The following is a 117,888-nucleotide window of genomic DNA, read 5'->3' as shown; positions in this document are numbered from 1 at the left end:
GAATGGTTTTGCAAAGTGTAACCCTGGGTGTTATGAGGGAAGAGCGGTCTGTAGAATGATATTTCATACAACTGACTATTTAATCTTTTTTTCCTGTTATTGTTTAAAATCCACGTGTATATATTTTTTCTTCAACATACTCTTGTTGTTTTTATTGGTTTCAGACGACATGTTCGATAATCCTCCATTTTCAGTGCGATGTCCATTGCAATATTAGTTATTTGGATATATTAATGTGCTGACATTCATTTCATCATTCTGCTTCTCTCGCGATTTTATTCTGGCTTCGAGTTGGTCAACATCCTTCTGTCCCCTGAAGTACATTTGTAATCTTAACTTTCGCGTTTTTTTTTGCTTACAAGTAGCTTCGCATTCTCTTTGGAAATGTTTAAGTGGAACTTGCATCGCCCCTGCCTGCAACCACTTCTTTTGTAGAATTGTCTGAGCACAGAGACATCTCTGGCAGTCTGGGGTTGAAGCAAAATGTTCGTTATCAGTATAAACGAGGGACAAATACTTTCCAACATCGTAACGCCAGACTTTAACACACATACTCTTTGGTTCTTTCGGTAAAGTCACGTAGGTAGAAAAATAATAGATCACGACGTTTCGATCGCAACACAAGCAATCGTCATCAGGTGGGACAACCACAGCAAGAAAAAAACTGCGGAAGTAGGCCTAATTCAGCAGTTTCTTGGTGTGGTTGTCCCGCCTGATGACGATTGCTTGTGTTGCGATCGAAACGTTGTGATCTATTATTTTTTTTATACCTTAGTGACTTTACCGAAAGAATCAAAGAGTATGGATTCCTGCAGTCACGAAAGCTTCAAATCAAGATAAAATATAAGGTGACGTTTCAGGCAATGGTCCTTGTCCATAGCTGTAATCGTTTCGGGAAATCGCATGTCTTCGTAGCATTAATCGCGCTATTTAGACGGGTCGTTGCCCGAAGACATCACCTATTATGCATTTCTCTTTTAAAGCCACAGTGCTTTTGAGAAATTTGGTTTTATAGTTATTATCATATAGCATTACTCTATGCACGGTGCTCTTCAGCATCACCGAGTTTGTTACGAGTCTATCCTCCTGGGTAAATGTTTACAATTAGATAAACGCGTGGACGCCCAATGACTTTGCTCTGCTTCAGAGAGTGCACTGCAGGCCAGGGAATTTGAGAGGCACCGCAAACATGAGACAAAGTGAACAATGGCGCAGTCATTGGAATAACAGCATACGAAGGGATTGGAAAGTCATATATTACAAACACAGATAGATAACACATACAATAGCAGAATTATCCTAAGAACCAAGGGACCAAACTCTGGTGCAGTGAGTGAAAGACCAGAGTAAAGAACAATCCAGATTATGGTTAGGGACAGGATGGGGGAGGGAGAAGGAACGGATCTCCTCAGGGGGTTTTAATTCCGTTATAGGAAAGGCTTGGAATTATCTGGAGTTTTGGATGGAATGAGATGCTGAAATGAAGTGATAAGCGCGAGGCTGGAGAATAGAGTCGGACTGCCCGTGCCCTTTATTGTGGAAGTGGTACGACACGCGACGCCTTTGATCGCCACAGCAAGACCGCCCACTGTCTTCTCGACCATTTCAAAAACACTGCGATTTTGTGATGACTGGTGGATGCATGGGGGCCCGGTTATTCCTGGAACGAAATAAAAAGTGCGCTGCCAATGGGCTCTCACTTGGTGGAAAATATTCATGTTTTTTTATTGAACTATTTCACCTCAAAAGTCCCTTGATAAGCAAATATATATATATATAATTTGCAAGGGTGCCCTGGGTCAGTTTACACATACCTTGCACACAAATAATGACACGTGTACACACATTTAAAATGTATGACTTACACAGACGTATGCATTTAAACAATGAATATCAGACCCAGTGAAAGACCTAAATAAATAATCCCATCAACAAAAATATAAATGATTGTGCAAACCGATGGTTTGTATAGATGTACTCTAGCTGAAACAGTTGCAAATGTTGTGCAGGTGTGTTTGCATAAAAGATGGATGCAGATTATTGACCAACCAGGATTACTCATCGTGGGCAGGATATTCAGGCCACATCTGCTCAGTAAATTTTGAAATAAAGAAAAAAAATAACTGCAGACTCCACCCTTACTCCGGTTATTCATATTGTGACTGACGAACGTGTTGACAATTTTGTTCCTCAGGCTGAGTCACTCGGAGCCCCGACGTGTCTTATCTCTGAGCTAGATATACAATGGAAAAAAAAGTACTAATGTCATTGAAGTCATAGAGCTGACCGAGTTTATTGGTCTTGTGTAGCTATTAAGAGACTCGCGGGCGAGGGTGAGACTTTATAACATTATACCCTTTGGTTCTTTCGGTAAAGTCACGTAGGTATAAAATGTAATTAAATTAAAATGTATGACATTAACCGTTTTCAGAGACATCTGACTATAGTCTGGAATGCTGACAAATGTGTACCATAGCAAAAAAAGTAATCGGAGGGCATCCATTAAATGATCTCATTATGGTTGAGTAAATAACAATGATCGACTGTCTGAAGCAAAATAATTAACCATTGGTATACAATAGAGTAGATTGAGGTGGAGTGGTGGTGCAGTGGCAAACACTCAGCACTCTAAACATGGTGACCTGAGTTCGATTACGGGCCACGGTTAACAGCAGTGGCGAATGATATCTGAAGTGGCCCTGGCTATCCGTGCCATGAGATAAAGAATCTGTTCTGAACGCTCTCAGGATACCAATCGTCGTATTCTGAGATTCCTTTAAGTGACTTCTGGTCCACACAGTAGAAGTCAACACTTTCTCAGCCACTCTACCACTGACAGTAATGTTTGTCACTTGATTGTAAAACTAATGTTTTAATCCCCAGATAATCTAGGATAATTGCACACCGAACCAAATAACATTTTATGATGGGTGGGGGGGGATGTTTTTGCAGTTATTAATGAGCAGGTTTAAACCAACTCACTACCCTTGAGAACTCGATTTAATAACAGGCGGTTAACACCTGGAATCGAACTCGAGATCTCAACAGTGTCAGCTCCACACTCTGACCTCTGAGTGACCCGGTCACAAAGTTATTAATCTAATTTCACAATTAATGAACTGCAAAATGATCGTGCAAGGTTAAATTGCCTCTTTTTACTGCTTCTCTGTATTCTATGAGCCCTGTAACATCGCCAGAATGCAAACACATCATATGCATCTCCTTTTCGAATGCACCCAGTTGATTATTTATTCAACATTTTTATACACAGTCCACAATTTCGTTTCGTCAGCGGTGTGTTGAATGGGCCAGGGCACGCTGGTGTGGTGCTACGAGATGGACGTTCGCTCTTATTGAACGGTGTGTTAGGTTGGCGCTTTTGAAATGACAAAAACATACATTTAACATAGGATCATAAACGAGAAGTCCAAATACTGGACAAAACACTCACTCCCAGTGTGTAGCTGTTATGAAACGTAGCAAAGAATGTTGTTTGTGCTAAAATGGATTTAGTTTCGACAACATGAAATACAAACGATAATATACATAAACACAAAAAACAGGGTTCACTGTCCACATAAGTGCTGTCTTAAAAAAAAACAATAATCGAACAACAGCAAAAACAAAAACAGCTGCATTGGTAGCGCTTGTCCGTCAACCTTGAAGCGATTTTGACACGTCCACCTAATGACGCTCAGCACGGCAGCTCCTCACACCGTCAGATCCCGGCCGCGACGCGCCCTCGGCTCACGCCGTAGGACGTTCAATAGCAAAGCGCTCCGCAACGCTCCAGACCAGTGTGGTTCTCAATCCTTTGGTTTTTTTTTTCTGGGCTACTTGTACGCCTTGTTGAATTTTGTTTCAACCGAGTACCCCCGCCTTGCCTGACCCAACATGGTCCTGAGAAACAAGTGCATGAATAATGAACGTGAATAATTTTTTTTTAATATATATACCAATTGTCCTTTTTGTGAGGTACCCTAACGAGCTCGTAACTGCAAGCAAATAAAAAAACAAATTCAAAGGAATCTCTGCATGCGTGACGTCATTTGTTCGTTGACGATACATGAGTTCAAAAAGGTATTTAACATCGCTCTATGCTACCATGTGGATTTTAATTGCTTCGTAGTTATTTTGCTTTGGCAAATCCATGCGTGATTATGCATCAATGACTCTCACGTACGATATAATTTCACACATTTATAAATCACCTCACGTACCCCCATTGGACATTGCCACGTACCTCCGAGGGCTCCACATAACCCCCGGTTGAGAACCACTGCTCGAGAGTGTTCTGTTCATTGAACTCACCCCTGGCAGTCTGCTTTTCACAATCAGTATCCTTGTCTACCATATGCCAGTGCGTTGAAACGATCTACAATTGTAGAGACAGACACCCTTAGGCTTTACTGTTGGAACAACTTAATTGATTTGGCCCAGGAGTCCCCCTAGTATCACCTGAATAGCAAAATGAGCGGTTAAAAGCCATGGCCAATCGCCAGCAGCTCCTCAACTAGCCCCGTTACCTGTACACTCCTTCGCAGCACAGCCCCATGCTGATTCAGGGTGTTGTTGTTGATTGGAGTCGCACGTGCATGGCTGAGACGCCAGTGCCAGCAGGTGCCCCGAAAGCAAAGGCAAAGATCCCCCCTATAGATTGAACAGAATGTTGGGGCAAGTGCTGCTAGCGAGCACCTGTGAAGGCCGGTACGGCACACAAGGTGGGGGGGGGGGGGGCAGCACCACGCCCGGCCGCCTTTGTCTCCTGAGTGTCGATGTTTTTTACACACAGCACCAGGTACTCATTTGAGGCTGAGTCGACCTAGGGGAGGCACCAGGAACAGTTCAGATAATCGTCGCTGGTGTTGGATATGAGCGGGAATCGAACTCAGATCTCCCCGGGTTCGAAGCGCGGCGCACTAACCGCTACACCAGTGCCCCAACGACAGCACACGTGCCTAGAGTCAGGGCTTCATCACAGCCGGTCTGTCCGGGTCGGCTTTCCCAGGGAATATTTCCACATAGTAGAGGCCGACCGAAATTCGGTTGGCACATGGCCTCTTTCGGCCGAAGCCAAAAATTGACTTTGGGTTTCGACCGAAAGTTAATTTTAAGTTAATTTTTAACTTTCGGTCTGGTTTCATTTTCGGCCGAAACCAGAAATTCAGTTTCGGTCGGCCTCTACCACATAGGGCACACCACATCAAGGGTATCGTTCGACGTGGCTGCAGTTCGTAGTTTGCGCGCCTACTCCGTTCTGCCGGCGAGACCTGGATAACATTCAGTGAGAAATTCAAAACCTCTCTCCTTGTTTCGTATTTGCTTTGGCGATCTTAATCACGTTGCTCTGTGAAACCCACATTGTTCGGTTTATCATTGGATTGGCACAATTAGTGCAATATTTTGTTGCACAAAATGTATTGTGGATACTGTAGTGTGCTGTTCATACTTTACTCCGCAATGCTACATAAGCATATGTATGTCATCATTAGACCTGCTTTGCCAGTACCAAAATGTAATAATAGGGGTTTTTTCCCTTTTTTCTGGCAACAAAACTGAAACCTTTTTACAAGGATTCATGTCTGCATTAACCACAATACCTGCAGTCAAAATGCAAACATAAAACATACTATGATAATATATGCATTGTCTTTGAAACTGATTGGTCCACACCAAGGGACGGTTTTCTTTTGAGTCTCGACCCAATTGGTGCTCGACCAGATGACACCAATCAGTTTCAAGGACAATGCATATATTATCATAGTATGTTTTTTTGCATTTTGACTGCAGGTATTGTGGTTAATGCAGACATGAATCCTTGTAAAAAGGTTTCACTTTTGTTGTCAGAAAAAAGGGGAAAAAACCCTATTATTACATTTTGGTACTGGCAAAGGAGATCTAATGATGTAGATGCTCACCCCGAGCCCTCATTACTTTGATAGTGCATTGTCTTTGAGCTGTACGCCTTTTGGCGTCATCTGGTCGAGCACCAATTAGGTCGAGGCTCAAAAGAAAGCCGTCCCTTGGTGTGGACCAATCAGTTTCAAGGACAATGCATATATTATCATAGTATGTTTTTTCTTTGCATTTTGACTGCAGGTATTGTGGTTAATGCAGACATGAATCCTTGTAAAAAGGTTTCAGTTTTGTTGCCAGAAAAAAGTGGAAAAAACCCCGATTATTACATATGTATGTCTTCAATGCTTGTGTATTTGGACGCCAGTATTAGACTATCTTGTTTAAATTAAAAATTGAATATTGTTTTTTTACTGAAGGTGGCAGAGAATAGATAAAACTAAGCTCATCAATAAAACGAGTACCAAGGGTAGTGAATTGTAACTTTCATCTTTACACGTGTATCTATACTTACATTTTAATGTGCAATTTTATTGAGGCACTTGGTGTTGTCTTGGTGTGGTCTGGGACGGTTTTTGTCGTTGTTTTGCTGCCAATTCAGATATCACTCACCACTGCTGTCAGCAGTTGACAGGAGTCGAACTCAGGACGCCGGGGTTTGTAACACAAAGTGCTACCCACCGCCCCCAACCGCTCCGACCACCCTTAACGACGAAGAATTTGGGAACGTGGGAAAAATATCATCAAAGGGAGAAGTGTGAATGGGTCCCGGGTGAATCGAGCTCCCTGGCACTGGCCCACGCACAGAGCACACCAGACGAGGCTCAGACAACAAAGGAGGTTCAACAACAACAGTGTCTCAGTCGAGGTCAAAAGGTCGCCCTGCAGCTGAAATCGGACGTGCATGGCGGCGTGCATTCTGCGCGTTAGAGGCAGGGTTGGTGGACCGCGCAGAGATGTCTGCGCGAGATACCAAGCTCCAAGGCTATACTACGGAGTGGCCCGAAGAAGACAGTACAGCAAGTACTGTAGATATATGGAAAACAAAAACTTTTTTTTTAGCTTATTGGTGATCCAGTTAAATATTACAAAGCAGCATTGGTTATGAAAGCACACTCTGGACTGGTTTTGACATGGTGGGTCTCATCAGCCAGTATTGCTTAAACATATATATGCTGATTAAATAAATAAAAATCTATGTTTACACAGAGACACATACAGTGCATGTTTTTGCCCATAATGTTCCACAAAAACGCTCAGTGAGTTTGTGTATAATGCATAGATGGCTGCCTTGCCTGTGTGGATTGTTGAATGCTATCTCATTTTGCACATGGATTAGTTTGTTCCACTCTCGTTTCCATTCAGATGTCAGAAAATACTAAAAAAAATGAAATTGGTCACACATCACAAGCAGACACTTCCTGAACAAGTATTGAGACTCGGCTGAGGCTTTTCTGGGAAGACCATTGCGTTCTTAAAATATTAATATCGCTTGGCCGACTGTTACTTGTTGCTACTTGTCGCAAATGCAAGCCGTCACATGTCGTCCATCACGCATGTTTATGGTAGCAGAGCACTGTGTGCCTTATACCATATGGATGATGCTGAGCCTATCACTATACACATATTGTCTCTAGTATGTGGGTTGTTTGTCCTGTTTTCTTCTCGGAGATTTTGCCGTGGTGAAATGGTTACGACTATGGACTTGCAATCCAGAGGTTGCTGGTCGTGGCAGTTGACACAATGGTGCATGTTTCTTAAAGCATCCTGTTCTGTCCTCCCCGGAGTGTGAATGGGCGGGTGCACCGCAGTCATTCGATCGGTGGGTGTGAAGTGCGAGTACATCTGCCTTTCGTTTTTGATCATGACAATTGTTGACACGCATAATCCCGTGAGACGGAACATCTCGTTCGGAAAGATATCCAAGACGTCTGGCCATCATGGAGGAGTGGGCCAGACACCCTATAGAGGGGTTCTCTAGCACTCCTTCTACCGGTGGTCCCTTCTGCCAGCATCGGTTTGAACAAGTAATTGCAGGGCTGCACCTTTACAGCTCACATTGATGCTGCTTCAGTAAGAGTTCCGTCTCAAAATATGTGGTTGAATTAACATCCTTGCGCAAATAAAAAAAAATGGAAACGTAAGCTTTTATTATTATTATTTTTTTGGGGGGGGGAGCGAACAAAAAAATAACAACAACTTTAGCCAACACACTTTGAGGAAGGTCATTACGGGCAAACCGACAGTCTGAGAAACAGGGACGCGTTCCGTCTACATATGGTCTCGTCAGTGAGCCGAAGCTGGCTCCGGGGCTGCTGCCGTCAACGGCGAGGCGATGAGTAATTGCCCCAACAGTCCCAGTCCGCGCCTTACACACCCCTGCACAACAGGGGCGCAACTATATGGGGTTGTGGTTGGCGGGGGGGGTGTATGATGCAGCGGCGTTACGTGACGCATTGGGGCCCAGGCGGCCACAAGGGGGCCCCGAATCGACGGATGAACAAGTACAACTTTTTAAGGGAAAAGTATTCAAAACAAATGGTGTTGATTCAAAAATTACCTGCGGTCTACCATGGACCCAAGCCCGATGAAGGCATCTGGCTGTCATATCAATAGAGCAGCATGGAGTTGCACGATCCACCTCCTTTGAGGAAATCCCAGACTGATGGGCAAGACTCGTGATAAGTTTATTGTGGGTATTGTACCTTTAAATATGTTTTATTATTATTACCGCCACTGTGAGACTGTCTTCTCCAAACCCAATAAATTACACAGTGCAACTAAAACAATATATGCAGTAATTATAGCCTACACATCGTTGTATATGGGTTAAAAACACCCGTAGCTATTTCAGCAAAAGTGATTGGGGAGAGAGCAAGGGGGGGGCCCACAGTCGCATCTCGCAAACCCCCGCGTTGAAATCGGTCGTCGCAACCCTGCCTACACACCGACGACGAATGGCAGTCTCTTTTTTTTTTCAAAAGTACACCGCCAAAATGAAAAGTTGCACTTTAGTGGAAGGGAAAAAAAAACACGTCTTACTATCTCCTGAATCAAACAAGTATTGGGGTTGTGTTCTCACGTCTCGGCACGGCTCTGAGACAGTGGCACACAATCCACATTCCTACAGTGTGGCCCTTCCTCTCTTCAACAGTTGGTTCCCATCCATTCTCGACCCATGGGCCACTGTCAGCCGTCAACGAATATCCGCGGACCACCACGTAGGAGAAGACATGGGGTTTCACGGACGGTTTAACATTTTTTTAGGGGCAGTCCATAAATGACGTCACGCACCTGGGGGGGGGGGGGGCAGACATTTGTGACGATGTGTAACGATGGACGATGGGGGGTTGAAAAATGTGACGTCACATCAACATGCGCAATTTTTAATAGATATAGACAACACTTTTGATTTAAAGCTTTCGTGACTGCAGGGATTCATATTCTTGGTTCTTTCGGTAAAGTCACGTAGAAGGGAAACAATAAAATAATAAAAATATAAAACAATAAAATTCTCACGACGTTTTGACGACATGTCTCGGACCGCATTCGTGAACACAAAGCAGACCTAAAACACGGTAGGACCAACACCTCGGCCGTGGCAGATCACTGTTATAGTTCAGTAGGCTCACATGACATTGACTTCTCCAAGACAGAGGTTCTTTGCAAGCCATCTGGCTACCATGAGAGATTCGTTCATGAGGCTATCCACATATACAAACACAGAGACAATTTCAACCGAGAAGATGGATTCTGGCTTAGCAATCATTGGAAGGATTTGATAAACAATTTCGGGTCTTACTTGATTGTTCACGCTTACGGTGGCTTTCAGACCGCATCCATTATTTTCGTCTCCCCCCCTCCTCTTTTCCGAACATAGATGGACTCGCCCATCTGAATAACTGCCAAATCGCTCTCCGTGGTGCTAACGTAAAAAAAAACCGCCACTATTTTCAAATTTTCTTGCTGTGGTTTTCACACCTGATGATGATTGCTTGTGTTGCAGTCGAAACGTCGTGATAATTTTATTGTTATATATATTATTATTTTATTGTTTCCCTTCTACGTGACTTTACCGAAAGAACCAAGAATATAGACAGCATGTTCTACTTAATTAAATAGACTTTTAAATAAATGTTTTCTCCTACAACATCAGAGTGCAGCGCCACATTAAATACGCACTACAATGACAACAGTTTAAAGCGATTTGAAGCATGTTTTATATATATTTTTTTGGGGGGGGGGGCAAAGCTTTGTGACGTCATATTTGAGGGGGGGGGGTCTGACTTTTTGTGACGCCTTGTGACGAAGTGGGGGGGGGGAGCGTCAAAAATCGTGACGTCATTTATGGACGGCCCCATATCGTATCTGCAACAGTTCCACGGGCAACTTCCCACGGGCTGCGGGACAACCAGAGGTCTGTGTCGGGCAAACACTGCTCCAGACGAAGACCACCCGAGCTGATGGAAAAAAAACGTCTTGCGTTTAAGATCAGCCCCTTTACAAACGCAACTCGTGGGGCGTTTAAACACGTTAACTCGTTACGTTTGAATCGTATGCCGGTACTGTCGAGTCCATTCTTACACCATTCGATGTGCTGCAGTATCATGCGGATTATATGCGTTTAAAGAAAACGCTAACCCTAAAAAAAATTTCACGTTCTTAACGGCACTTACATGTTTAAATTCAAGACTACAAGTTAAAAGGAATGTGTGCATTTTGGCGGTGGGCATCTGTCTGTGACAGCAGATGAGGGGCGGAGTAACTCTCGTAGAGACGATCCAATTTGAACAAAAGTCAACAGTAACGTTTTGTTACGATTAGCGACTTTGCCGATCCAGTATAAAACTGGACCAACACGATCAAAGGCTTTCCCCTGCAACCCAGGTCGCAGGATTATTTTCACAAAGCGCTAATCACTGCGCCACCGCTCCACCCCATACCATAGACATGAACTTTTTAAAAAATATTATTGCACTTATTAATAATGCATTATTTCTAGTTTAGGTAATTAATTATATGTTAAACTATACTTTATGGTACGACACCGCTATATTCCCCTTTGTCTGCCTAGACAGTGAGGCTTCGCCCCTAACGTTAAGTCCAATTTCGTGTTCACAGGGGACCCACTTCGCTATTTTCCAACACCGACGAGACGTGGAATCCACCTCGCCGACATGGATTTCGATATTTGCTTCGATTGGCGTTCACACGCAGGTAGGAATCCACTTTCACTCTGACAAGTCATTGCTAACATGCAAAGTCTTGTTGACTTCCTATGAAGTGGCACAGTACCTATTTTATTCGCCCGATAGGGATGATCAGCCGAGTTGATCCCTGACCTCGAAATGAACTTGCGACCTCTTATCAGTTGGGACCTCTAATACCCGCCACCATTCGCCACTTCGGTGACGACGGCGTCACCACGGGGCTTGTGCCAGGCCAGGTGCTCTTTTGAGGCCACGCCAAGTGTCGAAGGCTCGCCCACACGAGGTCTCTGGACAGACCCAGGTGTCCATGGCTTCGCTGACTGAGATGATTAGTAGATGCACCACCAGCGGCTGTAACCCCTTACTGTGCCAACCACGGTGGAAGCACCACAATAAGTTCGTGGGACCTCTAATCACAGTGCCACTTGACAATTTACACAAAGAGGGATAAAATAAATGTCAAGCTTAGAAAGTAGATGAATATGGTACTGAAATAAGTGTACAGTGTATGCAGCAAATCTTAATGCCATATTTTAACAAAAAAATGTGTTTTATCATTAATCGGAAAGGCAGTGGCATGTATAATTGGTTCACTAATTATATTCACCCAGATAACTGATTTAAAATAGTGATCTCATGCTCTTAGTTTCTCACTTTATTCTGAGTTGATTTAATTTATATTAAACAGTAATTGCATGTAAAACTTCAAACTTCCTCAATAACCTCCAATGTATTTGTAGAATGCACCATGGATATAGAACACACCACACACGGCAACTCACTTTTAAGTTCCACGAGCAATGTGCTTTCATGACTAAACCATGCGGGGGGCGGTCAAGGCAATGTAACCTACCCCTTAAATCTCTTTTCACATTTCAAATTGGCATAGCAATAGTTTAATAAGTTATTTTGTTTAACATCAACAGTCATTCCAATGCATGATTGTGGAGTGACTGATGGCATTTCCAGATATACCAAGACAAATATACGTAATTTTGAAAGGAATGAAATTACTTACGTTGAAATATACACAGTTTAAAATGTGTTGCAAAATGTTGTGCTGTATGTATGTTCAACGTATTTCACATCGTACATAGCCAACCGTGCTAATCGAAGAAGCGGGCGAAGGACAACAAACTAAACACAAAAGGGAGTTCAAAAGAAATTAGTTTTCAATATGAGTTTTCAAATGCGTTTTCATGTTTTAAACCTCATCACTGTCGTAAGGGTGAGGGATTAAAGTTCAAATCTCCAATGGTGGTGAATTGTGGGACGTTAGCAGAGGTCTTCCTATAGATCAATTGATCTAAATATATATTTTATTTGACCAGGTAAGGCCCACTTGAGCAATGTAGCTCTGTTTCAGAAGCCACATGGTCATAAATGATAGCTCAACGAAGTGGCTTATGTGGGAATTTATAGCATCCAAATACTCTAAACGCATGTTTCTAAATGCGGAGGGAAAAACCAAAGGACACAGAGCAAAAATCAAATCGACCATGGGGAGAACATGGAAACTCCAAATATACAATAGGCGTCAGGGTCGGGATCGAACCCACGACCTCCTGTATACCAGGCGAGGTCGTTAATATCTTTCCACCGCAGTGCCCTGGGACGTCCTCAGAAAACCAGGGACGGGTGATAAACGGTAGTCCTCGTTGTGTTTGAACTGGGTTCTCAAGTGTAGTGATGGTTTCGGTATGGACACCGATGCCTGAAACAAAAATCGTCATAAAATGTTTTTTTTTGCTTTTAAAATGTTCTACATTCCTGCAGTGGGAGTAAAAAATATTGGTTTGACTACTATGCAACAATCTGATTGCAGAGCTTATGGTAACGTGCGGTGCAGAACTTATGGGAACGTGATTATGGGAACGTACTTATGGCAAACGTGCAGAGCTTATAGGAACGTGCTTATGGGAACGCGCAGAGCTTATGGGAACTTTTAGAGCTTATGAGAACGCGCTTATGAGAACGTGCAGAGCTTATAGGAAAGTGCTCCCCCTACTGTGCAAAGACAAAAAATCCACCGTCAGGAAGTTTCAACGTTCTGAGGCCATTCTGTTTTACACGTGGCGCACTGTTTTGAACGGTATCAGAGTATAATAGAACGGATTATTCTTCTTATGACATGATGCCGACAGGACACCATTTTGGAACAAAACCCCTGCACAATTCAAACAAGCGTGGAAGAAAATCACTACCATTACCAAGACCTAGATCATCATGAGAACTCATTCAGTATTGCCATTGCCACCACAGATACCACCCACACAACTATTACCAATCAATAATTACAAACACCACTTACACCACCATTACCACCACAATTCACACACACTCACTATCATCATCATCATCATCCCCGCTACCCTGACCGAGGGTACGGCAAATCAGGGCGACTGCTTCGGGCCCCGCGCTTTGGGGGAGGGGGGGGGGGCGCTTTGACGTCACGGTTTCAGATGTTAATACTCCCAGTTTAGTTTGAAGGTGTTGGGGGGGGGGGCACACGGTAGATTTGCCCTGGGCCCCGCACCCCCCTGTGGACCATGAACAAGACAAAGATCCCCCGTATAGCCTTAACAGACTGTAGGGGCAAGTGCTGTTAGCGAGCACCTACGAAGGTCGGAACGGTACACGAGGGGGTGGATGGCCAGTACCATGCCCGACCGCCTTTGTCTCCCCGTTTGCGACGTTTACACACCGCACCAGGTACTCATTTGAGGCTGAGTCGACCTAAGGGAGGCCCAGAACCGGTTCAGATAATCGTCACCGATGTTGGCCGTGAGCGGGAATCGGACTCGACTGGACAGGTCCCTAGCGCGGTGCGCTAACCGCTGGACAACCGCTCATCACATCACCACCAGTACCAACAACCACATTCACGATCCAAGCCATGTGATCGGGCCCAATGCGACGCAGCTGTGCACGCTGAGTCTCTCCCCCCCCCCCCACCCATAGGGTCAGTACCACTGCAATGCAACAATAAAAAAGGTATTACAATAATTAACACATCTATGTATAGCCTAATCTGTAATCATTACAAGAAGTCAGGAATTGTTTTTTTCCTGCTCAAATAAATAAATTACAGCATAAGTCAGGGGTCGGCAACCTGCGGATCCGGAGCCACATGCGCCTCTTTAAGGACTGCTTCTTGCGTTATTTATTAAGGAAGCACCGTCTCCTATGCACGTGCATTGCGGCTCTTTAAATATCGAGTTGTTTACCGAATTCGGAAGAAAAAAAAGTCTCTTCTTGTTATTTTGGTTGCCGATTCCTGATATAAGCGATATCCAAGGCTGGCTTCAGCCCTGAGATGAATTGTGCTTCCACAGGGGGCGTCTTGCTCTTTACGCCACGGTACTCCTGGAAACTTGGGACTATTTGTAACTCATTCACTGATCTGTAGTATTCACTTTTTTTAGTGTATTATGGATTACATTCTTAACAGTAAACATATGTTTTAATTGATGGCAAAATTTATTAAAATGCTTCCAATCAGATCAGATGATCGGACGGTGGTGTCATCAGCCCATCATGATGTGACACGATTCAAGAGCAATCAGATTATATGCATCTAATTATTTAAAAAAAATCACATGCGATACGATTCTAATCCGATCCATTTGTGTTCCCGTATACAACAAAAAAATCAATGTGTCAGCCTGTAGCTTGAATGCAATACGAACAAATACAATTATGTTATTTAAACTAATTGGCATTCAAATAGTTTTAAGTCCCAGTTATAATTAAATAAATAAGCAAATACATGATGTGCGGCGTCTGTGTTCATAGGTCTTTAGAGTTATAATTTTTGCTGCTGTTTACAATATAATTTAATAAGTACCGTACTGTACAATAACATTTTTTTTTATAATTCAAGAATTGACATTTTTCTGATGAGATTCAATTTAAACATCAATGTATTCTTTCTCAATAGTTAGAAACAATCATTTTTATATCGGGTTTTTTTATGACACTCATACATGCTTTGACAAAGATCCCCCATATAGCCTGTATCAAACTTGGAGCAAGTGCTTTTAGTGAGCACCTATGAAGGCCAGAACAGCACACGAGGGGGTGGATGGCCAGCACCACGCCAAGCCACCTTTGTCTCCCTAGTGGCAATGTTTACACATAACACTAGGTACTCATTTGAGCCTGAGTGGACCTAGGAGAGGCTCAGGACTGGTTCAGCTAATTGTCACTAGTGTTAGCCGTGAGCGGGAATCGAACTCGATACGCTAGGTTCGTAGCGCAGCGCGCTAACCGCTACACTACCGCTCCCCACGCATGCTTTCACGCACACATATTCACACACACTTGCAATAAAGATGTCCTATTTTTCCATCATCCACTGGTGAGACACGCGCTGTCAGCAAGCACTTATTAAAGCTGTCGAAAAACATACGCTGTCACAAGTGAACCCTGCCATGTTATCGATGGTTACAATTTGTAGTGCAATGTAATCGGGGGACTGTATTGTCTTGGTGTTGTTTTTTTCTGTCTTGCCAGAGCTTGCATTTGGTCTTGATGGGTCTGCCGGAGTTTGTGTACTAGTGCAATTTGTACTTCCATGCTGTATTTACATATATATTTATAGTAACTTGCCTACCTTACTTGCTGACCTGCCCCTACTGTAAACAATAGCTTAATCAGATTCCTCCTCCAGGATAAATAAAGATTCTGATTCTGAAGTTGATATGTAAGCCTGCTGATGTTCACACGCCTCTCCAAGCGCTCATTTATTTTATGGTTAAGTCGACATAGGAGTTGCTTAGGACAGGGTCAAATGCCATGCGTCATTACTTTGACTCCATGACTAGAGAATAAACTCAGGTTACTGGAATCTTAGCATCGAGAACGGACCACTGCACTTCTGCTCGTCACACACCCACACGCAAAGTATATATATACAGTAAAGGCAATATGACCAAAGGCTTTCACTCGAGTAAGTAATTTTAAACAAGCACCACTTGCCAGCAGTTGGAATAATGCAGTTGGCCAGGCGGGCCAAGTTAAAGCCCTCTTTAGAGAGCGGCACGGGTCGTCCTTAAGGGCCACGGTGAGGGCAGCGTGACGCTGGAATGGGAGGTGGGAGGAGGGGAGGCCTCCTGCCTCGTTCTCAAATGCCTCTCACCTCAATCCCACACTACCCCCCCCATTGCTGTAGTCGGGCGCTGAGCAACGGAACGAGACCGGTGCGAGGCAGGCGAGCGTGCGGCGGCCACCAGAGAGGCGCGCCGCGTTTCGTACCGCGAGCTGACCCCGTCGTAAAATCGCAACGAAAAGTTAACGGAGGTTTACGTCGGGAGCCCCATCCGCTAAATGTTTCCCGAAATAAAGTGCCGCATTGCAAGTCCTCCAGGCTGCGACGACATGCCGGGCGTTGAGTCGCGAGCGGCGAGGGGGAGCCGTTGTTGAGGTCGGTCCCGTAGTTAGACGGCACGTTGTTGGCTGTGCGCGTGGGCTGCTTGGCCACGACCCTTCTGCTGCTGCTCCTGCCGCTGGCGACGACGATGTCTCTTCGAAGTGCGACCGTGGCTCGCTGATCCGGAGCCCGGAGCCCACAACCTCCCGAAGGCCCTCGTCGCCCTGCGCGCCGGCGTTCCCGCGCCCTCGCCGAGATGTCCGACGCTCTGTCCGCCAGTTCCGCGTCGACGGTCCAGTCGAGTGGGAACAGGGTCCTGCAGTTGGCGAGCCGCGGGGAATGGTCAGCCGTGGAGCAAGCCCTGAGGGGCATGGACCGCGGGGACACCGAGCTGGGCCACGTGGACGAGGTACGCGCTTGTGCGGTGGGTGGCACTGTGGCTGTCGTCAGGTGTCTGGTCGCCCTCAACACAATTAGACATGGCTAAGAGAAACGCACAACCTTTTAGACAAAACAAAAATAACGGTGTATATTTATGTTTGCGTGTGTTTTGAGTCCTGCTCTTGAACAAGGTGACAGAGCCTTCAAGTAAGAAAGGAGAGCACAAACAGTAGGCTCAATTCTGAGTCAATAACAACAATAAACTCGGTTTTCTGAAGCACAATTTGCACAAGGCCTCGAAGCAGCCAGTGGTTGTTGTGGAGTCGACATAGTCGTAATGCAGCGGATCTCCTTTCATCGGCGCCGAGGTGTGGGTGAACTCCACATATCCCCCTTTGTAATTTCACCAGCAACCACCAGGAACCATTCGCCAGTGGGACCCCTGCAACTTCTACAGTCCCTGATGGGTGGCGCCAGCCAGCGCCACGGCCACTGTGATGCGGGGTGGACACAGGGTACTATAAAGTATAAAAAAACAATATAACAATTAACTTTTTTTCATGTCATCAGGGAAAGGTTCACTGAGCTTTATAGTTCCTTTTTCAGAAGCGAACTGGCCACGAATGATAGCTCAATGAAGTGGCTTGTCACGTGGAAATATAGCAGCGAAATACTCTCAAACGCATGTTTCTAAATGTGGAGGGTAAAACTGGAGGGCCCGGTGAAAAATCCACACGACCATAGGGAGAGACACACGCAAACTCCAAATATACAGGCGTCGGGTCGGAATTGAACCCACGACCTCCTGCATACCAGGTGAGGTCGTTGACATCTCACCGTTGTGGCGCGCACACACTTCAACGACGTCTCTCAGGCGCGCCCGCCCGTCCCGTCGCACCGCGGACATCGTAGCGGACGCGAATAACAGGCCCGACTCAAGACGGTCATTCCTTTCTCGAGTGGTGGTTGCTAACTCTGGAGGTTTGGTAACCTGAATAAAGCTTTGTGGGAGGGCGATACTGAATTGGTCGTCCAATGGGTAGAGTGGCCCCCACCATGGGAACGTGGAATTTATGCCACTAGCACAGCCACCAATTGACATGATCACCGCCGTACACTGATTTAAGCAGACACATTTGGATTTGACAATCTGGCCCAGTTTGGTGCAGGTAGACACATTGCAGGTATGCCAAGTGAATGTCATGAACAATAGCAAGTTGGGATGGCATAAATGCGTTAAGTATCCTGAATCAGTGTTGGAAATTCCACATTGTCATGGTAGGGACCAGTTTACCAAAGCCAGAGCTGGCTTCTTCGTTCCTAACAAGTGATGATGATAGGCTGGGCTTACTTTGGCGAGGAATTTGGACTCATGTTTGAGATGCTAAACGTGAGCGATAATTTACACGTAAAGATACATATCATTATTATGACCTCTGGCTTATAGCGACACCGTACATATATCCACGGAAGTAAAGTGATGATTTGAACTATGGCACTTGTTCACAGCAGTGAGAGAGCCTTGTAGCCTTACAAATTCAGTTTATTTCAGTCCTGAAGTGAGGTTTTCTTACCGCGGGCATTTGTGTGCAAATACCAACCGAAACTCCTACCTGAATATATTTAATACATAATAGTTGATCACTTTGATATATTATATATACACACACTGCAGTAATACAAGTGCCGTATAAGATATTTGTACGTAGTGCATACAAACTCAGGGTGACTACATAATCACTTGCGAGCTCAAAGCCTGCTGATTGTTTAACAGGCGTTGCCCTGTACAGAGACTCGTTCCCGCCACAGGAATGTGGAATTTCCACCACTGGCTCAGGACCACCACGGTGGACGAGCTGAATCGTGGCGAACTTTTTTGCCTCTTCTATTTCTGTTTTGTCGAACACGGGGCCTGGCAACAAACGGCACGATTAAAGTTGTCAAGGACGGGACTCGATGCGCGTCGCTTTGATGTAACGATGCCATCAGAGCTTGGAGAAGAATAAAAGAGACGAATGGAGGGAATTGTTAAGTGGCTGCTGCGCGAGTGAATGAGCAAGCCAGTGACGCGGGGTGGCCTGCAGGGTTAGTGGTGGTGGTGGTGTCCAGTCCTGCGTGGACGAGAAGGAATTGGGAGTCTGGAAGAGCAAGCAGAGAGATCAATGGGTGACGTTCACTGGAACAGTAACCGTGGTAGTAGCGATAGTAGGGTGATAAGGAAGTGATATAAGTGGTCAGTCGCCTCCTTGTGAGTACACGTACAACCCGTGCGGTGTGCGAGTGCGTGTGAACTCGCTGCACGGAGAATGTATTCGGAATTCAATCACCTTGCGTCGCTCGTTTTAAACACTCACAACAAAGCGTTCTCTCAGCGGCAGCGGCAGCAGTCCCCGTGCGTCCCACACTTATTGACGTGCAGGCAAAGTGTCCTCTTGCCTGGCACCAGCTCTGCCACCCAGCACGCAGGCACACACAAGACAAAGATCCCCCGTATAGCCTTTAACGGGCTATTGGGAGTGGCAAGTGCTGTTTTTGAGCATGGCTGGCCACGGGGTGTGTGGCCCAGCAACACGTGCGGGGGACGCCTTTGTCTCAAGCCTCGTGCATGGGATTTTTGAACACATCCACCGGCAGCTCACGGTTTGCTCATCTTGTGGCGGAGTCGACCGAGGCGAGGCACAGGACCGGTTCGGGCAAAGCACGCGGGCGCACATTGGCTCGCTCACACGCACACACAACACACACAACACGCACACACAACACACCACACAGCACACACACAACACGCACACGCAACACACATACACACCACACAACACACAGAACACGCACACACACAACACACATACACACCACACACACAACACGCACACACACAACGCACACACAACACCCACCACACACCCCACGCACACACAACACCCACCACACACACCACGCACACAACACGCACACATAACACACACCACACATACACGCACCACACACACACCACGCACATACACACCACACACACAACACGCACACACATAACACGCACACACACAACACACGCACACAACACAACACATACAACACGCACGCACACAACACACACACAACACACGCACACAACACAACACATACAACACGCACACAACACGCACACACACAACACACGCACACAACACGCACACACACAACACGCACACAACACACACACAACACGCACGCACACAACACACACAACACGCATACACATACACCACGCACACACAACAACGCGCACACACACAGAACACGCACGCACACAAAACACACACACACACAACTCACACACAAAACTCCCTCGCTCTCCCAAGCGCCGCGCGTTTACCCCCCTGTAGCGCTAAGAAATCAAAACTGTCGCTCCGCGTGTTGAGAAGAAGCTTCGCCCGCAGTAACTCCCCCCTCCCCACCACCACCACCACGGCGTTGAGCAGCCATGCATTACACACAGCTTGTTGGAAAGTGCCACCATCTCCATACAGAGCCAGCGGTGGCTCTGTGCGACAAACGCACACACACACACGCGCACACACACGCGCACACACAGACGCATGCACGCACACACACAACAACAACAACCGCCATTCGCCACTAAGTGGCGGTGACGTCACCACGACGCTTGTGCCGGGCCATGTGCACCCTGAGGCCACGTGAAGTGTCGAACGCCCGCTGGCAGGAGGTCACGGGGCAGACCCAGGTGCCACTGGTCGACTGACTGAGATGACTGGCTGATGCACCACCTGTGCCCCCTACTGTGCCAACCTGCTGTGCTTTAGCCACCCGGCGCTCCGCTCGTTGTTGTGAGCGTCGCTCCTCCGCCCTCCGTTGTTGTTGGAGGGCGACTACCTCCAACTGCCCAGTAGCGTCCTTCACGAGCCTCCTCCACAGAGGCCGATCTTGACACCGCTGGTACCAGTCATCGGCAAGTCCACTCAGCTCCACGTCCTCCTGTACCACATCACTCCATCGCTTCTCTAGCCCGTGCCGCGCCCACTTAGCCCCCTCAATCCGGCCGAACAAAAGCTGTTTAGGCATGCGTTGGCTGGGCATGTGGGCTACATGACCCAGCCATCGCAGCCTTGCCCGCCGGAGGAGCTCACCGATGGGACTTTGCCCAGATCTTTCAAGGATTTGTGAGCTCATCACACAATCCAGTCTGGTTAAACCCAGGATGGATCGTAGGCAGGCCAGCCTAAATGTTTCTAACCGGCGAAGATGTTCCATTAGGGGGGTCCACGTTTCGCAAGCGTAGAGAAGGGAGGGAATGACCGTGGCCGAGAAGACCTGAAGCTTAGTGCGGAGCGACAGACCAGGTAGCTTCCACACAGCGTTACGCAACCGATGAAAAGATATTGCCGCTCGACTGATTCGGAGTGAGACCTCTGCTGTTAAACTGGAGCCGGTCATAAGCACACTACCCAGGTATGGGAAACTCTCCACTCTCTCCACAACTGCCCCATCACCGATTGGGAGTTGTGGGGGTGGAGTGTCCGATGGTACAAAATACCCAGGCAGGTGCTTAGTTTTGGTGGGGCTGATGGTAAGGCCCCACCTCTTAGTGGCATGCTCCAGTCTCAGCAGCAGCGTCTCCAACTCCTCCTCTGACTGAGCAGCTATTACCAAATCATCAGCATACATAACGTGGTTGACCAATAGGGAGCCATCCCTTGACCGCACCCGGGCATCGATCAGCCTCCCAATATATCTGTACCATATGGAGATTCCCCCGGTACAGCTATTGAAGGCTTCACGAACTACGTGGTCAAAATAGATGTTAAATAATGTGGGAGCCAGAGGACATCCCTGTCGCACCCCAAGGTGTACAGGGAATGGCTCTGACTCCCGGCCACGTAGTTTTACCCGGGCCCGCTCACCATCATGAAGGTCCTTAATGATCGTGAGCAGAGGGTCAGGTACTCCAAAAGCACGAAGAACAACCCAGAGCCCAGGCCTACTTATGGTATCATAGGCCTTGACCAGGTCAATAAAGCAGAGATGTAGGTCTTGTTGGAATTCCCTACACCTCTGCTGTAGCAGACGGACAGAAAATATGGCATCTGTGCAGGACCGCCCTTTCCTGAAACCGCATTGGGGCTCCGCAAGCCTCTCCTCAGCGTGCCTGGCAAGGCGATGTTGAATAATCCTTGCCAGGACCTTTCCCGGCACGCTGAGGAGTGAGATGCCCCTGTAGTTGTTACAGTCTGTGCGGTCCCCCTTCTTAAAAAGGGGGACCACCAGGGCATCCTTCCAATCCTGCGGAACCCGTCCAGTGGTCCAGACTGTTGTTATGATGTCATATAGTGCAGTCTGTGCACAAACGCCGCCCTCCCTCAGCATTTCGCTTGGGAGATCATCTCTGCCCGTTGCCTTTCCTGGTCTCAGACTCCGGATCGCCTTCAGTACTTCCTCAACAGATGGCACCTCAGCCAGCCACTCACAGGGGGTGACTTCTTCCAATATTTGAGGCACCGCAGCCTCAGCAGGGTCATCCTCACTTTGTGCCACGATGTTTTCCTGGCTGAGGGATTTTCCCTCCCCCAGGACCTCACAGAAATGCTCAGCAAATCTGAAAACCTGTTCCTGGGGGTCGGAGATTGGGTCACCGTTTTTTCCCCTAATGATGGTAATAGGTGTGGCGCTGCAGATTACTTTTTTGATGGAGTTAAATAGAGATTTGTGATCACAGGCCACTGAGGCAGACTCCATCTCCTCAGCAACCCGCGACCACCACCCATCCTTGCAGCGCCTCACGGCTCTCCGAACCTCCGAGCGAAGGCTGTGGTAAGCCTCCTCATTCTCTGACGTGGGATTCTGTAGCCGATGACAGTGGGCCTGTCGCTTTTTCTCAACCATCCTGAACACCTCCTCTGTCAGCCAGGGTCTCTGGGGAGGTCTGGACCGCGTACCTAAAGCAGCCATTGCAGCTGCATGAGTCACAGTCCTAAACCTCGCCCATTTACCCTCGACATCAGGAGGAGTCGGGGACGATGCCAATCCCAGCCGCAAGCGATGATCAAATTCTCGCTTGCAACTTTCATCATATAACTGAGACCAGGCCACTTTAGGTTGGAATGGGGTTCTGGGTGTACACCCACCACCGGAGTGGAAGAATGGCAGGCGCATCTTACAGATGACTAGTCGATGGTCAGAGGGCAGATCAGCTCCACGGTAGGTCCTGGTGTCAAGGACATGGGCTCGCATCCGCTGGTCCGTCACTATGTAGTCCAGCAGATGTTCTTGCTTGGGCCCGGCATGCATCCACGATGTTGTGTGGATGCGCCGATGCCAGAACAGCGTGTTGGTAATTACAAGCCGATGGGCTGCACAAAAATCTAGCAGCCTCCTACCGTTGTTATTGAGCTGATCTGGCCCATGCCCTCCAATCACTCCAGACCAGGTGCCAGTATCATGACCAACTCGGGCATTGAAGTCACCAAACATGATAACTCTATCCCGAGGGGCCACTTTAGCCAGCACCTGTGACAGGAGGTCATAGAAGGCATCTGACTCATCAGCTTTGCCTGCATCCCTCCACGGATGTTCATCTTCGGTGGGGGCATAAGTAACCACGACCACCATTCCTCGCCTCCGGTTGATGGGAAGGCGAGCCCAAAGTAGCCTGGGACTTACAGCTTCCCACACCTCACCGCCACACTCCCACGCCCCCTTCATTCTTTTGTTCAAAAGAAGAGCCACACCCTGTTGTTTGGCAGTCTGCTGCCCCGAGTAGAGGACTGTCCACCCATCATGGTGGTAGGAGCCAGAGCCGGTCCACCGGACCTCCTGAATGCCACACAGATCCAGGCGGTACCGGTCCAGCTCCGAACAGAGGAGTGGCAGCCTCTCCTCCGCAGTGAGCGTTCGAACATTCCACGTGGCCACCCGTAGTGGCTTTTCGTTGTTTCTGGAGGAGCCCCGAGGGTAGATATTCAATCTCCTGGCTCCGCCAATTGTGGTTTGGCCAGGAGACGTCATAGACGCCTGGCCCCCCGGGGCCTCCGGCACAAGCTTATTAGTTACATATTTCAGTTTAACTCGTGGTTTAGTGGTAATTAATTGAAGGTGGAGGGGTTACCAGCCCCTCGCACCCGTCCAGAGCCCCCGTTTAGCCCCTGTGGTGGACACATATGCCATGAGGGGAGGAGCCAATCAAAATTGGACCTCCCCCCACAGCACTGTCCACGACAGAGTTGCCCGTCCGGCACCACATACACACACACACACACGCACACACACACACGTGCACACGATTCTCGTCGAGGCGGCGAATTGTTCAACGGCCAGGGGGCGGGGGGGGGGGCTCGGCAAGCGGAAGAACGGGCAGAGAACATTTTCTTCGAATTCGCTCGAAGCGCAACAACAACAATAAAAGCAACAACAACAACACGCCAACGGCGACATTTTTCGAGAGTCGCAATGCGTGCGAACGCAAGACGGTCCTGGATGAATAACATCAAACCGTACTTTTCGGCGCACGCACAATGAACGCTGTGCAATGCCGCGTTACAAATCATCGTTGGGACGGTTCGACGTTCACCGCTAATTATCGAAACGAATTAGGAGGTTTATTTTTTGTTCAACTTTGCAACAATTATTACGAGTGTCGGGGAGCCACGAAGCGGTCCTGAAAGAGCCCTCTTCATTCAGCTCCAGAGCTGCAGGTTGCCGCCGACCCCCATTCATGGCAATCGCAGTGCGCTCACCAAAACGGGCAGTGAGAAATATACAAGCGACGAATGTGTGATTATTTTTTTTATATATATATAAAATCATACACGGTACTGCTGCATACGTAATCAAAGAAGGTGGTGATACTCCGAGTGCATCTCTGATGAAATGAGCATGCGGTTTGACTCATCTCCGTCGGAAGAACAAAGCCAGTGCTGAAAATTCCACGTTCCTGTAACGAGGACCAGTATGTCAATTAGATAATCACTTTCCAGACAGTGGTACTACCCATGCAATTAACCCTGCAGGCATGATCACCCAACGCGATTCCCAAAACAGAATATATCGATTTAAACTACACCAGTGCACTGATAATGCTATTTGATTGTACATATTGTTCTGAAACACTCTTGTATAACTGTGAAAAAGCTTCAAACACCTTACACTTAACACCAAATCTAACCGTCCGGCAATGCAAAGTTAATAGGAGTTCGCAGGAATTCTATGCAGCTTTTGCGGTTTATGGGAGTCGCGGATAAGAGGAAGCTGTTGCGGTTTATGGGAGTCACGGCGAATAAGATTGAGGATAAGAGGAATTCTGTATTTTGTCTGAGATCCACCACTTCTGCTACTCGTGAATACTCAACACACCGGTATATAGTGGTTATTGTTTTTAATATGGCCTGGTATATAACCTGGAAGTAATTACGTGAATGCAGCGATTCTCACTACAATTGCAGGCAGTGCTTTTGTGAACATTAGGAAGATAATCGTTTGCGTACGTGAATGCAGTCGTACAATGTTCATTGTGTCATGTGTTTAAACACACATGACACAATGTGTGCATATGAAAGATATGGTCTTTTAAGATTCTTACATTCTTACCAAACATGCAATTAAAAATAGTTTGCCTTTTTATATTTTATGTTTTATAACTGTCATATTTCTATGCAAATACCACACACTATCAGAGACTAATGGTATTCACAAATGCAGTACTGTGGTTGACGCACGTATACGATATCATATGTATTGAGCTTGAGATTAGTCTGTATTGATAAATAAAAATGATAAATTTCGATTTAAAGCTTTCGTGACTGCAAGGATTCATCGTCTTTGGTTCTTTCGGTAAAGTCACGTAGAATGAGAATAAAATAATAAATAGATAAAATAAAATAACACTATAATATTCTCACGACGTTTCGGCCACAACACAAGCCGCCTTCATCAGGTGAAGGGGACGAGACTGTCTGGAGGACAGCGCTGGAGTGAGAAAGCCACGCTGAGATCACGACCTTTAAGCTGTGTGAGAAGAAACAAAGCGCCTTGACAAAGGAATTAGCATAGAATTTAGCATTGAAATGGATGAGTGATTAGCTTGTGACTGGTCACAGAAAAGGCTATGTTAAAGTTAAAGCATACACATCCGCAAAGGCACCCCTTGACAAAGGAATTAGCATAGAATTTAGCATTGAAATAGCTAAGTTAAAGTATACACATCCACAGAGGCACTCCTTGACAAAGGAATTAGCATAGAATTTAGCATTGAAATAGCTGAGTGATTAGCTTGTAACTGGTCACAGAAATAGCTATGTTAAAGTCAGAGCATATACATTCACCGAGGCACCTAGTACAAATCAAACAGGAGAATTTAGCATTGAAATAACTAGGCGAATTTAGCATTGAAATAACTGAGTGATTAGCTTGTGACTGGTCACAGAAATGGCTATGTTGAAGTTAAGGCCTACACATCTGAGCTATTCACAGTAACTGGGTATACAATACAATATATAATGAATACTACATAGTGAACCAATAAAAAATACTAAAATATAAATTACCTTAATTTTATCAATAAACTCTATATTCTCCAATCAGCTAAGCTACCAACAATAAGTCGTTATATATCACAATGCTATATGGCGAAAAATGGGTGGATTCTTACCCTCAACTTTAGCAACACGGATAGCTACGGGTCCCGTTCAGATGGACGAGTTCATCCATGGTCGGAACAGAGGAGGGGGAGAGAGACAGCTGCGAGGCGCTGTTATACTCCATGTTGTAAACCAGGGGTCGGGAACCTATGGCTCGCGAGCCAGATGTGGCTCTTTTGATGATTGCATATGGCTCGCAGATAAAACAAAATATTCTCACTTGTTTTAATCCATCCATCGATTTTTCACTGCGCATGTCCTGTTCAGGGCTGCAGGAGCAATTGTCCATTATTTTAATTGGATGATACTGGCCTACGTTTGCCGTTGCTGGGTAAAACAGGTAAACGCCCCCTTTTGAATCAGTCTGAGACTGCGTCTGCTCGGTCATTAGCTCAAAGCTAACCCTTCGACGAAGAAGATGGCGAAAAGAAAAAAAGACGACGAGTATCGTACATTTCAGGACGAATGGACCGAAGAATTCGCCTTTGTGGAGAGAGCGGGTTCTGCGGTGTGTCTAATTTGCAATGACAAAATTACATCGTTGAAACGGTCGAATGTAAAGCGCCACTTCGACACGCGCCACGCTACCTTTGCATCAAAATACCCTGCGGGAGACAGCAGAAAGAAAGCGTGCCAAGAGCTTCTGAGCAGGGTGCAAGCTAGCCAGCAGCAACTCCGCGTATGGACCCGGCAAGGTGACTATTATTCGGCTAGCTTTGCTGGTTCTTTAGCAATAGTGAGGAACGGAAAACCATTCACAGATGGCGAGTATGCTAAAACGTTCATGCTGGATGTAGCCAATGAACTTTTTGATGATCTTCCGAACAAAGACAAGATAATCAAACGGATACAAGACATGCCTCTGTCGGCAAGAACTGTTCATGATCGTACCATCGTGATGGCAAACAAAGTGGAGGAAACGCAAGTGAAGGACATAAATGCAGCGCCGTTCTTTTCTCTGGCTTTGGATGAGTCAACAGACGTGAGCCATTTGTCGCAGTTCAGCGTGATTGCAAGATATGCTGTTGGTGACACACTGCGCGAAGAAAGTCTTGCTGTTCTGCCATTAAAAGGGTCCACAAGAGGTGAGGATTTATTCAAGTCTTTCATGGAGTTTGCTCAAGAAAAAAGTCTACCTATGGATAAACTTCTCTCAGTGTGTACTGATGGTGCTCCGTGTATGGTGGGGAAAAACAAAGGATTTGTGGCGCTTCTCCGTGAACATGAAAATAGACCCATCCTAAGTTTCCATTGCATTATACACCAGGAGGCACTTTGTGCTCAGATGTGTGACAGGCAGTTTGGCGAAGTGATGTCGCTGGTCATTCGTGTGATCAACTTTATTGTTGCCCGAGCCTTAAATGATCGCCAGTTTAAAACACTGCTGGATGAAGTTGTAAATAACTATCCTGGTCTGCTTTTGCACAGCAATGTGCGTTGGTTGTCAAGAGGGAAGGTGCTTAGCCGTTTTGCGGCTTGCCTGAACGAAATCCGGACTTTCCTTGAAATGAAAGGCGTCGGGCATCCTGAGCTAGCCGACACCGAGTGGCTCCTCAAGTTTTACTATCTCGTAGATCTGACTGAACATCTGAACCAGCTCAACGTGAAAATGCAAGGCATTGGAAATACAGTGTTATCCCTTCAACAAGCTGTATTTGCTTTTGAAAACAAGCTGGAGCTTTTCATCACGGATCTTGAAACAGGTCGTTTACTACATTTTGAAAAACTGAGCCAATTTAAAGATGCATGCACAGCAAGTGAGCCCATTCAAAACCTTGATCTCCACCAGCTAGCTGGCTGCACATCCAGTCTCCTACAGTCCTTCAAAGCACGCTTTGGAGAATTTCGTGAGCACACTCGTCTGTTTAAGTTCATCACCCATCCAAACGAGTGTTCACTGAACACAGCCGACCTGAATTACATCCCTGGTGTCTCCGTCAGAGATTTTGAAGCAGAAGTGGCTGACCTGAAGGCCTCAGACATGTGGGTGAATAAGTTCAAGTCACTGAATGAAGATTTGGAAAGAATCACACGACAGAAAGCGGAGTTGGCGAGCAAGCACATGTGGACAGAAATGAAAAAACTCCAACCCGAAGACCAGCTGATTCTCAAAACTTGGAACGCGCTTCCTGTCACATACCACACACTGCAGCGTGTGAGTATTGCTGTATTGACCATGTTTGGATCTACGTATGCATGTGAGCAGTCATTCTCACATCTTAAAAACATCAAGTCCAACCTACGATCACGTTTAACGGATGAAAGCCTCAACGCTTGCATGAAGCTTAACCTCACCAAGTACCAACCCGACTACAAAGACATCAGCAAATCCATGCAGCACCAGAAGTCGCATTAATGGTGAGTGTTATAACAACATTATTTAAAAGAATAAATTCAGAGGCTTATTATACTGACATTTAGTTGAATTCACTTTTAAAATATATTATATGGCTCTCACTGAAATAAATTTCCAAATTTTTTGCTTTCATGGCTCTCTTAGTCAAAAAGGTTCCCGACCCCTGTTGTAAACCATACCATTAACCGTGGTGTGAGAGGTATTAAGAGGCAATGCCAGCGAAAGAGCTGTGGTCTGAAGGTCATCGTAAAATACAATTAATTAAGAACGGAAATGGTTTAAAACATCTTTCCAATGGTTACTAAGCCAGAATCCATCTTCTCGGTTGAAATTGTCTCTGTGCTTGTATATGTGAATGGCCTCATGAACGAATCTCTCATGGTAGCCAGTTGGTTTGCAAAGAACCTCCGTCTTGGAGAAGTCAATGTCATGTGAGCCCACTGAATTATAACAGTGATCTGCCACGGCAGAGGAGTTCGTTCTACCGTGTTTCAAGTCTGCTTTATGTTCACGGATGCGGTCCGAGATATGTCTTTTGGTTTCTCCAATGTAGCTACTACCACAGAGGCACTTTAGTTTGTAAACGCCCGGGTACTGTATGTCTGGAACAGCATCTTTTACAGATGGAACTAAATCACGGATTTTATGTACTGTGTTGAATCGGACCTGGATCTTGTGTTTATTCAGGATTTTGGAGATCTTTTTAGTGACCCCTGCAATGTAGGGTAAGGTGATGGTTTTGAGTGGCTCCACAAGAGGATCCTTCTTCATGACTGGAGTGATGGCTTTGCGGATTGTGTAGTCGGAGTAGCCATTAGCCCTGAGAGCCTGGTGTACGTGCTTGAGTTCACTGGTAATGTGTTCCTGGTCGGAAATGCATTGGGCTCTATGGTATAGAGTCTTGATGAGGGCGTTCTTCTGGGATGGATGGTGGTGGGAATCCGGTTTCAAGTAAGCATCTGTATGGGTAGCTTTCCTGTAGACAGAGTGGCTCATTGAACCATCATGTCTCCTTTTAATTAAGACATCCAAAAAGGGTAGTTTGCCATCTTTTTCTACCTCCATGGTAAATCTGATGGCTGGGTGTATGGAATTGATGTGGTCGCGGAATTGGTCTAGAGCAGACTGGCCATGTGGCCAGATGACAAAGGTGTCATCCACGTACCTCTTCCATGAGGTCGGGCGTAGAGTGGCAGTCTGGATGGCGTCAGTTTCAAATTTTTCCATGAATACGTTGGCTACAACCGGAGATAGGGGCGCACCCCAATGGGCTCCCCCCTATCTCCGGTTGTAGCCAACGTATTCATGGAAAAGTTTGAAACTGACGCCATCCACCTGATGAAGGCCGCTTGTGTTGTGGCCGAAACGTCGTGAGAATATTATTGTGTTATTTTATTTTATCAATTTATTATTTTATTCTCATTCTACGTGACTTTACCGAAAGAACCAAAGAAGAAAAATGACAAACTGGACATGTTTTTGGTTTCCCAGATAACTATATACAGTTTATAATGGATACAAATATCAATATAATGTGAAGATTAAATGCTGTTTATAAAAGCCCCTTCATGCATCCATCAAACGGCAGGCCACATGTACTTTGATGTGTATCGGTAAGCCACTGACAATCAGAGATCACTCTGGAACTCCTTCCTCCAGCCGCCCGTGCTGTAGACTCCCTGCCACTGTTCCAGTTCAAGCTCAAGGCTCTCCTCTTCTGCCTACGATTATGTCTCTTCGCATACCATATTTCACCACGCTGGTCGGTGTGGATTCATTTAGACAGGGATCATAGACGTGGGAGCATAGTACAGTACAACAATGGATTTGGATACACTGCCCACAAGATAGCCCATAACACCTGTTGTTGCGTGTTGGTCACCCAACTTTCCAGGTTCAACCCTGTCAAGTTCCCGAGATCTGACGAGATCAGGCAAATTCCGGGTGATTTTGTCATCGGCCCAGTGCTGTAGTCATTACATAACTCATATTCCTATGTTGAGGGGGGGGGGTGTCAATCTTTCTGGAGAACAACCACTTTTCACTTCTCATGAAGTGGTACTTTCTTTATTAACTCTGGAGGGATTATGGACTCAGTTGGCTCCTGATTGTGGTTTGCTTGACACACATGTTGTACACAGTCATAGACAATCTTGATTTGAAGCTTTCGTGATTGCAGGAATCCATACTCTTTGGTTCTTTCGGTAAAGTCACGTAGGTAGAAAAATAATAGATCACGACGTTTCGATCGCAACACAAGATGGGACAACCACAGCAAGAAAAAAAAACTGCTTCTTGCTGTGATTGTCCCACCTGAGATTGACTTAAAAATCCTCCTACAGTAATTAATTCAGTATAATCCCACCTTGAGTCTTCTAAGCATTGTGGCGTTACAATCTACAATGCTTACAATGCATATTCTGGGAGCTACACAAGAGAGAAATGTAGAAAAAAATGTCTGCGAGTAGTCGAGGTTAACTTGAATTTGTGATGCAGGAAAAAAAACGAACGTTTAATGAGTCATATAGCTTTTTATTTAGAGCTTTCGTTAGTGTGTTTATTATTTCACAACTATTCCATCAGATAATGATGTTTTTTTAAAATCGCAATTATTGAGAGATATTTTGCAGAAACAAATGATATAATTAAAGTGGACCTTATATCGAAGGTCCACTAATTTAGTATGGCCATATCATGGCAACCATGCACTCGCAAGACGCTGTGAAACCGGCAGCAGTACAACGTTAGTTTTATTGGTTTCAGTATTTAATTTTAGAAGGGCACATGTTGTGCTGATCTAAAAATTGTTTTGCTGCACGCAAATATTGACACCGAAGCGAGAATTAATGGTAGAATTTATTTAATTCATGACCACCCTATCACTCACACGATTTCGTCGCTATGGTGGGAGATTTGTAAAATGTTTCAGGCTGCACTGTTAATTCACAAGAGGTTTTATTTTTTTGGTATTTTTCGTCTTTCGGTAAAGTCACGTGACTTTACCGAAAGAACCAATAATATGAATCCCTGCAGTCACGGAAGCTTTAAATCAAAACAAAAAGGAGTTCTAAAGAAATTGGTTTTCATTCTAGGTTTAAAATTGCATAACTCAGTGCATCTGTAACGTACTTGATGGTTAACTAAAAACAGCTGCGATGACAAGAGTTTGCGTGATGGTGCAGCTTATGCTCCTTGACGAGATCAGCAAAGGTATTGCGGTTAATTTTTGCCAAGCACGTTGTTTTGTGTAATGAGTGCGAACACAACATACGAGATAATTTTTTTCCCAAGTCATTGAAAGTGTTGTAGATTCTTTATTCTGGCAAAGCGCCTGATGAAGCTGGTTGTAATCACTAGCGAAACGTCGTACTCAAATTGTAAATGTTGAGGGTTTACTTCCCAGCACACCAGTATGTTGAAGTAGCAATTAATTGGCACGTTTTGTTCGCGTGACAAAGCTTACAGTACCAATTGGCGGTGTTTGGTGGTGGTGGTGGGTTAACGACACATTTATATTTATGCGATAAAACTCAAAAACCTTTATTATTAATTATTATGAAAGATTAAATATTATTCACTCAACCATGGATAAAGAGTTACCAATTTACACGTGTCTTCTTAGATTTGTTTTTGTTTTGTCTGTTTCGACATTTAGATTGTATTTATTTGATCAGGGCCCACTGAGCTTCCAGGCTCTATTTCATGGGTGACCTGCAACGGTACAGATTGTACAATTAGATAAATGGTCAGAAATGTATATCCACTCTTTGTAAATGTGAGAACACACTGACTCAGGTTCGTGAATGGAAATGAATGTCACTCCTTTGCCACCTTCTTCATTCGAGGAGGGGAGACACTGTGACCTGGAACAGCTATGGTGCAGGTGCAGCCCTGCATTTGCTGGCCCATGTTTGGCCGACTCTTCCACGCTGGACAGATTTCTGAAAAGAGATGGGAGTACCCACACTTTACCCCACCACACACGACTTGCCAAGGGTGGTATACCCTAACCCTTTATACGATTAAACGTTTCCATTGTTTCAACTTCTGCGTCAGCAGATAGAACCGTCGACCTCTTGATTGAAAATCCAACGTGCTGACCTTTACACCATGGCAAAATCCTTATCATGAACAACGTGTTTAGGTTAACTTCAGGTGTCTATTATATATTTGTAATAATTACGTGGAATTAACAATAATAGCACGCACTTATATTTATGCAGCCAAGTTAAACGATGGTTAGAGTGTAGGAATAGGTTTTACCCTTTTAACTGGCACAAAAACTGACACCTTTATTCAAGGCATCATGTTTGCGATAACTGCCAGTTAAAAGGGTAAAACCTATTCCTATATCTTGTTTCTGGCAAAGGAGGTCTCATAATGTAAATGCTCACCCCGAGCCCTCAATACTCTGATAGTGCGCTGTTTTTGAGTTGTACGCCTTTTGGCGTCTTCTGTTCCAACACCAATGGAGACTAGGCTCTAAGAAAAGCCGTCTCGGGTGTGGACCAATCAAATTCAAGGACAATGCATATTATTATCAGAGTTGTCTCTTTTGTTTGCATTTTGACTGCTTGTGTTGTGGTTATTGCAAACATGATGCCTTGAATAAAGGTGTCAGTTTTTGTGCCAGTTAAAAGGGTAAAACCTATTCCTATATCTTGTTTCTGGCAAAGGAGGTCTCATAATGATGGTTAGAGTGCTCAACATGCAATTGGAAAGTGGACTCGTATCTCACAGGAGTCAATACGAGGAATAACACTTTGTGATGAGCCAAAAGTCATTGTTCGAGGGCGATAATTGCCTCCTGCCATAGGAATGTGTAATTTCCACCGTGGACTCAATGGCATTGACCAACAATCCATGCATGGAACAGGTATACACTTTTTTGACTACGTGAAATAGAGACATTACCACAACTGGCACGAATGTTATTCCCAGCACCGCATTGCTAACCGTCATAATGATAACAATGCGTATTACATGAACGTGTCTTCTGCAGGACTCAGGATTAACCCCCTTCATGATCGCGGTGAAGGATAACAAGATCACTGTGGTTGATCGCCTCCTTGATCTGGGAGTGAACCTCGGTGACCGCTCAAAGGTAAGGGCAGTTAAACAGCAGAATGTCCCCAGCACGTATTAACACCCATGACGTCACTGAAATATCTTAATATACATGGAGTACCACAGAGCTTGGGCAATTGATGGTGCCGGTTCACTGCCTAGCTGACCTCCCACGTGCCTGTTACTCCTTGTGCCTCCAAGTCATTCTCAATTTTAAAGAGTGGGAAAATATTGTGCATGTTAGAAGTTTGAATTATTGTTGTTGTTGAAAGTTTATGGTGATTAAAAAAGAAACTGAAAACTCAGCTCTTGTTTTTTAACGTTATCCAATATGGTTCATAGACATGGCCATTAAAACAATGGGCACAAACTAAGAATTGCGCAAAGAATCATGGAGAGACGCATGCTGGGAATTACATTCAAGGAAAGGAAGAGGGACACATAGATGATCGAACATACACAGGTTAAAGGCATAATTAAAACTGTAAATAAAATTATGTGGGCTTGGGCAGGACACGTCGATAAAGGGGATGGTGACCAATGGACAAGAGTAGTGACAGAGTAGCAGCTAAGGAATGGAATTCATCTGAGAGATCGTCCACCTAAGAGATGGAGTAGTGAAATCAGTTCATGTGCAGGTGCTGGTTGGATTGGTATATCGCGGGGTCGTGGAAGATGGTGACGGCTTGGGGAGGCCTTCATTCAGCAGTGGATTGACCATGGCTGATGATGATAATTAAAAAAACCTCACTGTTCATAACAAGCATTTTTATATTTTGTTGCGTTAAAACGTTAACATGTGGAACAACGTTTCTTGAGTCTCTTAAGATTTGAACATTTGGTAATCATCAATGAGTCATTTCAAAACAAACGTTTGTTTGGGGTTGTTTGATGATACGTTACCTTTGTGCAGGGACTGACTCAGAGACACTAAGAGTAGGAGGCACTCTGTTTATTAACACGGCCTGACAGTAACACTTAGTAACTAAAGTTCCCAGTCAGGACAGCTGGTAGACTGCCTGACTAGCGACGCCGAGATGGTGAAGACGGAGACGATGGTGAAGACTCCGGCAGCACGACGGGACCCCCCCCACTCCCCTCGACAGCCACGAGGTCCCCTCTCTGGGCCCCTCTTATACTGTCACCGTGGCCTGGCTCCGCCCCCGGCCACGCCCCCTTCTGGAACCTACTAATGGGTTCTCGATGTTCCCCTTCCGTAACCTTTCCCCAAGATCCCTCTCTGGTCTATCACGTGACCTGCTGTCAGTCAGGGCTGCTGTAAGCTGCAGATCCCCTTCCCTGCCAGCAGCCAGCGCTATGTTGCTCCGTGACCGATTCTATGTCACTACATTTGTACAGGCTGGTGTGGATACCTCAATTATGATATTAGTGCAGTTCTGCTGGAAGTAGTGGTGGTGGTGAATGTGGTAATGTGCCTGCTAGTGTGGTGGTGGTGATTGTGGTGGTATGATTGCTGGTGATTGAGGTGTTTTTTGTTGGTAGTTAGCACGGTTGGCTACGTACGGTGCGAAAGAAGTTCAACATACATATATACATGGTTGTGGTTGTTGGTGATGGAATGTTTGTAGTAGTAGCGGTGTCGTTGTAGTTAAGGGTGGTAGTGTTGGTGGGGTTTAAAGAAATACACTTCAAAGAGGGTCACAGTCAATTGGTTGGTTTGGTGTGCTGGGTGTGGGTTCACCCATATCTGCGCGAGCATGGAAAAGTAGGCCAAATACTCTCTCTATATTCTAGAGAGGCTCTCCCTCCAGTGGAGGCCTTTCCATCAGCAGTGGCGTGAAATGCATCTCTTTAGAACTGCCTTTTGTGTTTAGTTTCTTGTCCTTCCCCCGCACCTCCGATTAGCATGGTTGGCTATGTACGGTGCGAAAGAAGTTCACCATACATACATGCATACACACGAGCAATAGCAGGGCTGCACCCTTACCGTTTACCTTCATGTGTCGAGTGCAAAGATGGCAAATGTCAAAAGGAGTTTTTTTTTTGTTGTAAAGGCAATCGAGATGAAGAGAGGCACTCTCTCGTCTTGGGCGCGGCCTTTACGCGTCAAATGGAGGGGACCTGAGGGCCCACTTGTGCGCAATAAATAAGCCGTGCGTGTCTCAGCCTCCCGAGCCTCGAGTGGGGCCCACCTCAGCGCCAAGAGAGTGGCCCACTTCACGGCTTGCTCCGGTGACGTGCGCAAAAATTGTTTTCATTTTTTTCACCCCCCTCCTCTCCTCTCTCTCTCTTTCTCTCTCGAACATCTTTTAGAAGAAGGAGACACAGTAGCAGCGTACGATTTAATCCCCAAACCCGCAATAATGTTGGATTAGAAGGACACAGCACTTGCGTGGTGTTATTGTTCGCGCAGTGTACTTAGCGATCCGGACGTCACCGGTTCGATGCCATCTCCCAGTGTGCGACATTTGAAACAATGGGCCACGCTTTTCTTTTAAAACTCACCCCCCCCCCCACCCAGCTGGTGTCCACCCAGCAGTATACATTGAAAGGATTCACCACGGTTAGTCGATTGGCAAAAGTCACGTGTGGTCGGGTAAGTTGTGGGTTAATAACCCCCCCTCTACCAAGAGTGTCTGAGCAGCATTGAAGAGTAGACCGAATACGCTCCTGAGCTCATTCTAATGGAGGCTCTTCCTCCGGCGGCAGCGTGAGAAATACATTCCAGGGCCTCTTCCTACGAGATAAATATTCGTGGTTGTGCTGCAGAACTCTCCAATGAAAATGCATTCCTGACAACACAAGTAATTGACAAATGTTTTGAGTTTTTTTTTTTTTTAACACACGCGGAGAGATAAAAAATAAAATACCAACATTGCCATATGGTTAGTGTGCCTGACCTACAATTGGAAGGATACAAGTTTAGATCCTCGGCACAAATACCTTTGAGGTGAGCAAAATGGGCATCAGTTTGTGGGAACTCATCGGCGTTTTTTTTCCAATGGAGATCTATATTCCCTTCCATGGAAATGTGTAGTTGCCACCCACACGTTCAGGACCACTTGCAAAAACTACCACTAGTCCATTCCTCATTCCACACAGAAATACTCTGGCACAACTTAATGTTTGTGTTTGGTCTGCAGATTCACTGGATAAATAATATTACACCTTATATGAACAAAACTCAGTATATAACATCGCAGGATGCCACTGAAATATAAACTAACAGCTAATTTGGCCCTTCCTGCTGAAATAAATATAATCTTAATCTTTATACCATGGGAGATGGTCTGGGGCTACTAACGTCTTTGCCAGCAGGAGCTCTTAGCCAGTACAGCAGGGATCCTGGGTTTGAATCAGGGCGGCCACTCGTAACCACATTAGCTTCTCAAATGTAGTGAGATTGATGGTCTCAGCCCAGTCACTAATGAGCGCACAAACAAAACCATGATGTGCAGCGTTTCTCGTCAACTTTGCTCAACGCTGAGCTCTGACGTTTATAAACGCAGTGTATCTCACGTTAATTGTTGTTGGGCATGAAGGAGTGGTATCCAATGCTGGGCAGGCGAGTTTTTGGACGTGAGTTCAGCAATAGTTGTGTCGCATCATCTCCCTGCAGGGCCACTCCCCGACACGACGCGCTGTTTTCCTTCGAGAGATATTTTTCGACAAATGTTTTTTTTGTTGTTGTTGCCTTAAGGCACGCATCTGTGAGCTGCACACTGGTGAACAGATACAAATATGCGGCGTGTGCGCGTGTGTCCTAACGAATGAGTAATTTCACAATGATCAAGCAATGTAATGTGACACTCGTGTTTGTGTTTGTTTAGGACGGACGCACGGCTCTTCATATTGCCGCTTTTCACTCCAAGGAAGAATTGGTTAAACTTCTTCTCACAAGAAAAGCTGACCCAAACATTCCTGGAGGGGTGAGAATGTCTATTTAAATTATGATCACGTTTTCCCTCACGACCTCAATGTTTTCTTTTCGCAGTCGCACACAAACTCATTATGCAGCTGTCGAGGGGCATTGTTGGTGAGAACGCAGATAACCAGAGCTCTGTTTTGTCTCCACGTATCAACAAAAACATACTTTGATTTTCAGGCCAATAGTATTTGTTTTAGCATATAAAAAAATAATCTCTCCATTCGTTTGGACCTTCTGAGCCTTGTTGGCATTTAGGTTTGAATTAACAAAACCAATTAAATGGGCCCAGAGTTCGCTTACTTAAACACATGTTGTTGGATAATATTGATCTGGAAAAGCAAGAGGCTGACGGGTCATCGTTTATTTGTTTATTTATGTAAGTGTGGAAACAAAACGAAGGTCACTGATGCTGTCAAACCCCGATTGGCTCACGAGTGATGACACCACATTTACCCCCCCCCCCCCTCTCTATTCAAGACCGAAACAGGAGGAGGATTTCTCCACAATTCTGGCTGTGGCCTGATGATGCTGGTTGTAATTACCGGCGAAAACATCATACTAGAATTGTAAATGTTGTGGGTTTACTGTCCAACACACTGGTGCGCTGATCTAGTAACTAATTGGCATGTTTTATTTACGCGACCAACCTTACTAATTGGCTGTGTCGGGTGGTGGCAGATTTAACAACACATTTATATTGACGCGATCTAACCCAACAAAAAAACCCCCCGCTATTTTGGACAATATTGGTCGCGAAAGCCCAAGTGTTTAAAAAAAAACCAGTAGGCTCACCGTATATTATTAATTCCTGGCAATTTCCTCATCATATCAGCTCTTAATTGATAAATAAATTATTCATCGGAGAAGACAGAGAGGTACATTACATTGAACAATTTAATTGAACACTAGACACTTTTCCCACACAGCCAATTGGTGCACCTGCTAATCTGTAATGAGGGAGTCACAATAAATGAGATTGTGGAAGCATAAAGTACACACTGTATGTATATGTCCAGTACTGCTTGTGAAGAGCAACTAGAACAGATTTTCTGTAACATGATATATGTATAGTATGTAGGCATTTATAATGCTTTCATTATAGAAGTCAAGTAATGCCGTTTGATGCTGATATACAGACAGTGATGCTGCTAATACTGTGCATTTACTGCATTTCCAATGCATTTACAATCTTTGCTCAAAAGCTCAGCTGGCAGCTGAAGGTGATCTGAAGGCAGCCTCACCACTAATGAGATCACAACAGAGAGGGAGAGACAGCGAAGAGACAGTGAGACAAAGGGAGACATGCACTCAGAGAGACAACGACTCGGAGAGACAGATATACAGAGAAATACAGAGACAAAGAGAAAGAAAGAGCAACAGAGAGAGAGAGGAAGACAGAGACACACAGACCCAGTAAACATGGAAAGTTAGGCAAACGTTGGCGCAACGTTGCATACTTACTTGGGAGAGACAGGAAGACAGAATCAAAGAGACAGGGGGGAAAAGAGAAAGAGACAAAGTCAGAAAGAGAGAGAACGACAGGGAATTGGGTAGACAGGGGAAGACAAGGAGAGGGAGACAGACGGAGATAGAGCAATAAATGTGCCAGTTTATTGAAATAAATATTTAATTGCTACTCAGCTTCCAATTCAGATTTGCAGAAGGCCTGGATAAGGTGTTTTGGCCAAATATTACAAAGTGCGTCGTCGTGCACGACCAAGCTTTGGTGCGTAATCATATTACCATCACCTCACTTTTTCGAGTTTAAGCAATTGTTATTTCTCCTTTGCTATCCATTTCCAGCCCAATTTAAGGCCACGTAGGCTGTTTACACGCCCATGATGTGTAGCAGTGGAGCTAACGTGTATGGGCCATGCAAAGAATGTGGAAGTCCTTCGTCAGGAAGCGGCGCGGTGGTTATACGGGGCAGCGCAGCAAGTAGGTGGCTGGCTTAACGGTGACAACTTGCTTCAAGTGATATTCACTCGCATGTTCGGGGTTTTCTCTGGGTTATGCAAGCCTCGACTTACCCCCATTCGAACTGCTCGGTAACAAACTTGACCATACATCCCGATAATTAAATTTGCTTCTAGTCATAATTTCGTCTTGACTTAAAAGCTTTCGTGACTGCAGGAATTCACACCCTTTGGGTATTTCGGTAAAGTCACGTGGGTAGAAAAATAATAAAATTATTTTTAAAAACCCACGACGTTTCGATCGCTACACAAGCAATCATCTTCAGGTGAAAAGGTACAGCAGGCAGACTGCTGAGGCAGGAAAAAGTGAGTTGTCCCCATCTCAGTTGTATTCATCTGAAACCTTTATAACCTTTGGCTGAAGTAGATCTCTCGCTACATTTCTTCCTGCCTCAGCGGTCCGCCTGCTGTATTACTTTCACCTGAAGACGATTGCTTGTGTTGCGATTGAAACGTCGTGATTTTATTTTATTGTTTGTCTAACTTACGTGACTTTACCGAAAGACCCAAAGAGCATAATTTAGTCGTTCCCTGGTCAATCTTTACACGGACATTTGTTTTGTGAATGCATATATTTTATCAATGGACATTTTATTTGTGCAAGATCGTATACGTCGACAAGGGATCAAGTGATTTTTTTTCCCCATCACTTAAACTTCACGACGTTTTACCATTCACTGTTTTCACTCAATGGCATCGTCATGTTTTTAAGCGTTTTCTTACTTACCATGATCAAATCGAATGCGACTTTAAAACTTTTTTTTTTAGATATGGGTGTACTTTACAAAACATCGCCTCGTTACTCCCCCCACCCCTCCAGTGAGAATCTTATTATAATACTAATAACCGTGTCTGCGTGAAATGTAGCACCGTGCTGCAGATTTCCAGTGCCATTCATTACATTAGTGGTGAATAATACAACTACAGTATTTCATCTGCTGCTGAGGAAGCATCCAAAGCATTTCAAAAATCCAGCCCGTGTTCAATGAGCTCCTATCGATTTACGCCGCTATCTCACGACACTGTAAGTCAAGTGGCTTGCAATACACCACCGCTTTCTGCAATGTGCATGTCGAGCGGTGGACGTACATGCGGCCGGAGAAACGTCTTTGGAGAGACCTTGACAGAGTAGAAACCGCGAGTGTGCGCGCTCCGTCACAGCGAAGTGGAACCCTCTCTCTCTCCCTCTCTCTCTCCCTCTCTCTCTCTCCCTCTCTCTCTCCCTCTCTCTCTCCCTCTCTCTCTCCCTCTCTCTCTCCGGCTTGTCCTGCCCTGACACCGGCACGGCGAGCATCTGGCCGCGCTGCGTTCCGACGCGTTTATTATGATGATGGTGATGATGATACGTTTATTTTGGTGATGATGGTGATGATACGTTTATTTTGGTGATGATGATACGTTTATTTTGGTGATGATGATGGTGATGATACGTTTATTTTGGTGATGATGATGGTGGTGATGATACGTTTATTTTGGTGATGATGATGATACGTTTATTTTGGTGATGATGGTGATGATACGTTTATTTTGGTGATGATGATGGTGGTGATGATACGTTTATTTTGGTGATGATGATACGTTTATTTTGGTGATGATGGCGATGATACGTTTATTTTGGTGATGATGATGGTGATGATGATACGTGTATTATGGTGATGATGATGGTGATGGTACGTTTATTATGGTGATGATACGTTTATTTTGGTGATGACGATGGTGATGATGATACGTGTATTATGGTGATGATGATGGTGATGCTACGTTTATTATGGTGATGATGATGATGGTGGTGATGATATGTTTATTTTGGTGATGTTGATGGTGATGATACGTTTATTTTGGTGATGATGATGGTGATGATACGTTTATTATGGTGATGATGATACGTTTATTATGGTGATGATGATGATGGTGATGATACGTTTATTTTGGTGATGATGATGGTGATGATACGCACCTCGTCAATTCGCAGCTGTAATTATATTTAAATCAATAGCGCCAGCAGTTAGGACACATCATATCAAATAGGCGACGTTTCGAGCAAAGGCCGTTGTTCATAGTTGAAGGAACACTTTTTCATAACAGAGAGAGCATCTACGTGTTATGAAGCGAGAACATCTCTCTGCTATTGAGAAGTGCCAATGGGCCAAAACGTCACCTATTAAATGTTATGACGAACATCATTGTTTTAAATTTGGGGCAGTGTGGTTGACGAGTGTGTCGAGTCTGTCCCATGTGCTTGCGGCACTATTGATCATGCGGAATCACAACAACGGTTTACTCCAACGATGGCAATAAATCAATATGAGAATTAGAATATCCTTGTTTAAATGCCTGTGGGGTAGTGGCCAATCTCCATTGACGGCGCTTAGCCATCGTTAATAACAACAACAATAATACTAGAGTGTAATATTCCTGCTTGGAATTACGCTGACAGAGAGGGAAAGGGACACGTGGATTACATGGCTTGTGCCAGTTAAAGGCACCACACGGAATGTTGAGAAAAGCGAGTGGGCTTGGGCAGAACACGTCGCTCGAAGGGACGACTATGGATGGTCGATTGCTAAGGGGCGCCACTGTGTACCATACAGGAAGTCGTGGGTTTAATGCAGGTAGGAGCAACAGGTTCCACACTGCCCACCGGGGATTATTTGTCTGTCTCTCTGTCGTGCATATCCGGAATTCCATCCGCACAATTGGAGTTTCGGCGCTAGTTTCCAACACGGAATCGCACGAATGCGCTGTCCAAACAAGTGCCTACCTGCCCACTCCGAAGACACGTGTTCCCGACCTTGACGCCTGCTGTACATTTGGAGTTTGCTTGTTCTCCCCGTGGTCGCGTGGATTTCGCCCAAAGTCCAGCGATTTGTCCCTCGACATTTAGAAACGCGCATTTAGAGTATTTGGCTGCTGTGAACGTCCACGTGATAAGCCACTTCATTGAGCGATCATTTGTGGCCAGGTCGCTTCTGAACCTAGAGCTGTATAGCTCAGTGGGTCTTACCTGCTAAATTAAAACGTTTCTTAACTAGTTTAGTTTAATTATGGCGTTGTAGCCAAAGCGTACGTCCACTCTGTAGATGGAGCGATACAATGACAGTATGTCCAAAAGCCGGATGGATTGTTGCATCTCAGAACTGTGACAGATGGTGACGGCGTTGGGGGACGCCTTAATCCAACAGTGGACAGATCGTGGCCGATGACATGTCAGGTGTTTGGCGAAAAATATTTGATCGAATATTCAAATAATTTCACATCTTCCAGAGCTGCACGACCTGTGAATGGAACTGTCTCCATCCTGTCGCATTATTTTAATAGGTGATATATTTGAGATTTATACGCTCTTAGTGAGAGAGAGAGAGAGTGGCATATCATTAGGGGAGAAAAAAAAACTTGGAATAAAAATAAATAAACGTGCAAGGTCCAATAGTGAGAAGAGCACTCTAACGCCAGAGATGCAAGATTGAATTAACCAATTTTCACGTGCCATTATCGTATCAACAGTTAATCTATTATTTTGGATGCAGCCCCTTTTTGAGTTAATTTAATGACACTTCATTTAACCAAATTAAGAGAAAACAGTTTAAACTTATTATGTCGTTTTGTAAGAACAAATGGGAAACTCTATACGCTACTTGCGTATAGAGTTCCTATCATGTGCATAAGTGCACATGATAAGAATAATGGGTGTGCAGATAACTGGATATCGTACGGACTGATTCTGGGACACAGATGAAGGAGGAGCGGTTAATCGGGCCATCCAGTTATACCATAATGCAATTAACAATAACCTTTTTGTTAACTGGTACATTTTTGTTTTGTTCCATTACACTCTTTTAATCTCCAACGAGTGTGCGGTCTCCACGGCAACCTTAGGGATAAACAAAGATTGCGGTCACGTGCCGCTCGGACTGAGCTTCATGCATCCTCCATCCAGCATCTCTCCGCGTCGTTCGCTGGCGCAAACGAATATCCCGTTGTGATCGCGTGTGCGTGGATGTCTTTAGTGTGTGCATGCGTAAGGTTCCCAATGCGATGCTGCGTAGCACACGCGTGCACACCTGCTACCGACGTCCATGATAAAACAAACTTAAAACAAAAAAAGAGTAGTTGGAAAGGAATTAAGATTTCAATCTAGAGGACTTAAAAGTGCACAGCTCCAGTCGCTTCCTAATATCGGAAGGAAGAGCGCGTGCTTAACTCTTACTACACTGCATGATGCGTGCACGACACAAACCAGTGCAACGTGTACGTGGATAGGGACTACACAACGCAGACCGCCCAACATTACTCTGAACGCCGATTGGAAATACAAACCATGGGTGAGACAAGTTTGACTTTGCGGACAGAACTCGGCCTGTGAAGTGCGAGACGTAACGCCAATGATGTATGCCGGTTACGTTTGCACGCGTACCACTCAACCGATGTTGTCAGGTTATTGCGTATTATTGAGCACCTCGAATAAGGCGCTGAACAAAATAATTAACTGTTTTGTACAGCAGAAGAGTGTGACGAGATGAGAAGGATGGCAGCGCATGGCTATAGATGACGACGCGTGAAATAAACGATGATGAAAGTGACAGTGAGTGGTTAAAGTGACAGTGAGTGGTTAAAGTGACAGTGAGTGGTGAAAGTGACAGTGAGTGGTTAAAGTGACAATGAGTGGTGAAAGTGACAGTGAGTGGTTAAGGTGACAGTGGTTAAAGTGACAGTGAGTGGTTAAAGTGACAGTGGTTAAAGTGACAGTGAGTGGTGAAAGGGACAGTGAGTGGTTAAAGTGACAGTGAGTGGTTAAAGTGACAGTGAGTGGTTAAAGTGACAGTGAGTGGTTAAAGTGACAGTGAGTGGTTAAAGTGACAGTGAGTGGTTAAAGTGACAGTGAGTGGTTAAAGTGACAGTGAGTGGTTAAAGTGACAGTGAGTGGTGAAAGTGACAGTGAGTGGTTAAAGTGACAATGAGTGGTGAAAGTGACAGTGAGTGGTTAAGGTGACAGTGGTTAAAGTGACAGTGAGTGGTTAAAGTGACAGTGGTTAAAGTGACAGTGAGTGGTGAAAGGGACAGTGAGTGGTTAAAGTGACAGTGAGTGGTTAAAGTGACAGTGAGTGGTTAAAGTGACAGTGAGTGGTTAAAGTGACAGTGAGTGGTTAAAGTGACAGTGAGTGGTTAAAGTGACAGTGAGTGGTTAAAGTGACAGTGAGTGGTGAAAGTGACAGTGAGTGGTTAAAGTGACAGTGAGTGGTGAAAGTGACAGTGATTGGTTAAAGTGACAGTGAGTGGTTAAAGTGACAGTGATTAAAGTGACAGTGAGTGGTGAAAGTGAAAGTGAGTGGTTAAAGTGACAGTGGTGAAAGTAACAGTGAGTGGTTAAAGTGACAGTGAGTTGTGAAAGTGACAGTGAGTGGTTAAAGTGACAGTGAGTGGTTAAAGTGACAGTGATTAAAGTGACAGTGAGTGGTGAAAGTGAAAGTGAGTGGTTAAAGTGACAGTGGTGAAAGTAACAGTGAGTGGTTAAAGTGACAGTGAGTGGTGAAAGTGACAGTGAGTGGTTAGACAGTGAGTGGTTAAAGTGACAGTGATTAAAGTGACAGTGAGTGGTGAAAGTGAAAGTGAGTGGTTAAAGTGACAGTGGTTAAAGTGACAGTGAGTGGTGAAAGTGACAGTGAGTGGTTAAAGTGACAGTGAGTGGTTAAAGTGACAGTGAGTGGTTAAATTGACAGTGAGTGGTTAAAGTGACAGTGAGTGGTTAAAGTGACATTGAGTGGTGAAAGTGACAGTGAGTGGTTAAAGTGACAGTGAGTGGTTAAAGTGACAGTGAGTGGTTAAAGTGACAGTGGTTAAAGTGACAGTGAGTGGTTAAAGTGACAGTGAGTTGTTAAAGTGACAGTGAGTGGTTAAAGTGACAGTGAGTGGTTAAAGTGACAGTGAGTGGTTAAAGTTACAGTGAGTGGTGAAAGTGACAGTGAGTGGTTAAAATGACAGTGGTTAAAGTGGCAGTGAGTGGCTAAAGTGACAGTGAGTGGTTAAAGTGACAGTGAGTGGTGAAAGTGACAGTGAGTGGTTAAAGTGATAGTGAGTGGTTAAAGTGACAGTGAGTGGTTAAAGTGACAGTGAGTGGATAAAGTGACAGTGGTTAAAGTGACAGTGAGTGGTTAAAGTGACAGTGAGTTATTAAAGTGACAGTGAGTGGTTAAAGTGACAGTGAGTGGTTAAAGTGACAGTGAGTGGTTAAAGTGACAGTGAGTGGTTAAAGTGACAGTGAGTGGTTAAAGTGACAGTGAGTGGTTAAAGTGACAGTGAGTGGTTAAAGTGACAGTGAGTGGTTAAAGTGACAGTGAGTGGTGAAAGTGACAGTGAGTGGTTAAAGTGACAGTGAGTGGTGAAAGTGACAGTGAGTGGTTAAAGTGACAGTGAGTGGTTAAAGTGACAGTGATTAAAGTGACAGTGAGTGGGGAAAGTGAAAGTGAGTGGTTAAAGTGACAGTGGTGAAAGTAACAGTGAGTGGTTAAAGTGACAGTGAGTTGTGAAAGTGACAGTGAGTGGTTAAAGTGACAGTGAGTGGTTAAAGTGACAGTGATTAAAGTGACAGTGAGTGGTGAAAGTGAAAGTGAGTGGTTAAAGTGACAGTGGTGAAAGTAACAGTGAGTGGTTAAAGTGACAGTGAGTGGTGAAAGTGACAGTGAGTGGTTAGACAGTGAGTGGTTAAAGTGACAGTGATTAAAGTGACAGTGAGTGGTGAAAGTGAAAGTGAGTGGTTAAAGTGACAGTGGTTAAAGTGACAGTGAGTGGTGAAAGTGACAGTGAGTGGTTAAAGTGACAGTGAGTGGTTAAAGTGACAGTGAGTGGTTAAAGTGACAGTGAGTGGTTAAAGTGACAGTGAGTGGTTAAAGTGACATTGAGTGGTGAAAGTGACAGTGAGTGGTTAAAGTGACAGTGAGTGGTTAAAGTGACAGTGAGTGGTTAAAGTGACAGTGGTTAAAGTGACAGTGAGTGGTTAAAGTGACAGTGAGTTGTTAAAGTGACAGTGAGTGGTTAAAGTGACAGTGAGTGGTTAAAGTGACAGTGAGTGGTTAAAGTTACAGTGAGTGGTGAAAGTGACAGTGAGTGGTTAAAATGACAGTGGTTAAAGTGGCAGTGAGTGGCTAAAGTGACAGTGAGTGGTTAAAGTGACAGTGAGTGGTGAAAGTGACAGTGAGTGGTTAAAGTGATAGTGAGTGGTTAAAGTGACAGTGAGTGGTTAAAGTGACAGTGAGTGGATAAAGTGACAGTGGTTAAAGTGACAGTGAGTGGTTAAAGTGACAGTGAGTTATTAAAGTGACAGTGAGTTATTAAAGTGACAGTGAGTGGTTAAAGTGACAGTGAGCGGTTAAAGTGACAGTGAGTGGTGAAAGTGACAATGAGTGGTTAAAGTGACAGTGAGTGGTTAAAGTGACAGTGAGCGGTTAAAGTGACAGTGAGTGGTGAAAGTGACAGTGAGTGGTTAAAGTGATAGTGAGTTGTTAAAGTGACAGTGAGTGGTCAAAGTGACAGTGAGTGGTCAAAGTGACAGTGAGTGGTTAAAGTGACAGTGAGTGGTTAAAGTGACAGTGAGTGGTTAAAGTGACAGTAAGTGGTTAAAGTGACAGTGAGTGGTTAAAGTGACAGTGAGTGGTTAAAGTGACAGTGAGTGGTTAAAGTGACAGTGAGTGGTTAAAGTGACAGTGCGTGGTTGAAGTGACAGTGAGTGGTTAAAGTGACAGTGAGTGGTTAAAGTGACAGTGAGTGGTTAAAGTGACAGTGAGTGGTGAAAGTGACAGTGAGTTATTAAAGTGACAGTGAGTGGTTAAAGTGACAGTGAGTGGTAAAAGTGACAGTGAGTGGTGAAAGTGACAGTGAGTGGTTAAGTGACAGTGAGCGGTTAAAGTGACAGTGAGTGGTTAAAGTGACAGTGAGTGGTGAAAGTGACAGTGAGTTATTAAAGTGACAGTGAGTGGTTAAAGTGACAGTGAGCGGTTAAAGTGACAGTGAGTGGTGAAAGTGACAGTGAGTGGTTAAGTGACAGTGAGCGGTTAAAGTAACAGTGAGTTATTAAAGTGACAGTGAGTGGTTAAAGTGACAGTGAGCAGTTAAAGTGACAGTGAGTGGTGAAAGTGACAGTGAGTGGTTAAGTGACAGTGAGTGGTCAAAGTGACAGTGAGTGGTTAAAGTGACATTAAGTGGTTAAAGTGACAGTGAGTGGTCAAAGTGACAGTGAGTGGTTAAAGTGACAGTGAGTGGTTAAAGTGACAGTGAGTGGTTAAAGTGACAGTGAGTGGTTAAAGTGACAGTGCGTGGTTAAAGTGACAGTGAGGGGTTAAAGTGACAATGAGTGGTTAAAGTGACAGTGAGTGGTTAAAGTGACAGTGAGTGGTTAAAGTAACAATGAGTGGTTAAAGTGACAGTGAGTGGTTAAAGTGACAGTGAGTGGTTAAAGTGACAGTGATTAAAGTGACAGTGAGTGGGGAAAGTGAAAGTGAGTGGTTAAAGTGACAGTGGTGAAAGTAACAGTGAGTGGTTAAAGTGACAGTGAGTTGTGAAAGTGACAGTGAGTGGTTAAAGTGACAGTGAGTGGTTAAAGTGACAGTGATTAAAGTGACAGTGAGTGGTGAAAGTGAAAGTGAGTGGTTAAAGTGACAGTGGTGAAAGTAACAGTGAGTGGTTAAAGTGACAGTGAGTGGTGAAAGTGACAGTGAGTGGTCAAAGTGACAGTGAGTGGTTAAAGTGACAGTGAGTGGTTAAAGTGACAGTGAGTGGTTAAAGTGACAGTGAGTGGTTAAAGTGACAGTGCGTGGTTAAAGTGACAGTGAGGGGTTAAAGTGACAATGAGTGGTTAAAGTGACAGTGAGTGGTTAAAGTGACAATGAGTGGTTAAAGTGACAGTGAGTGGTTAAAGTGACAGTGAGTGGTTAAAGTAACAATGAGTGGTTAAAGTGACAGTGAGTGGTTAAAGTGACAGTGAGTGGTTAAAGTGACAGTGATTAAAGTGACAGTGAGTGGGGAAAGTGAAAGTGAGTGGTTAAAGTGACAGTGGTGAAAGTAACAGAGAGTGGTTAAAGTGACAGTGAGTTGTGAAAGTGACAGTGAGTGGTTAAAGTGACAGTGAGTGGTTAAAGTGACAGTGATTAAAGTGACAGTGAGTGGTGAAAGTGAAAGTGAGTGGTTAAAGTGACAGTGGTGAAAGTAACAGTGAGTGGTTAAAGTGACAGTGAGTGGTGAAAGTGACAGTGAGTGGTTAGACAGTGAGTGGTTAAAGTGACAGTGATTAAAGTGACAGTGAGTGGTGAAAGTGAAAGTGAGTGGTTAAAGTGACAGTGGTTAAAGTGACAGTGAGTGGTGAAAGTGACAGTGAGTGGTTAAAGTGACAGTGAGTGGTTAAAGTGACAGTGAGTGGTTAAAGTGACAGTGAGTGGTTAAAGTGACAGTGAGTGGTTAAAGTGACATTGAGTGGTGAAAGTGACAGTGAGTGGTTAAAGTGACAGTGAGTGGTTAAAGTGACAGTGAGTGGTTAAAGTGACAGTGGTTAAAGTGACAGTGAGTGGTTAAAGTGACAGTGAGTTGTTAAAGTGACAGTGAGTGGTTAAAGTGACAGTGAGTGGTTAAAGTGACAGTGAGTGGTTAAAGTTACAGTGAGTGGTGAAAGTGACAGTGAGTGGTTAAAATGACAGTGGTTAAAGTGGCAGTGAGTGGCTAAAGTGACAGTGAGTGGTTAAAGTGACAGTGAGTGGTGAAAGTGACAGTGAGTGGTTAAAGTGATAGTGAGTGGTTAAAGTGACAGTGAGTGGTTAAAGTGACAGTGAGTGGATAAAGTGACAGTGGTTAAAGTGACAGTGAGTGGTTAAAGTGACAGTGAGTTATTAAAGTGACAGTGAGTTATTAAAGTGACAGTGAGTGGTTAAAGTGACAGTGAGCGGTTAAAGTGACAGTGAGTGGTGAAAGTGACAATGAGTGGTTAAAGTGACAGTGAGTGGTTAAAGTGACAGTGAGCGGTTAAAGTGACAGTGAGTGGTGAAAGTGACAGTGAGTGGTTAAAGTGATAGTGAGTTGTTAAAGTGACAGTGAGTGGTCAAAGTGACAGTGAGTGGTCAAAGTGACAGTGAGTGGTTAAAGTGACAGTGAGTGGTTAAAGTGACAGTGAGTGGTTAAAGTGACAGTAAGTGGTTAAAGTGACAGTGAGTGGTTAAAGTGACAGTGAGTGGTTAAAGTGACAGTGAGTGGTTAAAGTGACAGTGAGTGGTTAAAGTGACAGTGCGTGGTTGAAGTGACAGTGAGTGGTTAAAGTGACAGTGAGTGGTTAAAGTGACAGTGAGTGGTTAAAGTGACAGTGAGTGGTGAAAGTGACAGTGAGTTATTAAAGTGACAGTGAGTGGTTAAAGTGACAGTGAGTGGTTAAAGTGACAGTGAGTGGTGAAAGTGACAGTGAGTGGTTAAGTGACAGTGAGCGGTTAAAGTGACAGTGAGTGGTTAAAGTGACAGTGAGTGGTGAAAGTGACAGTGAGTTATTAAAGTGACAGTGAGTGGTTAAAGTGACAGTGAGCGGTTAAAGTGACAGTGAGTGGTGAAAGTGACAGTGAGTGGTTAAGTGACAGTGAGCGGTTAAAGTAACAGTGAGTTATTAAAGTGACAGTGAGTGGTTAAAGTGACAGTGAGCAGTTAAAGTGACAGTGAGTGGTGAAAGTGACATTGAGTGGTTAAGTGACAGTGAGTGGTCAAAGTGACAGTGAGTGGTTAAAGTGACATTAAGTGGTTAAAGTGACAGTGAGTGGTCAAAGTGACAGTGAGTGGTTAAAGTGACAGTGAGTGGTTAAAGTGACAGTGAGTGGTTAAAGTGACAGTGAGTGGTTAAAGTGACAGTGCGTGGTTAAACTGACAGTGAGGGGTTAAAGTGACAATGAGTGGTTAAAGTGACAGTGAGTGGTTAAAGTGACAATGAGTGGTTAAAGTGACAGTGAGTGGTTAAAGTGACAGTGAGTGGTTAAAGTAACAATGAGTGGTTAAAGTGACAGTGAGTGGTTAAAGTGACAGTGAGTGGTTAAAGTGACAGTGAGTGGTTAAAGTGACAGTGAGTGGTTAAAGTGACAGTGAGTGGTTAAAGTGACAGTGAGTGGTTAAAGTGACAGTGAGTGGTTAAAGTGACAGTGAGTGGTGAAAGTGACAGTGAGTGGTTAAAGTGACAGTGAGTGGTGAAAGTGACAGTGAGTGGTGAAAGTGACAGTGAGTGGTTAAAGTGACAGTGAGTGGTTAAAGTGACAGTGCATGGTTGAATTGACAGTGAGTGGTTAAAGTGACAGTGAGTGGTTAAAGTGACAGTGCGTGGTTAAAGTGACAGTGCGTGGTTAAAGTGACAGTGAGTGGTTAAAGTAACAGTGGTTAAAGTGACAGTGAGTGGTTAAAGTGACAATGAGTGGTGAAAGTGACAGTGAGTGGTGAAAGTGACAGTGAGTGGTTAAAGTGACAGTGATTGGTTAAAGTGACAGTGCGTGGTTGAAGTGGCAGTGAGTGGTTAAAGTGACAGTGAGTGGTGAAAAAGACAGTGAGTGGTTAAAGTGACAGTGAGTGGTTAAAGTGACAGTGTGTGGTTAAAGTGACAGTGAATGGTGAAAGTGACAGTGAGTGGTTAAAGTGACAGTGAGTGGTCAAAGTGACAGTGAGTGGTTAAAGTGACAGTGAGTGGTTAAAGTGACAGTGAGTGGTCAAAGTGACAATGAGTGGTTAAAGTGACAGTGAGTGGTTAAAGTGACAGTGCGTGGTTAAAATGACAGTGAGTGGTGAAAGTGACAGTGAGTGGTTAAAGTGACAGTGAGCGGTTAAAGTGACAGTGAGTGGTGAAAGTGACAGTGAGTGGTTAAAGTGACAGTGAGTGGTCAAAGTGACAGTGAGTGGTTAAAGTGACAGTGAGTGGTTAAAGTGACAGTGAGCGGTTAAAGTGACAGTGAGTGGTGAAAGTGACAGTGAGTGGTTAAAGTGACAGTGAGTGGTTAAAGTGACAGTGAGTGGTTAAAGTGACAGTGAGTGGTTAAAGTGACAGTGGTTAAAGTGACAGTGAGTGGTGAAAGTGACAGTGAGTGGTTAAAGTGACAGTGAGTGGTTAAAGTGACAGTGGTTAAAGTGACAGTGAGTGGTGAAAGTGACAGTGAGTGGTTAAAGTGACAGTGAGTGGTTAAAGTGACAGTGCGTGGTTAAAGTGACAGTGAGTGGTTAAAGTGACAGTGGTTAAAGTGACAGTGAGTGGTGAAAGTGACAGTGAGTGGTTAAAGTGACAGTGAGTGGTTAAAGTGACAGTGCGTGGTTAAAGTGACAGTGAGTGGTTAAAGTGACAGTGAGTGGTTAAAGTGACAGTGGTTAAAGTGACAGTGAGTGGTGAAAGTGACAGTGAGTGGTTAAAGTGACAGTGAGTGGTTAAAGTGACAGTGCGTGGTTGAAGTGACAGTGAGTGGTCACTGATGAGCGTGATGATGAATGGGTAGGGAAGTTTGGAAGGGGGATGAAGTTTGTAATGGGGGAGGGAGGGGAGAAGGGGAGTTTGGGTAAGAAAGGGACAAGTGAGTTTTAAGGGACGAACAAAAAAAAGAGGTAGGCTGATTATTGACATGTATCAAGTTTGTGCCTCTCACATAGACTTGGGAAGGATTTATGTATTTATATTTGTAGACGGACATCTCGTTCTATTAGCGAGATCCAGAGCTCTTGGTTATTATTGCTCGGAGAGAAATTGGGCCCCCTCCCAATGGCGGAGCCAGGATTTTCAGGTAGGGGGGGCAACCCCTCCAGCAATGAAAAATGATCGCAGTTGTTAGTAATTAAGGAGTTGTTAGTAAATAAGGACTTGTCCCTTGCTTTTTATTCGATGCGTGTGCGGCGATGGCACAGCCATCAATCGAGGGTCGAATTCGAACCGCGTTGTGTGATCGGCATCGCGCTCGCTGAAGGTGTTTGCCTTCAGGGAAGTCGTGTGCTGTGTACGCAACTGCGCACTATTCTGTGAGTCACTTATAACCGCTTTGCCGTTACTCATTGCCAATTATGGACTCAGACTATTGTCCTATCATCTCACAGAGTCCCTGGCACGTAATAATATGCTACACAGTGGCAGTGGGGGTCGCAAAATGCCGATTTATTACTAATAAACGCCAATGATCCGATCTAAATGAGGGATTTCGATAGGGTCATTGTGGGGGGCACGTGCCACCCCACCCCACCCCCCCCCCACTGGCTCCGCCAGTGCCCCCTCCCTTATTTCCCAGGACACTGCGCCCGACTCTCTTGCAAGCTGAGCAGAATTAATTTTACAATTCTTGACAGCCCCCGCACTGCAGCCTCCTACGCACCAACGCCGTTTCCAAAGATACACGGACATGGCACAGGCTGAACGTGAGCTGCGCTAGGAATATCAGTCGCGGTCAACTGCTTGATGGGGGATGTTTAGCGCTTGTTACTTCTCCCGTTGTTGAGATGGTGGTTGGGCCCAGGACTGCACCGCTAGGCGATTGACGCCGTGCTCTCACGAGAACAAGCCGTCCCACAATGCGATGTCCCAGGGACGCTTGATTATTTTTACTTTTCAATTAAACGGGGACGATCGAGTCGTATGGTGAAATTGTTAAACGGTTTGTTTGGTGCTAAGTAGTTGCCATTAGGTACAGTACAGGGTGGCGCAAAAGGCAGGGCACATCGGGTAATTTCACGCACTTTAACACTGGCTTTAAACATTTACATTTGTATTTAAGTTTATATTTGATTTATTATCATTGATGATGCATTTTTTTCTGCTTTGAGGCCACCTCAACTCCGTCGTTTACAAAACTCGACCAAGAACCCGGCGAATGAATTGAAGACGAATTGAGACGAAACACAACTGATGAACATTCAAAGATTACAGCGGAAATCTTAAAAAAAAAATCCTCCATCACTTCCCCTTCCCGCACGAAAGTGCAAACATCTCGTTCGTGGTCCCCACTCGGTGGGGCAACAGCGGAGGAGCACAGTGTTTGGGACTTGTGTCAGCAGAGTTTCTGTATACACCCTCCCCCGCCCCCCCAATCATACTTCGCGGTTTGTGCTCTGTACCGGGGCTCCTAATGAAATATAATAAAAACAAAACAAAAAATCCTGAATTCATTTGAAAAGAGAATTCACTCGTGCATTAATGTTAATGGAAGGTAGTTTGAACATTTGTTAAAATAAATGAAATTACCCTGTGTGATTCATTAAAGTAAATATAACCCTATGTACCCTGACTTTTGGGCCACCCTGTGTATTTAAAAACTGGCCATCATAATTGTTTTTAGATTAATTTCTCACAAGGCCCCATGTTCTTGAGTGCAGCCTCCGATTCAAATGACCAACTCTGTCTCTATGGCTTATATGTGCCATTATCTAGAAACGTTAACAGTGACTTTTTATTGTATATTTTAGGATCGCAGTGTTATTGACAGATATGTTGAATTTTAATTGTATGCACAATATGTACCGTATAGATGTTTCACTTGCTTATATGATTCAGCATACTTAAATACATTTGCTCAAAAAGTCTAATTAGGTCAAATCTCTAATCAGAATTTGGTGGTGCTCATTGCAATGGGTGGCTACGTGCAAGTGATGAAATTCCACTTTTCTCTTGTCGGTTGAATACTTACATATGTATACAAATTCAGCCTATATAGTGACGTAATAATACAGTAATAATATCAACAATATCACATCTATAAAGCATATGTTAGGCCTTTGGAATCAAAACCACACAAAGGCTTAACAATCCAAAAATATGAGATTCTTGAAATCTACTCAAAAGTAAACTTGTGGTGTGGGCGTGGGGTTGGAGTGGGGAGGGGGGACGGACTCCGGTAACGGTGCCTACTAAAGTGTATAATGTGTTAAATTATTATTCTGATGATGATAAGTATGTGCTCATGAATGTGGCCTCTTCTCTGCGTGCCTCTGCTACTGCCTCAGCCGAAGGAGCAGCTGCCACTGCACGTGGCAGCCGCACGTCCGACCGGTGCCCTGAGCACGGTGCTGCTTCTGCTGAAAGCGTCCGGCAAGGATGCCCGCTTCGTTCCAGACAAGGTACAACAAAACTTAACACAGCGTGCAGATGTCATCATCGTCATCATAATTCTCAGCCATGATTAATTCACTGCTGGATGAAGGCATCCTCAAGCTGCTGACATCTCTCACGACCTTGCGATGAAATAGTGCACCTTGCACCTACACACGAGATGATTTCATCACTCCATCTCCTCCTTGGAGGTGGTCCTCTCAGATGAGTTGCGTTCCATCACTTCACGGCGGTATTGGGGAGCTGTAGTGCTATGGTTCGTGCACTGCGCTATGAACCCAGCGCCCCGAAGTAGATTCTCGCTCATAACTGATGTCAGCGGGCCTCTCATAAGTGGAGAGACAAAGGTGGCCAGGCGTGGTGTTGGCCACGGACCCCCTAGTGTGCCTTGCCGGTCGTCATAGGTGCTTTGTAGAATGCGTCTGCTTCGAAACTAAACCGACACCAATTATTTTACCAGGTAAGGCCCACTGAGCTATATAGCTCTTTTTCAGAAGCGACCTGGCCACAAAAGAAAGCTCAATGAAGTCGTTTATCAAATCGAAATGTATTGCAGCCAAATACTTCGAATGCATGTTGCTAAATATGGAGGCAAAAAACCGGAGGACCCGGACGAAAAAATACCCACTCGGCGACGGGGAGTGAGAGCCGCACACTCCAAATATACAACAGGCGTCAGGGTCGGGATCAAACCCAATGACCTCCCTGCATACCAGGCGAGGTAGCTAACATCTCACCACGTCGGCGCTCCGATTCCTAGCTCGGCGCCTATGGATGCGGCGGCAAACGAAGGCGGACGGCGCGCTCGTCACGAGGCCCCCCAGTGCGTGTGTCGTCACGAGGCCCCCCAGTGCGTGTGTCGTCACGAGGCCCCCCAGTGCGTGTGTCGTCACGAGGCCCCCCAGTGCGTGTGTCGTCACGAGGCCCCCCAGTGCGTGGGTCGTCACGAGGCCCCCCAGTGCGTGTGTCGTCACGAGGCCCCCCAGTGCGTGTGTCGTCACGAGGCCCCCCCGTGCGTGTGTCGTCACGAGGCCCCCCAGTGCGTGTGTCGTCACGAGGCCCCCCAGTGCGTGTGTCGTCACGAGGCCCCCCAGTGCGTGTGTCGTCACGAGGCCCCCCCGTGCGTGTGTCGTCACGAGGCCCCCCAGTGCGTGTGTCGTCACGAGGCCCCCCAGTGCGTGTGTCGTCACGAGGCCCCCCAGTGCGTGTGTCGTCACGAGGCCCCCCAGTGCGTGTGTCGTCACGAGGCCCCCAGTGCGTGTGTCGTCACGAGGCCCCCCCGTGCGTGTGTCGTCACGAGGCCCCCCAGTGCGTGTGTCGTCACGAGGCCCCCCAGTGCGTGTGTCGTCACGAGGCCCCCCAGTGCGTGTGTCGTCACGAGGCCCCCCAGTGCGTGTGTCGTCACGAGGCCCCCCAGTGCGTGTGTCGTCACGAGCCCCCCCGTGCGTGTGTCGTCACGAGCCCCCCAGTGCGTGTGTCGTCACGAGGCCCCCAGTGCGTGTGTCGTCACGAGGCCCCCCAGTGCGTGTGTCGTCACGTGGCCCCCCGTGCGTGTGTCGTCACGAGGCCCCCCAGTGCGTGTGTCGTCACGAGGCCCCCCGTGCGTGTGTCGTCACGAGGCCCCCCAGTGCGTGTGTCGTCACGAGGCCCCCCGTGCGTGTGTCGTCACGAGGCCCCCCAGTGCGTGTGTCGTCACGAGGCCCCCCGTGCGTGTGTCGTCACGAGGCCCCCCCGTGCGTGTGTCGTCACGAGGCCCCCCGTGCGTGTGTCGTCACGAGGCCCCCCCGTGCGTGTGTCGTCACGAGGCCCCCCAGTGCGTGTGTCGTCACGAGGCCCCCCGTGCGTGTGTCGTCACGTGGCCCCCCCGTGCGTGTGTCGTCACGAGGCCCCCCGTGCGTGTGTCGTCACGAGGCCCCCCCGTGCGTGTGTCGTCACGAGGCCCCCCGTGCGTGTGTTCCCCGCAGGACGGCTCGCTCGCGCTGTTTCCCGCGATCGAGGCCGGCAACGTGGCCGTGTGCAGGGAGCTCCTCTCGACGGGGGCCGAGCTGCAGCTCCACGCTCACAGGACGGTAATTGCAGCCCCCGCACCCCAGAAGAACGGAGGCGCCACGATGGCCTGGTACACAGGAGGTCGTGGGTTCGATCTCGACCCTGACGATGCCTGTTTATTTGGAGTTTGCGTGTTCTCACCGTGGTCGCGTGGATTTTTCTCCGGGTCCTCCGGTTTTTCCCGCAACGTTTAGAAACATGCTTTTCGATTATTTGGCTGCAATACATTTCCACATGATAAGGCACTTCGTTGGGTTATCGTTTGTGGCCAGGTCGCTTCTAAAAACGAGCTATATGATCCTTATGGTGGTACCCCGGGGTAACAAATAATACAAAATGGCCGAGGAAATTAAATATTTTATTTCTGGGACACTATTTTTTTCCAGGGGTGTACTTAACTCCGCGACTGGGGTACCAAATAAATCTGACATCAGTGCTACTCCGTGATGTCAAAACGCCAAACATTAGCATAAAAGAATCCGTTATCGAAATATTCAACTTTGAATAGTGCATCGTGTAACAGCTCGTCGAGATGAGTCGATTTCCGCATCGCCGACTCATCAACAGACTAAAAATTACTGCATCAGGGACATTATGCGAGAGCCGGGGTAGCTATGGTAACCCCCGGGGTGCTGTGGTAACTCCCGGGGTGCTATGGTAACCCCCGGGGTGCTATGGTAACCCCCGGGGTAGCTATGGTAACCCCCGGGCTCCCGCCATAAGGTTTATATAGCTCAGTGGGCCCTACCTGGTAAAATAACAAATTGTTTAAAAGTATTTCTTTTTTTATATATTTTAATGAATTCACCACATATTCTTGGATCTTTCGGTAAAGTCACGTAGAAGGGAAACAATAAAATAATAAAAATATAAAACAATAAAATTCTCACGACGTTTCGACTGCAACACAAGCAATCATCATCAGGTGTGAAAACCACCTGATTTTCCCTTCTACGGTCACGAAAGCTTTAAATCAAGAATTCACCACAGTTAACATGGGCAGGTCATCTGTGGTGGGTTACTTCCACCTTCCAAGTTGTCTCGCCAGTGTGGGAGAATAGCCCAAAGGCCACTTAGATTGGTGGCCTGCTGATAAATTGCAGCGCTGCACCTTTACCGAATATATTTGTTCGTTCCTTTCGTTTCTCAGTCCGCTTGTCCTGGTGAGGGCCGCGTCGTATATATTTGTGTGTCCAGGTATTGTTAAGTATTTACATCCGTGCTTGTACCTTCTTTTTTTGTTGGCAGGACAATGGGGACACTGCTTTGCATTTGGCTTCCAAGAAAAAGGATCTGGAACTGGCAAGACTCCTCATAGAATCTGGAGCCAACATAGATGTTCAGAATGTAGGTCATTGGCACATAATTTATATTACATAATGATTAGGGTTTCCTCCCCAATTCACAGTTATGATGCGCAGCAATATATTAAAAAAAACAAATCTTCTAACGAAGATAAAGTTAGAACAGCCCCATGGTGAAATGATTGTGAACCAGGTGTGGAAATATTCGTTATTGTGGCTGGAACGAGTCTCTACATCGAGCGATGGGCCTTCTTCATTACACATCAAACAGCCACAGTCATCAGCTGCTGTTTGACACATTTTAGGACATGTGCCTCTCCATGTGCTAAAATCGTGTCGACTAAAGTTGTGCAAAAGTGCACGTTCTTGTTAAGATGTCATCATCATTGTCATCAGCCATGATCGATCCACTGCTGGATGAATGTCTTCCCAATCCGTCACCCTTCCTCACGGCGCCGCGATGCAGCATTCCAAGGGGCGTCACCACACGAGCTCATTTCACCACTCCGCCTCTCGGTTGGACGTCCGCTCACTCCACCATCGATACGCAGGGCGAGCCAATTACGGATACCCCACGAAATTAAAAATGAGAAATTATAGGGGAGGCAACACTATTGCAAAGCCTCTGCAAGTCTCCCACCAATCTCAGTGAATGTATTACAGCCAGTAATACTCCGCCGACGCACTGTGTCCATCAGTCAGTATGATTTTATTATAAGGTTAAATTATGCATGAGCCAAGGTTGTTACAAATCAGCGACGTCGCCACAGATTTATTTCGCGCTTTACTTTCCATGCCATTTCTACAACTACGCGAGCTTTAGAAACACGTTTAATTTTCGGCACGAAACACACTGGGGTTGTTGCCACGGCGCAGCAGACAGCAGCTGTAATCCAAAGGCTGCCCGTTTGATCTCCCTGAGTGGCAGTTTATACACTGGGAACTTTTCTTAAATCCCCCACCTCTACTCACTCAGCAGTGTAAATAGGTTCACCACAGGTTGTCGACCAGTAGGTCGCTTGGGGTGGGGCAAAGTGTGGGCACTCCGCCCTCTTCCAGCGTGGAAGAGGGCGCCAAAATACACTCCTGGAGGGCCTCTCCAGAGCTCCCGCTAGTGGAGATTCGTCCATCAGCAGTGGCACAGGCAAGGCATTGCAGGCCTGCACCTTTACCTTGTAATACTATTCTACTGAGCATCTGTGAAAAAAGAGCTTCATGGCTCAACGGAATCTTCCAGTCTAAATAAAGATTCTGATTCTGATATTCAACCTCGTTGTGTATTGTAACGTGCGTTCTGTAGGGTGAAGGCCAGACTCCTTTGCACATAGCCGCCGGGGAAGGTGATGAGGTCTTGCTCAAGTTTTTCCACCAAGTTAAAGCCAACCCCAACATTGTGGACAAGGTAAGCCATCTACACCTCATAGTCCATGCCAGGCCACGCGTGTGGTGGAGACAAGCTTGGGGCACTCCGATCTCTTCCAAGACGTCTGGCCAGTGTGGAAGAGTAGACCAAAGTACTCTCCAAGAGAGGCTCTATAGAACTCCCTCTAGTAGTTCCATTAGTTCCATTTAGTTCCATTTATTTGGTATAACCCTCACCAACAGTGGCGTTGACAAATTATTTCATGGCCGCATCTTTATCCAACGTGCGCATGTTTAAGATATTGCAGAGAGTTTGGCTTATTGCATGCTCATTGCACGGGATATTATTCCACTTCACCGTGTGTTCTCAGCGAGAGTATCCCATTAGTCCACTTAGCCACGAAGAGGCCACTCTGAGGGCCCCCTCTGGCTGACCTTCGTCTAAAATTAATACAGAATTTCCCAATTGTCGTTCATTAGGTTTAAATTCTAAAGCAATAATTAATCTCTTTATAGTCATGCAGTATACATGACCAATTAACACTTATATATCATTAGCACGTGTATTGTTAGCGAGCACCTATTTTGCAAGACGCCAAATGTTGAGTTCATGCTCCGTGATAGGTTACCAATACTCACTGCACTCTCACTTGTTTTGGGCTGAGCCAAACTCGGCGAGACTCAGGGCATATTCACATTACAAATTGTTGCTAATATGCACGGTCCAGCAACCTGTAATTTTGTCTTTGAAGACAAAATGCGTTCAATGTTCTCTACGCGAAGCCAGCAAAAGTCAGAGTGCCTTTCTCTCTCAAACAAGCGAGCGGCAGGACTCATCCCTGTTGGCGAGTATTGGACCGGCCATGGATTTCACATTCCCTTGGCGGAAGTCTGTAAGGTCAACTACGTTTGGCTCTCGGCAAAATTGGCACGAATGCTGAAACACCAAAATGGACGATTTTTGCCGAGTTTACCCTTGGCAATGTTACCACGTCGCTGTTCACGTTCGGTTCAGATAATCGCCGTTGATGTTATCCGTGCGCGGGAATCCAACTCAGGTCGCCAGGTTTGTAGCACGCTGTGTTACCACTCTCCACCCCGGCGCCCCAGGGTGGCTAATACGACACCTGGCCACCTTTGTCACCCCACCGCTGATCTTTACACATCGCACCAGATACCCATTTATGGCTGAGTCGACCTAAGGGGAGGCCCAGGACTGGTCAAAATTTCGCCACTGCTTTCGATTATGAGCAGGAATCCAATTCGCGGGGTTCGCAGCGCGATGCGCCAACCACTGCGCAAACGCTCCCCAACAAGAACAAGAACAACAACAACCGCCATCCGCCACTAAGTGGCCGTGACGTCACGACGGTGCTTGTGCCAGGCTAGGTGCACGTCGAGGCCACGTGAAGTGTCGAACGCCCGCCGGCATGGAGGTCACGGGTCAACTGACTGAGATGACTGGCCGATGCGCCACCTGTGGCCCCTACTTGTGCCACTGACACAGACACTCTGGCATGCGGGAAGGACCACAGCAGTACAGTATATCTAGGTCCAAAAAGCAGACGTGAGTTGTTTTTAAAAAAATAAAATAACAACACAAACTGTGCGCTTGGTTGGATGCCCGGGGATTAACCGTGCGTGCAAAGCAGCGTGACAGCAAGGGGGGAGCGGGAGTGCGGTGGTGTGGAGGAGGGGGACGGGGAGAGTGGGAGCCGGGGTGGAAGAGGAGTCGGGGTAGGTGGTGAGGTGAGGGTGAGGGGTGGCAGTGGTGAGGACAGAGAACGTCTTCGCAGAAGGTTTTGGATTCAACGCGGGCGCACGGGCTTTCGCGACCCAATGTGATTCGCAGTTGATTTTTGGGTCAGGTCGCGTGAGTAAAACGCGCGCCGTACGCCCTCCTCCACCCAACGCAGACGATGAATGAAGTTGTCACGTGAACAAACGTGACAATTGTATTACTGCTGCAGCGCACCGGTGAGTTGGAGAGCAATCCACAGCACTGAACATTTGGTGTCGACGTTTTGCTGGCAGTTACAATCAGCATCATCGGGCAGTTGCCAGAATTGTAAGGCTTTGAGTTTAACATTCAAATAATAGTTGTGACCATATGAAGAAAATTATTCGGAATGTCGAGTCATTGTTCAGGGCTTTACTGAAACGGGCAATGGGGTCGCGTTCATTTCATTGGCAGTACTGAACCAGCATTAGCAATTCCACATTCCTATGACAGAGTGCAATCCGTTCAAAGGAAGATCACGACTCCCCAAAACGTGGTTCCGTATTCCCCATGTCATAACACGCTCCACAAAGTAAGACATACCCCAAAACGTTGGCCCGGTAGTCGATAAAATTACAACACCCCCCCCCCCCCCACACACACACACACGACGACCAGATAATAAGACGCACCCCCAACTCTTGTTTTTGTAATAGGTAAAAAAAAACCCGAAGTCTTGTCGCAGAAGGGATACGTGGGCTAAGTTAACCGGTGTGCTGACATTGTAGGTCACGACCTCTGCCAACGCTGGTGCCCAGCTGGAGTTTGCAAGCGCTGCGAGTGTCGTGGGCTGCCGTGGTGTAGCGGTGGTGTAGCGGGCAGCGCTGCGCTATGAAGCCGGCGACCCGGGTTCGATTCCCGCTCACGGCCCACACCGGTGACGATTTTCTGAACCGGTCCTGGGCGTCCACTAGGTCGACTCAGTCTCAAATGAGTACCTGGTGTGTAAACATCGTCACTGGGGAGACATAGGCGGTCGGGCATGATGGTTGCCACTCACCCCCTCGTGTGCCGTGCCGGCCTTCATAGGTGCTCGCTAACAGCACTTGCCCCAACAGTCTGTTAAGGCCACACGGGGGATCTTTGTCTTCATGGACTTCTGCAATCCTCTGAAGATGTATGCTCAGGTTACATGGAACAATCACTTGCACCCTTGTGCTGTCGTTGTTAAAGCTACAGTGGAGTACAACATCGCACAGATACGTGAACATTTATAGGAAATGCCGCATTGGGTGTGGGTGGCTATGGGGTCAGGGCGGACGAGTGAGGGTCACACATGTGACGTTGTACTGTACCCGTAGTGTGTGTTTAGCTTGTGAAGGTAACGGTTCCCTTCTGACTGGGTTCACCCACGCACAGCAGGCCCCGGACAAGGATGCCCTGTTTGCCCCCCTGTACACCTTCGGGACAAGCAGTGTTAGCAAGCTCCTATTACGGCTGGCTAGTCACACCGCACCCCCAGTGTTGATATTTACATAGTGCACGAACCATTTGAGGCTGAGGTGACTTCGCGAAGGTCGGTTACCCTTGTTTTTCATGGAAGGGAATCAAGCCCGTACCACGGGGTTGTAGCAATAGACAGACAGAAAGACCTTATTTCAGCTGGCAAGACCCACTGAGCTAAGAAGCAATTTTTTTAATTCGGTTTTGGACCATTGAAAGCAGACCATTGCTTCACGGCTTCACCACAAATACACGTACAAAGATCCCCTGTATAGCCTCAACCGACTGTTGGGGCAAGTGCTGTTAGCGAGCACCTCTGAAGGCCGACACGCACACGAGGGGGTGGGTGGCCAGCGCCATGCCTGGCCGCCGTTGTCTCCCCAGTGGCGATGTTTTTACACACAACACCAGGTACTCATTTGAGGCTGAGTCGACCTAGGGGAGGCCCAGGACCGGTTTAGATAATCGTCACTGGTGTTGGTCGTGAGACAGGAATTGTACTCGGGTCGCCGAGTTCGTAGCGCAGCGTGCTAACCGCTACACTACCGCTCTCCACCCACACACATGCACGTGCATGCATTCACAAACGAGAAGTCTGTTTTTAACGCTTTCCCAATGAGGTGGAAGGTGTCCACGCATTTGCTCTGTCCGTGTGTGCAGTGGGGTGACGATGATCCAATATGAGCAAAACTTTAGTCTTAAGTCGTGTTGCTATTAGGGAATTTTATTCAATCCTTGTTGGAAACCGGCCAAAGTGCTCAAAGGGTTTTCCAAATCTTGAAGACCCAAACCAGAGAAAATGGGACTATTTACAAACGTGCTCACGCATTTTGCTTAACAACTACCTGTCGGTTTCTGCACCGCCAAATAAATTTGTTGGAGGAGAGGCACATGTTGGAGAGTGTTATTCAATCCACTCCAGGGGTGGAGCCACAGGGGGAGCTGGTGGGGGCTCAGCCCCCCTTGAAATTTTGGGAAAGTCGGTAATCGGGATAACCGGATATCTGTCTGCTGCAAAATGCTGCAGGCTGCCACCTCGTGCTGCCCTGCAGGCTGCCACCTTGTGTGCTGCCCTGCAGGCTGCCACCTTGTGTGCTGCCCTGCAGGCTGCCACCTCGTGCTGCCACCTTGTGTGCTGCCCTGCAGGCTGCCACCTTGTGCTGCCCTGCAGGCTGCCACCTTGTGTGCTGCCCTGCAGGCTGCCACCTCGTGTGCTGCCCTGCAGGCTGCCACCTTGTGTGCTGCCCTGCAGGCTGCCACCTTGTGCTGCCCTGCAGGCTGCTTGAGCGGCAGCCTTTCGAACTTATCGAACTTATCAGCCACATCAGCGGATCCAACCTATTAATAAACTCCGCGTTCAAATCCAATAAAATTTTTTTTATACATTTGTGGCGCCCATTGGAAAACATGAACACTGGATATCTCAGAATATTGAAGTCAGCCCCCCTACCCCCAAAGTCAAAATCCTGGCTCCGCCCCTGATCCACGCCAAAACGTGATTCATCTTGCTGTTGTTCCAGTGCGACAGGTCTCCGCTGCACATCGCGGCAGAGCGAGGCCACACGACGGTTGTGGACATTCTCACCGAAAAGTTCAAATCGAACGTGTTCGCAAGAACCAAGGTACGGGCACGAATACAGCGCAACTTGCATTGCCTCCACTCTGCAGTGGAAATTACACATTAACTATCACAGGGGCCAGTCTATCGATAAATAAACCATAGCTGCAATGTGACAATTATTGTACTGGCCCGAAGAGACGATCTTCCGAGTGAACTCCAAACCACGATTTGAAATCCACACCTTAATTTCCACATGCGAGTTACAACTTGTCAGTTTGGTAGAAGCAGCGCATTGCATTGTGGTCCGTTCGGCTACCTCACCAAAAAAAATACTTCGGGGCAACAGAAGAGATTGCGAAGTTCCTTATAATGAATCTGTTTCTGTGGATCGTGACCGTTCAGTAGAGAGAGAGGAGCGGCTTTTTTTTCTTGTTGTTTGTTTCAAATGCTCGCATGGCGACCCCTTTGGACAACGGTGACCAGGGCTGTGGAATGTTTTGCGCCCCCATAATTTCTAGTGGGACAAGAATGATCCAAAAACGGAGTTGATGTGCTCGCATACCGTGTCAACCCATACGGTTTACCCGTATTCTTGTACAGGGAAATAGAGTTATTTCAGGTCCATACGGCGTGCAGCCGTTTCAGTACGGGCAAAACACATTTTTTGTCTATTTGTTTGTGTTCCTCCTTTGTGATGGGACTTTGTAGGATGAACGTTGAGATTTATAAGGACCACGGGGTGACCAATACGGTCTGAATTGGTCTGTAATAAGGTAGGGTACTGATAAGGGTTTAAAAGCTCTGTGCTCCCCCAGCAGTGACTTCGCCACATGCTGCGATGTTCGTAGGTTTTTGCATAATTTCTGCGACTGATATACTGCAACAATGTTGTATGTGTGTGTGTAATTAGCATCTTTTGTTTTACGTGTGTGTGTTCCCAAATCCAGCCAGCGTCTGGAAAGCGAGAGTACAAATTGTCCACTGTGCTTTGTTCTGCGCAAGTCCGTTAACAGTCGTGAGTTTACAGAAGCTGCCAGTGTTTTGCCCGTTTCAGTACGGGCAAAACACATTTTTTGTCTATTTGTTTGTGTTCCTCCTTTGTGATGGGACTTTGTAGGATGAACGTTGAGATTTATAAGGACCACGGGGTGACCAATACGGTCTGAATTGGTCTGTAATAAGGTAGGGTACTGATAAGGGTTTAAAAGCTCTGTGCTCCCCCAGCAGTGACTTCGCCACATGCTGCGATGTTCGTAGGTTTTTGCATAATTTCTGGCAGCTTCTGTAAACTCACGACTGTTAACGGACTTGCGCAGAACAAAGCACAGTGGACAATTTGTACTCTCGCTTTCCAGACGCTGGCTGGATTTGGGAACACACACACGTAAAACAAAAGATGCTAATTACACACACACATACAACATTGTTGCAGTATATCAGTCGCAGCCATAATTCATTACCAGCCATGGCCAATCCACTGCTGGATGAATGGCTTTACAGGCCACTGCCATCTCTCACGAACCTGCGATGATAACAAAGACAAAGATCCACCGTATAGCCTTAATATACTGTTGGAGCAGGTGCTGTTAGCGAGCACCTATAAAGGCCGAAACGGCACACGAGGGGGTGAGTGGCAACCATCATGCCCGACCGCCTTTGTCTCCCCAGTGACGATGTTTACACACTGCACCAGGTACTCATTTGAGGCCGAGTCGACCGAGGTGAGGCCCAGGACTGGTTCAGATATTTGTCACTGGTGTTGGCCGTGAGCGGGAATCGAACTCTGGTCTCCGGGTTCGTACCGCTATGCCGAGCACTTGCACACGACCAGAGTGCAGCAGCGCTCCATCTCTGCAGTAGAAGGATTCCCGGATGCGTCCCAATCCTTGGCTGCCACTCCGTCATTATCCTTGACCATCGGCCATCAGCCCTTCTAGACGTGACGCGTCCTGCCCAAGCCCATTGATGTCGTTTACCTGCATTGTGTCCTCCAATCCACATGTGCAATCAGGAGTGACTTAATCTCCTGGTTGTAGATTCTCCATTGGGAGTTGTTGAAAACTGTTATCGTTATTATGTAGTGGCAAGCTAAGAGTAGTTATCATACAGAGACTGGTCACCGCTGTAGGAATGTGGAATTTCCACCAACGAATGTGAGCACCACACCACACACTTTTGAGCAGGTACACATTTTCAGGCACAAGTAACTCCAAAGTAACAATTTACATTAAAGCCAATTTAATTCGGCATGGCATTAAGGCAGCACGATTTTAAGTATTTACTTTAGCTTCCTATGCACTCGGTGTGTGTGTAGAAATATAGTATAATAGTATAATCCTGGCCTTCTCTCAGTCGGTTAGAAGCCACCCATTCAACTGCAAAGCAACTGACAACCAAATATGCACCTTGGTGGTCAGTTGGTGTCATCGACTCCTGGAGACAGAGAGTGGAAAAGTGAGGCCGATTAATCTCATTGTGCAGGAGCAGCAGCAGCAGCAAACAGCAGCAACGGCAGGGTGATTAATATCAAAACACTCAGTGGCTGTTTCCTCTGGCGCTTTTACATCGAGTAGCATCAGGGCAAGCTCACCTTTTCCTCGAGCATGATAGAGGAAAACACTTAAAGCTCCAAGTTGCCCTTATCAATAATAATTGCTGAGCCCATTGGTCGTTTTCTACAACAGTTAATTGCAAGGGACCTGCATAGCGCGGCGTTGGATAGATCGTGCAGGGGAATAACAATATTAAGAATAATATGTACCAGGGTGCACACAGCAAGGTACTGGATGTACCAGAGGTGGTAGGAGGGTATGCCACGGTCTTTTCAAGCTTTTCAAACGGGGAGCTACATTAATCATGATAATAAAAATGAAATGTATTTACTCTGCAAAAGATCAATAAAATAACAATTTCTTCAGGGTCTCAAGGGGTTTGGGGGGTGGAGGGGAATTGCCCCGATCACCCCATTTAATCCGACACTGGTACGGTACATGCGTCCTGCACATAAATATCCACACGCATGCAGTACACATGTATGGTGGCCCAGTGGTAACACTTGTTCCTCACAGCACGATGACCCTCGGTTCGATTGTGGTGTTTGTATCTCCCCCCCCCCCTGTCCTGCATGGGCTTTCTGCGTCGTCCTTCCAGAAAAGCAAACAACACAATGCGTTGGCCAATCGCCCCCAGTGCTAAAAGAAAATTATTTGCACTTAACTTAATTGGGATTGCACACAGCTGTCTGTGGCAGGGCCCTCCTGAAAAAAAGATTATTGCGACTCAGCGAGGCTCTCCTGGGTCAACAGTCATAGTAATAATAATAACCAAGAATGCATTGTGTTTACATCTGCCTGTATACATTACAAACCAGTGTCAGCGGTGCTCGATCTATGGTGAGGATGACTACGATAGGAATTCGGTTGCCTTTTCAGCCACATCACTTTACTGCCAGATCATATTAGAGGGCCCACACTCTCGGCTGGAAGCAAAAAAAAATTGATGCTATGTTCATTTTGCCAATACAGGGCACAGTTTCGGGCCTAAACATTACAACAGCTTAGTCGTACGATTTTATACAACACACCTACTTTTGCAATATCGTGTCTGTTTTGCCACTGAGTAATTTTCCTGTCATCTAATTTAACAACCAGTAATATGATATACCTTACAGATGCTATACTAATATTTGGAAACCAAAACTAGACAGTTGTGGAATGTTTAAGTGTGTAGCTAGAGGACTGTTCTTACCAGAACTGTGCAACACGTGTCGATGTACAAGTTTAATATTGTTAACTGCTGCGTCGGGTACAACTCAGTGAATAGGATGTTAACCAAAACATAACGAATTAAATCAAACGCATCCACACACACACACAAAAAAACCCGCGACGGTTTAGGCAAATAATGATACCAAAATCTTGCCAAATTAAACATTCCACAAAGGCAGCCAACTTGCCACCACTTTTTCAACATTACTGACATTTTGACTTATAGCTTTCGTAACTGCAGGAATTCATATTCTTTGTGTCTTTCGGTAAAGTCACGTAGATAGGTTCAAAGAAAATAACAAAAAAATAACAAACAAAAAAACTACGACGTTTCGATCACAACACAAGCGATCGAAACGTAGTTTTTTGCTATGTTTTTATTCTTTTCTTTGAACCTATCTACGTGACATTACCGAAAGACCCAAAGAATAGTACTGACATTCTCACTCTTCATTGCCCTGCTTTGCACCTTATTGATTTTTTACACTGTGAAAAGCTTCATAATGCAGTAGTTTAGACCCAGCACAAGCCTGTATTACATAACCAAGGCATTTCTGGAATGGCAGCTTTGTAAATGTGAAATACTGACAGCCTTAAAGTTGCGTGCGTTCTTGTGTTTGACCTGCTGTTTGTGTGTTTCCACGCAGCATGGAATGTAAAATTCTCTCCTGTCGCAGGACGGAAACACGCTGATACACATTGCCGCCATGTGCGGTCACCCTGACACTGCCTTGATGTTCCTGAAGAAGGGGGTCCCTCTGCTCATGCCAAACAAGGTTAGAGTTTAACGTAACAGGTTTTTTTTTTCCACAGTCGATGTTACCAGCCAGTGTAATTCCAAGTATCCTTGTCTCCATGGTTATCTGTGCACTTTTCAGTTTTCGTTTTCACCGTAAAAACTCGGCCAGATTACGACGTCGCACTAACCCAATGATCAATAATCAAACAATCAACACGTGCATACTTTGAAGGCGCCTTTCTTAAACCAAGGCACATGTACCTAAGTTATTTTAATAATAATCAGGTGTATACTCTTTGTTTTTTTGGGTAAAGTCACGTAGGTATAATTTTTTTTAAATAATAAATTAAAATTGAATTGTGATTTCATTTATTGAATTTTATACCTACGTGACTTTACCGAATGAACCAAAGAGTATGGATCCCTGCAGTCACGAAAACTTCAAATCTAAATCATGTGTATCTCAACAGTGCTTTCCTATTGTACCCTTGTGAATTATAAAGGAAGACAAAATACAACAAAGTATATGAATTAGTAATGTACAGTAGTTCCAAGCCATTAAAAAGAGCAGTGGGACAACAATCGAAACGTTCACAGAGAACCACGGAGGGACATGGATGCCTTTGAATTACATCGAGAGACAGAATGAGGAACGCAGAGATTCAGTTTGTTATTGAAACTGTGACTAAAAGTAAGTGGGCGTGTCCAGGACACATTGCTAGAATGCATGATGGCAGTTTAACAACAATAATACTTGTGGTATGGCAGGCAAGGAATGAAACGGGGATTCGAGAGTACGTGCAAGCAGAGATAGAGCGAAGGAATCAGCGAGGGAATCAGCCAGTGTGCAAGGGGTTAGGTGGATTATCACATCTCAGGATTGTGAGAGATGGTGGCAACTTGGGGAGGCCGTCATTCAGCAGTGGATTCACCAAAGCTGATGATGATGCAAGTGCTATTGTGTATGTGTGGGAATTGAAGGTAGACACAAGTAAAAGAGTAATGGGAGTTGGCTAGGTGGTTCAAAGTTGGAGTGCTGAGCTGACACCACTGTGATCCTGGGTTCAAATCCAGGGGGCCGCATGTCGTTGAGTAATAACTGCACCAGCAAACAAACATACATCACGTGAACATACTCTCTGCTTCTTTCGGTAAAGTCACGTAGGTAGAAAATAATAATAAAAAGAACATGACGTTTTGGTCGCAACACAAGCGTCCGTCATCAGGTGAGAAATAATGATCTGCTGTTGCGGCTTTAAATAGGCACGGGGGGGGAGGGGTTAGGGGAGAGTTGGGGTTTTGTAGAGTTGTGCTTTTTTCTACCTATGCGACTTTACCGAAAGAAGCAGAGAGCATGGATTCCTGCAAATCACGAAAGCTTCAAATCAACATCACGTTAAATTTGGTTCTGTCCTTAAGTTGGCTAAATTACAGCTCTGAGAATAAGAAATGTATGTTGTCCTATCGAACATTACTCTCATATGGCAGAGCGGGTGAAAAAGTGCTCCCATCTACTGCGTGGATCAGGTCACTTGAAGTGGTCTCAGAGGTAGCTCATTGATATCCGCTTCTATGGGCTGTTCTGAAACACGACGGGTTGCACTTGCTCTCAGAGATATCTGAATGGGTGTTTTGTCTCAGGACATGACATCAATAACACAATTGGGATATTTATGTTTTACCAAGGTATTTAGGTTATATGTCACAGGTACTCTGAGAAGAGATTGAAGCTTCGTTAATAAGGAAACAATTAATTGAAAGGCTTAGTCCTTGAGATTCTAAGTGCACTGCCACGGTTTCCACTTGTGATGTCAAAGCGACGCAGGAGCTATTTCTACCCTATTCAGATTGTGGCAGCCCAATCACCGTGACATTGTAATGATACACAGTGTGTTGCGGCAGCTGCTCCATTTTAAGCTGTTATCATTGGTCTCCAGGCTGCACACACCTTTCAGTCTGATGAAATCAAATAATTAGTACACTTGGTATTTGCACCAATCTTAAAGTGCAAGGCTATATTGAAGGAGCTATGTTTCACGGACAATTATAGTCTGCACGAGTTTTATAGAATGGGGCAATGCTGCTCTGTGGCTTTACCCCCATTCAGGCTATTTGCAAGTACTGTCATTGTTCTAAATTGGCAAATTTGGACCATGATGCTGGCACACGTGGCCCAAACTTTTGACCAATAGCATCACGGAATCTGCGACGTTAATTGCGAAGCGGACGGCATATATTTTCTGATCAATACACCCGCAGAGTATTAACCAGGGCGGCCATTGAACTCGTTCCTTGAACTTCTCCTGCAACAAACGACATTTGCAGAAATAATCGGAATTGGTTTTCTGCTCTACGTTGTCCCATGGATCCCAAGTTCATGGAGAGGACTTTAAAAGTTGACAGCACAGCATCCTTGAATAGGGAGCTAGAATTTGAGACAGAAGTAGATTCCAACGCAGCATTGCCATGGGCTAGTGTTGCCACGTGTTCTGGTTTCCCCAGGACATCCTCTTGTTGAGTCATAGCTGTCCTGGGAAATCTGTCAGTCTTCCATGGACATCAACCATCGTGTTTGTTTTTATCAGCTGCACTATAGTATGTTTATATGTTGAAATTATTTCGCACCGTATCTAGCCAACCACGCTAATCGGAGATGTGGGGGGAGGACAACAAACTAAACGCAAACATCTGTTCTAAGGAAAAGATTTTTCAATCCAGATTTTGTCATAGAAACACATCACTCAAAGCAGTGCATTTACATCGAATTCTCCTGTGTTTTTTTATTATTATTGCGGGATAATATTCGTATGCTCATTGCGTGCTTTGGGTATTTTTGTATTGTTATGTATCTCAGAGGTGACAACCCTCGCAAAGGATGGGCGCCGGGGGGTGCGAGATGTTAACTACATCGCCTAACATACAGGAGGTGGTGGCTTCGATCCTGACCTTGATGCTTGTATATTTGGAGTTTGCATGTCTCTCTCCCCGTGGTCGTGTGGATTTTTCTCCGGGTGCTCCGGTTTTTCCCTCCACATTTAGAATCATGCACTTAGAATATTTGGCTGCTAAAAAGATTCCACGTGATAAGCCACTTCGTTGAGCTATCATTAGTGGTCAGGTGGCTTTTGAAAAAGAGCTATATAGCTCAGTGGGCCTCACCTGGTTAAAAAAAAACAAAAAATACTCGGTCAAATTAAGAATAGTTTTTAGTTTAGAGTTTAAAATAGGACACATTTCTATTTTTGACCGCGTCGCGACACGCTACCGCCCGTCGCAGGCTGGCGCGGTGTGCCTGCACGCGGCCGCGGCCAGGGGCCACGTGACCGTGGTGAAGGCGCTGCTGCTCAAGGGGGCTCTGGTGGACGCCCTAACGAGGGACAAGCGCACGGCGCTGCACATCGCCGTGCAGAACTGCAAGCCGCCCGTCGTGCAGATGCTGCTCGGCTTCGGGGCGCAGGTTCACCTCAAGGGCGGCAAGGTGCGAATTTTTCATTGCGGATGGGGAAAGTTTAAAAGAATAATTGGTTTGCCTCTGATCGGCAATTATCGGTGTTTTAGAAGTCACGGTCGAGGGGTTGTCGGCAATAACTTTCGTGCCACCCCGTACATTGTCATCGCAGCCTGTTTTCCTGCTATGTCCTGCAGCTGTTGCACAGTCATCCATATGAATTCCCAAAGATCTGCACGTTCCCCATCTCACCGTCTGGCTTGAGGGCTTCCCCTTGGTCACCCACCTCTGGGTGCAGCCCCAGTGCCGGCCTCAGTCACTTTGCCTCCCCCTTCATGCACACGCGGCCACCCCTATCACACTCTCCTTCCTCAAAATGTCTACATATTCCTGTCAGTTTCCATTGCAAGTTCCTGAATTACCTAGCCCAGGCGTGATCAAAAAAAATAACAATAAGAGCCATTTTTTTTTAATTCGAAAAACCGCCCCTCAATATTTCAAGAGCCACAATGCATGTGAATTCGAGACGGCGGTCGTTAATAAATAACGTGACGAAGCAAGCCGTTAAAGAGCGAGCAGGAGGCTGACAAACCCTGGCCTACCCCAACCTATCCTACCAAGAAGTTTTGAGCATTCTGTGCATCCAAATTCATAACGTGATCCACCATACCATGCTTGCAAAGTGATGTGCTACACACACACCACATCCAGCACCCAGTTAATTATTGGAGAGACAAAGGCGGCTTGGCATGGGGTGCTGGCCACCCCCTCACGTGCCACACTGGCCTTCAGAGGTGCTTTACAACAGCACTTGCCCCAACAGTATGTTAAAGGCTATCCGGTTATCTTTGTATTTGTACTGTGCTGTTATCTTGGGTGCAGCTGGTTACAAATTAACTGATAATTTGTAAATTATCCTTAAGATGTTTCTTCTGTTTAATTATTAATTCGCATAATTTCCATTAAGTAAATTTAGAGTGTGATAATTATTCATCCACCTTGACTCCTGATTAGGCTTTCTGAACGAGTCATTAGTTTCTCAGCAGCTGGACAATTGAACCACGTGTTATAAATAGCACTTCACATGCTATGGACGTCGCGGCCATCGTGCAATGGTCAATGCAGTGGACTGGGTGATCCAGAGGTCACCAGTTCGATGTCCTGGCGCGGCAGTTGAAGCGATGGGCCGATGTCCGCGCAGCAGTATAAACGGGCAACACCGCAGTTAGTCGATCGGCAGTCCCCGTGCGGTGGGGTAAATCGTGGGCACTTCGATCTCTTCCTTGATATTTGGCGTGCGTTGATTGTATAGCGAGCAACAGCGGCGTAACATTATCAGCTCAGGGGGTGAGGCAATCGGTCAGTTGGGGCCCCAATGTTAGACTCGCGCAAATTGCGAAAGCCAAAATTCACCGCCCTTATTCAAGTGAAATGCAAGGTGGAACGTAAATGAAAGCATTTTCATATATATAAAAAAAAAATCGAAGCTGCGTTATAAATCTTTGTTTGTTCTTTTAAACTGTTGTTGAAAACATATCTAATGTTGGTTGTCAAGGGGGCCCCAACTCTTCGCTTTGTCACCGTGGGGTGGAGGGGGGGGTGCAAGGCACCCCTGCCTGCCACACACGTGTAACGCTACTGTCGAGCAGCGGCGTGATTAAAACATTTCAGGGCTGCACCTTTACTTGACGCATGCCTTGTGAATGGTTCTTTACACTCAAACTACATGGGCGCATGTGCGCATCGCATTTCCCCTGGGATCCAGCAAGAATGAACTGTCAACGGACTGACATCCACCTCTCACCCACTCCAGAGACGTTATATGAGAACAGACTGAAAAGCACCTGACGGCTATCTTAACCGAGCTCTAAAATGATAAAAAATATATAATACCTCGTTTACATGTTGGTGAAAAACCATTCCCCCCCCCCACTGAAATTATCAAGACAAGCAATTTGCCAGAAAGTTTTGGAAATTCGGCTACCTGTTGTGCCAAGCATTGGAAAAACGCTGCATTTCCACTATTGCATCAATTAGGTACATGCGGGTGAGAAACTGCAAGCAAACATTGACTGGCACGGTAGAGGGACTTGGGTGGCTGGGCTGCACTGTGGGCGCAGCAACTAACTCACACTCAGAAGGTTGACAGTTGCGTTATCAGGCCCCTTATTTGCCCAGAGTCAATACCACAAGTACCACTTTGTCAGAAGTCAACAGTGGTCATTGTTTAGGGGCACCGAGAATGTGGAATTTTCACCTGGCCGGGCCTCAGAAAGGTGAAGAGAGCAGGGAAACACACCTGAGTTTTAGGGTTCCGCTGGAGGATTTAGAGACAGTTGATTTATCAAATGCGACTGCTGTTAAAGACGGTGACAAGTGATTGTGTTTACAATTCACGAATATTTACATTCCAAAAAAATCCCCATGGACATGCAAGTTATATTATTATTTGTTAATTGAGGCTTCTAGTGTAATGAATACGAACGGAATTCAATTGGTAACACCTACCCAGTAAACATGCAACAGTTGCGCCAACATTGGCATGTGGTTGCAACCGTTGCACCAACATTGATGGAACGTTGGTGCAACTTCCGTGTTTACTGGGTACTGGTATCAGTAAACATTTTAACTGGTTCCGTGGGTGGAGTTAAGCTAACATGAAATTTGTATCAATAACAAAAAATTAAAGAATCCTACCTGAGAATGATATATATAATACATTATATATATACATTATACATATTCCTTTTAAGGAAAATATGTTTTTTAAATGTTTCCTTTTAAGGCAGTGTTATTGACGAATGCGTTGAGTGTCTTGGTGACAGTTACAGAGAGGCGTTAACAATGATGGTGACGGGGGTGCATTCCACCCTTTCGAAAGACGAACCGTGGATGGCACAGTGAGCGTTCCACGCACTGCATCGACTCATTCTTCCCTCTGCGTTGTTTTATATCTTTTGTTCTCCGCCAGGCCCAGGAGACACCGCTGCACATCGCCGCGCAGGTCAAGGAGGGCGAGAAGGTGGCCGACATGCTGCTGAAGAGCGGCGCCGACGTGAATGCAGAGCAGGAGGTGACACCCACCCACCACGATCCCTTTCACGCACTGCTGGTTCCTCGAATTCCATCTACCTTTTTTTCAAATTAATTGCATGTATTTCAACTGAACGATCACAGAACAAGAAGTGGGGGTGATTGGGGCGGGGGGGGGGATCATTACACCCCGCAAGCAGAAGCCCGAGATCGGCGTGGCAGGGCTTGGCGAAGAGAGGCGGATGGGGCTCTCCGCAGCACCCGTGTCGTGGAGCCTCTAGCACAGAAGTTAAAGAAGTTTATAATGGGGGAGTAGGGGGAGGTGGTAAGGGAGAAGATAACTCACATAAAAGGGAAGGAAGGGGGAGGGTAAAGAGAGGACGAGGGGAGGAGCGGAGGGAAAAAAAGGGAAAGGCGTGTAATCAAACGCCACAAATAAAAGAACTCACGCGCGACGCGTGAGCTTGTGAACTTACGCCCCTCAGTGTGATCGACTCCCGCCAGTTCTCGGCACCGCCTGCCTCTTGAAACCAAACTCACTGTGAGGTGGCGAGGCGATAACATCCCTGCATCACGGCAAGGGGGACCCGGGTTCTCTCTGTGTGTTCTCTCCCTTCGTTCGCCATGGGTTCCCTCCAGGTTTGCCCGTTTCGTTCCTCTCGCAGGTAAAATGAAAATCATCCAGTGTAACGGGTGTTGGCTAAAGCATTCCGATGCTGAAAGATTGCCTGCAAAACACTCAATTGCGATTACACGTGGTAACATTAACACCATAGGGGTCTCATAAGGACCACATTAGACATCTGAGCCAGTAACTGCCACAGTGGCGAGATGTTAACTACTTCTCCTGATATGCAGGAGGTCGTGGTTTCGATCCCAACCCTGACGCCTGTATATTTGGAGTTTGCGTGTTCTCCCCGTGGTTGCGTTGATTTTTCTCTGGGTCCTCTGGTTTTCCCTTCACATTTAGAAAGACGCATTTAGAGTACTTGTCTGCTGTAACATTTCCACACGATAAGCCACTTCGTTGAGCTATCATTTGTGGCGAGGTCACATCTGCAAAACCGTATTCTATGCTAAATGTAATATCGCCTCCACTCAAGAGGGTATCAGAACATTGTACACCAAAATAAAATGCAAAGACAATAAAATTATGTTCAAGTAAATGCCATGAAAAAATCGTGAGTCTTGCACTCCCTCCTAAACACACCGAAGCTCGTGGCATGCCAGATCACCGCCGGCAAAAAATCCAGATTGAATGTATAAACTGTAAAAATAACTATATATCTCAGTGGGACTTACCTCATAAAAAACATATAGTTTAGTTTAACTCGGATATGTTGGGATGAACCTGGCCAGAATATCTTGAACATTCCTGCGGAGGGAGCTGGTAGGAACGTTGGGTTGCTCGGTCAATGGCCAGGGTCAACGGCGGCACCACGTGGTGTATTCCGCAAACATGCCCGACTGTGAGGGCGGGCACAAGCCGGTGTAAGTAGGTTGAACGTTGAGTTTTATAAGGGCACCACGGGGTGACCAGCCCCTCCCCACCCAGCCCCACCCCACCCAGCCCCCACCCAGCCCCACCCGCCCCACCCTCCCCACCCAGCCCCTCCCCACCCTCCCCTCCCCACCCAGCCCCTCTCCACCCAGCCCCTCCCTAGCCTCCCCTCTCCACCCAGCCCCACCCCTCCCATTTTTTATATCCGAATGTCCGGATACACGTGGACAGACATCCACAGACACACAATTAATCCCCTGCCTCCTGTGAGAATTAATCCCGGTTGGGCTTCCAGTCCACTACGTTTCCTACCAGTAATGCCCACTAGGAGCGCATTTGTTATATATGTGGGTGTCCGGATACACGTGGACAGACATCCACAGACATAAACAATTCATCCCCTGCCTCCTGTGAGAATTAATCCCGGTTGGACTTCCAGTCCACTACGTTTCCTACCAGTATTAAACAAGCTTTATGCGATAGTCTCAGCCTGGACACTAATGGCTCCACACACTTTGATTAACAGCTGGCCCTCAACTGCATTGAGCTGAAGATGTTAGCTGCGTCACCACTAATGCACGGAGAGCATCACGCAAATCTGGCTTTAACTTAATTGGACCTCGCTCGTCTCAGGGCCAATGTTATTATGAACACGGATATCAAATTAATAGAATTCTGCAATCTGCCGCTTCGGGAAAAAAATTAGTGATATGAAAAAAGACGTAACACATTCATCAACAATACTGCGGACTTAAAATAAAATAATACGTGAGATTTTGGGCAATGGCTCTTCTTGAAGAAAATCGGTGCGCTGCTCTGTTCGTGTTGGGTGAGAGTTGTGACTCGTGAAGTAATTCGAGACACACACCGTTTGCACAGTTGAAATATTGCAATCAATATACATTGAAGTCACATTTCCTGCGTGTGGATTAGTTGTGGATTAAGCACGCTTACGAAAAATGTAATTACATGCTGTGACATTGATATTTATATGCGCATGTGTTGGTTCTATTGTCAGTTGCTTTTTAATTCTTTTTTCTGTGCCTTTTCCCTTAACATTATATCATGAACTCTGCTCCCCTTACCGTGGTGTGTGCCACGGGTACAACGTTGCCAGTTACAGCCCGATTCGCTCAAGTCGTGAACTGTCCGTGTTTTAGCTCTCTCCCTACTCAATCCCTCCCACTTTAGCCCAGATCATTGACACTTTTCCATGATATAAATTGTCCGCAGCGCGCTCGATGCACTACTTGGCAAAAGGTGACATTCGATTGTCTGAAAAATAAAAAAAAATAAACCACTGGCGTTTCAATGAAAGCACTGGTTGACTGTACGCAGCCTCAACTGTAGCCATTAAGACTCTCAAATGCGCTCCACAAGCCGGCAACCCGAGCATTGTTGCTGTATGCGACCACCTCGTACAGCTGTGGGCAGCAATTATCGCGTGTTATGAGCAGGCAATTAGCTCCTGTAATGACCGGGGATGTCATGAGGATTATTGTTGGATGCAAACGAGGTTGAGCGAGCACCTGTTCCTTTTTTTTTAAGCGCGTCACATTTGGCATGTCAAAACAGACCGCAGACCAGTCGCCTCTGTGTACATTAGAAAACGACACTTGTCGATTTGGATTCCCATAAGAGTGTTTTTTTTTGGTTTGGGTTAGATCGCGTCAATATAAATGAGTCGGTAAACCCGCCACCACCCGACACAGCCAATTAGTCAGGTTTGTCACGTAAACAAAACGTGCCAATTCCTTACTAGTTCAGCACACCGGTGTGTTGAAGAGTAAACCCACAACATTTACAATTTGAGTACGACGTTTTGCCGGTAATTACAACCGGCTTCATCGTCATGGCATGTTTTGTTTGTGACAAACTTCACGAATTGGCTGTGTCCGTTGGTGGCGGGTTTACCAACACATTTATGTTCATGCGATCTAACCAAAAAAAACCCTCATTGATTATATATTGGTCGCTAAAGCCTACGTCTTAAACAGATTTGGATTTATTTTCTATTCCCCCCCCACCCACCCCCCCCAGAACGGTGAGACTCCGATGCACATCGCTGCAAGACACGGGCACCTGAAGGTGATGCAGCTTCTCTTAAGGGAGGGAGGAGATCTTCTGTGGAGATCCAAGGTAAAACTAAAAATCGGTGTCTTGTACCACACCCCAGCACGCTAAGAAGAAACACACCAGAGTTATATTATGTGCATTCATCCACTGTCAATTCTGGAATCTGTATCTGTCGGTCAGATAAGTCTAATGCAGAATTTATGTATCACAAAGTTGTTAACCTGTTCAAACCAAAACTCCCGTGGTGGTCCTAAGCCATTAATGGAAATTGGACGGGGTCAGCCACTCCTTCTCAAGACCAAGGCTGAGTATCCATAACGAGGCAGATGATGTTGTGATGCTGCATTGGCGGTGGTGGAGTGGGTACGTCATGGTGCGGGAAGCACCACCTACGAGGATGTGAGCAAGGGTGGAATGTCCAAGGCAGTGCAGCAAGTAGGTGCTTATTTGCACGTGTTATCTCCGTGTGTGCGTGTGGTGTTCTCTCCGAGCGCTCCGTGGTGCCCGAGGAGGACATCGCTCACAAATATTCACGGGTTATTTTCGAAACCCACTTTGCTGCACTTGCTATGTGCGATGCCAACGACGCCGTCTTGGCAGTCCGATGGTTTGACTTGGTCAGAAATGTCGCCGTTGCATCAGCGACCGGTCTCCTGGTCTCCTGACGCGCAAACCTCCAGCGGAAAAACTGCGCAACCTCCGGTTGGCGGGTGACGTTCGAAGCCAGGACTGCGACCGCCCTCAAAGTAATTGCGCCGCCCGTCCGTGATCTGCGGGTCAAACGGATCACTCGAGACGCCGGTCTACGGCAGCGAGAGCAGTTTACGTGAACGCTGTCGCAAGAGGTCACACGTTTGTCGCAAACGGCCCTTCGCTGGCTATGCGGTGATGGATGAGTGAATGTTCACGGCGTGAGCGAGCCGCCGTCGGAGCCTACGGAACGCGACCGCGTTCCCTTTTTTTGCGCGGCGTCTGCAGGACGGCAACAATGCACTGCACATCGCCGTGCGGAACTGCCACCTGCACGTGGTGACCAAGATCCTGAACCACCTCGCCAACGAGAAGAGCCACGCGGAGGCCGTCGCCTGCGTCCACCAGGAAAATGAGGTGACGACGCCGCGGGGGGCCGGGGGGGTGGGGGGGGGGGTTAGTGGGGTGAGGGGGGGGGTGAGGGGGGTGGTCGGGGACTCCTCCATCTCTAGCCGAGGGGAACCCCGCAGCCTCCGTGGTACAGATGGTAGCAGGCCAGTCCGTTGTGGAGGAGGCTCGTGAAGGACGCCGCTACTGGTCAGTTGGAGGCAGTCGCCCTCCGACAAGAACAGAGAGCGGAGGAGCGATGTTCGCGACAACGAGCGGAGTGCCGGGTGGCTAAAATGCAGCGATTCGGCACAGTAGGGGTCATAGCTGGTGCATCTGCCAGTCGTCTCATTCACTTAACCCATGGCACCTGGGTCTGTCCCATGACCTCCTGTCAGCGAGCCTTCGACACTACACGTGGCCTCAAAGTGCACCTGGCCTGGCGCAGGCACCGTGGTGATGTCACCATAATTGAGTGCGTCACTTAGTGGCGAATGTCCGGTATTGATATTGCTAGTGTTATCGTATTCTCCGGATTATAAGATGCTGCAGAAAGCAAAATGCACACACGTGCACAACTTTGGGCTCGTTTACAAAACGTTCATGCATTTTGTAATCGGGAGAATTATGGTGCCTTGGAGACTCCAAGGATACTCCAAGGAGACTCGAAGGAGACTCCAAGAAGACTCCAAGGCACCGAGAAGATGAAACTGTGTGAACGCGCTGCATCTTAAATAGTGAGAGATCAAAATCTTTATTCATCCTGGAGAAATCCGATGAGCTATGCAAGCATCTTTTTCAAAGATTCCCAATGGGGGTGGGTCAGAAGGTTACAACAACAAATAGTACATATGAAGACGTCTCCTGGGAGATGATTCGGAATGGCAGGCGTGGTGTCTCCTGTCCTCTGGCCGGTCTCGAGAGAACACAGCGAGGATGACCAGAGTTTCTGCCACATGCCTAATAAAGTTTGACTATGACTCTGACTTTTAAAATAACGGAATGGGTTGTTTTCCTTGGTGGAGGTTTCATCACTAAAAATGAGCACTGTTTGTACACCTCGACACACCTGCGCACTTTGTGCCATCAATTGCGTCGTCGGTGCGACCCCATTATTCATTCTTCCCCCACATACAAACTTTGGATGTGTGAGTGTTTCACAAAAAATACCACGGGCACTCGGCCGGTTGTGTTGCAGTTCGGGGAGACCCCGATGCACCTTGCTACCGAGATCACCAAAGACGAGATACACAGCGACGGAGAGGACATCAAAATAATCCAGCTGCTGATGGAGTACGACTCTGACATCGCCGCATCTACCAAGACTGTGAGTGCATTACTTTTTCTCATGCTTGCTCTTCGCCACTGCCCGGCCTACCTACTGACCTACCGACCTACGTACGGCCACCTCTCGCCCAGGAGTGATTGGCAGACGTTGAACCATTTAGTGCGTCGAAATGCACACGTTTGCTCGCATGATCCTCCCTGAAGTGATTTTTCTTTGCACCTGTTTAACAACACGTAATCATATTTTAGTTAAGATCATGAGGTCATCACGACTAAATGCTGTTCATACCACAACTTGTGTCGTAATTTCCCTCTGCGTTCTAGATCGCGCAATTGTTCAGCCAACATGTGACCTCCCAGGCCTGCTCTTGCAGTGCCCCACCATCTGGCCTTAGTTCTTTGCAACCAGAATCAGAATCTTTATTTAGACTGAAAGAACCCGATGAACTATAAAGCTCTTGTTCACAGATGTCTGGTAAGGGCAGGTCAGAAAGTTACAACAACAAAAAACAATATAAAACCGATAGGAGTGCAAAGTATACGAAAGCTAAACAGGTTACACCCCGTTTCCTGTCTCGGCGATCTGCTCTCTTACGCTTTTTCCATGTGCCCCACCCATCGCAGCTTCGTCTTCCTCATTGTCTCGTCGCTGAAGCTGCCTCGCCACTGTGAGATAACAGCATGCACTGCTTGCAGCGATACTGAAAGTCCAGGGGCTTCAGTTTAGCCGTCTCTTTGTTAACAGTCACTTTCATCACCTGCACTCTGCAATCAAATGCAAATGTGCTCTCATTCAAATTCAGGATTTTTTTTAATTGGTTTGTGAGTTATGCTCACATCACTCGCAGCCTCTCTTTGCTTTGCTTCCCACTTCCACCAATGCCCCTGTTCTTCACAGCCAGCATGCTTTCTGTGTAATGATGTTCAATTAGTTGCACACAATTGCTTTTCCATACAAGGGTCAACCCCAATTAGTGCAAGCTAATCAATGATGTGCTTTATTTGGATCGTAACATTACCAAGGCTGTTTAACACGTAGGCTTTCGCGACCAATATTATCCATAAGAGGTGTTTGGGTTAGATCGTGTAGTATTACGTGTTCTAATCCTAAAACCTCTTATAAATTCACAAGGCCACACTACCATAGTATGAAGAAACGTGAATCATATTTGCTCAACGCAGTGGCTTGCATACCTTAGCAAGCAACACAGAGAAGGCGCTGATTAGCACGCAGTGAGGTCAATGGAAGTGCACACACTGCACCAATAACGTAATGCCTTTGGTGTTTGAAGCCATTCTCACAGCGCAAGGCTTTCACGCAGGCGCTATGAGCCACGGACACAGGCTGCAGTAGTTTCACAGCCAGGGTCCATGACCTCCAGGAGGAGGTCACCTTTGAAACGGCCGGGTCGTGACTGAACAAGAGCTTGTTTTGGCTCAATGGGCCTCGCCTGAAACAAACTGACTGGAATTCAGGAAATCTTTTAAAGTTTATAAAATTTGGACCATGACATCGGCGCAAAATCTTCTTACACACGTTTGTCCCACTGATGTGGGGTCCGCTGTCCTTGCCAAGCTTCTCCACGCTGCCCCATCCTGCACCGTCTCTCATTCCGCTCCTCGGTGCCACCGTGTCCGGTCGCACCACACCGCCCCCCTCCCACCTCTTCCTCTGCCTTCCTCTTGATCTCTTTCCTTCCACTTGCACCTCCTGACCCACATGATTTTCCCGTCGTCTCTCCACATGACCGAACCACCGGCGCACAATGGCCTACGCGTTTTTAGGGCGCCGCGGTGGCGAGATGTGAACTTCCTCGCCAGGTATACAGGAGGTGGTGGGTTCGATCCCGACCCTGACGCCTGTTGTATATTTGGAGTTTGAATGCTGTCCTTGTGGTTGCGTGGATTTTTCTCCAGTTTCTCCAGGTTTTTTTCCCTCTGCATATTCAGAAACAGGTGTTTAGAGCATTCGGCTGCTATAAATTTCCACATGATAAGCCACCGATTAGCACAGTTGGCTACGTACGGTGCGAAAGAAGTTTAGCATATACTCTGTTGAGCGATCATTTGTGGCCAGTTAGCTTCTGAAAAATAGCTATATAGCTCCGTGAAATAAAAAGTTTAGTTGAGTTCATAAACGGACCGGTCGCGACTGAACAAGAGGTTTTTTGTTTGCTCAATGGGCCTTGCCTGAAATAAATTGACTGTGAAGGCAGGAAACATTTCACATTTTGAACATTTGCACCATGATGCCGTCGAACAATATCCTCCTCGTTTTGATTGACGTCAGGGGATCATTTAGGCCCACACTATTATCGTGGCCATTACACTCGCAGTAATAACCAGGGCGGCCATCAGAGTCGAACCGCGAATGTCTGCAACAAGTGGTGCTACCGATGGGCCGCGTCAACGCCCCAGAGGCCTTACCCGTCCCCCGTAGTTAACCCGACGTTTAAGCATAGAGCAATTTCCATTCCCGGTGTCCCAGAGCAAAAGACTGAGCCTCGTGTGTCGAAATATCTAGGTGAGGTAGTCGATGCCTAATCTCTGCTATTAAGACGGCAACAAAGTCAAGTTTCTGGCACAGCACGATGTGCAACGTGAGAATGTGGCAGTACTAATGCCAGTTCGCCGTCGTGCAATGGGATGGAGCCATGGTGTGACGGTTAGCACGCCGCACTTCAAGGCCGTAGCCATGGAGTCAACATTGGGGGGGGGGACCAAATCTTCCAGGGGTCTGAGACCCCCCCCCAGAAAATAAATAAATCTAAATTTGAAAAATAATATCTTTCCATTTCCTGCCTAAAATATAAAAAATTCACTAACACATAGGATGGCCTTTTTATTTATATTTAACAATAATGTCTAATAGAGTATTGTATTACATTGCTCTGTTTTTTCTTTTTTACCTTTTCTTGTTTCATTGTATGTAATGGCAGAGATTAGGGATTCATAAAGTATAACCATAACCACAATCATATAAACATGAATTTATTTTATAGCAATATATTGAATATATGGGGGGGGGGGATGTGTACCCTCCCCCCATATATATTATATTTACGGCCTTGCCCCACTTGCAATGCAGAGGTCGCCGGGTGGATTTGATCTCCCAGTGTGGTAGTTGAAACAATGGGCAAGTTTTTTTTTTTAAATAAATATGAACAAAGGCCATGATCATCGATGTCTTTGAGAAAGGACATGGCACTGAGATAGCAACTGTGTAACTATTATACCAACAGTTCGTCAACGGTTTGATCTCCCACGAAGCTTATGGTCCACCACAAGCCATGGCAGATGCGGGTACCCGACGCACAAATGCAAAATTAAAAACTCTCCAGTAGTGTGCAGACCATACAATATATAACGACGCGATGCCCCATTCACAAATACGAAGTAGACTTTACAGCGATACACTTCTGCTGGCTCCTGACGCGGTTATCTAAGCTTGACCGTCTGAATGTGAAATTGTAATCGTAGCTCTGCATCTACATCAGCCACACGAAGGAAGAAGAAGAAGAGGAGGAGGTCGCGTTCGCGGGGTAAACTATGGGCACTCCCACCTATTCCGAGATTTCTGACCAGCATAGAAGTGTCGTCTCTCAAGAGCAGTGGTTCTCAACCTGGGGTGCACGCTCCACTTGCCGGTGCGAGATGCCCTTTCTGGGGTGTGCGAGACGTGGCCAGATTTTTTTAAAAATAAGGTAAATCATCGAAACACGAATCAAGCACGGGTACGTAAGTACAACTGCTCTGCTTCATCAAACTTATGTATGTATTAGTATCTTACACTTTCTCATGATTGAGAACCATAGGGGCGCAAGGCTGCAGTAAGTATTAAGAACCACTGCTCTAGAGCTCCCCCGAGGGCAGGCTCTTCTCCCAGCAGTGGAATTAGACAAGTAATTGCAGGGCTGTACCTCTAACATCGTGCTTCTCCGATGCCAACTATTCACGTTGTGAATTGCGCTCCAGCTCACGTCACAATCGTGTGCCGTGTTGTCGTCGCGACGTCGTGTGCAGACGTGCGAGTCTCCCCTCCACTACTGCGGACGATCGGGCAATGCCGAGATTTTGACAGAAATGCTGAAGCACATCGGCGCAAACCAGATGCAACACGTGCTGAACAGAGCCGACCAGGTAATTCCTTAATCCGCTGCGCGTGCACACACACACGGAGCTCTCTGCGATGGGTCGACGCCAACGCAGACGCGCCCACCCAGCCATGGAAGTGAAAAGTACAAAGTTACTGGGTCACGGGTGCAGTTTTAAGCCAGGTTTACGAAGGGTTATGCCAACACCATGGGAACGGTTATAGGGCTCCACGGTGGCTAGGAGATGTTAACTACCTCGCCTGGTATACAGGAGGTCGTGGGTTGGATCCCGACCCTGACGCCCGTTGTATATTTGGAGTTTGCGTGTTCTCCTCGTGGTTGCGTGGATTTTTCTCCGGGTCCTCCGGTTTATCCCTCCACATCGAGAATCAACATCTCGCGTTCAGAGTATTTGGCTGCTAAAAAGTTCCACAGATATCGTTTGTGGCCAGGTTGCTTCTGAAAAAGCACTACATAGCGGAGTAGGCCTTACTTGGTGGAATGATTTTTTTCCTTTTCTTTAAAACATCAAAGTCTCTTTAAGGATAAAATGAGCATGGAGCCGTCAACTCAAATGATGGCTCTGAGCTCATGGTGGCTATTCCATATTCGTATGGTGGGTGCCAGTGTATCACTGACAATCACTGTTGACTTTCCACAAAGTCGTTTGGGCTCAGTTGACCCTGGACCGAGATGTGAACACGAGAGCTCTGACACAGCGCCACCCAGCTGTTTACATACAGACAGCTACAATTAAAGTCTGGTTTCATTCAAATACACGTGTCCTTGTGTGTGCGTACAGCTTTGTTATCAATCCACTGCTGCATGCAGACCTCCCAAGGCTGTGGTTGGGACGTTGGAGTTATTTTAGCCCATACCTCACCGCATCTGGTCAGTGCAGATTGGTGATAGCAAGACATCTACGATCAGAATTGTATATATTTTTTAAAAGGTCTGCGTATACAAGGGTAACGTCATGAATGATGAATTAAATAACACGGGCAAAAAAAACTCCACACGAAGGCTGGTGGATTGACCAGGAGCGGTCGTGTAACCGCCCTGGAGCCAAGGTCGGTGCGAGAGTCAGTCCGCGGCGTTTGCTCTGGTTCACAGAACGGGTGGTCGCCTCTACTGATGGCTGCGGAGAAGGGGCACATCGAGGTGGTCAGGATCCTCCTGAAAAACAACGCAAGGGTCGACGTGTTTGATGAGGTGAGGTGGCGCGCACACATCGGCTGCCTCGAACTCGTGAAGCTCACTCGTGAAGCCCACACGTTAAGCCGACACGTGAAGCCCACGCGTGAAGCTCACACGTGAAGCTCACACGTGAAGCTTACACGTGAAGCTCACTCGTGAAGCCCACACGTGAAGCCCACACGTGAAGCTCACACATGAAGCTCACTCGTTAAGCCGACACGTGAAGCTCACACGTGAAGCTCACACGTGAAGCTCACTCGTTAAGCCCACTCGTGAAGCTCACACGTGAAGCTCACACGTGAAGCTCACTCGTTAAGCCGACACGTGAAGCTCACACGTGAAGCTCACTCGTTAAGCTCACACGTGAAGCTCACACGTGAAGCTGACACGTGAAGCCCACACGTGAAGCTCACTCGTTAAGCCGACACGTGAAGCCCACACGTGAAGCTCACACGTGAAGCCCACACGTGAAGCTCACACGTGAAGCCCACTCGTGAAGCTCACTCGTTAAGCCGACACGTGAAGCCGACACGTGAAGCTCACTCGTTAAGCCGACACGTGAAGCCCACTCGTTAAGCCCACACGCTTTTGCTCATTGAGAACTCGGTACGTCGATTGACGGCAATGCCAGAGGGGTTTTGATTCGGGTGCTGCTGCTGCACGCTTATGAACTAAACTATAATTATTATTTTTTACCAGGTAATGCCCACTAAGCTATGTAGCTCTTTTTCACAAGGTAAATCATCGAGTGGCTTATCACGTGTAAATTCACAGCAGCCAAATAATCCAAGTGCATGTTTTTTTTAAATGTGTAGGGAAAAAAAAACTACCCAACCAAGGGGAGAAAGACATGCAAACTTCAAATATAAAGTAATCAGGGATCCCGATCGGGACCGAACCCATGACCTCCATGTTATAGCAGGCGAGGTAGTAACCACCTCCCTCGCCTGGTTGGATCACGTACTCACTCATGAAGCTCCCAAACCCCGCTGAGCTGTGAGGTTGCCATCTCCTGACTTGCCCGGGTATGACGGTACAGCAAGTGGATGAATTTCCAATTGCATTCCATCTGTGCAGGTTTGAGTATGACTCCCTCTCGGACGCGTGGGTTTCCTCCGAGTGCCACCACGTGTATAAACACTCGTTAATGGAGTTGGCCAAACATCCCAATATAGGACCACAGTGCTTGGACAATTGTTGGTAGCGCCGGTTCTGGCTGCCTTACAACTTGTCTGTTTACCCGCACCTCTGGATTGAATGAAAACTTTGTCCATTGCAAATGAGTGAATTCATGTATTATTGATTTTGTTAGATGTAATCTATATGAAATGTAGGCACAAGTGGTATACTGTAGTCTTTGGATTATAAGACGCATTTTCTTCCTGTAGCTTTAAGTAAAAGTTGGATTTGCGTATTATAATTTGGTCGCTGTGTGTGAGACATGGTTTTATAACTTCATCATCACTCGGAAAAAACGTTTTGGAGCGTCCCACTTCCCTGAGCTTCTTATAATCTGGCGAATACGGTACATGTAAATTGACCGCACACAAACATTTCATTACGAGCCGTTTAATATCTACTGCTTGTTGGCAAGACATTCGCTGGTTTTATATATATATGTATGTTGAACTTCTTTCGCAACGTGCATAGCCAACCATGCCAATTGTAGGTGCGGGCGGAAGGACAATAAACTAAACACAAAAAGCAATTGTAAAGAAATTAGTCTTCAACGTAGATTGAAAAGTGCTTAGCTGCGGTGGCTTCCTTACATCGGAAGGAACAGCTTTCCAGACGGCCCCAGAGACGCATCTCTTCAACTGCTGGGTGTGTGGTGAAGCGGAGCAATCCTCCGATCTGTACACTCAACCACCGTCACAATCGGCATCGCAGAATCGTCACCGTGCGCGCAATTCACAACACCGGTATCAATGCGCAACCGCCCAGAGATGACTGAAAGTGGAGCGGTGCAGCACTTTAAAGTAGTAATGCACTAAATTTTGATTTAAAGCTTTCGTGACTGCAGGGATTCATATTCTTGGTTCTTTCGGTAAAGTCACGTTGAAGGGAAACAATAAAATAATAAACGTATTTTATTGTATTCTTAGTTTTTTCGGTAAAGTCACGTTGAAGAGAAACAACAAAATAACAAAACATATATAAAACAATAAAAAATTCTCACGACGTTTCGACCATAACTCAAACGGTCATCATCAGGTGTGTCGGTTTGCATAAATTTATTTTTAAAACGGCACATTTATTTATTTATAAAAAACGTTGGCGTCACGCGCAGCGATTGGCAGTTTGCAAAATTTATATTTTATTGTTTTATATTTGTATTATTTTATTGTTTCCCTTCAACGTGATTTTACCGAAAGAACCAAGAATAGTAATGCACTCTTTTTTAAATCTAAAAACGCGTCCAGTTACAACACCATTGGGAGGAGTAAAAACGAAGCAAAGATTAAAACAGAATGAGAAAGAGACGATGTGAAGGGTACTCAACGACATCTGTGTAAATCCATCAACACCGGCACGTGCGTCACTCCGCTGTGGGATCGAGCGCCTCTCCCACACCCTGCCGGGTTACTAGGCCGTACTTCACCACGCTGGTCAGCGCACGTTGACGGCGGGGGAGCCGAGACACGGGAGCATAGAATAAACAGTACAACGACGGAGTTGTTTTCTACTCACTGCTGCCCACTGAGTAGCACAGCCTCACAGCTGCCTACTGCAGCAGTTGGCGGAGCCGTGATATCCATCCAAAGTGCTGTCCCGCCTCAAACCCTGCTTAGCTTTTGAGATCCGATGAGATCGGGCGCATTACTGGTGAATTGGTAATAGGCTAACAAATAATAATTGTACAGGGTGCTTCAACAAAATGTTAACACTTGGGATAATTTACAACAACACCACAAGAAATGTGCCTCCAGGCTCTGGAGATCACCTGGAGAAGATTCCAGGCGTTTGTTGACTATTAACATTACATTTGTTGTAATAGGTTTTACCCTTTTAACTGGCACAAAAACTGACACCTTTATTCAAGGCATCATGTATGCAATAACCACAACACAAGCAGTCAAAATGCAAACAAAAGAGACAACTCTGATAATAATATGCACTGTCCTTGAATTTGATTGGTCCACACCCGAGACGGCTTTTCTTAGAGCCTAGTCTCGGGTGTGGACCAATCGAATTAAAGGACAGTGCATATTATTATCAGAGTTGTCTCTTTTGTTTGCATTTTGACTGCTTGTGTTGTGGTTATTGCAAACATGATGCCTTGAATAAAGGTGTCCGTTTTTGTGCCAGTTAAAAGGGTAAAACCTATTACTATATCTTGTTACTGGCAAAGGAGATCTCATAATGTAAATTACATTTGTTATCATGTTACAGAGTATTATACGTTCTTTTGCCATTAAAAACGATAGTCCCATATAAGTGTTCACATTGTTTGTAGCACCCTGTATACATTTCTACATGTAATTATCCATACATGAAGTGCACGCAAGTACACATTGTGCTCCTTGTTAGAGCGCCGTGTATTTTAGCTCGCGTTCGGAGCGAGGTGTTTTTGTTTTGCGTGTGTTTAGCGCGAGGGGTCTACGTGCCGTGAGACATGCGCAACCTCCGTGCACCGCACCACGCTCACCCTGTGAGAAACCCTGTGAGAAACCATTTAGGACCTAAAGGGTTTCTAACATATAAATATAATAACTCTGTGTCTTGACATTTAGAGCACCCCCTTGTGACTTTGCGTCGCGTTTCACGTGCTCCCCCACGTGCCCACGTGCCCTCGCGCGTCTCACACGTGCGTCCACCTGCTCACACGCGCCCGTGCCGCCCCAGCACGGCAAGGCGGCGCTGCACCTGGCGGCCGAGAACGGCCACGAGGGCATAGCCGACATCCTGCTGTGGCACAAGGCCTTCGTCAACGCCAAGACCAAGCTGGGCCTCACGCCGCTGCACCTGGGGGCCGAGCGCGGCTACAACCGGCTGGTGCGGCTGCTGTGCGAGACGCACCACGCCACCATCGATGCCCTCTCGCTGGTCAGTGCAGGGCTACAGCTGCTGCCGCTGCTGCTGGCTGGCGAGCTGGTGGGGGCGTTTGTTCGGCTTTTTCACCTCCACCTCGAATCCCACACGCTTCCTCACCACAGTAGTTGTCGTCGTCAGGAGTACCCAAATCCTTGAGACCCCGGGTGGCCAATTCGCTCACTGGCAGTCAGTTCCCCACATGTACCACTCTTCTATCACGACTGCCATGGTTATTGTTGCCACGAACTTCAATCGTTGATTCCGCCACCCATTTTGAGGACTCGGTACCTTTGCTGCCATCACCCCTGGTTATCACCTCCTTCCTTCTGTCTAGATTCTCCAGTTGTTGGAGAGAAAGCTTGTGACCTCTATGCTTTCCACGATACAGCTAGTTCTTCTTAATAAAAACTTGGCCTCCAAGTTGCTTATGTTATGCTTCCATTAAATTCCTTACATCCATATGCAGCTGTACTCAAAATCCAGAAGCTTAATTTCGGTACCAACAATGCCGAGAGCAATAAAACCCACCGAACTTCCATTACAAAAAGTATTGAAAATATGACGAAAACAATTGATTTTCCATTCAAAATGTATTGATTTCCTTTCCTTAACCAGGTAGAAGGCCATTTATCTCCATTGTTAGAAAGAGCTGAGAGGTCTGATTCACACAAGGATGATTATTGATCTCAAAATGATAGGAAAACTTTAAATTTGGGTTTTGGGATGTGACAGGGTGTCCAAACCCAGGCATTCAACAGGAAACAAAAAAGGGCTGTGGAGGGTAATTGGATTTTTTTACAAAAGGATATATAAAAAACAAAGACAAATATTCTCCGTTAGCCTTCACAGACTGTTGGCGCAAGTGCTGTTAGCAAGCACATATGAAGGCCGGCACGGCACACGAGTGGGTGGGTAGCCAGCACCACGCCCGACCGCCTTTGTCTCCCCGGTGGCAATGTTTACACACCGCACCAGGTACTCATTGGGGGCTGAGTCGACCTAGGGGAGGAGGGCCAGGACCGGCTTAGATAATCGTCACTGGTGTTGGCCATGAGCGGGAATCGAACTTGGTTTGCTGGGTTCGTATCACAACCTGCTAAACTAGTATGTATTCTGCATATGCTCTATACAATTTATGCATACACCATATAAGACGTTAAAAACAATCAGGCTCAGACTGCAGTGTCCTAACCACTGTGACATCACTTTACATTAACTGTTAATCCCCCTACCCCGTACAAGGACATATATACGGCCCGTTATGTCAATCCACTGCTGGATGAGCGGGCTTCCAAAAGCCTTGTGGGCTATCAGGGATTGCTGGCCATCCATCCCCACACTGGTCAGTGCGGCTTTCTGAGGGTGAGCAGAGTGCAGCACAACAATGGATTTTGCTGCACTGCAAGATCCACTCTTTGGGGTTGCATTACCAGTCTTTGTTGCTCTGTGTGCGTCTGTGCGTCTGTTGATGTGCAGATCAAAAGGACTCCCTTGCACCTGGCAGCTTTGAATGGGCAACTGGATGTGTGCAACAGCCTCCTGCGCCTGAACGCAGACATCAATGCCACTGACATTGTGGGTATAACGTGTTGTTCGCGAGCCCGCCACTCACTCACAGAGCGTTCCGTTCTGAACCGCAGGGCTAGCCCAACTCAATGTCAGAACGTTGATTAGATTTCTGGTTGGCTCTCCGACGTCTGTTCTGATAGTACCGTGTGATCAGCATGATGTCCCGAGTTTTGTTGCCAGCTGCTGGCAACTTCTGTAGAAACGAAATTCTTCACCTGCAAGTTTCCGACTTTATCCTGCTGCGAGATACATTAGAGCCTCCATTTGCACCTGTATTCAAAAAGCCAGATGTTTAAATTCTACACACACGACTGAAGAATTAATTTCCTGATGAAGCTCCCAGCACATGGGAGTAAAACGTCCGACCTTGTGCCGGGCACGATCCCAACGCACGTCAAGAGCCACAGAGCAGAACCGCGACAGCCTACGCAGTAGTATCGATTCGATACATTTTGTTTTACATGGGCTGGAATACCTGAGACAAAGCTGGATTTGATTTTACAGCATTCAACGTTGCAAAAAAAAATAATTGCTCTCAGGTTTTGTTATGTCGTATCAAGTTGATCAAAGGGCAATATCGTTTCAGTGAAAAATGGTGCCGAGTTTTAGTGTAAGGGCAAAGGCACACTTTTATTTTATCATTACACCTTTCTAAGCTCCAGTGGCTTCCAATATCAGAAGGAAGAGCGTTCCAGATGGTCGCAGAAGCACATCTGAAAGCGTGCAATTACTAAATATGTTGACTTAAAGCTTTTGTGACTGCAGGAATTCATCTTCTTTGGGTCTTTCGGTAAAGTCACGTAGATATAAACAATAATTAAAAAATATATATTTGTTATTATTTTTATTATTAAAAATGTGTATCATGCTCGAAGATTTTTTTTTCCCCCTCTAGAATTCTGTCTGGCTTCATTAGCCTGAACAGGGGATAGTTTTTTGTCAACACCACCTGTGCCCTACGGGTGATCTCTTCAGATTCAGGTGCCTCGGCAAGAGGAGAGGGTGGAGCAGGACGATGCATTTCGGCCAATTCGTAAATCTCGCGGACCCAACTCACGCCGTCAATGAACCCCTGGACTCGAGTAAAAGCACCGACAGACCGACCCTGACATCTCGTGTCCGTTGCTTGTGCGCAGAGCCCCCTTGCGGTTCCTCGGTTGAGAAGTGTTATTTTGGGAGGGTGCTCCTTCCAGTATTTGTCTCCCAGGTTGTGGAATGACCTCCCAATTGAAATCAGAGAAGGTGGCAGTTTATTCACGTTTCAAAGGGCTGCTGAAGACCCATCTCTTTGAAAGCTAGTTCCATGGTTCCTGCATGGATAAGATGTTCATTGTGCAACATGTAGGGTATTCATGGTGCAGGTGTAGGGTGTTCATGGTGCAGCGTTTATGGCGTTCATGGTGCAGCGTGCCGGTCGACGTTGTGGTCAAGCGGAGTGCACTACGAACGGCGTCTGATAAGGAAGGTGTTGCAGTTTTTTTTTTTAAATTGGGCTGAAGATGCATTTCATAATCTCTTTAATATATTTAAAACCGTGCAGACTTTTCATTGTGCATCTCAAACCGTACCGACGCAACCTGTACGTTTCGCACACACGAAAGCGCTCTCTGTGCGTACATTTTCATCGCGGCGGACAAAGATCGCCCTGACCGATCGCTCCGCGTGGCGTGTGCGGCGGGGGGGGGGGGTGCAGCACGGACAGACGCCGCTGCACCTGGCGGCGGAGAACGACCACTCCGAGGTGGTGAAGCTCTTCCTGAAGCAGCGGCCCGAGCTGGTGACGTCGGCCAACGCGTCGGGCTCCACGTGCGCTCACATCGCCGCCGGCAAGGGCAGCGTCGCCGTCATCAAGGAGCTGCTCAAGTTCAACCGCGGGGGCGTCACGTCCGCGCGCAACAAGGTTGGTGTGGTGTACGGTTGTTGCGTCGTGGTGGCGGTGCACGTTGTGTGCACGTGGTCGTGGTGGCGGTGCACGTTGTGTGCACGTGGTCGTGGTGGCGGTGCACGTTGTGTGTGCGTGGTCGTGGTGGTGGTGCACGTTGTGTGTGCGTGGTCGTGGTGGTGGTGCACGTTGTGTGCGTGGTCGTGGTGGTGATGCACGTTGTGTGCGTGGTCGTGGTGGCGGTGGTGCACGTTGTGTGTGCGTGGTCGTGGTGGTGGTGCACGTTGTGTGTGCGTGGTCGTGGTGGCGGTGCACGTTGTGTGCACGTGGTCGTGGTGGCGGTGCACGTTGTGTGCACGTGGTCGTGGTGGCGGTGCACGTTGTGTGCACGTGGTCGTGGTGGCGGTGCACGTTGTGTGCACGTGGTCGTGGTGGCGGTGTACGTTGTGTGCACGTGGTCGTGGTGCACGTTGTGTGCGTGTGGTCGTGGTGGTGGTGCACGTTGTGTGCGCGTGGTCGTGGTGGTGGTGCACGTTGTGTGTGCGTGGTCGTGGTGGCGGTGCACGTTGTGTGTGCGTGGTCGTGGTGGCGGTGCACGTTGTGTGTGCGTGGTCGTGGTGGTGGTGCACGTTGTGTGTGCGTGGTCGTGGTGGCGGTGCACGTTGTGTGTGCGTGGTTGTGGTGGTGGTGGCGGTGCACGTTGTGTGCGTGGTTGTGGTGGCGGTGCACGTTGTGTGTGGTGTCGCGGTTCGCGCGCTCCCTTACGAATCCGGTGACCCCGGTTCGATTCCCGCTCGCAGCCAACATCGGTGATGAATATATTAAGGCCTCCCCTATGATGACTCGGCCTCAAACGAGTAACTGGTGCGGTGTGTAAATATCACCACTGGGGAGACAAAGGCGGCCGGGCGTCGTGCCGTGACGGCCTTCATAGGTGCTCGCTAACAGCACTCGCCCCGACAGTCTGTTCAGTCTCTACGGGGGGTCTTTTTGCATGGCCTTGTGCGTGGCACATCCTTACGAGCTCGGATGGCTACGTACGGCGCGAAAGAATTTCAACGTGCGCTTGGTGTCGCTCGTCGAGCTGGCGGCTAAGGTGCCCGCCCGCCCCCCTCCCGGTGTTTGCCCAGAAGAGCCTCGCTTGAATCGCGAGACTCTTTTCCGCGAGGGTCCCGCTACGTTGGCATTGTCTGACGGTTCTCCTGTGAGTTTTCTCAGCCGCGGGTGACGTCTGCCGTGCGTCGGGGAAGTTTTTGAAAATTCAAGCGTTTTTATCTCAGTCGACGGCGGCTGCGGGTCCAAGTAAAGTCACCGAGCGTGACGGTGACTACTCGCGTTCCTAACACGGAGCCGCCAAGTGCCTTCGGTAGCAACTCGAGACTAGCAGCCAGAACCCGGCATCGTATGCGCCGAATTGCGGCGCTCGTACGCTTGGCGCGAGGGGAGCCGCTCGCGAATCGCCCCTTTGCTTCGCTGTGCCTCTGCCCCAGACAAACGACTCAACTCCGTTGCATCTGGCCGCGGCTGGGGGCTACGCGGAGGTGGTCAAGGTGCTGCTGGCAGCTGGAGCCGCTGCGTCAGAAGAAAACTCCGTACGTGTGTCTCACTCAGGCCGCGCTGGCTCTGCCTACCCCACTGCACGCATATCCTCCGATTAGCACGGTTGGCTACGTACGGTGCGAAAGAAGTTCAACGTATATGCATGCATTGTGGGAATTGGTGCCGCCAATTCAAACGAACGGTCTACCTACGTGACTTTACCGAAAGAACCAAAGAGTATGGATTCCTGCAGTCACGGAAGCTTCAAATCAAGATTGGTTATAATAGGGGTTTTTCCCCTTTTTTCTGGCAACAAAACTGAAACCTTTTTACAAGGATTCATGTCTGCATTAACCACAATACCTGCAGTCAAAATGCAAATAAAAAAAACATACTATGATAATATATGATGCATTGTCCTTGACTGCAGGTATTGTGGTTAATGCAGTAACATGAATCCTCGTAAAAAGGTTTCAGTTTTGTTGCCAGAAAAAAGGGGGAAAACCCCCTATTATTACATTTTGGTAATGGCAAAGGAGGTCTAATGATCAAGATTGGTCTCATTGAATCACTCGATGACCTCCAAGCACCTTACTCGTTAAAAAACCTTTTTTTAAACGTTCGCATTGTGACCGCTCTCTAAATACGACAGAGTGGCGCGTTGGTTCAGCTGCCGTTCGGTCGCATGCAAGACCTTTTGTTTGCGTTTTGTAAACATCCGTTCATGGAAACGCACGGACGCTAAAAAGCTCTTTTTTTACTGAGAGGTTTAAAGGGCAATGCTGCCCATGGCTCGGTTGTGGACAATGCTGAGATCTCGGATTTAAATCTGGACAGCCACTTGGGAAATAGATGATTGCTGCGAGTTGAAAGACTTAACTCAGACACCAGCAACAGCTGCATGTTAAAAAATTTTGAAACTTGAATTCGATTGAGCAGTGGTGTACGAGAACTAACGCGATTCTCGTTCGCCCTCATCATTAACATTGATTTGTAACCGAAAACATGCCCCAGGTTAATGGTTTGAGCTGTGTCTTGTGCTAACAAAAATGTGCTTCATTTCACTGAATCTAGCCCTGCTCTAATAGTTTAATTGTTTATAATCATTGCTGCAACATGTGTACTGTTTATAGAGACTACTGCTGCAGTGACGTGTGCTGGTTCCATACAGAATCAGAATATGTATTGATACTGGAGGAACCCGATGAGCTCTAAAGCTCTTTTTCACTGGTGTCCAATTCGTACAACGACTTCACCCGCAATTGTATTTGACGCATGTCCGTGCCCGTTCACAGTACGAGTGCAGAAATCGCCCACCACCCGTTGTGATGTTTCCGTAACTTTATTTCCTTGTGAGCGATTTTTAAAAGCAAACTGATAACGAGCACGACTTTCGTAGGATTAATTTGATTTAATATCGACTAATGCCTGTGAACTGCTTTTCGATTTATTCCGTGACGCGGATGTTTCTTGCACGCATTTCTATTCGCTTCATTGTTTTGCAACTTGTGTGTGTTTCTTAAAAGTTTTTTTTTTTTTTACCCAGGGTCACTCGCAAAATGCGCACTCCCCTTCTCCCTCGAGTTCTCGCCCGATTCAATCGAAATAAACTTCTAAACTTCGGGGTGAAATGCACTGATTTAAGTGACGCCAGAAGCAATTCTGCCAGCATCGTCATCATCTTCATCATCTTGTGGGGCCATTCCTTGACTCGATGAATCAGTTCCGATAGTGCACATTTAACGTGCAGCAATGGGCGATAAGAGGCCATGTTCTTACCACAACAACCTTTCGGCATTCAACAGTCTGCCTGCAATGCACAGCGTTGGCAAGTGTTGCCAATTGTTAAACCGTGGTTATGCTTCAATGTAACAGTGGCTCTGCTCGTACTGCAGGAAGGCATGGCTACATTGCATCTGGCAGCGAAAAACGGACACGTCAACGTGCTGGAAGCCGTCAAAGACAACGTTTCTTTCAAAGCTACGAGTACCAAGGTGAGGTTCACCAGCAACGTCGATGCACCCACTGCTCAGGCTTTCGGCAAAATATCCACGTCGTTGCATTCGGCATAATCATCTGCTCAAATCGGATTTGCGTTTGCGGTGGTGCCGCGGTTAGCGCGCTACTCTACGTACCTGGCGACCTTAGTTTGAGTGCCGCTCACAGCCAACGCCAGTGCAACTAGACCAGTGATTGGCCACCCCTAGATTAATCTAGCTTTAAGTCAGTAGAGTACCTGCAACCGTGTTTAAACATCAGCCTCGGGGAGACAAAGGTGGCCGTGTCGGCCTTCGTAGGTGCTCGCTAACAGCACTTGTCCCAACAGCCTATGTAGACCGCACGGGGGATGTTTGTCTTATTGTGCACGCATGCTGGTGGGTAACCACGTGTGCATTGTGTGCGTTGTGTATGGAGAGAGGATATTTAGTGGTTTGCACATTGAACTACGATTCGAGCACCTCAGATGCAGTTGGATTCCTAGCCTGGCGTGCACACTAGTGGCAAATGGTATTTCAACATTTCCGGGAGGGACATAACGTAGGTTGTCTGAGTATAAAATGGGTGCCCATTATGATGTGATTAAGATTCGTATGTTTATTGCCCCAGCAGTTTAAAACCCTAAACATTGGGATATTTATTTTGGTCATTCATTATGCTTTTAGCGAACTTAGTATTCCTGAAATCATGTCGTGCTATACGCAATATGTTGTGTGTTGCATATATTATCACCATAAGACCATGTCGAAAATGTATTTTTACTTACATTATATTAGATGTAGTCGTAGGTGATGTGGCTTACAATTAGACAATTGAAGCAATTGGCGGGACCCCGGGGTCCCATCACTGCCCCGGGGTCCCATCACTGCCCCGGGGTGGGAAAACCCGCGTAGCGACACGAGTCTTGCCTTACCGACAACAAAACTAGTGTCAATCGATTCGCCTTGTCGAGAGCTACTCGGGGCACTAAGTTTCGTAAAAAGTTGAAAAATTACATAAAACACGTTAAATTCACCGCCTGGGGGGCGGGCTCGCCTTGGCAAAGAAGCTGAGGATCGACAGCTGACCGGAGGGCGTCGTCGCCGCGTGCGACTGCGGCGGACGCCCGGGCTTGTGTTTGGCCGGTGGGGTGGCGCCCATCGTGTTGATCGCCGCCTGCTGGCGCTTGTTGGTGCGAGTCTTAACGGGCGGCGCGTTGCTGTCAGGATCACGAGTGGGCGGACTGAAAAATAATAATTATTGACCTGATTTTTGCGGGACCCCGGGGTCCCGCCAAATGATTCAATTGTGAGATCATACCTGGTCACAGGGGAAGACTCAGCCCATTATCTCTTCAGAGTGAATTAAATAAGTACCATTTTATTTTTGCTGCAGATAACAGTGGTTGTTCTATGAATATATATTGGGCCCCCTGCCACAGGACTAGGGACTTCACACGACTGGCTCAGGACTGCCAGTAGAGTTGAGCGTAGGCATCAAGTAACACTTTGACTTTTTCACCTCCTTATCGCTGGCACATCATCGGAGCTGAGCCAGCGCCTTGTGCCCACTGGCTGTTTGCCGTGCCGAGCTGGACCCAAAACCGCGATCAGCCGGCCTCACAAGACGAGATATGAATCTTGCTTGGGGCTTAGAAGGGCACGGGGGCGTCAAGGGGTAGCGCTAACGACGCCATTTCATCGTCTGCGACGCCACGTCAGCACGGACGCAAACACACCGTCGTCACCGTGCCACCCGTGGGCTCCAGAGGGAAGGAACAAGCACGCGGCCCCGACACGGTTTGGTTGCAAGTCGGGCAAAGGGGATTTCGAGTGATGACGTTGAACGTGGTTTCTAAAACGCTGTCCATTAGGGGACGTCCGTAAATGACGTCACGCGATTTTGGACGAGTTTTGACTCCCCCCGCCCCCCCCCTTCGTCACACGGCGTCACAAAAAGTCAGACCCCCCCCCCCTCAAATATGACATCACAAAGCTCTGCCCCCCCCCCAAAAAAAATATATAAAACATGCTTCAAATCGCTTTAAACTATTGCCATTGTAGTGCGTCTTTAATGTGGCGCTGCACTCTGATGTTGTAGGAGAAAACATTTATTAAAAAGTCTATTTAATTAAGTAGAACGTGTTGTCTATATTGGCTTAAAGTTGCGCATTTTGATGTGACGTCATATTTCTCAAACCCCCCTCGTCACACATCGTCACAAATGTCTGACCCCTCCCCCCGCCTAGGTGTGTGATGTCATTTATGGACGGCCCCTTAACAGATCCCCGTGTTTCCTACCCTCCGCGTGTCGCGCCGTACAGACCGGGATGACAGCGTTGCACGTGGCCGCTCACTTTGGACAAATAGACATTGTGCGGGAGATGCTGACCAAGGTGCCGGCAACCGTACAGAGCCAGCCGCCAAAGGTGTCTCTGGACGCGTCGTCGTCATCGTCGTCGTCATCCAAGGAGCACTTGCACGAGGTAGGGCGGCGATCATGGCCCAAATATCATCATAACGAGCATATCACGTCGCCGCATGGGAACATGCACGAACAGGCATACGAGAACACGCACGCACACCAAAGCGGCGATGACATCATCACGGCGCTTGTGCCAGGCTATGTGCACTTAAAGGCCGCCACGTGAGGTGTCGAACTCCCGCTGGCAGTAGGTCACGGGACAGACCCAGGTGCCATGGGTTGACTGACTGGCACGCACAACTCATAATTACACACACAAACATACAGAAACGTGCTCGCACACGCGTACAGTTACACACACATACACAACCAGCAACATGCACGCACATGCACCGTTGTCAATACAGATCCACTACTGTTATCCTTAACACCGGCTTTGCACCACCAAGGGTGCAAAGCCGGTGGGTGGACTGCTCATCGACGATGGCTGTGGATGTTGCCAAGGCGTTATCGGAAGGCTGAGCGCTAAATTCCTCCCCGCCCCTTCCCCACATTCTCTGTGCTCTCTCTGTGCGTGTCGCAGTCAGGATTCACTCCACTGCATCTGGCAGCGGAGTCGGGGCACGAGGGCCTGGTGCGCCTGCTGCTCAACTACCCGGGCGTGCTGGCCGACGCGCAAACCAACCTGCAGGTGAGGGCCCACCCGTCGCAGCTCAACGTGTGCCCAGAGGGCCACCGCCGGCACGGAGACGGAGCGACGGGATCGGACCGTGCGGCCGGAGCGAGGTGGAAAGCAGCAGGATCGGGCCTGGAGGAAGCCTAAATCTGGCAGTCGATAGACAATGGCTGCTGATGATGATGATGATAATGCACCTTCAAAACCACTTTTGTAGGCCTGGGTTTATAAAATAAAAAGTTCAAAATATTTTACCTCCGATTCAGCCCAGGGCATACATTTATTTTATACAAAAAAAAATTCGGTATTTTTTTTGTTAGATGTACAGGTGTGTTTCGGTTTACGACGATCCACATTTACGACGTTTACATGCCACCTTAGATCGATTTACGACACATCTTCCGACACGACTGAACACACTTGAACAGAGTCAGTCTGGCTTGCGATGTGACTTGGTGTGTTTGTGTGTGGATTTTTACCTTTTAAACCCTGTTAAATATGGCTGATAAACGGAAAAATACTTCGACAAGAGATGTTTCTGCCGTTTCTACTGTCTATGGGAAAAATAGGGTTCGATTTACGACGTCGTTTTCAGAAACGCATTGTAACGTCGTAAAAGTGGGGACGGCCTGTTATAGGCTCTAACAGTAGGATATGTGACATATTTGAGCTATCTAGCTATTCTAGAACACCATTAACAGGCGCATCATTCACTCACTCGTGTCACGGCCAGCTATATGTATTCGGTGCACAATTCACAAACGGGCCGGATTCACAGCTGCAACAAGAGGAAACTCACCAAGAGCCAATAGCTCACAGAAAGAGCACAAGAGCATTACCATATGCGGTGCGCAGAAAGAGAGAACCCATTCAAACACGTGCGTTGGATTTGTCACGGAATCAGCAGGAGTTATTTCTTTTTTTTGTCATAAAACTTCACGAATGCTCTTGCAGTCCTAGCTTTAAAGGCGACCAGGGGAGTCGGATTTTCTGAGGTCTAAGGGAAGAGCGTTCCACATTAACGAGCGTGTAGACCAACGGCAAAAAAATGCACGGCCTCCGCTTCGCAGTGGACATTAAAAAAGCTCCCGTGATGCCGATTCGTAAAAGTGTCTGCCGTCTGCCGTGCCGTCTTCGCGGGTCCACATTTGGAAAACCGCTCGCAAAGTATCTCGCTGGGTGAAGCCACACAGCAACGTCTCGACGCCTTCGAGGCTACCTCAGCAGCCTTCGTGATCGACTTGCGCCGCGCGATTGCCAACTGCACTCATGTGCTGAAGATTCGAGAATGATGATCACGATGATCGATAACGATTTTGATTGTCGCTCTCGGAAGCCACACTCCTGATGATGACGACCGATGGCGACTGTGCTGCTCGTTCACACCCGACGACGGTAACGACGACGGTAACGACGACGACGACGACGATGATTCTCCTGCCGTAGGGAGCCACCCCGTTGCACTTGGCGGCGCAGAGCGGCCACACAGCGGTGGTGGGGCTCCTGCTCAGCAAGTCGGCGTCCCAGCTGCACGTGCGCGACAAGAGCGGTCGCACCTGCCTCCACCTGGCGGCCTCGGGGGGCCACTGCGAGATGGTGCGGGTGCTGCTGGGCCAGGGAGCCGAGATCAACGGGATCGACAAGGTACCTGGAGCGGACCTGTCCGCGGCAGGCACGAGAAGAGCGACGCTAAGGAGTCGGGAAGAGTCCACCCCATTCCATCCACCCCCCCCCCCCCCCCCGACTAAAATTAACGTGGGGTTGCGTGCTCATCTCGTCCACGTGCTCCCATCATTACAGCGTGATACACTCTTGATCACCCACCCCCCCCCCCCCACACACACACACACACTGACGCCTGTATATTTGGTATGTGCATGTTTCTCTCTCCCCTTGGTCGCATGGATTTTTTCTCCGGGATCCTCCTCCAGTTTTCCCTCCACATTTAGAATCAACGTTGCGTTTCCAGTATTTGGCTGCTGTACATTTCCACAAGCCACTTGATCGAGCTATCGTTTTGTGGCCAGGTCGCTTCTGAAAAAGAGCAAAAATAAAAGTGTTTTTTTTACCGTGATCACTCTCGCCATGTGTACTCTGTTGGGGCGACTCCCCGTGCCCCACCAGTGCCACGGACGTTCGATCGACCTCTCATCAGTCGAAAAAAAAATCAACTTAGACGTCAACAACACTGCCCTATCGAGAAAACATCACATAATATCATTACATCACATAATATCATTACATCATCGCAGATATGTATCTCTGCTACCAATGGTTTATTCTACTTTAGCGGAGTGTTACTGACGAATGTGTTTTATTATTATTATTGGTGCTTCTCCACGACTGCCAATGCAGTACCAATTCTGTTGATGTTGGTGTTTAATTTTCCATCGCTCCAGAAGAGATAGGCCATGAACTCGTCAGTGGGGGTCAAAAAAGTTCACGCAAAGCACCCACGAATCACGTCCTTGATACTCTTTGGTTCTTTCGGTAAAGTCACGTAGGTATAAAATAAAATAAATTAAATCACGACGTTTCGGGCGCAACACAAGCGACCGTCATCAGGTGGAACAGATACAGCAGGAGAACTGCTGACATAGGAGAAAGAGCTGCAACAACAAGAGTTTATATCGGATTCTGGTGGGCTCAACATCCTTGATGTCACAATGCGCCCTAAACTGCACATAAATTAAGGGAATCTTTCCAGCAGTGTTTTTGTTGTTGTTGTTAAATTGACGCAGGTTTCCCGACAATTAAACACGCACGGTGCGTCTCCAGATGAAGATCGAGACGTCATCGTTGCCAAGGCCATCGATGTCAGCACGTTGTCTCTTGTCAGTTTCGTGGTGTGATGCTTGGCTTGCTGCAGCAAGACACCAACTTGTAGCCACACCTTCCTCATCGCCATCCGCCTACTGAAGGCTGATTTGTCTCCAGCAGTAAACATATACCAAAAAAGAGTGTCTACCTGTCGTTTTGTCTGCCTCTCTGCCTGATTGTCCCTTGATCTTTCCCCTCATCTGTCTGTCTGCCTACCTCTTATGTCTTGCGCGCTGCCTGTCGCCCGTCCCTCGGTCCCCGCCGTCCCCCCAGCTCGGCTGGACAGCGCTCATCTTCGCGGCCAAGGCCGGCTTCCTGCCCGTGGTGCAGCTGCTCATCGAGAGCGGGGCCTCCCCGGCCGCCGAGTGCAAAGACGGCAAGACGGCCATCCAGTACGCCGCATCCAGCAACCACCAGGACGTGGTGAGCTTCCTCCTGCACCGGGGCCACAACACGCTCCGGCTGCTCGAGGACCGAGAGGTACGGGAGGGGATTCCCTGCTTCCAAACGTTGCTCGCTCGTGGTTGTGTTAATTTGTGTTTACAACGAACACAAATGGCTCGTACAATAGCCTCGTGTATACTACCTCGATGCCGCTGTGCAACCCAGCCGTGCCAGGGCCGTTCCGGACCAGCTTAGAGCACCTCAGGAGGTGCCAGATTATTAAAAAAAATTTCCACTGCAGAAACCGAGCCGTGCCGCTGACGTCACGCACAGCGAACTAAATGAGAGACCCCTGTAGATGACCTCGTGTCCACACTACGTGCTGACTGATGTCGCACGCAATGAATGGGTCATAAGTCGCACCCCAGGCCTTGCTTGGCCTCGAGCCAAATTCAGGTGTCTTGTGAGATGAGCGTGTCAAGCAGCCAGTGGAAAGCCCCCTTGCCACTCCAGCCCTGTGCCGGAGTGGCTCGGATGTGCCAGTGGAAAAGGGGTATACTGGTCCCCGCTCTCAATTGATGGTAGGGGTGGCACTCAATTCTGTATGGCCCTTAACTCGTGGTGGGAGCTCCACATTTGCATGACAGAGGCCAGAATATCCGTTGAATATCCACTGTTAATGTCCCACAAAGTGGTGCTCGTTTCATTGACACTGGAGTTTATTTTTTAGCCCCTGACCAGAATTTGCAGTCGCAGTCTTCTGATTGTGGCATGGTATCAATCAGGCCGGTTAGTACTATTTACAATCAAAAGGTTGCAAATTCAAATCCTGGTTTGATGGTCAACTCGACTCAATGCCCCATCGGGGTTGATAGATTGATGACGGTTGTCTGAATAGTCAACAGTGGTCATTCAATGGATAGGCTGGTCCCCATCACTGCAATGTTGAAATGCCATCAGCCACTTGGAGTTGCCAATGAGGGCAATCGCCTCCCCATTGCTCATTTGAACAGAGAGACTGACACGGCCGAGCCGTAGCGCAGTTGCCGCTTGTTGCAGAGGTTCGTGGTCCAAGCCCAGCGGTGGACCTGCTTAATATTGCACGTAAATTACCTGCAGATTACATAACTGTGAAAAGCCACGAAGCAATATTGCCCCCCTCCTCCCCCCCCCCATACTGGCAGATTAGTTCCCATTGATCGTCCGGTGCTCCGCTGACTTTGCGCCACACAGGGGCGGGGGCAGCTGCCACCGCCGGGGGTTCCCTTGCCCTAGGCTGCAGTAGAGCAACGGAACGGTTGGGACGGGATGCCACGTCCGGCGCATCGAGCCGCCGAGCCATCTTTAGCCCCTAAACAACTAAAATGCGAATCCACAAGGTCCTCGCTCACGCGGTGCCCCGCGTGCCACGCTCTCGCCCGCGCAGTTCATCTTCGACCTCATGGTGTGCGGCAAGCAGCAGAGCAGCACGCGGCTCATGGAGGAGCTGGTTCTGCGCTCGGCCGCGCCGCTGGAGACGGCCGTCAAGCTGTCGCGTGCCTTCGGCCTCACGTCGCTGCGCTACAAGGAGCGCTCCGTGGACCTGCAGCGCGCCGCCAAGTTCTGCGAGGGCCTCGCCGTCGAGCTGCTCGCCATGGCCTCGGGCGACCACAGTGCCGGCGTGCTGCTGCGCGCCGTCGACCACCGCGCCACCAGCCTGCTGGACGTGCTCATCGAGTGCGAGCAGAAGGAGGTGGTGGCCCACCCGGCCGTGCAGCGCTACCTCACCGACGTGTGGTACGGCGACCTGGGCTGGGCCGACTGGAAGCTGTCGCTGCTGTTCCTCGCCTTCCTGGTGTGCCCGCCGGTGTGGCTCGCCTTCTCGCTGCCGCTGCGCAGCCGCTTCAACAAGATCCCCATCATCAAGTTCATGAGCCACCTGGCGTCGCACATCTTCCTCATCCTGCTGTTCATGCTCACGGTCGCGTGGCCCCCGCTCAGCCCCGTGTTCCTCGGCCGCCTGCTGCCCTCGTGGAACGAGTGGCTGCTGCTGTCGTGGCTCACGGGAATGCTCGTGTCCGAGCTCACGGACCCCGGCGAGAGGGCGGGCCTCGCCTGGATCCGCGTCATCATCCTGGTCATCGCGGCCATCAGCTTCGTGTCCCACCTGCTCGCGTTCGCCTACCCGGCCGGCACGGACGGGCGGCTCGAGACCCTCTACGCGCGCAACATGTTCCTGGCGGTGGCGATGACGCTGTGCTTCATCCAGTTCCTCGAGTTCCTCACGTTCCACCACCTCTTCGGGCCCTGGGCCATCATCATCCGCGACCTGATGAAGGACCTCGCCCGGTTCGGCATCATCCTGGCGCTCTTCCACACGGCCTTCACGCTCCACCTGACCGCCGTTTACCAGCCCGTCTACCCGGCGCCGAAGAACAAGACGGCCGAGAACGTGAGCGCGAGCGGCGACGCGGACGACGCGACGCGCGTGCAGAGCCCCCTCGACGTCGTTGTGCTGCTCTTCTTCGCCCTGTTCGGACTCGTGGAGCCCGAAAACCTGCCGAGCATCAGCCGGTCGCCCCCTTTCACCATCGTCATCGTCCAGATAGTCTTCGGCGTGTACCTCATCGTGACCTCCATCGTTTTGATAAACCTCCTGATCGCGATGATGAGCGACACGTACCAGCGCATCCAGGCGCAGTCCGACACCGAGTGGAAGTTCGGCAGAGCCATGCTCATCCGAGACATGAAGCGCAAGTCGTCCGCCGCGTCGCCCCTCAACCTCTTCACCAACGTCTTCCAATACGTCGCCGTTTGCTGCCGGCGCAGGGGTAACGCGCGTGCCCGTTTCGCTTCGAGCTCTCGGCTCCTCGCGACACCCGTGTTCGCAACCCAGCCCCGTCCCCCCCCCGCCCCCCCCCGCCCCCCCCAGCCCGCCCGCACTACCTCGGCACCGCCGTCGTCACCCCACCAAACATTTGGAGCCGTCGGCCCCACCGCCAACGCCGCTTGCCTTCGGCGAGGCCGCCCCCACTCCGTCCCTTGCCGGGGCACCGCACAACTTCACCCTTTCCCGTTCCGATGACGTACGCGCACAGCAACGTACGTTTACGTACGTCGACGGAACGGAATCGGGAGGGCGCGTGGCACAGTTTGGCTCCGGCTATCGTTGAGCGCGGTCGCGTCGCCTTTAGAAACAGCGGCGCTACGCCTCTCGAAAATTAATGGTGAACTGGACCACCCTAATGGAAAAATAATAATAGGCTTGAGCCTTACTGCCAATAAAGCAGGTGTTCAAACACCAAACAGGCACCTTTTTTGCAAGGCGTCAAGTCTGCATTAACCACACGTACTTGTGGCAGAACATGCAAACCCTGCAACTTGCAGGTTTCTCGGAACGGGGCGGAAGGGTTAACGACGCAGCCCTTTGCCCCGTGGGCGCAGGCAAGCTGTGCCGAGCGGAGCCGTCGAGCGACGTCGCGCAGTTCGACGGCGTCTCCGACACGTGCTGCATGGACCTGCAGCGCCACCCGGGCACGTGGGCAGAGTCGCTGACGCGGCGCAGCGCGAGAGTCACGCCCGACGGTAAGGCCTCTCCCCCCGCCCCCCCCCTCCTCGTTTTTACCACCGTCGCTTATCCATCGCAGCGGCTGTAGCGGCGGACAAAACGCCTTTCGTTTGCCGTCTCCGGCCACCGGCCACGTGGTCGGTACCGATTGGCGCGATTGGCTACGTAGGGCGCGAAGGAAGTTCGACATGCATACGTACGTGAAGTTGGGTACAACTACACACCGTGCGCATCGGATATTTTGGCCGTCGTCCCCACCAAAATGTTGTTATAACGGCAGCTGCTTTCGCGGGTTGGCTTGGCACAGCCCCGGCACGGTTCGGTTTCACAGTGGAAAAGAGGTGAATGAGATGGCCCTGAACATGTTCTGGCAAAGATCAGTGGCTCCTGCTCCGAGCTTTCCCACAATCAAATTCAGCCCTAATGGGGATGCCTGGTGCAGTGTGCACATTTGCACCACTGTATTGCACACCTGTCGTGATCATTGTCACCAATGTGATCATGGTGATTACGATGAGGATGTTTCTCTAGATTTTGGACGATGGTGATTCGGTTGCACCACGTGTGCCAGAAACTTTCTAAAAATGTTCCTGGAAACTTTCCTGAAAGTAAATAAACAAATAAAATTGCTGCATTATGTTGGACTATGTACAATAAAATGTGTATTTTATCACCAACGGTCCGTAAATTCCAGTTCGTGGTAAAATCAACCCATCGTCCCCGTTCGCTCAACAATATGATCTTCACCACGTGAGTAATAACAGTGGCTATCCCATCTGTACGGTGACCCAGGCCACTCTTGCAAATGACTCATCCTGGTCTCTTGAGTTCTCACCACCACCTTTTTCAACAAATTAAACGTTTCACCACTGGCTCAGGACTGCCGATCGAGTTGAACTCCCACCCCACCCCCATGCTCGTTCCATTGCGTGCTGCCACACGTACTAAATGTCCTTGATTCACTTCCCCACAACCTGCAGGGTCAGTGTAGCTAAACGGGCCACAAGCAAGCGTTGCCCTCTTCCTAGTTACACCTTTAGTCAATAAAAATCCAACAGAATCTTTTCAATTTGTAATGTCGCCTTACCTACTTGCAACCCCCTCTGCCCTGTAAAGGTTAACCTTGCTCGGGACATTGTGTCTAGCCACTAAAAATGCCTCTGCCTGATAAAAGGCCCTATGCTCTCTGAAATCCCCTCTTGTCACCCACTAAAAATACCTTCTATTCACTAATAGGACCATTTGTAAGGCTCACTTTTAACCTTGCTCATTTAAAAAAAAATGTGTTATGTAATAAAAGGCGATGAGGACAATGATGATATTAAACAAATCACATTGTGTCCTTGGACTCACGTTTGAATAATTATGGCTGGACATTGACATCGTGATCATTGACATTGTGAACATTCACATTGAGAACATTGACATTGTGAACATTCACATTATGAACATTAACATCGTGAACATTGACATTGAGAACATTGACATCGTGAACAACATTCACATTGTGAACATTGACATTGTGAACATTGACATTGTGAACACTGACATTGTGAACATTAACATTGAGAACATTGACATTGTGAACATTGACATCGTGAACATTGACATTGTGAACAACATTGTGAACATTAACAATGTGAACATTAACATCATGAACATTGACATTGAGAACATTGACATCGTGAACAACATTCACATTGTGAACATTGACATTGTGAACATTGACATTGTGAACACTGACATTGTGAACATTAACATTGAGAACATTGACATTGTGAACATTGACATCGTGAACAACATTCACATTGTGAACATTGACATTGAGAACATTGACATTGAGAATATTTACATTGTGAACATTGACATTGTGAACATTGACATTGTGAACATTTACATTGAGAACATTTACATTGTGAACATTGACATTGAGAACATTGACATTGTGAACATTGACATTGTGAACATTAACATTGTAAACATTGACATTGAGAACATTGACAATGTGAACATTCACATTCTGAACATTGACATTGAGAACATTTACATTGTGAACATTGACATTGAGAACATTGACATTGTGAACATTGACATTGTGAACATTGACATTGTGAACATTGACAATGTGAACATTCACATTGTGAACATTAACATTGTGAACATTAACATTGTGAACATTGACATTATGAACATTAACAATGTGAACATTCACATTGTGAACATTGACATTGTGAACATTGACATTGAGAACATTGACATTGTGAACATTGACATTGTGAACATTGACATTGTGAACATTGGCATTGTGAACATTAACATTGAGAACATTGACATTATGAACATTAACAATGTGAACATTCACATTGTGAACATTGACATTATGAACATTAACATTGTGAACATTGACATTGAGAACATTTACATTGTGAACATTGACATTGAGAACATTGACATTGTGAACATTGACATTGAGAACATTGACATTGTGAACATTGACATTGTGAACATTGACATTGTGAACATTGACATTGTGAACATTGACATTGTGAACATTGGCATTGTGAACATTAACATTGAGAACATTGACATTGAGAACATTGACATTGTGAACATTGACAATGTGAACATTCACATTGTGAACATTGACATTGTGAACATTAACATTGTGAACAACATTGTGAACATTGGCATTGTGAACATTAACATTGAGAACATTGACATTGAGAACATTGACATTGTGAACATTGACAATGTGAACATTCACATTGTGAACATTGACATTGTGAACATTAACATTGTGAACAACATTGTGAACATTGACATTGTGAACATTGACATTGAGAACATTGACATTGTGAACATTAACATTGTCAACATTAACATTGTGAACATTGACATTGTGAACATTAACATTGTGAACAACATTGAGAACATTGACATTGTGAACAACATTGTGAACATTGACATTGTGAACATTGACATTGTGAACATTGACATTGTGAACATTGACATTGAGAACATTGACATTGTGAACATTGACATTGTGAACATTGACATTGTGAACATTGGCATTGTGAACATTAACATTGAGAACATTGACATTACGAACATTAACAATGTGAACATTCACATTTTGAACATTGACATTATGAACATTAACATTGTGAACATTGACATTGAGAACATTTACATTGTGAACATTGACATTGAGAACATTGACATTGTGAACATTGACATTGTGAACATTGACATTGTGAACATTGACAATGTGAACATTCACATTGTGAACATTGACATTGAGAACATTGACATTGTGAACATTGACATTGTGAACATTGACATTGTGAACATTGACATTGTGAACATTGGCATTGTGAACATTAACATTGAGAACATTGACATTGAGAACATTGACATTGTGAACATTGACAATGTGAACATTCACATTGTGAACATTGACATTGTGAACATTAACATTGTGAACAACATTGTGAACATTGGCATTGTGAACATTAACATTGAGAACATTGACATTGAGAACATTGACATTGTGAACATTGACAATGTGAACATTCACATTGTGAACATTGACATTGTGAACATTAACATTGTGAACAACATTGTGAACATTGACATTGTGAACATTGACATTGAGAACATTGACATTGTGAACATTAACATTGTCAACATTAACATTGTGAACATTGACATTGTGAACATTAACATTGTGAACAACATTGAGAACATTGACATTGTGAACAACATTGTGAACATTGACATTGTGAACATTGACATTGTGAACATTAACATTGTGAACATTAACATTGTGAACATTGACATTGTGAACAATGACATTGAGAACATTGACATTGTGAACATTCACATTGTGAACAACATTGACATTGTGAACAACATTGAGAACATTGACATTGTGAACATTAACATTGTGAACATTGACATTGTGAACAATGACATTGAGAACATTGACATTGTGAACATTCACATTGTGAACAACATTGACATTGTGAACAACATTGAGAACATTGACATTGTGAACATTAACATTGTGAACATTGACATTGTGATCATTGACATTGTGAACATTGACATTGTGAACAACATTGTGAACATTAACAATGTGAACATTCACATTGTGAACATTAACATTGTGAACATTGACATTGTGAACATTGACATTGTAAACATTGACATTGTGAACATTAACATTGAGAACATTGACATTGTGAACAACATTGTGAACATTAACATTGTGAACATTGACATTGTGAACATTGACATTGTGAACATTGACATTGTGAACATTGACATTGTGAACAACATTGTGAACATTGACATTGTGAACAACATTAACATTGTGAACATTGACATTGTGAACATTGACATTGTGAACATTAACATTGTGAACAACATTAACATTGAGAACATTGACATTGTGAACAACATTGTGAACATTAACATTGTGAACATTAACATTGTGAACATTGACATTGTGAACATTGACATTGTGAACATTGACATTGTGAACAACATTGTGAACATTGACATTGTGAACAACATTAACATTGTGAACATTGACATTGAGAACATTAACATTGTGAACAACATTGACATTGTGAACATTGACATTGTGAACATTGACATTGTGAACATTAACATTGTGAACAACATTAACATTGAGAACATTGACATTGTGAACATTAACATTGTGAACATTAACATTGTGAACATTGACATTGTGAACAATGACATTGAGAACATTGACATTGTGAACATTCACATTGTGAACAACATTGACATTGTGAACAACATTGAGAACATTGACATTGTGAACATTAACATTGTGAACATTGACATTGTGAACATTGACATTGTGAACATTGACATTGTAAACAACATTGTGAACATTAACAATGTGAACATTCACATTGTGAACATTAACATTGTGAACATTGACATTGTGAACATTGACATTGTGAACATTGACATTGTGAACATTAACATTGAGAACATTGACATTGTGAACAACATTGTGAACATTAACATTGTGAACATTGACATTGTGAACATTGACATTGTGAACATTGACATTGTGAACATTGACATTGTGAACAACATTGTGAACATTGACATTGTGAACAACATTAACATTGTGAACATTGACATTGTGAACATTAACATTGTGAACAACATTGACATTGTGAACATTGACATTGTGAACATTGACATTGTGAACATTAACATTGTGAACAACATTAACATTGAGAACATTGACATTGTGAACAACATTGTGAACATTAACATTGTGAACATTAACATTGTGAACATTGACATTGTGAACATTCACATTGTGAACATTGACATTGTGAACAACATTGTGAACATTGACATTGTGAACAACATTGACATTGTGAACATTGACATTGTGAACATTGACATTGTGAACATTAACATTATGAACAACATTAACATTGAGAACATTGACATTGTGAACATTCACACTTCGGGTTGGCTACGTACGGTGCGAAAGAAGTTCGACATACATACATTGAATACAATGCAACGCAATTCGGATTTATACAGCGTCTGAGCGGAACTGCATCTCAAGACGCTCAACAAAACACGTCGACATGTGCATCATGCTGACGGTAGTATATATATAGTATATGCATTCTAGTGAGGAGATAGTCAATCATTGGCGGAAGAGAAAGAGTGAGCCTGGACTTGAAGGAGGAGGGGCAGGTTGAATGCAGAGAGAATCGTCGGCACCTGCAGTGGCTTGAACAATGCGTCCTGAACTCGCCTCGACATCGCACTGCAACCCACAGCGTGTAGCAATCTGTGTGTATCAGCACGGCGACACTTGAGCATGCCGGCTGCATTCCAGCACCAATCCCAGATGAAGGACTTCCGTACGGCTACGTGGCTTTCAAAGCCCCGCTTGCATTGGGGGGGGGGGGGGGGGGGGTTACACACACAAAGACAAAGATCCCCCGTGTAGCCTTAACAGACTGTAGGGGCAAGTGCTGTTAGCGAGCACCTATGATGGCCGAAACGGTACACGAGGTGGATGGGTGGGCAAGCACCACGCCCGACCGCCTTTGTCTCCCTAGTGGCGATGTTTACACACCGCACCAGGTACTCACTTGAGGCTGAGTCGACCTAGGGGAGGCCCAGGACCGGTTCAGATAATCGCCACTGGTTTTGGCCGTGAGCGGTAATCGAACCCGGGTCGCCGGGTTCATAGAGCAGCGCGTTAAACGCTACACTACCGGGGTTACACACACACACGTGCACGTGCACACACAAGGTTCTGCTACGTTTGCTGGACGCGCACACACACTGAACTTGGGGTGCTTGTCAAAGGCAGGGCAGTGTGTTCCAGGAATTAATACAGGCTAAGCTGATTTCGTTAATACAGTAATATACCACTGATCCCCTCGCGTCCTGCTGGGCTACTCAAGGGGTTCGTGATTGCATTAGATGCATGCCCTCTGCGCATGGTGAAGACAGAGGGCTTTGCTTTCCTCTTGCCGGGTTATTGAGGTTTTAGCCTATCATCCCATTTGGAGGCTAATAAACAAAAGCCCACTTCGTGGGGATCTAACAGTGGCCACCCTACAGAGAGCAGCTTCTGCCATGGGAACGTGGAATCTTGTACACCTGCTTGAGAAAAGCGACATGTTGCAGGTGCTAAATAAGTGGTTAGCACACTGCACTATGATGCAGGTTCAACCTGTATCCTTGCACTTTCTAGATTAGTGGCACACAGTCACGTGTCTGCCTTGGGCAATCTGCCCACCAGTGGCACACACACGAGTGTACGCACGTGCGCGTGTGCGTTGCGATTGTACGCACGTGTGCGAGTGTACGCACGTGTGCGTGTGCGTTGTGATTGTACGCACGTGTGCGTTGTGATTGTACGCACGTGTGCGTTGTGCGATTGTACGCACGTGTGCGTGTGCGCGCGTGCCACCCTCGCAGGCGTTCACCGGGGCAGAGGTCAGCACGGACCGACGCGGATCGAGGACGCCATGGACTGGCAGGACGTCGCGGCGCGGTACCGCGCCATGAAGGGTCGGGGCGCCGCTGGGCCGCAGCAGCCGGAGACGCCGTTCCCCCTGGGCAAGAGCAGCACACGCAGGAGGGCGCCCTTCCTCGTCGCCTCGAACGCGCTCAACGGGGTCAAGGCGTAGCTGCCGCGCGCGGTAGGGGAACGCACGCAAGCGGAGGGGCCGGCGGCGAGGCACACCCTCACCGGGCTCGCGACTTAAGGCTACGTTATTGGCGGCAGTAATAATTGCCGGTAGAGAATTCGCGGGTGGCGGGAAATAGAAAATAAAGAAAAGGTGCATTCGTCGAGTGGCCACGGGATAAGTTGGGAGGAGGGCGTCCCCACCTAAAACCGGTATGAATATTTGTAATAACAAAAATAAATGAGAAAAATTCCGTGAATAAGCCGTTAAAATTACCGTTTGCATGTTTGAATAAAGTCACCCCCGCCTCCCAATCCCCCCGAAAGGAAATGAAGGAAGTGCCGAATCTCGCATGCACCTCAAGCCACTTCTAAAAGTTTATTCAGATTCACGATCTCCGTGCCAAAATCGTAGCCTTATGTAGACCGTCCACCAAACGCTCACCTGACCCTCAGCAGACTCTCCTCTGAGACTCTCCACTCACAATCGTCAGACATCGCTCACTCGAGTCGTTATAAAATGTCATTCGATCACTTCAGGACTGCTGCCTCTCTACAAATAAACTCAGATGACAGGAGCAATTTGCCACTCGACTCTTCGAATAGGAATCGACTGCGGGTGTTACCTACCATCATTGCCGTCATCATCATCATCATCTTCAACTCCAACATCATCATCTTAATCACCACCATCAATCCATCAACATCATCTCACAGGATTCTGCGGATAAACACTGATATTAGGATATACGCCCCATGAATTATCCTATAAATAACCACGGATAATAGGAGTCACCGGTGGCAACATATTTTTTTCCGCGAAATAGCTCCGGATAATGTGGAGCAATTATCCTGCGAGTTCGATTAACTTATGCGGACAGTTTTTTTGCCACATAACAGGATCTTCGAGGACAAAACAGAGTGCAGGGCATCTCCTACGCTGTAACACATGGGCTGCTGGTCGGTCGGTCAAGTTTCAGTTGAGGTCAACTCAACAAAGTGTCGTCACCGCTATCGTCGTCGTCGTCATCGCTTGCTATCATCATTGTCGTCATCGTCATTATCGTGATCATCGGCATCCCTCCTGGATTTTCTGAAATAAGTGGTATCTTTCATAATAACGGTTTTTGGGTTAGATCGCGTTTATTTATAAATGTGTCGTAACCCTCCACCACCCGACACGGCCAATCAGCAAAAAAGTGTCACGTTGACAAAAGACAAATAATTCACTACTTTAGCCCACCGGTGTTGAAGAGTGAATCCACATTTACAGTTCACTCTTCAACACACCGGTGGGCTAAAGTAGTGAATTATTTGTCTTTTGTCAACGTGACACTTTTTTGCTGATTGGCCGTGTCGGGTGGTGGAGGGTTACGACACATTTATAAATAAACGCGATCTAACCCAAAAACCGTTATTATGAATAATATTGGTCGCGAAAGCCTACGTGTTAAACCAAGTGGTATCTTTACAGCCTCTGAATTAACCACCAATCCGCCTGCTGTGAATCAAACTGCCCGGCCGTGTTTGTGTCTTTCAAATTTTAACTCAAACGGCTCGATGACTGCAAACGATGCAGAGATGCAACCAGGTGGAAATTAAAACCACAGTTGCTGAGGTTTGTGTCCTTGGACTCAAACAATTTTGAATAATTACGGAGGTTCTCAAGTGCATTTACAATAGTGTCATGTGCTAACCAATTGTTACAATGAACGTAGCTTACTGAATGTTTAGTTTTTACTTGTATAATGAACGTATACACGTTGGGTAATCCAAATGTTTCATTTTTACAGTTTCAAAAAAATGAAAACTACATGACAGCATAAAGCGTTAAAGTTCGGCTGAATTGCTGAGATATTTCTCAGTGTTTTTGATGCTGAACATAGCCTGGTTAGATTCTAGATTTATGAAGCTAATTATTGCCTGCGCTGTGATCAAATATTGCAATCAAATGTAATTCTAACAACCATGACAGCTCTATTGTAATAAATACGCAATAGGGCATGCTTAACTTAATTGACAAACGGTCGACATTTCGTCAACTTGATATATGCTTTAATATGAAATGTGTTGGTGCGTATAGCATGCAGTATACCCTACGTAAGTGATTTTCACTGTTGAAACAATCTCGCAGTAATCACACAATGTATTATACAGTGAACACTTTTTTCAGTTTTGGCTGGAACCTAAATTAATTAACAGCACCACTTACGCAAGTGATCATGACATTTTTTCACAATAATTTGGATGCTGTCTTTTTTTGTATTCTTCCGGTAGAATGCGAGAGACCGTTCATATTTAAGCACTCATTATTTGGCTGATAAGAATAATGCACATGTATCTGTAAGGCGCCGTCCACAAATGCCTCAAGGATAACACGTTACTACTGGTAGGAACCTCCTGGTTACACCAGCCCACAGGGGATTATTGTGTCCGCCCGTCGTGCATCCAAAAATGGGAGGGGTGAGGTTGGGTGGAGAGGGGAGGGTGGAGAGGTGCTGGGTGGGGAGGGAGGGGCTGGGTGGGGAGGGGAGGGTGGGGAGGGGCTGGGTGGGGAGGGTGGGGAGGGGCTGGGTGGGGAGGGTATGGAGGGGCTGGTCACCCCGTGGTGCCCTTATAAAACTCAACGTTTAACCTGCTCACGCCGGCGTGTGCCCGCTCTCACAGTCGGACATATTTGCGGAATACACCACGCCGCCGTTGACCCTGGCCATTGACCGAGCAACCCAACGTTCCGACCAGCTCCCTCCGCAGAAATGTATTTGGTCGAGGGCTGCAGAGCCTTTGGGCAATCGTTGGGACCGGCTTCTCACCACGTGGATTGCTGCCCTCCCGCTCGCCTGTGGTTTACTCCTCGCTCCTCCGAGTCGGCGCTCTCTCTGTCCTGGAGAGCGAGCGAATTCTGTGCGGTGGCGGTGCGCTGCGAGTTGAAATTATGAATAATTATTTCCATGACAGGTCACCGATGCTGCCTTAGAAAACATCTTCTATTTCCGTGGAAGGCCAGTGTGTATGTTGTTGACAATTTGCCTTTATGACTGAATTTTAACAGTTGACCGTACGATTGTAATTCAGTTGTCTGTCAGTATTTCGATTTGTATTCTTGTGATGATACGTGCAACTTATTGTATTATTACTACTACTACTACATAAAGTGGTGTATAAAACTACAGTATTTATTTCCATAACATGATACATTTATTCATTAAAAAAAAGAAATAAATATGGTCACAATAATGTTTGTTTTGTGTGTTGCATTGTGTGTGTTGCCTAGCAATATTAATAACAAAACAACTCTT

At 46.8% G+C, this 117,888-nt stretch overlaps 1 protein-coding gene across 4 annotated transcripts; it reads left to right on the top strand.

Annotated features, from left to right (window-relative positions):
• The first annotated feature begins 16,255 nt into the window (after nt 1-16,255).
• Nucleotides 16,256-117,083, top strand: LOC116942644 (uncharacterized). 4 transcript variants are annotated; one of them, XM_032954808.2, is made up of 28 exons: nt 16,256-16,846; nt 33,806-33,907; nt 37,662-37,760; nt 54,700-54,813; nt 56,770-56,874; nt 58,103-58,201; nt 59,459-59,560; nt 64,264-64,365; nt 68,749-68,847; nt 72,088-72,288; nt 75,230-75,331; nt 78,833-78,931; nt 79,847-79,975; nt 81,144-81,272; nt 85,256-85,372; nt 86,440-86,538; nt 90,370-90,519; nt 92,035-92,133; nt 93,821-94,027; nt 95,500-95,601; nt 97,444-97,542; nt 99,849-100,010; nt 100,533-100,640; nt 102,072-102,269; nt 103,719-103,925; nt 105,256-106,639; nt 107,253-107,393; nt 114,379-117,083. In XM_032954808.2, the coding sequence occupies exons 1-28, from the start codon at nt 16,694-16,696 to the stop codon at nt 114,588-114,590; spliced, it is 4,920 nt and encodes a 1,639-aa protein (XP_032810699.1). In that variant the 5' UTR covers nt 16,256-16,693; the 3' UTR covers nt 114,591-117,083. The 4 variants fall into 4 exon arrangements, with proteins under 4 accessions (XP_032810699.1, XP_032810698.1, XP_075923388.1 ...); XM_032954807.2 differs by having other exon boundaries at nt 90,370-90,570; XM_076067273.1 differs by having other exon boundaries at nt 90,370-90,570; nt 105,256-106,260; nt 114,379-114,490.
• Nucleotides 117,084-117,888: the final 805 nt, after the last annotated feature.

This window comes from Petromyzon marinus, chromosome 15 (genome assembly GCF_048934315.1).
Source record: "Petromyzon marinus isolate PM22_M1 ecotype Great Lakes invasive population chromosome 15, UKy_Petmar_22M1.pri1.0, whole genome shotgun sequence".
Classification (NCBI taxonomy): Eukaryota; Metazoa; Chordata; class Hyperoartia; order Petromyzontiformes; family Petromyzontidae; genus Petromyzon; species Petromyzon marinus.
This window is presented reverse-complemented; position numbering and strand designations above follow the sequence as displayed.

Excerpts from the sequence above, each read along its gene's own strand:
- LOC116942644 (XM_032954807.2), top strand. The coding sequence starts at position 16,694 with ATGTCCGACGCTCTGTCCGCCAGTTCCGCGTCGACGGTCCAGTCGAGT. Across the intron at positions 16,847-33,805 it reads AGCTGGGCCACGTGGACGAG|GACTCAGGATTAACCCCCTT; the intron begins GTACGCGCTTGT and ends TGTCTTCTGCAG. Across the intron at positions 79,976-81,143 it reads GCGTCCACCAGGAAAATGAG|TTCGGGGAGACCCCGATGCA; the intron begins GTGACGACGCCG and ends GTTGTGTTGCAG.